The sequence below is a fragment of the Amyelois transitella genome, chromosome 30 (assembly GCF_032362555.1).
Source record: "Amyelois transitella isolate CPQ chromosome 30, ilAmyTran1.1, whole genome shotgun sequence".
Lineage (NCBI taxonomy): Eukaryota > Metazoa > Arthropoda > Insecta > Lepidoptera > Pyralidae > Amyelois > Amyelois transitella.
The window spans coordinates 3645586-3788304 of record NC_083533.1 but is presented as its reverse complement, the minus strand read 5'-3'; the positions used below and the strand labels follow the sequence as shown (position 1 = coordinate 3788304).

The following is a 142719-nucleotide window of genomic DNA, read 5'->3' as shown; positions in this document are numbered from 1 at the left end:
TTATAACGGTTCTAGTCACACAAAAGCGCCGCTAAAAAGCCACCCCGGTTCGAAACCCGCCCCTAAAGAACCACTCCCTGCAGCCAGTCGTTCTATAGACGCATCGCGAAACACATGCCTTGTTTACATTTCCGAACGTTCCAATTTGAATTTCGAACTATTTGTCTATGCGCGTTCCACGTACGAAATTTGTAACAGTGATGTGCGATTAACAGTAAAAAAAAACGAGTTATTTATTTATTATTATGAATGTATAATGTACCCAACGGAAAATTTGAAACATGGACCATTGAAGTTGAACCCGTTCGCGCAAAAAACTTTGGATCACAACATTATGTTGAAAACTATTCAGAATCTGTGCTATAATAAAACTAACGCGAACCATTTCAACATGACGTCGCCGTTTCTCGTTGACAACATTTTGCACCAGCAGAAAACGGCGAATTTCCACAATCAGTACATAAACCAGCAGATAGAAAATTACGTGCTGCAACGTCAAAATTACGAGCGATCAAGGGACAACTCGCCGGAGGTTGACGAAACGAAAATGGCGGACGAAGACGACAACAGACCAGACGAAACGGAGTCCAAATTGGAAAATGACGAAGACTCCAAGAGTAGGGACGAGGAAGATTACAATAACGTTAAAAACGAACAGGTTTATTACAATAACGATTATTATCAAGAGAAAAATGATAAGGAAGTGCTGAACATACCGAGTTTTGCCCGTCGCTGTTCAAGTTGTGGTTCTTTGGACTGTCCACCGTTTTCTTGTAAGAAGTCTGGCATCCGTCGTTTGGAGGAGTTGGAGAAACGGTTTAATTTGTACCAGGAGATTTCTGGAGACGAAGGGGATAAGGATGGGAAGATGACTGACGAGATTGTAAGGAATTGTGAGGAATATAATGAACAGAAAAAGCCGATGCTCAAATTTAGTGTGAGTGCAATATTGGGCGACCGGGAGGACTGTGCTGCGAAGAATAGCGCCAGTGGTAAGTTTACATACATACATACATATAATCACGTCTATATCCCTTGCGGGGTTGACAGAGCCAATAATCTTGAAAAGACTGATAGGCCACGTTCAGCTGTTTGGCTTAATGATAGAATTGAGATTCAAATAGTGACAGGTAGCTAGCCCATCGCCTTGTGGTTCCCGATGTCAATAAAGAAAAAGAATAGAAACACTCCATCTCGTTCCCATGTATTTCGTAAAAGGCGACTTAAGGATAGGCTTATTAACTTGGTAAGTTTACATACATAAAATCACGTCAATGTCCCTTGCAGGATTGGCAAACAGTTTAGAAAAGACTGAAAGACATATTTGACATATTTGTATAGTGACAGGTTGCTAGCCCATCGGCTACAAGAAGGATCACAAAATTATTAGCATTTCCCTTAGTCTCCTCTTACGACTTAGTGGTAAGTTTATTTGTTTGTAATATCTTCATATATACCTATATTATTTTTGTGTTTGTGCGTTTGACATTAATCTTTAATGGTCTCTTGGTTAGCATAACTGGATATTAATGCGGCAGATACGCCTTTGTAAAACGAAATGTCTCGTTATTTCCGTTTTCGTTGGATTTTTGGTAAATTATCGATTCTTCCCTTCACTTCTCAGGGACCTGCTCAGTTGTCGCTAACTTACCTTACTCATTATGTGAAGTCGATATAGTCTGTTAGTCGCTTCCAACGAATTTTCTTACTTAACCGCCTTAAAAAAATGTGGTTCTCAGTTAGACTTGTATGTATGTTTGTCCTATTTTGATACGGTTTTCAGGAAAGTTTTTGTTACACTTAGAAGGTTTTAGAAATTTAATCGACTTCTAAGAAAGACGACCTGCCCCCGCTACGCACGTATCCTTCCTACTACTATTATAAAGGCGAAAGTTTGTATGGATGTATGGATGTTTGTTACTCTTTCACGCAAAAACTACTGAACCGATTACCATGAAATTTGGTATGTAGGTAGCTGAAGACCCAGAATAACACATAGGCTACTTTTTATCCCAGAGTTCCCGCGGGATTGATAGGGTTTCCATGCGGACGAGGTCGCGGGCGGCCTCTAGTAGTACCTAAGTACCTATATATGATAAATACATACATATAATCACGTCTATATCCCAGCGGGGTAGACAGAGCCAACAGTCTTGTAAAGACTGATAAGTCACGTTCAGCTATTTGGCTTTAAGATAGAATTGATATTGGTTGCTAGCCCATCGCCTAAAAAATAATCCCAAGTTTATAAGCCTATCCCTTAGTCGCCTTTTACGACATCCATGGGAACGAGATGGAGTGGTCCTATTCTTTTTTCTGGGAACCACACGACACTACATGATAATATAAAGTCACCTATTTTCTCTGCGTGTATGAGTAAGTAAGCTCGGAAAGTTATAGACGGATTTTGTTCCTGTTTCAAATGTTGAAAAGAGTTTATATCTATAATTTATCATATATGCCGTGCCGCGTAGTTCCCGGCACTAATATAAAAAGAATGGGACCACTCCATCTCTTTCCCACGGATGTCATAAAAGGCGACTAAGGGATAAGCTTTCATACTTGGCATTCTTTTTTAGGCGATGGGCTAGCAACCTGTCAATATTTGAATCTCAATTCTATCATTAAGCCAAACAGCTGAACGTGGCCTTTCAGTCTTTTCAAGACGGTTGGCTCTGTCTACCCCGCAAGGGATATAGACGTGATGATATGTATGTATGTGATAATGATTGCGACTCTACACATCGCTCATATTGCATCGCACATTACTGCTGCAACGGCTACAAAAAAAAAACTTGACAGATCTGATGACAATCTTGTTTATTGTAATTGACAGTTGGTAGATACATAAAACAAGTTGAATTAAAAAAAAAACTAACAAGTATAACGCACGTTTAACAATAATAATACCTATTTCAATATACCTATATTATATATACGGCCTCTGTGGCGCAACGGTAATGCGCTTGTCTGTGACACCGGGGGTCCCAGGTTCGAATCCCGGCCAGGGCATGATGTGAAACGTTCTTTCTCTGACTGGCCTGGGTCCTGGGTGTTGAGTTAGTATCTCGTAACACAAGTCTCGAATTTACTTCGAGGCTAACTTAATCTGTGTAGTTTGTCCCGTATATATTTATATTTATTCATTTATTTTTATACCTATAGGTATACCTATATTTCTATCCAATAAAGATATTACAAACAAACAAACAAACCTAATTTAATCGCGTCGGTTAAAGTTCGCGGTGCGCGGCGCTTAGCATAGCTCTTCTTTTTCTTCTTCTCTTCTCTCACTTCTTCTTTAGTTACCACCATCTTTATATAGGCTCGTCAATACTAATATTATAAAGCAGAAGAGTTTGTTTGTTTGAACGCGCTAATCTCAGGAACTACTGGTTCGAATTGAAGAATTCTTTTTGTGTTGAATAGACCATTTATCGAGGAAGGCTTTAGCCTATATAACATTACGCTGCTACTGTAACGAGCAAAGAAATAATGGAAAATGTGAAAAAGAAAACCGGGGAATATTATTCATCCTTGAGGGCTTCAATAACTATTCCATGCGGACGAAGTCGCGGGCACAGCTTGTTTTTATATACATGTGAGTGTGAACTCAAAGTTGGCATTCCCGACTATGAAACAACACTTACTTAACCATTATTATCGTTTGTATTTTTTGTAACGGCCGAAAAACCTACGGTATTTCGATAGCTAGATAGATAAAAGTAAAAGTAAAAATTTATTTATTTCTTCACAAAAAACCACATAGAAGTAACATAAAATATAACATCAATCTTAAGCTAGATATTAAGCTTAGGACGATAGACGTTACTTACTGAATGTTTCCCAAAGGTTGACTGGCAGAGATTGCATTAGCAATAAGTCCGCCTTTGTACCATCTCTATCAGTTTTGTGCTGTTTTGTATGTTTTACTCTTATGGTGCAATAAAGAGTTTTATCTATCTATCTATCTATTAGATGTCAGAAATTGCTATAATTAAGGAACTACGTGTGGGGCTCCCCAATAGAGAATAGCCGGCACATTTAAATAAAAAACGTCCATGTCAAGATAAACTTTCGTAAGCTTTTTTGATGCAGGAAAACATAATTATATCTAATATCTGTTGTTATATATTGCTATAAATTCTCATGACATTGACATTTGTGTCTAATATGTCTAAAACTGTTTATGCAAAAACAATAGTTAGCACTCAAACTAATGTAACGTAACTCGGGAAAGAGCCAATGGTACTAATATTTGAATCTGTACCTCCTAGCGCACTGTTCACGCATTTTTCTCAAGCAACTTATTCACTTATTATGTGCCGTGTGGTTCCCGGCACCAATACAAAAAATAATGGGACCACTCCATCTCTTTCCCATGGATGTCGTAAATGGCGACTAAGGGATACAAGGCTTACAAACTTGGGATTCTTTTTTAGGCGATGGGCTAGCAACCTGTCACTATTTGAATCTCAATTCTATCTTTAAGCCAAATAGCTGAACGTGGCCATTCAGTCTTGACTGTTGGCTCTGTCAACCCCGCAAGGGATATAGACGTGACCATATGTATGTATGTATGTAACTTATTCATTCGACCACCGACGATTTAACTAGACGTGGATCATCACACATTTCAGCGCAATCTGACCATTCTTTCCCTCTCTCTCTCATCTTGGCGTGTTCCCAGTTGCACCCTCTGCCGTGAAACTTCGGGCACTGGGTTCCATTTTCCTACTACCCTCTATCCACTTCTTCTGGTCTAAAGCGTGTTCAGCTCTAAGACCATCCGGCCAGTGTGTTGATAAGTTACGTCTTTTGCTTGTTTATCTGTTCAGCTTCATCTTCTTACCCTGCAGATATTTGAATATTCAGATTTCTGTAGTGACGTGCCTGGCAAAATTTTCATAAAAGAGTCTATATTTAGAAAATATCATCATAGAATTTTGTTTTCATATTTATTTCCTTAGTGTTAAAATTGGTTACAAAATTAAATACCAAAATCGATTCATCCGTTGGGAAATTTCAAGGTGTATAGACCGACAAGTCAAACTTATATTATCCTGTCGTGTTTTTATCACAGGGTTAGAAAAAGAAAGATTTTAGTTCCTATGCTATTCTATCTAATAAAAATAAATTGGTTTACAAACACACTTTGCAAAATATTAGTTGGCATTATGCGATAGTCAAGTGGCAAGGAATTGAACAAAACCCAAACGATTATCCTTATAATTATGATATCAATAAATCACACAATCGAATTCATCCCATCCCTAATTGTTCGGCACAGACAACGAAAAAAAAAATAATAATAGAGAAATATGAACGGCCAGCATCAATAATAAAATAATAAAGCAACTTGCGTTCAAGAAAAGAACATATTAATTTCGCTCTTGGTCTCCCCAGGTGTCTGTCTCGCTCTCGCATCTACACTGTGCCATATTGCCGTCTCGTTTCCGCCCCCGCGCTTAAGTGTTCGGCCAGATGTTGCCAGTTTTATTGAAAAAGTCGGTAGCCATATTGTGACTTTGTGTTAGTAAATTAAGATGTAGCATTCCGAAGAAAATTGTAGGCTATAACGCGTTATATTAACAGCGTTTAATCGTTTTTAATTATTATTTCTTGTTAATCAACTTTATGTTTTGTCGTTAAGTTGTTATTTGTAGTTTTATATCAAGTATTAGAAAATAAATTAAGAGTCGAAAGATGTATTGTTTTACATGTTTCAATAAATATATTATTTGGAAATTGAGGAATATGCTAGAACATAAAATTAAAAACAAGTTGTATGTCTGTTTATATTTGTACGTTAATGTCTTAAACTAATTAAACGTTTAGATATGACGTCCTATTTAAGTTTGGTAGAAAATAAAATAGCTCAAAAAATACGCGAACGATGTCCATAACACTAGCTAGTAATTTGATAATTTATTTTTACTGCTAAAGAAAAATATTGCGGAAATTCATATCGTAGCTCGGCGTAGAAGAAAGCTCTACGCAGTGCTACGAAGTGCTACGATTTGCTACGAAGTTACAAACATTGTAGCTTCGGAGCGTAGCATACAGTAATGGGTCGTGTGGTATCCAGCACTTTAGAATAGAACCAGTACATATCTTTTCCATGGATGTCTTAAAGGCGACTAAGCGATAGGCTTATAGACTTGAGATTTCTTTTGTAGGCGATGGGCTAGCAACCTGTCACTATTTGAATCTCAATAATCAGAAAGCCATACAGCTGAACGTAGCCTTTCAGTCTTTCCAAGACTTTTGGCTCTGTCTACCCCTCAAGGGATATAGACATGACTATATATAGGTATGTATGTACTGTAAAATAAAAATTCTCGTGGCCTACATACATCGACCAACAGTGACAACCAAAAAAAAATACTTTCTACCCAGCACATGTTTCACTAAATCCATTCGGTACTGAAGTCTGCGAACTTCGCAGTGATAAAATTATGCATATCGGTCCCGAAGGCTCATATTAACATGTCATTGGCCGCCATATTGCAATATTTGAATTCCGAACGACTCCAACGCTTCTCTCTCCGCGCCAAAACTGCCGACAGCTCGCTACACGATTTTTAACCTTATTATTATACGAATAAAGGTTAGCCACGCTGAATTTAAGAACTTGTTCAAGTTTATATTACTTTGGTACTTTTTTAGGTTATAAAGATTGAGCGTAGTGATGGAAATCGTTTTCGGAACGGAGTCGATTATCGAATGAGTGAAATAAAAGAGTGTTATGGTAGAGGGCGCTTTGCAAGTGCGTTTTATTGTTTTTACGAGTTATTGGCCAGTAAATAGGGTGATGTTTTCTATTGATTCCGATTATAATATCGATTGGGAATTTTTAGGGGCAAAATCATTGCACCGGTAAAAGTTTATAAAAAGTTTATGTAATGTTGAATATATGATAAAAATTTTGGGGTTTATTTAACGACAAAACCTGTGTTCTAATCGACTATTATCGTATACCGTCAACGCGTCCGTGTTACTTTTTTTAATAAAAAACCATACTTACTAATATTTTAGTACAGTTTTTGATAGTAAATAAAGGATTAACTACATTTACATGCGCTGAAAGCCACGAACGAATGCTTATTTTTACACATATGAGAAAGTATATTCAAAAACATACTCAATTACGACAAACACTCAGAAACGTACCATACGCTTGTGACACAAAATAACGAGATAACAGAACGATCCACATTTATAACATTTTACGTCTTTACGTGGCATGATAAGCTTAATTTATTTATTTACTTTCTTACATCTACCATTACAGACTAAACCTAATGCGATTGTGTATAATCAATTATAACATATTATCCTCAATGATGCCCTTGTGAATTCACTCAAACTGCAATTGAACAAATCTGTCTCATTCGAAATAATATTGAGAGATCATTATATTCGTGACGCTTGTGCAATTTGCGTTCTCCCTGGGAGTTATTGAGGAACCCCTGAGGGTTCAGTAATTCAGAAGTTATGGGGCTCTCGTCTAAACCCCACAACAATTTTTATTTTGTCAAAAAAAGTCTATTAAGAAAGAAGATTATGTCAGACTGAAACCCAACTCACCATAAACCATCGCTAACCATATAAAAGTATTAATTGATGTCCGGTAAAAATGCTGCAGTGTATTCTAGTCCGCCGCTTCTTCTACACTTGAAACTTAATTAATAATTAATTTTGGAAATAAATCTATTTCTATTTGGGATCATCTCAGGAGCACAGTCAAAGCACGGCAGCTGCCAACATTAATGCATGAGTTCCTTTTCGCTTTGTCAAAATTGGGATTCGATTTTCTGTAAAGCGGACAGAAGATGAGACATGATGAGATGTGTTTTGAATAACCAATCGTTATTTCCACATCTCTTAGGTTCTATTAAAATTGATCCTCTCCTATTCGCTTTGTTGGAAACCGCGATTTAACCTTTTTTTTAATATTTCTTCGCGCCGTGTAGTTCCCAGAACCAATATAAAAAAGAATAGGACCACTCCATCTCATTACCCATGGATGTCGTTAGAGGCGGCTAAAGAACAGGCTTATAAACTTGAGATTCTTATTTTAGGCTATGGGCTAGCAACCTGTCACTATTTGAATCTCAATTCTATCGTAAAGCCAAACAGCTGAACGTGGCCTATCAGTATTTTCAAAACTATTGGCTCTGTCTATCCCGCAAGGGATATATAGTTACGTGACTGTATGAAAAAATTTATGAATATTTTTTCGTGTATTATTTAAACTATACTTATTTCTATACATTTAACATTTTACCGTCGCAACGATCAACGCGACACATGTTAACCACAACACTAATGCACTACATGCGTACACCTGTTAAACGTAACGTTATTTCGGAATAGTACACTGGGGCGACCGCAGCGCGTTCCGAATTTAAATTAGGAACGATTTGTTTATGATTAGTTTTTATTGTTTCGGGTTTTGGCGCGAATGAGTTTTAGTTTGTGAATTAAAGGCGGTAGGTACGGTTGTGTTTGATAAAATGTGCGGAAATCAAAAGCGTAGGAAGTGGTGAAATTTTAATTTTGCGAATAAAATTAGACGTTTTCTTGCCAAGTAAAAAAAAATTGTACTATCTAAAAGCGTGCTTCTTAATGCTAGATAGCTATTTACTTTAATGCAAAGAAGCGGATATAATATAGGTTTTATGAACAGTTGAAGAAACGGCCCTTTTATTTAGACGCAGCAATAAAACAAATTCTGTTATATCACAAGAAGCTTGTTAAAAATAACAGATTACATATAAGAGTGCCGTTTGGGTTCCGATACTTTAGAATTGGACCACTCCCTTCCTTTCTATGAATGTCGTTATTATAAGGGATAGGCTAATAAACTTATTCTTGTTTTAGGCGATAGGCTAACAACCTGTCACTATTTGAAATTTCAACTCCGTCTTACAGCTATACACAGCTTAACGTGGCCTTCAGTCTATTGTGAGTCTGTTGGCTCGGCTGTGTATTACTAGGCTCTATTTGAGTCTCAATTTCATCATAAAGGCAAAACGCCTGAACGTGGTCTTTCAGTGTTTCGAAGACGTTATCTGTTTACCTTGTAAGGACGTGATAATATTTTTGTTAGAATCACATAGCGCCAAGGTATAACTAAATGGTTAATGAATAACCATTAAATTCCTGTGATTTGAACCGAAATAGCCTGTTGCGGTGGCGTATGCCGGTGGCGTATTATGTTTTATTGTCACACAGACACTGAGCGGATTACCTCGTGTTGTCGTTTTAACATGACGTTTCATGGTTGATAACACTGAGTGGTATGTAGAGTTAATTGTGTAGGAATAATTTGTTATAGACAAACGCGGCGGAGAATTATTTGTTATACTCGTACGAGTATGTGTCATATATTCATTAATAAATATAATAACGTTTATCCCGTAAGAGTACCAGAAACCGCCAAGATTGCATGAAGAGAGATATGAATGTGGATGAAGCGAAGGAAGTATGCAGAGATCGTGGCAAGTGGAAAGATGTAGTCTCTGCCTACCCCTCCGGGTAAGAAGCGTGATTTTATATATGTATGTATCCCGTATGTGACGTGATCATATGTATGACAAGATAAATTTGTTTGCGAAAACATGTGTACATAACAAATAAATGTATTTAAGATGTCAAAATTATATTTGTGTTATGTATAGAGTGTAGAGTTTACAAAAGCGAGTTTATTAAAACAACAAATAAGAAAATACATTAATTATCGAAAAGGTAGCAATCAAAAAACAAGAACGGAACCCTCGCAGAGCAATATTCAGTCCGACAATGGCCGAAAATTCATTTTCAATTGAGTCCGCACCTTTGTCCCCGAAATCAATTATTTTCACACCGCGTCGCGCAAAAATTGCCGCCATAACGTGTTATAGCTAAATAACGATAACGAATAACAGTTAATTGTAAGCGTTCTATAGTTTATGGTGTCGATTTTTTTATTCAGAATTTAGTCTTACTTGAATTGTTTTGATTTGAAAATGGTACTTAATTATTATTTGTTTGTCGCAAAATGCAAATTCGTAGAGAAGTTATAGCCAGGAAAAAAAAATATAAATAAATAAATATAAACGGGACAAATTACACAGATTGAGTTAGCCTCGAAGTAAGTTCGAGACTTGTGTTACGAGATACAAACTCAACGTTACAATATTTTATAATAAATAATTATATAGATTAACATCCAAAACCCAGGCCAATTAGAAAAAGTTCGTTTCTCATCATGCCCTGGCCGGGATTCGAACCCGTGACATCCGGTGTCACAGACAAGCGTACTACCGCTGCGCCACAGAGGCCGTGGTATAATGGTGGTATATAATAATATAATTTTAAATGCGCACTTACTGCTACATACCAAAAATGATTCTCTCTCTATGACATCCCTTCTCAAACAAATATACATACTTTTGAAAACAGTCATTGGTAATGGCCGATGTGGGATTTGAACCTGTGCCTTTCTGCGCATCACGCATTTTAACCGGGCACCCACCACGGTCGCTCTCAATAATGAATACCTTACGGTACCCCAAAAATTAAATATCTAGGGTAAGATCCCTCGCGGGCGTCGAACTGAAACTTCCTCCCCTCTTTAATAATTCCCTAATATTATAATTTCCCTTAATTGGGGGTGTTAGTTGTTATAATCGTTTTTCAATTGCATTTGATATTTTCGATGAGTTATGAAGACACTGGATTAATTTTAAGGGATGCTAATAAAATATGAATTCTTCTTTTATATGAATCTTAATATACGGTTGAACGTGACCTTTCAGCCTGCGATACCATAGGCTGCAAAGGATATACACGTGATTATATTTATATATGTAAGAGATATATGCCGTGTGGTTCCCGGCACCAGTACAAAAAAGAATGAGACCACTGCATCTCTTGCCCATGGCGGTCGTAAAAGTCGACTAAGGGATAGGCTTACAAACTTGAGATTCTTCTTTAGGCGAGGGGCTAGCGACCTGTCACTATTTGAATCTCAATTCTATCATTAAGCCAAATAGCTGAACGTAGGCTGCCAGTCTTTCAAGACTGCTGGGTCTGTCTATCCCGTAAGCGAATTAGACGTGATTTTATAAATGAATGAATATTAATTGCAAAAGTAAGAAAAGTAAGTAGTAGTAGTCTATAAAGTAAGTCTATAAGAAGAATCCCGAGTTTATAATCCTATCCCATAGCCTTTTAAGCTATGGAAAAGAGATGGAGAGATCCTATTCTTTTTTATATTGGTGCCGGGAACCACACGGCACCATGGCGGCAAATATGGATAAGTAATTAGTACGGATACTCCTCATAGAAGCACAAACGATGCTAAAGATCAAACCAAACACCCTATATAGGTAGTTTAAATTAATACGAAAGTCAAAAACAAAACGTTTATGATTAATGGGTATTACAAAGGCTATACAATATATTAAGGGAGGTGTGCTCCTGACACTGGGGTGGTAAGAAATCGCTGGGGTGCTTGGCGTGTGGTACAAGTCATGAGGAGCATGCGTTTGTGATATAATATTTATTTCATCAAAACTTATCCTATCATTACCAGAGATCGGAATAGGTAGATTGATTTTATGTACTTGCATCATGAATTTATAAAGAAAGCATAACATGGATATGCCTCTTTTCCGGGATTCCATTTCAGTACTTACACTTACAGTAAACTACATTGTCCGCGGGTAACATAGGACTACAATTTACGTGAACGAAGTCGGGGGAAAACAGTTACCACTAATATATTCTTCATCCCACTTGTAAAAATTCCGGAAAAATCTTAATAATTTACAAATCCCGCAATCCCGGACGGAGGCATGTCCATATTAATATATACGTTTCAGTTCATTGACCCCAATTCAATCTACCTATTCCGATCTATAATTATTACAGTCATAAAAACCAATGCGATAGAAAAAGCACCTTATACATTAAATTAACAATATTAACAATTATAACATAGAAAAAATATCGTAGTTCTTTTGAACTCGCTCAGAGAACAATGAAAAATATCTATTCTCCCAGCTATTTCGTTGAGAGTGAGAATATATATAGCATTCATCTAAAACCTAGTGATGTGAGACATCTCAAGTGTTATTAATATCAGTAAGTTTATACATACATACATATAGTCACGTCAGTATCCCTTGCGGGGGAGACAGAGCCAATAGTCTTGAAAAGACTGAATGGCCACGTTCAGCTATTTGGCTTAATGATAGAATTGAGATTCAAATAGTGACAGGTTGCTAGGCCATCGCCTAAAAAAGAATCCCAAGTTTGTAAGCCTATCCCTTGGTCGCCTTTTACGACATCCATGGGAAAGGCCATCCCTTTCCTGGTCCTATTCTTTTTTGTATTGGTGTCGGGAACCACACGGCATTGGTAGGGATTGAGATAATTTAACTCGCTTCCGCTTATAACTTGCACCGCGCCCAAACTGAGAACATTCACTCGGCATTGTATTTATAATAGCGCCGATTACGCCGTTCATAGCCTGAAGACTTTATTTTGATTCGAGAACATGAGTGTTAATTAAATTGATTGGTCTGGTCCTTTGGTGGCGAACGCTGTTTCGTGGTGCGTAGGTACTATATTTGTTTACAATTTAAATTTAGTTTATTTAGAATGTCGAAGGTTTGAGAAATTTTATCGACTTCAAAAAAGGATGACCTGCCCTCCCTTCGCACGGATAGCATTTATGATAAACCAGCTGTGCCCGCAACTTCGTCCGCGTGCAATAGTTATTTTGGGCATCACTGAAGCCCTCAAGGATGAATAATTTTCCCCGATTTTTTTATATTCTCCATTATTTCTTCGCTCCTTATAGTTGTAGCATGATGTTATATAGCCTAAAGCCTTCCTCGATAAATGGTCAATTCAACACAAAAATATTTTTTAAATTCTAACTAGTAGTTCCTGAGATAAGCGCGTTCAAACAAACTTCTCGTTCTTCAGCTTTATAATATTAGTATAGATGATAGATATAAACCTTGTCCAGAAAACACTGTTTTCAACATTTTTAACAATCGTTTGATTACAACCGCCGAGCTTGCACGAAGAGAGTTATGAATGTGGATGAAGCTAAGGAAGTGTGCAGGGATCGTGGCAAATGGAAAGATGTGGTCTCTGCCTACCCATCCGGGAAAGAGGCGTGATTTTGAGTATGTGTTTATGAGCACATAACGAACGAAATGTTGTGACCTTAGACGACGAATCGTAGAGCGCGACCATGACCAAATTGATCGTTTGCATATAAGTATAAATAACATATCTATGAAGTCTTTATCGCGTACGGGGTAAACAGAGCCAACAATTTTTAAAAGACTAAAAATACCACGTATTCAGATTGTGAAAATCACTATCTTGTCTAAAAAAATGGAATCCTATGTCGAAAATACTATTAATTAATCCTTTAATTGATAAAATCTTTTAATTAGTACTCCTACACCTACTTATATTATTTCTAACATTCTGTGTTAACTGCCAATAGTTTAAATCTAAATAGCAAATACAATCTGCCTTCGTAAACGGAAACCTAAAAAATTAATAGAGTTCTTTATTTCAAAAATAGTGTTGCCCCAATAACTTGTATTTACCAGAAATTAAACCGTTATTATTTTAATATCTATATATGTGTAAGCTTCTAGACAATTTCTGACTCATCATCTCTTTTCAGACTATCGCCAGCCAGTGCTGAGCAGTCCCTGGCCCATTGCGAAGCCGATAGCGAGCCGCCCCATCCCGGTACAGCATCAGCATCTTCAGCATTTGCTGGCACACTGCCATCATCCTTACTTAGGTGAGGTTATATTGGTTTGTGTGCCGTGCGGTTCCCGGCACCAATACAAAAATGAATAGGACCACTCCATCTCTTTCCCATGGATGTCGTAAAAGGCGACTAAGGGTTAGGCTTACAAATTTGGGATTCTTTTTTAGGCGATGGGCTAGCAACCTGTCACTATTTAAATCTCAATTCTATCATTAAGCCAAATAGCTGAACGTGGCCCTTCGACTTGGTGAAAGGTCAAGAGTACCCGAAACCATGTATGAAGAGAGTTCTGAATGTGCATGAAGCGTAAGAAGTGTGCAGAGAACGTGGCATGTGGAAGGATGTTGTCTCTGCCTACCCCTCCGGGAAAGAGGCGTGATTTAATGTATGAATGTATATGTTATTCCAAGATATATTCTATCAAAACCCGTCTTTAGTGTGTCTGTGATTAATATGTATATTTGGACCACCAAAAATAAAGTCTTTAAAAATAACAAAATTTCTGCCCAGCGCTTCGCTTTCCTGAAGTTCTGTCAATATTAATAAAAAAATGAGAAGCTTATTTTATTCCTGAAGATTTAGACAGATTTGAAGAAACCTGTCAAGTAGTTTTTAAGTTTATTTGTTAAAAGCAACATTTTATCTTTGTTAGTGTGGAAGTACTTACTTGTTGTAAAGAAAAAGACTAAACAATGTGTAACTAAATGGCTACTAAATAACAAAATGTTTGAACGTTGAACCCAGCATTATATTTCAACAAAGAATACCCCATAAAAACACAATAGAAGTATTACAAATACGGCCAATTGTAAAAACAAAATTAATCCCAAATAAAAAACATAGACCTCCCATAGACAATCCCGCCTTTTTTATCAGCCGTATACCCTTGGCCATAAAGTTTATAACGTTAATAACTAGTTAAACCGCAACGTTAAATCTTTATTGTTACATTGCACACCCAATTTGATAATTCGAAATACAAACTTTGCTTTGTTGCCATAATCTTTAGGATAAATAATGGAAGATAATATGTTTTATATGAGGTACTTTCTGGGGTAAAAAAGTTAGTTGCATAAATTCTACACAGTGTCTCTGAGGTAAAATATACTGATTTCTATTGTTGCCAAAGTAGAGTGGATCAGATAAAATTCTATAAATTTTTATCTCCATTAATATTTAATCGTAATCCATAACATAATCATAATCAATTGAGATTCAAATTGATACTAGCGGAGCTTATAAGCCTATACCTTTGCCGTTTACGACATCCATGAGAAAGAGATGGAGTGGTCCTATAATTTTTAAATTTTTACTAAGAAATTTGTAAAAATATAAAAGAAAAGTTTTACTCTAAGCTTCATAATTCAATAAACGATGAGGCTTTAAAAAAAATGTGTATCAAAATCAGGTGTTTCCAAAACTGTCAACATAGCAACACTTAATACGGAAACGTCAAACCTAGAAACCGCCAAAAAAAATATCTTCACAAAAAGACTAGCGTGCGAAATGGCGCAACCAATTTTTTTTATAATTTTATTATAACCACATTAATAAATCGCATACGAGCTTTCGTATTATTTGAATTATATTGTCGGATTAGTATTGTATTTTTTTTTATTTATGCCATTTTTATTGAGTCTGAATGACCAGTATTATATGGGTTTCGTATTTTGGATGTTCTCAATTCGATATTCAACCTTTTTGTGTTTTTTTTTTTTGACAATAATTGTATTGACCACAGAAAAGAAGTATTTTAAAGATCTCAAGTGCCAATAAATTAATAGAAATCTCATACAATACGTTACTATAGTATTTTGTCTTTCTTTATTTCATTATGAGTATTCACCATTTAATTCTTAGCTTTTAGAAACTATTTGGCAAAATGATAGAATTGAGATCCATTTAGTGTCTGGTTGCTAGCCCGTCACCCAAAAGAAGACTCCCAAGTTTATAAGCCTATCCCTTAGTCACATTTTACGACATCCATGAGAAATAATAAATAGCAGAATTAAGTGAGTTTTTATTATGTTTTTTTTTTAATTGATTATGTTATTTGCAGTGCGGCCTGCGCAGGCGCATACCCAAGTGTTCCCGCTTCCCGGCGGATTCCCATGGGCCCACAGTTCGAGAGGTCAGTACTGGCTTGTCGTTATTCCGGGGTGGACAGAGGCAACAATCTCGAAATGGCTGGAAGGCACGAATGGACACGTTCAGCTGTATTGCATAAAGATGCAATTGAGATTCAAACAATGACAATTGCTTGACTGACTTTTTATAAACTTTTATAATCTCTAAAATAAATAAAAAAAATAAAAATTAATTAAGATACCTATATGGGACAAATTACACAGATCGAGTGAGCCTCGAAGTAAGTTCGAGACTTGTGTTACGAGATACTAACTCAACGATTCTATATTTTATAATAATACAAAATATTTTATACTGACGTTGATGTTAACACTGTGGACAAACCTCTGTGGTTTTTATCAGTGTTCTTATATACATATGTACTAGATATATTTAAATTTTTATATATATTGTGAAATAAATAAAAAAAAAAAACCTACTTATATAGATAAACATCCAAGACCAATCAGAAAAAGTTCTTTTCTCATCACGCCCTGGCCGAGATTCGAACCCGGGACCTCCGGTGTCACAGACAAGCGTAGGGGGAAGTCCCCCAGTGGCGGACACCTAAGGTTATTTCAAAATAAAACATAAAATATTTAAGGAATGTTTATAAAATTATGACTTATATTAGATAACAAAGTTAGAAATCAAATTAATTTAACAAAAATGCAACCTCTGCTAAAAAATAATTAATATTATCAAACAAACTTTGGTAACAAAAAACATAATTTTAAAAAGTGGCACCTAGTACCGGACGAATATTTGTGCACGCAACTGACACCAGTTTCATCACAGTTATAAATTCTTGAGGGTGTGAATGTTGTGCTGTTTCATCAGCTTTTCAAGGTTGTCGTAGAAGAGATCCACTCGTGGTTTGTTAAATCCTACGGGGCGCATCATGCTTGTCGATTCCGGTGTTCTCAACGAAATGTCAGAATGCCTTTTCATGAAGTCGTAATTTTTTATTGCGACTTTTATTTTTTATTTATCAGCACTGCCTTTTTCTTTATTAAATCAATGAGGAATCTTCATGACTTCAGCTAAGTCGTATGCTAATTTAAGAAACTTCTTTTTCATGAGCGGCATGCATCTATTCGATAAATCTTTAATGTGGTCCACCAAGACTTCTTCATACTCTGCTGAGAAGGTGTTAGTGAATCTACCTAACTTTGGTTTCATTGTTACTTCTTCTCGATTTAGGGCTTTTATTTAATGTATAGTGCTTTTAGGAATATTGTATCGCATTGCAGCTTGTCTTACACTCAGTTCTTTTGTCATAACCTTATCAATAGCAGTTTGTAAGCTCTGTGGATCCCAGGATCCTTTCTTTTTCTTCTCTTCCATTTTAACTATCTTCTTTCTTCTTTACTCTTAAACAAAATTAAATAATTAGAATAAAATACGTAATTTCTTAAAAAAAATATCAATATGTTTACTGTCCGGCACTAAGAGACGACTTAGTGTCCGGTGCTAAGGGACACACATTTTCGTTCATTAGATGGTACCTACTTAAATTGTTTAAAAGATGTAATAATATTCTACCATTTTACGGATAACAATCGAGTACTGATTTTATCTTTGAATACCATTCAAATGTAAATGCATAAATATACTAGAATTACTTACATTGATATTTAGGTGACGCCGTGATTTCGAGCCTAAAACAGCAAATTGTTACTCCTGCCGCGGCCGTGTGCGTCACTGGAGAGGCACGGCGCGTGATCTTGTACCTGTGTGCCCCAGCTCCCCTTTCACTTGTATTTTGAAACGAACTGATTTGTACTCGCTTGAATAGTACGAGTGTCCGGCGCTAGGTGCCGTCCGGCGTTACGGGACTTCCCCCTACTACCGCTGCGCCACAGAGGCCGTCGAAACAATGACAATTGCTAGACTGACTTTTATAATCCATCAAAATTAAATCCAGTACTTAGATGAATTTGCTTCTATTCCCTTAGTCGCCTTTTACTACATCCAATTATAAATTTCCGGTAAACACACGGAATGGCGAAAGATCTTCCCTTTAGTTTATTGCCTAAACTTACCTACTGTTTACTCAAGCAAGACTGTTGACTCTGTCTACCCCGTAACGGATATAGACGTGACAATATGTATGTACGAAATACCAATATATTTTTGTAAAACAGGAAAGCCACGGCGAGGCATGATGAGGAGAGCGGTCTTTTCCGACCTTCAGAGGAAGGGGCTGGAGAAGCGGTTCCAGGTCCAGAAGTACATCTCCAAGCCCGACAGGAAGAAGCTGGCTGAGAAATTAGGACTCAAAGACAGTCAGGTGAGATGCTTTTTTCTAGTTTTAATTTTTATTTATTAACTAGCTGTCGTAAACGTTGTTTTGCCATATAAATAATTTTAAGTAATTTCTAGTTTAAAAAAAATGTTAAGAGTGGACAATCCTTATCACTAAGGGGTATGAAAAATAGATGTTGGCTGATTCTCAGACCTACTCAATATGCTCACAATATTTCATGAGAATCGGTCAAGCCGTTTCGGAGGAGTACGGGAACGAACATTGTGACACGAGAATTTTATATATACTTAAGATTGTACAAAATATGTACAAATGAATAGCACAATTGGCGGACTTAATGCTAGAAGCATTAGGTATCTACCAGTCAACCATTGGGTCTGACAGAGAACTTTATGTGAGGTCAAACTAAATTAATACTTAAATATATTTAAATTTTACATACATACATACATAAAATCACGCCTCTTTCCCGGAGGGGTAGGCAGAGACTAGCTCTTTCCACTTCCATTCCACATTCATAACACTCATGCAAGCTCGGCGGTTTCGGGTACTCTTGACCTGACCCTTTGCCAGGACGTCCTTAATTTGATCAAGATACGTTCGGTAAGGTATGAATTCTCTATTTCAATTCAAGTTCCATTTTAAACAACATAATGTATACAAATTACTAAAAAACATTTAAACGGATAATTCGTGATCGATATAATTCTTGTGGATGAAGCGAAGGAAGTATGCAGAGATCGTGGCAAGTGGAAAGTTGTAGTCTCTGCCTACCCCTCCGGGAAAGAAGCGTGATTTTATGTATGGTATGTATGTATTACCTTACCCATTCATTTTAAAAGTATTTTCCTCACATTGACACACATTCTTGACCCTTCAAGGCCATTCGCCGATAAAATAAATCGCACACCTATTCACTTATCGTCTCATAAACAGCAAAAATAATACTTACCATCTTTCAGCATTAAGTCCTCGAATTAATTCCATCAAAACAATCTCACCATTCAAATTTCGAATGGAACGTTCAAAAACAGACTTAGAACGTTCAAATAAAATTGAAAATCGTGCAAACCCGCCAGCGTTCAGGGGTTACAAACATGGGGTGTTACAAAAAATTGTTACCCCTAAGGGTATAAGGTGGGGACTGTCACTGACAGCCGTCGAAGGGGCGAAGCGGAACGGCCCGCCCCTAGCGCAAAAGGAGCTTTAAAACAATTACTGATATTTGAATTCCGAACGGATTCTGATTTTTGGCTGCGTATTAACCGATCGCTTTGCTCATTTTTACGTCGAGAAGTCATGGGATTTTTGCTAATCTTTTTTTTTTAATTGTTTCTCATGTGAATTAACATAAACTTAAATAAAATTGAATAAATAAAGACGCGTCAACGATATTTACAAGTGAAATTATAACCGTAGATTTAAATCAAATCTCAAATAAGTATAATAAGATAGATAACATGACTCGTCTATTATTACTGTCTATTATATTATAACGTTATCATGTACTGCCAATTATTCCAATTTCTTTGGGTAATGCAGATCTAGAAATGTGAAGCAAGGCATACTCCTACAGGCATGATCAAAAGAAAGCCAGTGCTAATGTTAGACTTACGCACTAGACTCCGAACATTATAATTTCATACTTAGTGCCGTGTGGTTCCCGGCACCAATAGAAAAAAGAATGGGACCACTCCATCTCTTTCTCATGGATGTCGTAAAAGGCAACTAAGGGGTAGGCTTATAAATTTGGGATTCTTCTTTTAGGCGATGGGCTAGCAACCTGTCACTATTTGAATCTCAATCCTATCTTAAAGCCAAATAGCTGAACGTGGCCTATCAGTCTTTACAAGACTGTAGGCTCTGTCTACCCCGCAAGGGATATAGACGTGATTATATGTATGTATGTAAGTTAATTATCTCATCTTTGAAAAAATACGAAAGAAAATTAAAGTCTTTACCTGTATTCTTCTTTGTCCAACTCTTATTCTGTTATTTGGGGTTGGGACTCCTCAATAATTTGTGTCAGGTTAATCTGTCTTGGGTTGTCACATCGGGAAGTCTTAAGTAAGTCTTTCCTACCTATATAATCAAATAATGAATACGTAACATAAACCGTTATTTGATTCAGTCTATAATTGTTTTTTCTTAATTTGATCAAATGCTATAAATTTTCTAATACCGTCAAAAACTTTGAAGATCTCATCCTAAACGGTTTGTAAACCCTCGCCGACCCTATAACCGGTATTTACCGGAAAAATGCGGAAATAATCGCTTTTCTCCCCTCCTTAGTTTCTTTTTTCAAATTGATAAGTCGCCGTGACAAAAGGAATCCCATTTATAAATCCTCGTTGTGAATTTCTTTTAACTTTATACAGGTTCGATTAAAGTTAATTTATTTAATATATACTTATTTATTTTTTACTTAATTAATTAAATTTCTTAAATTACAATCACTATCACTACATAGTATATAAAACAAAGTCGCTATTTTAGTCTGTTTGTCTGTATGCTTAAATCTTTAAAATTACGCAACGGATTTTGATGCGGTTTTTTGTAACAGGTAGAGTGATTCAAGAGGAAGGTTTTTATGTATAATAACATTTATAATTTTGCACCCGTGCGAAGCTGGGGCGGGTCGCTAGTTTTATATAAAAAAACATTAAAACATTATAAAAAATAGTAATTTAGATATCTACCAGCAGCGGAATTTGACTCAAGTTACCGGTAGTTTGGTAGGCCTGCAGGGAAAGAAACGACGACGATGCTCGTCTTGTCCAAAAGAAGTGCTTTCTTTTTACATACATACATACAAACATAAAATCACGCCTCTTTCCCGGAGGGGTAGGCAGAGACTACCTCTTTCCACTTGTCACGATCTCTGCATACTTCCTTCGCTTCATCCACATTCATAACTCTCTTCATGCAAACTCGGCGGTTTCGGGTACTTCTGACCTGACCCTTTACCAGGACGTCCTCTACGCTTACGCTCTCTCTCTCTTTTATTGTTATTAATTATATTTTCAGTAATATAGTATATGTTTATCAAAACTTTTAAAACAAGGCTTACATAAATCAACACAAATCAAGGTGAGATGGCACAGATATCTCCTGAACCCAATATACTAATAAAATAAATGCAAATTCTCCTGGAGCGACTTTGATAAAATTTTGGGATGAAGTTCGGATCCAACAGTGGCCGTGTATGTAGTTACAAAATAATAGAATAGAAGAGAATAGATGTATTTTCAAAATTGGATACAAGGTATCACTTATTGACGTCACATCACTTAAATCTAATTATAACTACTACCGCTTCCAAAGCGCATGTGTAGAAGAAGCGGCGGAACAAAGTACACTGCAGTATTTTCATCGGACGTCAATGTACAAATATAGATCTCTTAATCTTTTCTTAGTTACGTAGGAGTACTCCTTCTTACAACCGTTTTTATTGTAAGCCCTAAAAAAATTATACTCATTGACATTTTAGCGAAGGGAGTAAACTTTACAAATTAACTTTGGGCGAAAATACATTTTTTGTACGTAGGTATGTTTATAACGCGATAACTTTCGATACGGTCGATGGATGGTTATAAGTACCTACGATCTGAAAAGAGAAGGTTCACAAATGTACGATAAACAGAAATAGACAAACACAAGTAGTTAGTAAAAAAGAAGATAAGTAAATAATAATAAGTGTAGTCTTAAATGCATGTGCATTTTTGACACGGCATTGACATAATTTGTTAAGTAAGGATTAGGTAGATACATACATACATACATATGGTCACGTCTTTATCCCTTGCGGGGTAGACAGAGCCAACAGTCTTGAAAAGACTGAATGGCCACGTTCAGCTATTTGGCTTAATGATAGAATTGAGATTCAAATAGTGGCAGGTTGCTAACCCATCGCCTAAAAAAGAATCCCATGTATGTAAGCCTATCCCTTAGTCGCCTTTTACGACATCCATGGGAAAGAGATGGAGTGGTCCTACTCTTTTTTTGTATTGGTGCCGGGAACCACACGGCAGATACTTATTTTATTTATTTATTTCAGAAGCTTAAATCTATCTTTGCAGTTTGCACCAATGCGATAGAGAAGAAATATTATATCTATTTGGCATATCGTATTGAAATCATTAGTTTTATACTCATTCATTATTTTTATGTCGACAATGTGCATTCGTCCACGATTAAGATTTAAGAGATCTATATTTGTAAATAATGTTCGGTGCAAAATGCTGCAGTGTAGTTTGTTCCGCCGCTTCTTCTACACATGCGCTTTGGAAGCGGTTGTAGATATAATAAGATTTAAGTGATGTGACGTCAATAAGTGATACCTTGTATCCAATTTTAAAAATAAATCCGTTCTATTCTATTCTGTAAAAATTGAAAATGTCCGCAAGGTCTAAGTGCGCGGCGAACGACTAATATTTAATACAACCCAATATAGCACGTTCCATTTATCCTTATATCTTTCCTCTCGTCCCTCACAAACCAATACACAGTCGTAATAACATAATCCAAAAACAGAAACGACAATTTTATAACCCTACAAACTCAATTTCCCGCCAAAACCAATACCGAGAACAATATCGCAGAATGACAGATAATAAAAAAAATAATATCCTTGGCTATGGCGTCTTAAGACAAAACAGTTCGGGAATATAATATCGTGGACGTTAGAAAAGGATGGTAGTATATCCAGTATTGCGTCTTTAAATCCGCTTCTATTGGGCGATTCGTATCGGACATAAAAGTGAGGGGCGTATTTCCCTTTTTAGAAACAGTTTTCTTGTTTGTTCCCGGTTTTTTACGATTTCTGAATTTTATTGGGCACTATAGAACAGTCTTGGTTATGGAATGTTCGAAATTCAAATGTTTTGTTTAGTGATGGGACATATTGACAGGTCTGTTTTATCGTTACGCTATTAAGGATATGAAAGTTCAATTGAGTGAATGCTTCTGATGTTTGGGGTCTTTTATCAATGCGAAATCGATTTTGTGTCATGGTGCATGTTTAGTTTTTATGTTGTAAAGATATTTGGTGGGAAAAATAACATGATTTAGTAAAAAGCGATTTAAGGAATAACCACATTCACAAATTGTAAGTTTTTATGATGGTCTGGTAGAAGGAAAAACATATTGTGTGCCAGCTGCATCACTTTCAGCGCATATTGTAAAGGGCAACCAAGGGATCCTTTTTTAGGCGATGGGCTAACAACTTGCCCATCTAATTATTAATTAGGCAGACAGCCCTGTACCTATGAGTCTATTTATTCTTTAAAATGAACATACATAGCCTACTTATACAAATAAATCATTCATTCATTTATTCTATGCACGCACATAATTCACCTTTTTAGCGATGAAAGTATTTTCATAGTTTTATTATAAGAAATAAGTTCAGTATTAGAAGATAATCTTTTACAAACAAAAAAGCTAACTTTCACCATTATAATATTAGCAGGAGTATAGACTGGAGGAATCCCGGGTGAAACGAAAAATCTTGTTAATTCCCTTTCCGCCGAGTATTTCGGCACATGTTCTCTCCTCAATGACTCTTTTCTGAGTAATAAACTTACATTAGTTTGAGTGCGAACCGATGCTCTTTTGCGCTTAGAGAAAACATCGTGATGAAACCTTTACCTTCAGACAACTGAATGAGTAACCATAACACAAAATGGGTCAGATGGAAGAAGTAGTAAAAACCTGACTCACCCAATCCAGGATCGTTGTCCTAAAGGCGCACCCCGGGCTTCCCTCCAGAAAGTTGAGTATGTAACCGCGACTAACGCCAAGAGGAACCATGGCAATACATACATATGGTCACGTCTATATCCCTTGCGGGGTAGACAGAGCCAACAGTCTTGAAAAGACTGAACGGCCACGTTCAGCTATTTGGCTTACGGCCACGTTCAGCTATTTGGCTTAATGATGCTCATCGCCTAAAGAAGAATCCCAAGTTTGTAAGCCTATCCCTTAGTCGCCTTTTACGACATCCATGGGAAAGAGATGGAGTGGTCCTATTCTTTATTCATTGGTGCCGGGAACCACACGGCAATTTATGAAGACATATAATTCACTCACACTCGAAAGGATTAACCGATGTGCGGATTCTGATTCAAATAAAGACATTAGCGGAGTGACGACGAGCACCCTCCTATCCGTCGTTAAATAAATTCAACTCGGGTGACTGCCCGATGTAGAGTTCATCATTTGTAGACATGAATACTTAATATAAATACGAAAATTGAATGTTTCATTTGATAGTTGTTGGTATTTATGTTAAATTCATTTATGTATGTACCTATATATTTATTTATAATACCTGATGAATACGACTCTGTCAGTGTGACTGAAAGATTTATATTTTATAAATCATTTTATTATTTCATATAAGTCAGCTGGGCCATGATTACAGTTAAGTTAAAAGTTAATCATTCAAATTAATTCATGAACACGTTCTTTTTCACAACATGACACAAACTAAACATTATCTGTGAAAAAAATACCATCTTCTTAATTTATAAGCGTACATACATATAAAAAATCACGCCTCTTTCCCGGAGACGTAGGCAGAGACTACTATTTATAAACGTAATATTTGTCACTTGAACCACAATAGAAATTAATTAATATACCCAAGTTAATTTCCAAAATACCGATTAAAAAAAAATGGCCGCCTCTAATATTCATAAGCGTAAACCCGTCGTCGGCCGGCGCCCAGCAATTATTTAACGTCAAACGCAAGGAACGCGGCAAGATTACGATACGGGCACCGCGGGCGAGGCGCAGCCCTAGTGCCGTTCGATTTATAAATGGAACAGATTTATTTTTAAAATGACTAGTTTATGGTACTGGCAGTTTGAATGTTGCCAATTGTTTTTCGATAAAAACATGCATTGGACTGTGCTCGAATATTTATCGATTCCAACTTATAAATTAATGTTTACTTGTTTGTTTGTTTGTTTGTTTGTTACCTCTTTACGGGTTACATACTGAATTAAAAAAATATTGAATCTTAAAAAGATCAAATTTACAACGACGTCGAAAAATGTAAAGGTAAAAATAACAACCCACCCTTTAGAGTTTCCGGTGCAAAGGTGCCCAGAACACTAGCTGCATTATCACTGTGGACAGCCATTATTTGCACCAAAAACGAGCCGGAGCGGGAGTCTAGTCCAATCTTTATATTAATTCAGTGCCCTATCTCCTTTCTGAGATACTTACTTCATAAGATAAGATCTACTGAATTAATACATACATACATAAAATCACGCCTCTTTCCCGGAGGGGTAGGCAGAGACTACCACCTCTTTCCACTTGCCACGATCTCTGCATATTTCCTTTGCTTCATCCACATTCATAACTCTCTTCATGCAAGCTCGGCGGTTTCGGGTACTCTTGACCTGACCCTTTACCAAAATTAATTAATTAATTCCTTAATTTGATCAAGATACGTTCGTCTAGGTCTTCCCACTCCGACCTTTCCCTCCACACTCTCCTTGTATATCTGCTTAGTCAACCTGTTTTCATTCATCCTCTGAATTAATATTTTGAAATATCACGTATGCGTCTGGAGGACATAGGGTACCTTTCAATCCGGTGAAAACTATAATTCCTGTGGATTTTGCAAAAATCCTGTATTCCTTTGTTAGCTTAAATTCGTCTCTATTTGTGCATACATACATACATATGATCACGTCTTTATCCCTTACGGGGTAGACAGAGCCAACAGTCTTGAAAAGACTGATAGATCACGTTCAGCTGTTGGGCTTAATGATAGAATTGAGATTCAAATAGTGACGGGTTGCTAGCCCATCGCCTAAAAGAAGAATCCCAAGTTTATAAGCCTATCCCTTAGTCGCCTTTTACGACATCCATGGGAACGAGATGAAGTGTCCTATTCTTTTTTTTATTGGTGCCGGGAACCACACGGCACTACTATTTGTGAGTGGCGTCTAATTCGTTGTTTTTGTAGGTAGTGCTAATAAGTAGGTATGCAGATATCGTGGCAAGTGGAAAGATGTTGTCTCCGCCTACCCCTCCGGGAAAAGGCGTGATTTTATGTATGTATGTGCCGTGTGGTTCCCGGCACCAATACAAAAAAGAATAGGACCACTCCATCTCTTTCCCATGGATGTCGTAAAGGGCGACTAAGGGATAGGCTTACAAAATTGGGATTCTTTTGTAGGCGATGGGCTAGCGACCTGTCACTATTTGAATTACAATTTTATCTTAAAGCCAAATAGTTAAAAGTGGCCTATCAGTCTTTGCTAGACCGTTGGCTCTGTCTACCCCGCAAGGGATATAGACGTGATTATATGTATGTATGTATGGAGAGAAACAGCTGGCAAACACTATGTTATTTCTTAGCTTCCAGACCACTTAACGATGGAATTGATAAATTAGTAGGTAGATTAATTAACTTTTTAACAAATTAATAATTAAACCATCAAAAGACTAGTTAATGTATTACGTAGGCGTAACGCTGTGTTCGTAGCGCGCGCTCGTAGCTCGTAGGCGTCGTAGCACTTTCGTAGAACTACTACGAAGCTTTTGTCTTTTACATTTTTGATTGCAAAGTTTAGTAGGTATTTTTAAATTAAATTAAAATCTTTTAATAAATACATGACACGTCATACATACATATATATTCGTACATATATACATCACGTCTATATCCCTTGCGGGGTAGACAGAGCCAACAGTCTTGTAAAGACTTATGGGCCACGTTCAGCTATTTGGCTTTAAGATAGAATTGAGATTCAAATAGCGACAGGTTGTTAGCCCATCGCGTAAAAGAATAATCCCAAGTTTATAAGCGTATCCCTTACTCGCCTTTTACGACATCCAAGGGAAAGAGATGGAGTGGTCCAATTCTTTTTTTTCATTGGTGCCGGGAACCACACGGAAAAAAAAACAAAATAACCAGAACAAAATTCCTCATCAGACCAAAAATTGAAATTTAAATGCGCGCCGAGATTTGTTTACCATTTATTCAAATATATGGAATAGCGAATGGACTCGTCGACTTTGTGACTACAACGATAAAAACATGAAATTGTCTATGGACGCAATTTTTTTTTTCCTTTCGATAAAGCAAAAGAATTAATTATGTATAGTCAATCTTGCGGGAGGATTTTGACATAAATAAACAATGTTTAACTTTAGTTACTCTAACGTTAATATCTCATTTTTTTCTTAAATAAAAGTAACTAATTGAAAATTGAAAAATATTGAATATATTATATAATTACTAGCTCTTACCCGCGGCTTTACCAACGGTAATTTAGCGCCACCTTCACGAGCATACAGGTTTTTTGCAAATCCACGGGAACCATAGTTTTTACCGGGATGGAAGGTAGGAGAAGAACATCTTCTTTTAAATATATATATATGTGATATTGCAAGAATATTTATTCAGTAAATAACCTTTGAAGAGGTAACAAACAAACAAACTCACTTTCGCATTTATAATATTAAAAGCACGCGCAGTACCAATAGAATAGGACTACTCCATTTCCATTTCCCACGGATGTCGTAAAAGGCGACTAAGGGATTGGCTTATAAACTTGGGTTTCTTCTTTTAGGCGATGGGCTAGCAACCTGTCACTATTTGAATCTCAATTTTATCATTAAGCCAAACAGCTGAACGTGGCCTTTCAGTCTTTTCAAGACTGTTGGCTCTGTCTACCCCGCAAGGAATATAGACGTGATGTATGTATAGTACTAAGCCGAGACCACGCCACGTCCAATGAATCTGATTTTCGTTTTCGGACGCGATGCTTCGAAATTTCAAATATTCATATTTCGTATGAATATTCAAACTGCGCCATGTTTACATTCACGGCCGTTCCAATTTCAAATATTTGCATTTATTTATTTTGATTCTTTTTCAATGAGCGCGCTTTTTTGAATTTCGAATTTTGATTGACAGTCATATTTGCATTGCGGTTGCTTGCGCTGTGGCGAGTCGAAATCTATTTCATTATTTAAATTATTTTAAATGTAAATATTTATCCATAGCCCTTTATTGTGATATCTTCTTTTATTATTGTGCGTATATTCAGTGCAAAAAGTCAAATGTTGTTCTGTTCAGACAATATTTGCTCAAGTTAAATCAAACTGATTTGAATGCAAACGGTTGTGAATCTGTATCATAAATAAATATGATTGTAACTCTTTCACGCAAATAATACTGACAGGATTTGGATGTAGGTTACAGAAATAATGCCAGCCCATTCCTTTGATTAACTTTTACAATGTGCACGGGGAGCGAAGCAGGTGAAGCACTATGTTTTTTTTTCGCTAATAGATCAGCATAGAAGTTTGCACCAGATGAATGTGCGCTTATTCCCATAGTCGCCTTTTACGTCATCCATGGAAAAGAAATGATTCCTAATCTAAAGTGCCAGGAATCACACTGCATATTAGTAACTTGCTGTGCCCGCGACTTCGTCCGCGTGGAATAGTAATTTTGGGCATCATTGAATTCAAACTTGAAAAAAAAAATCATGAAATTCTCTCGTCCACATTCTATTCTAAGTTTAATTAATATTGTGAAGTTGACGTTGTTGAAGAAAATGCTGCAGTGCAGTTTGTTACCGCTTCTTCTGCACTGACGCCTTGGAAGCGGCAGTAAACTTAGTTTTTAAGTAATTTATTTGACGTCAACCAATATGTTGTTAAACCATACGTTTTGACAATTATTAATACGAAGACGATATATAGTATCCTATAGTCTATACTAATATTATAAAGCTGAAGAGTTTGTTTTGTTTGTTTATTTGTTTGTTTGTTTGTTTGTTTAAACGCGCTAATCTCAGAAACTACTGAACCGATTTGAATAATTCTTTCACTGTTAGATAGTCTATTTATCGAGGAAGGCTATAGGCTACATTTTATCCCGGATTTCCTACGGGAAACGTCAACAATGCAGGTGAAAGTTGAATGAGTCGGCCATCTGCGAGCTTTCCACGCGAACGCTGCGCAAACCAACAAAGATATAGTAAAACAATGTACTAAAGATGTGAAGTACTCATTTTTTGCCACAAAAAAGTCCGCGAGAGCATATATCTATCTCTTAAGGTTTACTTACAATAACCACTTTTATGTTCATTTTTTAAGATTATTTTTTCATTATAAACATAAGTTATTTTAAAACCAATTTTCTTTAATTCAGTATTAATCCTTATCCAAATAAATATGTTTATTACTTTCGGCTTTTCATGTAGACTAAAATTGCCATTTACAGTATAGAAATCAGACGAATAGGTTTTGAGATATAGTCGTTATAAGCAATTTGCAGCGAAACATTTAATACGGTGAACCAGCGTTCTTTCTAATACGCGACCGCCTGACCGAAGCCGAAGAGGAAAAAGCCGAGGAGGATGTTTGCAAAAATAAATATGATGCCAAAAATAACTATTCCACGCGGACAAAGTCGCGGGCACAGCTAGTAATGAATAAAAATTTTGAATTTGAATTTGAAGCCCTCAAGGATAAATAATTTTCCCCGTTTTTTTTCACATTTTCCATTATTTCTTCGCTCCTAAAAGTTGCAGCGTGATGTTATATAGCCTAAAGCCTTCCTCGATAAATGATGGATCCTGGATTGGGTGAGTCAGATTTTTACACAAATAGACTCCCAACTGACCTCAACTTTTGCAGGTAAACCTAACCCGTATTGGATCCACGGTTACACATTTAGTTGCATGAATGTGCAGGTTTCCTCATGATGTTTTCCCACACCGTAAGACGTGTGGATAAATTTTATGTCGTTAGTTCCTCGTAATGAGTTTCCCCATTTATGTTTCGATCAGGCGTCACCAAGATTACTGAGATAACTTCATCTTACGACCAAAGCGGATTAGACGACACAAAGTTGTTACATACTTTTCTTATGTTTTTAAAAACAATCAAATAAGTGATAAAGATTATTTTGAAGGATATATTTGTTCCTATTTTTTATAAAATCGGAAAAGTTGAGGTGGAAAGTCGGGTCAAAAAAAAACATATAATCACACAATAAAAACTATGTATAATCACGTCTATATGTGGCCTTACAGTCTTTTCCAGACTGTTGGCTCTGTCTACCCCTCAAGGGATGTAAACGTGATTATATGTATGTATGTATATTTCTAATCTATACATCGGAACTCCAAGGTGGGAGTTCCGATATAAAAAATGATCAATCATCTTAAATCACTATCGGATCTAAAGATTTGCGTAACGAATCTAATTGTATTAGTCATAAAAAAATACAATACTAACTTAAAAACATCTGCTAAACAACTTATTTTTCAAACGGTGTAATTGCTAACTGTCACTCACGAACGATAACGATTCAATTAGATAAAAAAAATAGCGTAGAAAAATAAAAAGTTCGATATTTAAAAGTTTGACAAATGATTCGAATGCGAATTTGGAATCGGGCGCGTACATCGATCAATATCTGATTGGACACGGCCAATCGCCAGTTATTTGCCGCGTTGTTCACATTTTTTTTTTAAATGACACGTCATATTTTTAGATTAGTTCAAAAAATTTTACGAAACATTCTTTTAGCCTTCACAAGCCCGTAAGGGATTAATTAAGACCTGTTTTTATTTGAATGTATCGTTGTTCTAAATATGTATAATAAAATAAGATAAATTCACACCATCCAACTGACGAGACCCTTCCCGGGCATCAAACCCACTGCCCCACGTTGCGTTGACACTCACGCCCGCAAGGGTCGAATGACAAATCATTTCTATTATTAGCTTTTCGCAAAATTTCGGTTTTATTCCGAAGAAATATTGTCTCGTGCTAGTTTTCGTACAAAATCATTAAATAATAAAAAAAAAACAATGAAACAATTTCCAAATTTCATTATTCCAAATTTTTTTTCACGTTAAACTCCAAATAAATACTACATATGAGTAAAACAAAAATTTTGTTAGCTAATTTTACAAATATATGTATCTTAGTCTGAAATAAATGTATTTAATGTTGCACTAGAAAAATATTGTCCCTGCCTATTGTCTTAGTTGGTTTTTACGACATCTATGAAAAAGGGAGAGGTGTCATATTCAAAAGTGCGGCGGACCAAACGGCACAATCTACAATTGGATTACTACATACCTACTTTTGCGTGGATCTTCGCTCCCGTGGCAATTATCAGAAAAAAACAATTATTGTCGAAGGTCTACTCTATCTGTGTACTAAATGCCATTAATATCAGTAGTTTTTGAATTTATTCGTAACAAAAATACAAATATTTTCTTCTAATATTAGTTTGGATAAAGATGGTTCGTTGTGGGAACTTCGTTCGATTTCGTTCGTTCTTCGTGCCGATTAGATAAACGAGATCAAATCAAAATTCAAACTACAGAATTACCGGCAAAAAACGTTCTTTGTTCAAAACCCCGCGAAAACCGGTGGTCAAATGTCACGTTTCTTTTTAAAGCAAAGGAAACGCCCCGCCCAAAGCCATCAATATACTTGTCAGTGACACAATAAGCTGTATCGGCGTATTTATTCCATAAAACTGTTAGGATTTATCGTAAAAAAATGTAGAAAAATGAGAAATCGATGCGCGGAAAAAAAAGTTAATGCGCACTCGCCCCTTTTACGCGTGTTTTTTATTGCGTTCTTATTAAACAAACTGCTAATTCATTGTAATGTGATATTGCTTTTTTGTTAATGAATAAAATAGGGACGTAATGTAATGATGACAATGCCATAAAAGAAATGATCGATTTAAGTACACTCTTCATTTATTTATTGGTATCAGGGATAGATTGTGAATTCAGAGGATGACCGTTGGTGGTCGAGCGGCTTATGGACGAGATGTAAGAAACGGGTTCGAATCTGACCGTGTAATAATAACTATTCTGAGCTACCGGTCAACAACATAGGTATCACTTCCAAATTCACTGCAAATTCAACTTTAATATTTGTGTATTTACTTTTGATTGTAACAATTGCAATTTGTAAAGTACAATAGGCGGACTTAATGCTAATAGCATTATCTAACAGTCTACCATTGGGTTAAGCGGAGAACCTTTGTGTAGGTGATAATAAATAATTTATAATAAACATACTAACTATACCATATATATACACTAAAACCTTATAAATAAATATATCGTACTATTACCGTAGGGTTCTTATAGTTCCATAACTATTGACTGTACTAGTTCGAATGCTAACCGATACTCATACGATGGGAGATAACACTGTTTTATAACAATGTTTTTATAGTATATGATTTTTTTTCGACTGCACCAAGTACCGTTATATACTGAATATTGATACCTCACCAAATTTTCTTTTCTTTATTGTGACAATAAAACTTTTACATAGGTTTATATTTGCTAGTGTCGAGTTTAAGTGAATCTTCGTTAAAGAAAATTCATCGTATACCTAATGGTTGAATAATATCTGTGGGTGCTTTATTTCGCCATTTCTCGGCACTTTTTGAGACAACATCAAAAATTACTAAATCTGTTATTGTAACACTCTCCGACATTACATTTGTTCATGAACACATAAACATTAAGTACCTACCTATACATATAAATATAGGAATAGTAGATAAAACACATGTAAAATTATTACAGCTCAATAAACAACATGACGTTTGGGTTCCCGCCAAAAAGTCCCATGTCTTAAAATTTTTTTTTTCTGTTGTCAGGTAAAAATTTGGTTCCAAAATCGCCGGATGAAATGGCGGAACTCAAAAGAGCGGGAACTACTTGCATCGGGAGGCTCCAGGGAGCAGACATTACCGAACAAAAACAATCCGCACCCGGACCTCTCTGATGCTGAAGCAGACAAATCAAAGCTATCGCCTCTCTCCCCCATGAACGATGACGAAGAAAAATCCAAGATGTACGCCACAACGTCCAATGACAGTTACAGATTTGAAGACAAAATGGCGCCGGTTTTTCAACAGTACAATCAGGATGAGGACGAATACGAGAGCGACGCCAGCGCCACAGATGAGGAAATTAATGTGACATGACCTGTTTTTGTTGATGTGGTTAATTAAGGGTTTTTTTAAACTGTGGTGTAAGTTTTATCCGATTCCAGATAAAACATAATTCATAAATAGGTATTTACCGATATGAAGACAATTATTTTGATTTATTTTAATGATATTTAGGTACACAAATGCATAATAGCAGCTTACGATACAATCATGTATGCATCACATTTATACACTACATATGTAGTGCATTAAATTTTTACTAAGTACCATTCATCACAATAAAACAGTTATATTCAAAATGGTAATTTAAGTTAAAAAAAAAGAACTGTCAACGCTTGCCGCCAAGGACTTTTTTAAAAAGGTGCTTTTACGCGGAATCCTTTAAACCATTCGATTTTCAAATAAAACACACACACACAGGATGTTGCGAGCACAATCTACCTTTAAAAAAAGAAATTTGCTCGCTTTTCTACGTGATAGACAAACAATGTAAATTTTTCTTATTAATTTAATGAAAAATCCTAGAGTATGTTGCAAAGTGAATTTTCGTGTACCTACTTACTACTCGTATAAGTACCATAATGAATATGAATAAGCATGATAATATCAGCGTTTTGATTTAACCAAATTCTAATTGTATAAATTATAGTACCTGTAAGTATAAATTATAGTTATATAAACATGCTTGTACAGTTTAAATAAATTTACTTATGAATTAAACGTAATTCGATTATTGAAATGTTAAGGATATAATGATGTATCAAAAAATATGAAAAATAATGTCATGTGTATAATAAATCATTGTGAAAAATACAATGTCATTTTGTAAATTTACTCAAAATACACAAATACCTTTAGTAGGTGGAAAATGAAGTATCAAAATATATTCATTGATTAAGTAATTCTCTATTCCAAAACTGGCGGAAATATAAGGTCAGTTTAAAAAAAATTCACTCTATTCCATTGTTTTTTTTAATTAACATGCACAATGTCATTACATACACATGCAGCAAGTTTCTTTTTTCAAATTACATACCTAGTTACACTAACTATGTCGGCTATATTTGTAAATAGTATACGATAAGTACTTAGATATAACAGTCATGTAAATTTAATAGACATGTAATCAAACAGCATTTAATATTTAATAGTTAAATTACATTAAAATACGCAAAGAGTAGGATAATAAATAAGTAACATAAACATTGGAATATTTTTATTCACTTCAACAGAAGGTAATATTCAATACAATTATCAAATGATTCGGTTTTATTTTTGTGTAAAATTGATTTAAATTTTTGTTACAGACTGTTCAGAACAATTTTTAGTTTTCGAATTTCTGTAAAAGATATATTACAAACATGTAAAACAGAAGTGATTCTTATTTTGAAAATTAAAAATGACAAATGCAAATCATTAAAACACGAATCATTAAGTTAAAAAAATAAAAAAACGTAACATTAATTTTAATTTAAAACTCCATTCAAATGAATAATATTTATATATATATTCGAAATCACAATAAGTACTTTTTTTCTCAAAACGCACCAAATATAAGTGTAAAAAAAAATTGTAATTGATCTCATAAAACTAATGTAAGTAATTTCATGTGAAATAAACTGTCGGAAGAATTTAACATCTATTATTTTATTCCTTCACTTTTACTTAACCCACTATCAAAATAAGAAGTTTTTAAAAACAGCAAGCGAATAAACCAATATTAATTTGTTTAATATACTTATACATAACTTGATATTTAACCGTCTTCTAAAACAGAGGTTATTAAAAGGTGTTTGAGTGAAGTTTTCTTTGCTTTCGGCCTTTCACTTTTCATGCATATTCGTCGATTACGGGTACTTACCTACTCTTAGCACCTCCTTTTTAAAGACATTCAAAATTTAGTCCTTGTTACAACGAGGCCGGCCCTGCCCCACTTATACAGTCAGCTCTGCCTCATAAATTCTTTTTGTTAGTCTGTCTTCATCCATTCTCTCGAAATGTCCAAATTCAAATTCAAAATGTTTATTCATTATTATAGGATACTTCATATCGCTTAATAATTGTCAAAACGTATGGTTTAACAACATTGGTTGACGTCAAATAAATTACTTAAAACTAAGTTTACTGCCGCTTCCAGGGCGTCAGTGCAGAAGAAGCGGTAACAAACTGCACTGCAGCATTTTCTCATGTCCAAACCATCTCAACGTACTCTTCAGTTTTGGTCACCACATCCTCTTTCGCTCCACACATTTTTCAGTAATGAGTGTGAAGGATGCGGGAGGTCTGTAAGGATCGTAACAAGAAATCCATAGTCTCTGCCTACCCCAATGGGAAACAGGTATGATGGTATGTATGTAAAATTTTCTTCGAAATCGATTATAATATCTGTGCGCGCATATGTTAAACATGTGAATTGAGCCTAGACTAATTGGGGAAATATCATGTAGGTATATACATACATACATATGGTCACGTCTATATCCCTTGTGGGGTAGACAAGGCCAACAGTCTTGAAAAGACTGATAAGCCACGCTCAGCTATTTGGCTTAATGTTAGGATTGAGATTCAAATAGTGACAGGTTGCTAGCCCATCGGTTACAAAAAGAATCCCGAGTTTGTAAGCCTATCCCTTAGTCGCCTTTTACGACATCCATGGGAAAAGATAGGAGTGGTCCTATTCTTTTTTGTACTGGTGCCGGGAACCACACGGTATCATGTAAATTATACTAGATTTTCTGTTGCTACAGCTATGGGATATCCTATAATTATCACGTCATAGGAAAACTAGATCTTGCGCGATCTTGAATTATCAGAAAATAATTAGTTAAATCTTACTCATTAAAAAGTTCATTTGTCTCTGTGCCCAAATATCATCAAAATAGATTATCTACATACATACATATAGTCACGTCTATATCCCTTTCGGGGTAGACAGGGCCAACAGTCCTGAAGAGACTGACAGGCCACGTTCAGCTGTTTGGCTTTATGATAGAATTGAGATTCAAATAGTGACAGGTTGCTAGCCTATCGCCTAAAATAAGAATCCCAAGTTCAAAAGCTAATCCCTTAGTCGCTTCTTACGACATCCACGGGAAATGAGATGGAGTGTTCCTATTCTTTTTTATATTGGTGCCGGGAACCACACGGCAATTGATTATCTATATATACATATATATATATATATACAAACTTTCTTCCTATTTTCAATTCTTGGGAATGTTTGTAGGTAGAGTACAATGGCGGATTATGTGCTTAATAATTAGTTCAGTCTGATCTTGCATACGTATTTGATTATATTTTTTAAAGATGTTCGAAATTTAACCATTTAATGGCCAGTGGGCGGCAAAGGTGTGTCACACGCAGCGACTCTGTTATTTATGGTTTAACACCTTCGTGACTCCCCCAGGGTGGACATTTTATTTATTTTCATCGGAGATGTTTGTAATTGCGAATGTTTACCAAAAAAGTACTAAATTATTGGTTATTGTGCTAGGTATTTGCAGTTCCAGTATGAATGGTCCGTAGGATAGGATTGAGATGTGTAGGAAGTATAGTTGCAAAGTTAGTTATTCCAACGGAAGATAGAAGGAGAAAAGAGGAGAGAAATAATCCAATTTAAAGTACTATACTAAAAAAAAATAATATGAAAAACATAATATAATGCCAGAGAATGTATTTATTATAAAAATATTTTACAATAAATACAATCTCTGACATTATTTTCTAATTTCATTTCATTTCATGTAAGATTAAAATAGTGACAGGTGGCTGTCCCCTAGAAACTAAAATAAACCAAGAATCTCATGTTTATTTGCCTTTCCCTTTATGTAATGACTTAATTCTGATTTAATATAAAGGTAAACAATTAACGTATCGTCGTCAATATAATCAATTTTACATTCGGCATTCAAACGGCCACAAACTAAGGCTAAGTAAATAGCAAACAGCAAAAAAAAATCACGAAGAACAAATAAAAAAAAACATCTATAATTTTAAAAAGAAATCTAAGGCACTGACATTCGTGCACACATCCAAATCCTCGGCGATTATTTAAATTGGACCGTGTTGCTGTCACATCAAACATCGTTGACATATGCCAGTGATGGGCCACGTGTCGGCGTGTGGCGTATGGTCGCGATCGATCGACGAATTTTGGCGGGAAACGTAATCTGTTATTTCGATGGGGTTTATAGTAATTTACTTACGTAATGACCTTTTAGGATGTTTGTTTTTGACAGTAAGTATTGCGGCGAGTGGATAAGCGCTTGTAATACTGTTATGCGGGTTATGGAAAGCGTTTATTTTATTTATAAAACAAGATAAAAGACTATAATTAATAGCACAACAATTTACACTCAAGGTTATATTACCATGATCCAATCTGGATTAAGTTCTCCTTTTAGGTTGTGGAGGTCTTGCTTACTGTGTAAAACCTGACTTACCGTCTTTTAACTTTATTTTTGACTTATTTTTGGTCGTGGTTTTTTTTTATAATAATTTGTGCGCGGTTCACCTCAATCTGCTTGGTTAGTAAGCAAGATGAGTTGTATATATCGGGGATGAGAGATGCGGGGGCGTAGGAGGTGGTTTCCGGACCCTGGGCTCACCAGGAGGACGCAAAAGTATGTATGTCGGTAAATAACTTATCCATTTTTATTGATGTTTTATCTTTTGTTTTTTTTTTTTTATTTTCAATCCAATAATATTTAGACAAAACAAAGCACAAATCAACAGTCGTGTCCCCTTATGAAATAATAAAATTAATCTCCAACTACCCTCATAATCGCGAAAGCATGGAAAATCTGCAAAGACGCCACGTGGCGCCGCGACATCTGCTGTGCGAGGGAGACGGCGATATGCGAGAGAAGGAGACAGTAAATGTTATAACAAAATGCATTCTCGAATGGTATTATTTTTATTGGTTACTTACATAGTTAATTCGTTTAATTATTTTAATGTGCCGTGTGGTTCCGGGCACCATTAGAAAAGAAAAATAGGACCACTCCATCGCTTTCCCATGGATGTCGTAAAAGGCGACTAAGGGATGGGCTTATAAACTTGGGATTCTTCTTTTAGGCGACAGACTAGTAACCTGTCACTATTTGAATCTTAATTCTATCATTAAGCCAAACAGCTAAACGTGGCCTATCAGTCTTTTTAAGACTGTTAGCTCTGTCTACCCCGCAAGGGATATAGACGTGGTTATATGTATGTATATATTCAAGATCTATGCTTCGCTTCACAATATATCGAAATAGCCTACTTCTGAATATTGGAATAATATCCTTTGGAAGCGGTAGTACCTAGTTATAATTAGGTTTAAGTGATGTGACGTCAATAAGTGATACCTTGAATCCTATTTCATAACCATCCAAAACTAAACTTTTATTTAAAATATATTATTTCTTACATAGAGCAGGAAATTGCCTACCGAAAATCCCGCCAAAAATAACCACAGATAAAAATAAACATGGGGAACGCATTGTGCAAAACGTCATTCGCAAATTCATGATATTATCTCAATCCTTTGATGTGGGACCCTAGATATGATCTTTGAAGAACAAGACGCTATAGTTATCTTAATATACATACTTACTTGAAATGTGAAAGCCGATATTATTTAATACTAGCTGTGCCCATGACTTCGTCCGCGTGGAATAGTTATTTTGGGCATCATCGAAGCTCTCAAGGATATACTTTATAATATTAGTATAGATAGTAACTGGAATAGAAAATGATGGATGACAGGTTTAATTACTAAGGTGTCGTGTATTTCACGTCAATTTTGAATAGGACCATTCCAGCTCTTTTCTATGTATGTATATCGTATAAAAGGCGACTAAGGGAACGTTCATCTACTGCCAGCTTCAATGCGGATCTGGCCGCGTAGAAAGATCGTTGTCCTTAATTATCTCAAGGGAAAGGCTAATAAACTTGGAAATCAATAGGTATTTAGGCGATGGGCTAGCAACTTGTCACTATTTGAATCATAAAACCATGCAGCAGAACGTGGCCTTCAGGATTTTCGAGACTGTTGGCTCTGTCTACCCCGCAAGCGATAAATACGTGATTATATGTATGTGTGTGCCGTGTGGTTCCCGGCACCAATACAAAAAAGAATGGGACCACTCTATCTCTTTCCCATGGATGTCGTAAAAGGCGACTAAGGGATAGGCTTACATACTTGGGATTCTTTTTTTAGGCGATGGGCTAGCAACCTGTCACTATTTGAATCTCAATTCCATCATAACGCCAAACAAACAGCTGAACGTGGCCTATCAGTCTTTTCAAGACTGTTGGCTCTGTCTACAGATATAGACGTGATTATATGTATGCATGTATGTAGTTCAAAACGTCTATTATTCGCATGCATGCATTTTTAACCGGGCACCTCACGGATTTAACCACCTACGCTCTAGCCCAGAAACCATCCCTAGCGAATCATTTACTGCCACTTAGGGTAACATTACAGCACCCTCGTATAACCGTGGTCAGAAGTATCTATTATCCACAACGGACAGACAAACACACTTAGTCCTGTATTATGTTACGATGGGAGATTTTGCAATGCGTTGGCGAAAAGTTAACTAAGTATATTTGGATGACTGACTATGCTGATTTTTTTTTATTTTGTTTAGATACTAGGTATTTTTTTTTTATTTATTTATTTATTACACTATATTCATTATGAACTTAAAACAATATTCCGCAACTGTGCATATATCATACATACATATAGTCACGTCTATATCCCTTGCGGGGTAGACAGAGCCAACAGTCTTGAAAAGACTGATAGGCCACATTTGGCTTACTATTAATTACTCGTAAGAAAGATAATTTACCAAAACTTATAATAAAGGATATATTAAACACTACTATTTTGGAAGTGGGTTAAGAGATCTCGCGACACCTAAGAATGTAATTTGTAACATGGAGTTCCAAATTGATGCGTAACTCAATACCGAAAGCATTTAACGGCCCACAGGTACGGATTTGGGTGAAACTAATTATTACAAAAGTTGAACATACATACATATGTAGTGACAGCGATGATTCGGCTCGACCGCCACCAAAGGGAAGATCTTCCGCCAGGCTGGGTGTGATATGCCTGGGGAACCTAGTAATTAGTTCTACATTCATGTTTTTTAATGTAGACAATGCGCATTCGTCCACGATTTAGATTTAAGAGATCTATATTTGTAAATTGACGTCCGATGAAAATGCTGCAGTGGTAGTTTGTTCCGCCGCTTCTTCTACACATGCGCTTTGGAAGCGGTAGTAGTTATAATTAGATTTAAGTTATGTGACGTCAATAAGTGATACCTTGTATCCAATTTTGAAAATAAATCTATTCTATTCTATTCTATTCACCCGGCGGTCCGGAGTCTGACGATGTTATAGATATACTACTCTGTCAAGAAAGTAGCAGGAAAAGATCAATAATACACAAACTGTTTGTTATTCATCCAAATTTATTTTATCATCTTCAAAATATGCTCCTTTAGAAACGATACACTTACGCCAACGAATAATCCAATCATCAAAACATTTTTTAAACGCTGTTTCCGGAATTGAGGTCAGTTCTCGCCGCGAATTCTCTTTTATGACTTCTACCGATTGAAAACGGGTGCCACGAAGTGGTAATTTGAGTTTAGGAAAAAGAAAAAAGTCGGCTGGAGCCATATCTGGTGAATATGGTGGTTGCTCGATGGTATTTGTTGAGAGTTTGGTTAAAAATTCGTTCACAATGATGGCCTTGTGCGAAGGTGCATTATCATGGTGCAAAATCCAAGAATTTTCTTTCCACAAATCTGGCCTTTTTCGTCGGATTTGCTCTCTTAAACGCCGCATAACACTCAAATAATATTCCTTATTTACCGTTTGACCTTCCCGCAAGAATTCCGAGTGCACAACACCGCGCTAGTCAAAGAAAACAGTCAACATGACTTTGACTTTTGAACGACTTTGGCGTGGTTTTTTCGGTTTCGGTTCAGTTGGAAGGCGCCACTCCGAAGCTTGTTGACTAGTTTGCATGTCAAACTCGTAAACCCACGTCTCGTCACCAGTAACAATGCGTTTCATGAATGTTGGGTCGGAATTGACTCGTTCTAGCATGTCCTCAGCGACTCTCATGCGATTGAGTTTTTGAAAAAAATTCAGGTCTTTTGGGACTAGCCGAGCGGCAACATGTTTCATACCCAAATTATTAGTTAAAATGGTACGGATCGACTCGTGAGATACAGAAAGTTCGGTGGCTATCTCTCTCAAAGTTGAATGAGGATTTTCAGTCACTATTTCCTTCACTTTTGCGATGTTAACTTCAGTTGCAGACGTTGATGGCCTACCAGAGCGAGGCAAATCTTCCATCACATCTCGACCGCTTTTGAACGCTTTGTACCACTCATAAGCACGAGTTTTTGATAAAGTCGATTCACCGTAAGCCTTCTGTAACATTTTCAGTGACTCCGAACACGATATTCCATTGGCAATGCAAAATTTAAGACAAACTCTTTGTTCGATGTTTTTATCCATTATGAAATTAGCAATACACACTAGATATGATATAACTAAAAATAGCACTGTATTTAATGTAAACAACAGATGCAACTCAAACTCCGCGCCAAAATGGAAAACAGTTGTGCCAATCTAACAACAACAAAAAAAACAAAAATTTGAATTTGGAACCATAAATAAATAATCCATTCCCGATACTTTCTTGACAGAGTAGTATACGGGACAAATTACACTGATTGAGTTAGCCTCGAAGTAAGTTCGAAACTTGTGTTACGAGATACTAACTCAACGATACTATATTTTATAATATAATACTTATATAGATAAACATCCAAGACCCAGGACAATCAGAAAAAGTTCTTTTCTCATCACGCCCTGGCCGGGATTCGAACCCGGGACCTCCGGTGTCACAGACAAGCGTACTACCGCTGAGCCACAGAGGCCGATGTTGTGTCGTAGGTTGTATACATTGCTCCAATCCGTGAAATCTTTGCTTGCGCGATTTAGACTTTTCGCTGTTTTTGACTGCGTCGCGTGATTTTATTTTTGTGACTTGTGGCGTATAGCTCTCGCCACACATACATAAAGTCACGTCTATATCCCTTACGGTAGACAAACCAGGGTCAACAGTATTGAAAAGACTTTTAATAAGGCCACGTTCAGCTTTATGGATTTATGATGGAATTGAGATTCAAATTGTGACAGGTTGTTAGCCCATCGCCTACAAGAGAAATCCCAAGTTAAGAAGCCTACCCCTTAGTCGCCTTTTACGAAATTAATGGTAAAGATTTTTGTTTGTTTGTAACGAGTAAACTCAGAACTACTAGACTGATTTTCACATAATTTGGCACATATATAGAACTAGCGACCCGCCCCGGCTTCGCACGGGTGCAACATTCGGAAAAATTATACATAAAAACCTTCCTCTTGAATCACTCTACCTGTTACAAAAAACCGCAACAAAATCCGTTGCGTAATTTTAAAGATTTAAGCATACAGACAAACAGACTAAAATAGCGACTTTGTTTTATACTATGTAGTGATAGACTGTCGGGAGTGACGCAGGCTACTACCTACGTGACGTTTTTTTATAGAATTTACCATGAAAGCGATGTCCCGCGATTTTATCTATTTCTGTCAAAATTAATTGTTTGCATTTATGTACGTGAAAATTTAAAAAAAAAACAAGGTTTTAATTTTTTTTTTATGCTTGTAACATATACCCTAAATGCGACACTGCGCATTGTCGGAACCCCATGTTTACAACCGTTTGTAAACGTATGTCTGTTTGTGTTGTTCACATGTCCGCAACTACTGGCGATGGAGGCATGTATGTATGTATGTTTATTGTAATTTCCTTTTTTACTATAGTTTATAGTAACAAGAGATGTCCGAATTGAAAAATTTATTTTTGCGTTGAATAGACTATTGATCGAGGAAGGTTTTAGGCTATAAAACATCACGCTGCAACTTTAAGGAACAAAGAAATAATGCAAAATGTGAAAAAAACGGGGCAAATTATTCATCCTTGAGGGCTTCAATGATGCTAAAAATAACTATTCCAAGCGGACGAAGTCGTGGGTACAGCTAGTCATACCTAAATTAGATAAAAAAAACAGGTATTAAACGCGCACGTAACGTACCTTTATTTCATCTTAGACGGTTCGAATCATGTTACAATAAATAGTTAAATGCAACGTAAAAATTTAAAATTAGTAAATTCTTTCATTAAAACTCATTAATATACCTACGAAATTAATTGACAAGTAAACATTGGATGGAATGAATGGTGATAATGGTGATTAAGCCAAACGCAAAATCTTGTAACAGCTTAATATACGTAGGTATTTATTCATGCCGTGTGGTTACCGGCACCAATACAAAAAAGAATAGGACCACTCCATCTCTTTCCCATGGATGTCGTAAAAGGCGACTAAGGGATAGGCTTATAAACTTGGGATTCTTCTTTTAGGCGATGGGCTAGCAACCCGTCACTATTTGAATCTCAATTCTATCATTAAGCCAAATAGCTGAACGTGGCCATTCAGTCTTTTCAAGACTGTTGGCTCTGTCTACCCCGCAAGGGATATAGACGTGACCATATGTATGTAATTGTATGTATGTATGTATTTATTGTATGTATTTATTAATTGTTGTCTGCAAAAGTGCAACTTAAGTTGTTCCCACGTCAACATGTGCATTAAAAAAAGATGCATTACATTCTTGCAGAGATTACATTCCTTTTTGCGAGAAAAAAAAACTGCTAAATCCAAATGACTAACACAGAGCCCACACGCAATTCGAAAAATGAAAAAAAAAACGATAAGCAAACCCCATATAAACATCCCTATCACCCCTTCTTATTAAAAAAAAAACTTACGCGTGAACGCATTCAAATAAAGAACAATACAACATTGACAATTGTCGAATATGGCGGGCTAATTTGACATTAAAAAACGCGCGAATTCAATTGTTGGATAATTTATTGATATTTTGATTTTAAAAGCGTTTTTATTAATGATGTTTTGTAGAAATCCATTCTAACGCAACTGTAGACCATAAATAATGGCTTTTTGTGTATTTACACGCTACAGTTAGTCTAAAAAGTGCTAATGTTTACAAATTATCGTGCTGTCTTTGTATAGGACTGGTTTTCTTGATGTTATAATTAAGTTTCTTTCCGCTACATAAAGTTACATAAATCTGATCTTGATTACTTCTCGTTTTCATTTATAACGGTTTATTAGTATTAATAAGTACTTAACAGTTCAAGAGCGTCAGAATTAAAAAGGATGCACAGCACAGGTTCGAATCCTAACACTTTTCTGACTTAGGTAGATTACTATATGTGTCAACTATTCTTATGCTAAAGGAAAACATGTGACCGTGATCCCTTTTGGGTTAAATAGATAGATAGAATGCCCTTTTATTGCACATAAAATTATAACAAGATATTTATCCTAAACTTATGTTAAGGCAATGTACAAAAGGCGGCCTTATCACATTATGCAATCTCTTCCAGGCAACTATGGCTACGTTTCCTTATAAATGCTTACAAAATCCTCATTATGGCTAACTACGCGAATTTTTTTTTTCAACTCTTTGACGGAATATGAGCTATGTGATACAAATAAATTTAAATATATTTTGTTCAACTTAAACATTTTATTCGCATAATATGCGTACAACAAGGTCTTAAGCTATTACTTATAAAACAGATCTTCATCTTACATATAAAACTCGTGTCACAATGTTCGTTCCCGTACACGTCCGAAACGGCTTGACCGTTTCTCATGAAATTTTGTGAGCATATTGAGTAGGTCTGAGAATCGGCCAACATCTATTTTTCATACCCACTAAATGCAAAACAACGTTTGCCGGGACAGCTAGTATTATATAATAAGTACTTATACACATTTTTCATGACCATAACATGACACTTACTGATACCTACGCTTAGTACTTCAATATAATTTTATGTAGGTAGGTACTAAAGTTATATCGAAATAGATTATCCCGTTAGAACTGCATTGAATAAATCAAAATATAACCAAATGACGCGTGAAAATAATCCCAAGATATTTATAAAACATGTCTGTCTGACCATTGTATTATGAAGTTACGACCCCACGATGGTGACATAAATTTGCAGTAAGTATACTAACCCTTCAATACATTGAGTCAATACGTTTTATTAAATGGATTTAAAAAGATAACAAATATTGGGAATAACAAAATGTATTGATCAGTAATAACATGATAAGAGTAATAAATTATAAAGAAAAGTATGTAATCAAAATAAGTTGGTTATGTAATTTTAAAGTCAACATAAGGAATTTATTCAATAAAAATTCCTGTTGCTCCCACTTTCGTGAAAATTTAAAAGAAAGATTGCTTATCTTTATGTAACCTCGGCTAATTACTTAATTATATTCATAAATGATAATACATTTATGAATTTTACGATTGTTTATTATTAAATAAGAATTGATAATTTTCATTGGAGATAGTTCACATAATTTATAATGTATTAATAAATATGTAGAAGGGTAAATTTTAGTGTTGCAACAGAACTCTGCTTCCGCTTCTGCATCTGCAGAAGTTCCGCACGTTTTTTCAGTTCCGTTTCTGCTTCTGGTTCCGCAAACTAATAACAGAACTCGAAACGGATGCGGGGCGAGAGCGACCCAAATACCCCTATATCTTGCCAATAATTCGCCAATACTTATCAGCTCCCCCCAGCAGTGTAGCCAGCGAGCAATTATTTAGCGGAGCTGGTTTAATATATATGAAGAACATAGAAATAGGCTAAAAGGTGAAAAAGCGGCCAAGTTACTCTTTATTAAATATAACTTGCCGCTATTTAATTTTGACTACTAATTTATATTCTTACCCACGACGGAACGCGTTTGGGGTGAGAGGTTGTTTGTGTGTTTGTTTGTGCAAACAAATGTTGCCATTTATCTTCAAAACCACTAGTCCGATTTTAATGCGGTTTTCAGTGATGGGTTTGGATTAAATTGCTACATATTCTTAGATAGGTTTTACGTCAATAATTCATCAGGGGGCGCTTTAGTAGACATTTCTTTATGAAACCAATTTCATCGTTTAGAGTAGATAGGTTGGTACATTTAAACTATTATGTCGTGGGTATTTCAAAATTTTAAATTTTGTTACTTGTACTACTACAAATTTAATAAAAAACATTTAAAAATACAAAATTGTGCTTTTTCTTTATAGTATTAACGCTTCCGTTTCCGCTTCCGTTTCCGCTTCCGCTTCCGTTTAGATTTACTTTTGACATCTGATTCCGTTTCTGCTTCCGTTATGCCAGTTCCGTTGCATCACTAGTAAATTTTGTACGTTACATTCATTAAAAAAATATCAAAATCGGTCCAGTCCATAAACATTACACACAGAAAGACAAACATACTTGTACTCATTACATAATCATCTCCATGACCATGAGAATAGGGGAGCATTATGTTTGTTGTATTAAAACTTTATTTTGAAAGTCGCCCTTTACGACATAGGAAAGAGATAAGTACAATAATCCTTAATATTCTAAAATTCCCGCTATCTCTTCTCTCAGGATAGGAGTCTGCGGGTGACCAGATTCCTGGATTGGGTGTGTCAAGGTTTACACGAAGCGACTACCGTCTGAAATCTTAGCAAGGAAACCTTACACTTATTAGATCATAGTTAGATACACATTCATTTGCCAGACCAATTAATAATTTAAAAAAAGTTTGATTTCATCCCATCCCTTCAGCCTAAAAAGTTACATTCATACATACATACTTATAATAACGTCTGTATCCCTTGCGGGGTAGACAGAGCCAACAGTCTTGAAAAGACTGAATGACCACGTTCAGCTATTTGGCTTAATGATAGAATTGTGATTCAAATAGTGACAGGTTGCTAGCCCATCGCCTAAAAAAGAATCCCAAGTTTGTAAGCCTATCCCTTAGTCGCCTTTTACGACATCCATGGGAAAGAGATGGAGTGGTCTTATTCTTTTTGTATTGGTGCCGAGAACCACACGGCACAAAAAAAGTTGATGAGCAAAACAATCTCATTTTAATTGTCTCGCCACTCATACCTGCCAGTACCGCAATGGACCTACAAATTCAAATTTGAATTTCGAATGGAAACAATTTACGGGCGCGTCGGGTGATTGACGCGGCCCGAGGCGCGGTCAGACGCACGACTTAATTCCGGGAGTCGGGAGTTGGCATCACCGTGATTGGCGTCATAGAGAGCTACCTTCATGGAGTCGAATGTTCCTTTTTTAATTTTTTAAATATATGTTTTTTTTGCATTCTTAGAAAAACTTAACAATTGAAAAAACAATATTATTACAGGCTAAATAATCAATAAGTCCAAGATTCATTGATTATGTAGCCATACATACAAGCTTTTTTTTATTTAACTTGGATAACGGAGGTATAAAGATTCGCTCAATTCCAAAATTAATATTTATTTTGTTTACAACGGACAAACTCATAGAGACACCAATTTTGACGATATAAGCACAGTCAAGATAAAATAATCTACCTTCAGAAATAAATTAAGCCACTTTTCTCTCCAAATTCCCACGAAATCTACGCAATAGCTCTTAGTCTGTCTCAAAAAGAACAAAAAATCTATGATTTAAAAAAATATAATAATTAAATTTATGATGAATTTAAGAATAAGTAACTATGTACTTTAAATAGTTGAGAATAAAAAATGGAGATTCCATTTTTCCCTTAGAGTACCTAAAATACCTACCTTAAATTTTGACTTACCTACCTAAAATTTAAACAAGAAATATTCTTAACTAGCTGTGCCCGCGACTTTGTCCGCGTGGAATAGTTATTTTGGGCATTATTGAAGCCCTTAAGGATGATTAACTTTCCCCGTTTTTTTCACATATTCCATCATTTCTTTGCTCCTTATAGTTGCAGCGTGATGTTATATATATAAAAGAATTTTTCAATTCGAACCTTAGTTCCTGAGACTAACGCGTTCAAACAAACAAACTCTTCAGCTTTATAATATCAGTATAGATTAAATTAAAAGTAAAATAACTCACGTTTTAAATATATTACAAAATCCGTACCCAACTCTGAGTGAGTAAGCAAACATCGAAAAATCAACGGGAAAGTTTTGACAGGAGCCATTTTCTAAGCCGCGGCCAGTCCGCGTTATTTTTTTTTTAGAACTTTTAAATCAAAACTGTAAAACTGATACGCGTGCGTGCGGCACCTGACGGCTCAGTGTTTTTACCTTTTTTTTTAAACCCACGTACTTTTTTACAAAAGGAAGCTATTTCGCATGTGAAAATTTGGAGGCAATTTTTAACAATAACGTAATTTAGAAATTATACCATCTGTTTCCCCATGGATGTCGTTAAAGACGACGTGGGGAATAGGCGCACATTCATCTAATGCAAGCTTCCATATTGTTGGGACTCTTTTTTTTTTAGGTGATTTACTAGCACCCTTTCTCTATTCTATCTTGAGTCATAGTACTTGCATCTGATCATGGCCTTTCTGCCTCTTCGACACTGTTGGCTGTCTACCCCGTAAAGGATAAAGACGTTATTATATATTTTATGAGGCTGTAGGTAGGTTTCTTTAACTCGCTTTATTTGACCTAAGGAATGTTCTTTTACATCCTCCTGATGTAAGCCCCGCTGCGTCCTGACCTCTTAATAGAAAAGAAGATTCCTGAAGCAATTGTGATACCTGATATAAAAATTAAACGTTGAAACAAATTATTTTCCATTTAATTGAATCCAAATTCTGACAATTTCATCGCATCATAGCACAAATATATATTATATATAGTATAAGACGATACCAATACCTAATATCAATATCTTTTACTGGCCACCCGCCCCGGCTTCGCACGGGTAGCATTTAAACAAATAAAACCTTCCTCCGGAATCACTATATCTATACTATAAAAAATGCATCAAAATCCGTTATAGTTTTAAAGATCAAAGCATACATAGATACAGAGGAACAGACGCGGGAAGCGACTTTACTCTTAACTTACGAATAAGACTTTAAGGCTGTTAGTGATAATTTTTTGAATTCTTTGAACTGACAGTGACATCTATTTCACGACGATACAAATCATAGATAAGTACAAATTGTTAAAAGCAACGCCACCTTTTGTCGAGTGAACGAACTATGCATTTTAATAGTTGTAAATTTAGTAACTAGATGGCACTAGTATATCGTTTGAACTATTAGATTTTAGTTTCAGTCGAAAAAAAATACTATGTACCTACTACTTATTGTAACTGTGTAAATTTCTGTTCAATAAAGATATTACAAACAAACAAACATCACGATAATAACATAACAATATTACTGAAAATAAATAATTTTAAAAAAATATCCCGTATCGCCCTTACCAAATCTTTAACGTGAGCAAATACAAACTTTCCCGAAGGAACGTTTGGTCCTTTTGAGCTTTTAAATCAAATCGTTGACGGAATTTAAGAGTGTTTATGGTGGAGTAAGCAGGGAATGTGAGTTGAGGATCACTGCCTACCCCTCTCGAAAAGGGGCCTTTCGATTCGACAGCCTCAGTGGCGCAGCTGTAGTACGCTTGTCTGTGTCACCGGAGGTCCCGGGTTCAAATCCCGGTTAGGGCATGATGAGAAAAAAACTTTTCCTGATTGGCCTGCGTCTTGGATGTTTATCTATGTAAGTATCACTACATAGTATAAAACAAAGTCGCTATTTTAGTCTGTTTGTCTGTATGCTTAAATCTTTAAAATTACGCAACGGATTTTGATGCGGTTTTTTGTAACAGGTAGAGTGATTCAAGAGGAAAGTTTTTATGTATAATAACATCTATTAAATAATGGAGAAATACCTATTTTGATAAATAAACATATTGATTTTTTCAGAATTTTGCACCCGTGCGAAGCCGGGGCGGGTCGCTAGTTTATTATAAAATATAGTATCGTTGAGTTATATCTCGTAACACAAGTCTCGAACTTATTTCGTGACTAACTCAATCTGTGTATTTTATCCCGTATTCATTTATTTATTTAAAGGGGTGTAGTCATGTGATACTTTTATAAGTGATACGTATTGAAGAAGCAGCGAAACAAACTACACTGCAGCATTTCTACCGGACATAAATATAAGAAAAATCCATACACTTTGGTAAGCATTTAATTCTTAAAAAACAATACAAAAACATCGTTTTTCTTAGAACTACATTTATACATATTGTGATGTTAATAAGGTACAATCAAATCTCTTGGTAACAGTTCGTTAAGAATTGAACCTGGTTAGAAGATATGGCGTCTTTGTGTATTACGGTGCCGACAGAGCATTAATTTATATAGGTTGCAAGTTTCTTTATTAAAAGGTTGAAAATTAAAATAAAACTTTGTGGACGATCAAAATCTAGTGATGTTTAATTAAATATATTTACTTGTAACCAGGTATCATCAAGCCAAAAAGCTGAGCATGGTAAATCAATCTGTTTAAGACAGTTGGCTCTGTCTAACCGGTAAGGGATATAGACGTCACTATATGTATGTGACCAGGTCCAATCAAAACACCTCGCAATTTCAAGGGACCAATTTGCAAAATTAGAATGAATAAGTAAGTAACTACTTACTAGGTGATACCACGATTTTATTTAGTTTGCAGGAAGACACTTGATGCTAACTAAGACTGAGTTAATACAAAAAAATACAGGTAGAATTAATGTTTAATCTGTCTGAAAACTTATTAAAAAAAATATATAGCAATATTATTTTGAAGTATATGGATTTTAAATATTTCAGATTCTTATTTCAATTGGTCCCTAAAAATTGGGTACATATTGTCGCTTAAAAATCAATTTCGTTGCTTAAACGTCAAAAAAAAAATACAAATTACTCACAGCCAAAAGGCGTTTAGCTTACAACTAAAAATAAACCTTACGATAATCTTAATAAGGATCTCATTTCATAGGCTGCGCGTCTGCCATTTTAGCAATAAGTCCATTTTTACAACTGGTCATTCAAGTTCTATAATACCTATTAAATTTGAGGAAAAGTCCCGACACAAATTTTACTTATAACACATCACTTTTTTTGCACCGGGGGTTAAGGTAAGAACGCTCTCGATTAAATCATAAATATTCTCTATCACCACTTTCAGCTCCCACAAATTTTTGATCTTTGACTCAACCAATTATGATCAAACACGTACGTCAATCTCACCTTTAATCCAAAAAACATAATTTCAATCGCTTGATGTTAGTGAGCTATGATGCCACAGACAGACATGTCAAACTTATAACTCCTCTCTCATTTCGTCGGGTTTAAAAGTATGCTATTTAAATGACCAGAGAGGGTAGTGCGAGTTTCACTTAATCAAACGCGTCAAGCTAGCAAACGCGAATTTGAATTCGTATTAGTGCCATCACGTTACCACGAGATGGCGCTGATCAAATCACGTACAAATTAGCGTGTACTTCATCATCGACGCGTTTGATCTAGTAAAATTCGCAAAATAAACATCATTGCAAAAATGCCAATTTGCAACGACAATTTTTATGAATTTTCATTTGAATAATTACTCAGCCAGTTATACTGGGATAATTATTAATAATGAGTTAAAAAATTAGATTTTCCGCGCAATCTTAATTTTTTTTTCTATGCCTTATCGAAGGTTCGAGAAGGAAGCAATGATTTGAAGTGAAAATTTCATTGTTTGTACAAAATGTAGATCAACAAAATATTAAAAAAAAAGTAAAAAATACATTGTAAAAATTATTTTGCATTATTTCTTGTGTAAAGCAACGATAATAAAATACATGATTAAAAAAAAGTGGCAATTAGATATTTGCATGTGAATTTTGTTTTTTTAAAGTACTGTAAGTTTATATATCAAAGCCAGCTTTATAATATTTCCTAAAGTAAAGACTGTCAAAGAAATCTTCTAATAATAGAAAACACCTGTTATTTGGTATATTTTAACATTACATTTGTTGATGGTCACTGGGAGTATTAATTTTAATAAAATTAATCCATAAAAAACCTTAAACACAATCACACATCAAACCTTAACACTATGACTTAAAGTTTGACACTCGTCGTTCTTTTTCACACTCAAATTTTGCACAGTATCAGTATTTTCTACGTTGACACAATTCAGATCAACCGCATTGGCACTGTTATGTTTATACAATAAATGCTTGTCCAAACTTGCTTTTTGCACGCACTTGTAAGCACAGTGAGGACACTTCACACTTTTCTGCCTAGGCTGGTACGGTTTAACTATATTTTTGTCCACTTTATCCGCATCCTTTTCGTTCAAATGCCTCTGTTTGTGCTTCGTCAAATTTGTCTTCTGAACGCACTTATAGCTACACATATCACAACTGAATGGCTTCTGGTCCGTATGCAAATACATATGTTTAACAAGATTCGGCTTCTGCACAGTTCGGTAATCACAATACGGACATGCAAACGGTTTGTAGCCCGTATGAGTGCGTTCATGTACAACTAGATTGTTCTTTTGCGCACACCTGTAATTGCAATATTGACAGCGAAAAGGCTTCTCTTTCATGTGGACCAAAATGTGTTTCGCAACATTATTCTTTTGACCGGATTTGTAATCGCAGAATGTACATGAAAACGGCTTTTCACCAGTGTGTGTGCGTTCGTGTATTTTCAAAATGGCTGGCGATTGGCACCGGTAAGAACACTGAGAGCAGCTAAACTTGCCTAGTTTCTCTAAATCGCTGCCTTCTTCCAAGCAGCTCTTTGAATGCTGTTTCAGAGATCGTTTTGATGGAAAAACTGCTTGGCATTTGTAACACGTGTATTCCCCTTTAATGTCCATGGCGAGGTCATCGGAATACAACTTATTTGTGATGCTGGGATCGTTCTCATTCTTCTCCTTGGCTTCACTGTACGAACAGAGAGTCGATGGATATTCTGCATAATATATTTTATTCTGATCTGAAGGTTTCAAATTCTCTTTGGGTTGTTCAATTTTCGAATTGTCATTTTGAACGGATTTCTTCATTTCTTCGGAATACGGACTGGTGTTCTCATATTGTCTATTGACCACTAGATTTTGTGGATTGTCTCTGGTTACCGCATAGTTTTGGTAGGGCTGCCGCGAGTAAAGGTCTATGGCATTCAAAGCCGGAACGTTCGGCATTTGATTGGTGTATTCGGAATATAATTGGCTGTCTTGCTGAATGGGCTGCGGTGAGGGCTCTTGTATTTGACCTGGAACAGAAAATAATACAGTAGATAAACCTCTTTCATCAAATATATTTACTCTTTTAGCTTTAATGATAGAATTAAAATTCAAATCATGGCAGGTTGCTAGCCCATTGGCTAAAAGAAGAATCCCAAGTTTCTAGGCCAACAGTAGCCGAAGCCCTTAGTTGCCTTTTTTCCACCATAAGAAAGAAATAGAGAGGTCCTATTATTTTTTGAATGGTGCCAGGAACCACATGGCAAAGATTATAGGTTTTAATTAAAAAAAAAAAACACTCACCACTCATTCCATTGACATTCGGCAATTGATTCATACTATCGTAAAAATAAGCATCATCCTCTTGCTCCGATTTGATATGGAACTGCATCGGCAGCATATGCTCGTCAACTCTTTGACCATCGTGCAACAGCACTCCATTTACAACACTATAGCCCATACGTTGAGCCAATACTTGATCCAATCTGTGCGCCAAATTTTGTTCCAAAGTTTGCGCAAAATTATGATCTAAAACTTGACCATCTTGTAAAATGGACAACCTCCTCTCTTGCACTAACATATCATGCTCCGAGTGCCTGTTTAAATGCTGAGACAAATCGATCTCCTGCCCCATTTCGGATAAATTTTGAGGTAAATCAGCGATACGTAAATCTTGTTCTAAATTTGGTATGTGCGCCAATCCATTTGGTAATTCCAAATCGTTGGCCAAATTTCGACCCATTGTCATATCTACGTCGTGCCTGCTCAAATTTTGTTGTATTTCGCTCATGTGCACTAAATCAAGTTCTGAATTCAAATTTCTCTGTAAATATTGAATGTTGTTGAAATTCAGGTTTCGTCCAATTTGGTTACTTTTTAACATGAGCGTTGAGATTTGGCGAGGTGAAAGGGGCAGTTGTAGGTTATGTACGATTGAGGTGTTCATAGTGTTCTGCATTGCTTGGTGTATCTGCTCCATAGAAATAGCTGTGGGTTGAGCAGCTGCCATCTCTACATGTTGTTTTTGATACTGAAATAAAATATAGATAAATGAAATGGAATAGGGCAAGTAAAATTTAACATACATACATACATACATAAAATCACGCCTCTTTCCCAGAGGGGTAGGCAGACTAAAATATTTTTAAAATTAAAAAATTTTACCGTAATGTTTTTTTATGTTTAGATAAAGTCAGTGTAAAGTTTAAGTAGTAAAAAATACAACAATAATGATTTCATTAATTTATGTAGAATTTTTCCTCTTGAAATGTATCTTAATACCTAAGTAACAAAGTCAGACATAATTGGCCGGAGACAGACATATTTGAGGAAAACATTAGAAGCAGTAATATATTACGATAAAATGTGATTATCTAATAATCAATGTGTATCAATTAAAGTTTTATCTTTACGTGTTTAGCATTTCAAATAAACTCAAGCAACAAAACTTACCATGTCTGAATATTTAAATGCTTTTAAACTCTCCTCGTCCATCACAGATTGGTATTCCCTCTTCACGAAATCCATGTAAATTTATTATATTTCTTAAACACACATGGAAACGGACAAAAAGTATTGAAAATCAACGTTACGATTCATAACCTAACATAGATTTTTTATGACATAAACCGACAAAAAGAATCGCACGGGCGTTGCCTGATAGCTATAAAATGTTAACATATTAATATTTTACGTGTTTAACCGGTTAAAAATATAAGAAATATTAATTTTATGCAAAAATGCGAATAATTTCTTTAATCTTGACGTTACAGCAACGAAAGAAGAAAGGAAGCTGTCATAGACAATATATCATTGAACATCTGTCGTTTTGTGTTGTCATAAGCAATATAATTCCCAAAACTTATGTGTAAAATTGTGAGTGCGGAATTAGTGTTCGCGTAAGAAAAAATTTATGGTGTGACATGACTCTGTATTATTTCAAATCTATCATAAGCAACAGACACTTATAACGTATTTTTGTAAAATTTGTACAAGGAAGGTCATAGACGGATATGTTTACCTTTGACTATCTATATTGTCAACCTTTTGGTACGGATAACATACAGCTTGGCAAAAAAAGTATGGAAAAAATGAGGGCGCTGCCTCTCTGCATATGGCCACCCCATATAACCTGATCTAAACCGTTTTGATACTTGAGTAATTGATTTTATATAGAGAAAAAGAAGCAACAGCCCACGACGCTACTTAAAAAAACTCTTCCTTGAGCGTCACCGCCCATACTTTCTCTCTTTAATTACTGACTAGTTCCCGAAATATTTGAGTAGCTTCGTGTGCGAAGGGTCTAAGTCGACAACATCATGAAATGGTGTGAAAAGATTTCAGGGATGGTAACGCTCGCCTGTGTTATAGATGTAATTATGATACTAGCTGCCTCCCGGGGCTTCATTCTCGTGAAAATTTTGCAATACAAAGTATCCTATTTGTTAGTCCAAGTCATATTCTACTCGTTTACCAAATTTCATAATAATCCGTCCAGTAGTTTCTGTGTCAAAGACTAATAAACACACATACACGTCCACACATCCTTACAAACTTTCGCATTTATAATGTAAGTAGGATTAAAAAATCTCAGTTGATTATCAGTGATTTTATTTTATCAGAATCAAATTCTTCATCCAGGTATTCTACACCTGACAAGACAGCATCTTGGGTTGATGTTCCTGCTATGTCAGAATAACAGGATAGGCTATTTGACTGTAATAAAACTATACATTTCTTTTATGTCATCAGTCTTAATATTATTTTTTTGGAGCGGTTTGTAATAACGCGAGATAAAAATAATGCATTATTTTATCAAAATCCGTCTCCGAAAATTAGGGCTTTTTATTCAGCTGTCACGTGACTAAAAATGACCGTGATTGGCTATTTCTATTATGACGTAAATTACGCATAACATACTGTGGATCGCACCGTTCCTTGGTGTTCGTTATTATTTTTCAAGATTTTATAAGTATTTTATTGCTCAGGATTGCTCAGATAACATAGTAATAGGTATTTAATAATGGAAACCAATTTCGATAAAGCTGACAGTCGAAACCTACCAAAAGTGGACGCAATAATGGTTGGCGTCTTCTTCAAAGACAATCCAGATTTTTATGCTGCCGAATAATAAGAACTTATCATCGTAAATAATCACATCAAAGTGGTGTCTTCACAAAAAAGAGGACGTGTTTTGGTAATATTGATATATCATCATTATCACGCCGAGCAAGCTGAAACCTACTACTTTTTACATATATGATGTGGCACAAGTTAAATAAAAGTCACGTTTTGGCGGCATATTTGAATATTGCATTTTCTTTTTCGATTTTTTTATAAAATAGCTAAAATAAAGACAGAAAAGTGTGTAGGGCTCCTTATAAACAAATAAATACCCTAAGATAGTTTTTAGAACTTTGTCAAATAGCCTATACCTACTGATGACTCTTCACGGCTGCTGTCATCATTAACAGGAATGACTCATTGCTCTATATCGGTGTATAAAGTTCTGCCTCTCTCAAAATACTCCTTTTCAATTTTCATAACATGTCTGCATGAATTTACCCAATTTTCCACAGAGATACTTTCAAATGCTTGCTGAGCTGCCATCTACAAAAAACATTTAAAACAAAATTAAAGCTAGTAATAATCAAACTCATAGTCTACTGAATAAAAGTTAACCTTTTCTATGTTTTCCTGGTGTAGAAAACACGCCCTTATTTCTAGCACCTTCTTTTTCAATATTTCGGACAGTGTTTATGCTAACACCTAAATATAATTGTGAAAAAAAAAATAAAGATCAATCTTACGTTGTCCTAGATTACATGCCACTGCAAATTTGCAAAACATAACCTCCAAATAGCGTTGAAGTTAAAATCTATTTTTCACAATAAATTATGATCTTAGTACTTAAAATCCTTAAAACAATGTTTTATTACTATATTCTATGACTAAATAATAATTACATATAAATAAATACCTGTCATTTCGGCTGTTCGTCTATAAACATCATCAATTGCATGCATAATTTCTCCAGCTTCTTGTTCTGCCAAACAATGCAAGAACACTCTATGAATGACCTTTCTACAACTGCTCCGGATAGTTTTATTCATATTTATACATATATTTTACGAATTATTCAAACTTTAAATTTCACCAATACACAAAAACCAAAACAAATGTTCGACTTCGTATGTACAAGTTTATGATAGCAAAATAGTGTTGCCATTATTCACACTCTTTAGTTCCATCTGTCACCGGTGCAAACTCTTATTTGCCAAGCTGTAAGTTGTGTAATAAGTATGTGTAGCTAAATTTTGCACCTTCATATATGTGTTTGTGTTCTTAAACGACTTCAAATATGATCTCTTTTTATATCATCCACAGGAAAGTAAAAGAAGTTTCTTCCATTTTCTTTAGTGCCAAGAACCACACGGCACTGCCGGATACAAACCCATGCTATTACGGTAGGGAATATTATAGTGAGAAAACCAGCATAATTTATGCTAGTACCTGTATGGTAGATAATGGTTTCACCATTATCCCATCTCCCATGGTTACACATTTCGTTGCTACATATTATGTGTATGTGTTAGGGTTTTTTGTGAAGGCTACGGAGATTAGACGTAAGTCGCTTCATTGTCAACAATTAATACTTTTCATAGATTATTAAAACGCATAATGACAAATAATAACAATTTAATTTAGCTGAAAAGGGAAAATTATTTATATTGCATGGCAACACTAAAGGACAAAACCGCTTAACAATAGACAAACAAAACAAGCAAGACAATGAAAGAATTTTCGTTTAGAAACAAGAAATATTTGAATTACCATAATTTTATTTATGTCGTTTTGTGTTTAAGTCTATTTATTTCTATTATTTGCATAAAAAAATATTTTATTTTTACTTTTTCATATTATGCAAATAAAAGTTTGAATTTGAATTTTGAATTTTTTTCGTTATCCCAAAATAAATTGCCTTATGTGTTCACTTATTTGATTATCTTTAAAAAATCAAATTATTACGTAATCAACCGCGGCGGTTCTTGGACTGTGTTTTTGCCTTCCTGTCGTCTGTCGTCGGCGTTTTGTCTTTTTGATTTGATTTGATGTTTTCTTCTAGAATAAAATCAACATTAACGTTTATCAGCCGCCCGGTAACATTATCTTGTAAAAACAATTTAGTGATTGCATCATTTGTTCCTCCTAGTCAAAGGTGAGGTTATAAATAAAGTTTTACTTGCACAATTACAGGGCTACCGGCAAAGTTTCTTTTACACGTAAAGTTTTTTGAAGGTAATCGTCATTAGACAAACAGTTCATAATCAACAACACTCAACAGCGTAGCGGAGGAACCCTGAGGTCCATGTGTTCAGTCCGTAATTAGTTAAATAACACGTACCGACCTAGGTCTTGACTTCGGTCAGACTGGATTGAAGGTGTGTAATTAAACGGCGCAGTGCAGCGTGTCACCGACCGACGACTAGCGACTAGCGTACGAAGTCGGCGGCACGCTGGATGGGTTCTTAGGACTCTTCTAGAAAGCTGTAAAATGGGAGATCTTACAGCTCTTGGATTATTAGGTCAATATGAGGTGGCTTAAGCTTTTTGATGTTGAAAGACCATCATACCCCATACTGGATCGAACCTGGGTAATACGCCAAACCTATGGGTTCCATAATCCCCACGCATTGTTCACCCGTTCAAAAAAGAATAGGACCACTCCATCTCTTTCCCATGGATGTCGTAATAGGCGACTAAGGGATAGGTTTACAAACTTGGGATATTTTTTAGGCAATGGGCTAGCAACCTGTCACTATTTGAATTTCAGTTCTATCATTAAGCTTAATAGCTGAGTGTGGCGTATCCATCTTTTTAAGACTCTTGGCTCTGTCTACCCCACAAGGGATATAGACGTGACCATATGTACGTATTGTGAACAAATGTCTGTCTATGCCATCTCTGCTGCATTTATGCTACTTTCATGCTTCTTCAGCATTATCCAATTTCACCCCCATACATATAGTTCAGTTTTATTTATTTAATTTTCAGATTATTATCAACTTGTAGAATGTCGAAGACTGCACTGGTGATCCTAGCTCAGGGGGCAGAGGAGATGGAGACGGTCATCACCGTTGACATGCTCCGTAGAGGCGGTGTAAGTGTACACCTTTCAGTCTTTTCAAGACTAATTGCTCTGTCTACCCCACAAGGTCACGTCTATATGTGACTATAAGTATTTATTGAAAAGATTCCACATTCATTGATTGAGATTCAAATAGTGACACGTTGCTAGCCCATCACCTAAGAGAAGAATCCGATGTTTATTAAACTCTCCCTTGATTGTCTTTAACAGTCTGCACGGGAAGAGAAACGGCTGGTACACACTTTACTACATAGGAAACCAAACCTGGAATATATCAAATTCAAATTTTTTATTCATTATTATAGGACACTTCATATCACTTAATAATTGCCATTATGTTATGGTTTCACAACAATGGTTGACGTCAAATGAATTAATTTAAACTAATTTCACCGCTGCTTCCAAAATCATCAGATCAAAAGAAGCTGTAACAAACTGCACTGCAGCATTTTCATCAACAACGTCAACTTCACAACAATTCAAACTTAAAAATTCAAATTCTGATGATTACGTTTCAACAGGTGACAGTAACATTGGCCGGTCTGGACGGAAACTCTCCAGTTCTGTGCTCGCGTCAGCTAACCCTGGTGCCTGATAAGTCACTGTCGGATGCCCTGGCCGAGACTCCTCAGTATGATGCTGTTAGTATTTACCACATAAATATATACGGAACAAATTACACAGATTGAGTTAGCCTCTCTCTGATAGTCAAGTAAGTTCGGGAATTGTGTTACGAGATACTAACTCAACGGTACTTTATTTAATTTAATAATAAATACTTATATAGATAAACATCCAAGACCCAGGCCAATCAGAGAAAGTTCGTTTCTTATCATGCCCTGACTGGGATTCGAACCCGGGACCTCCGGTGTCACAGACAAGCACTACCGCTGCGCCACAGAGGCCGCCAAAACATTCGGACAAACAGAGTAAGAGAAGGTGCACTTCTGACTCTCTCTAGTTCTGTGCCCACGTCAGCTAACCCTGGTGCCTGATAAGTCACTGTCGGATGCCCTGGCTGAGACTCCTCAGTATGATGCTGTTAATATTAAACACATTTAGACAGAGTAAGAGAAGGTTAACTTCTTCCTTCTGGATGTAAATCGACCCGCCCCGCCTTCGCACGGTTAGCATTTATAAATATATACCTTCGTCTTGGATAATTCGTATCGGTTTTAAAATAAAACCTCCTAATCATTTCAGGAAGAGCATTCCAGAGCCTTACAGCCTGAACCTGGAAATAATGTGGATGGATGTAATATAAATTGTTTTGTTTCAGGTCAGTGCCGTGTGGTTCCCGGCACCAATACAAAAAAGAATAGGACCACTCCTTCTCTTTCCCGTGGATGTCGTAAAAGGCGACTAAGGCATAGGCTTACAAACTTGGGATTCTTTTTTAGGCGATGGGCTAGCAACCTGTCACTATTTGAATCACAATTCTATCATTAAGCCAAATAGCTGAACGTGACCATTCAGTCTTTTCAAGACTGGTGGCTCTGTCTACCCCGCAAGGGATATAGACGTGACCATATGTATGTGTATGTACTGCCTCTTTCCTGGAGGGGAGGCAGAGACTACATCTTTCCACTTGCCACGATCTCTGCATACTTCCTTCGCTTCTTCAAATAATGTGGATGGATGTAATATAAATTGTTTTGTTGCAGGTAATTTTACCAGGCGGTCTTGAAGGTTCAGATCGTCTGTCTAAGTCCAATGTGGTTGGTACGCTGCTGAAGGAACATGAGAAATCTGGCAGAATTATTGCCGCTATATGTGCAGGTAAGACTATGCGCCACTTGTCCCGGCTTCGCACGGAAAGCATTTATATATGAATGCTATAATGTATCTTGTATATTATGTCTTTGAAAGCATTTATATATAAACCTTTCTCAGAAAATCCTCTGAACGACATTTCAAACACTTAAATTGTTCGGTGGCTCGTGAAAATGAATTTTTACTAAGGGACAACCTAAATGCTGCTTAAGTGACACTTAGCATTTAAGAATCATTGGTGAAAACGGGCATTTATAATTCTTACAAACATACATACATACAGTCACGTCTATATCCCTTGCGGGAGTAGACAGAGCCAACAGTCTTGAAAATACTGAAAGGCCACGTTCAGCTGTATGGCTTGATGATAGAATTGAGATTCAAATAGTGACAGGTTGCTAGCCCATCGCCTAAAAAAGAATCCAAGTTTGTAAGACTATCCCTTAGTCGTCTTTTACGACATCCATGGGAGAGAGATGGAGTGGTCCTATTTTATTACATATTTCCATATAAAATTATTCAATTTTTACTTTTTTCAATATCCCAAAATAAATTGTCTTATTTGTTCACTTATTTCATTATCTTTAAAAAATCAAATTATTATTGTTATCATCAAATTAATGAAGAATCTCTTATAATTCTATTATTGTTATCATCAAATTAATGAAGAATCTCTTATAATTTAAGAATTATAAGAGATTCTTCATTAATTAATGTTTTAATTTCTTATTTTCCAGCACCGACAGCCTTTGTCGCCCACGGCGTCGCTCAGGGCAAACGGGTGACATCTTACCCGACTACGAAAGACAAGATCACGGGTGACTACATATACGTGGAGGGGGAAAGGGTCGTGGTAGATGGCAACGTGGTTACGAGCAGAGTGAGTACATACATACATACATACATAGTATAAAACAAAGTCGCTATTTTAGTCTGTTTGTCTGCTGTATGCTTAAATCTTTAAAATTACGCAACGGAATTTGATGCGGTTTTTTGTAACAGGAAGACTGATTCAAGAGGAAGGTTTTTGTGTATAATTTTTTCCGAATTTTGCACCCGTGCGAAGTCAGGGCGGGTCGCTAGTACATACATAAAGTCACGCCTCTTTCCCGGAGGGGTAGGCAGAGGAGACTACCTCTTCCCACTTGCCACGATCTCTGCACACTTCCTTCGCTTCATCCACATTCATAACTCTGCATGCAAGCTCGGCGGTAGTCCGTGATTTTATGTATGTATGTTAAAAGTCCAGTAAAAAGCTGACACCCTGTATTGGCCCTTAAGAGGAGTCGGGAGGGAGATATTTTTTTTATAAAAGTTATCAGAAGCTATCATCAAATTAAATACTTTTTTTTTTTTCCAGGGCCCCGGCACAGCCTACTGGTTTGGTTTGAAGCTTATCGAACTACTGACCGGGAACGACAAGGCTGACCAGGTGGAGAAGGGCATGATCATATCCGGTTACTAAGCCATGTGGACTGCTGGTGAACTGTCCTTAATCACAGGTCATAGCCGGATGGAATGTATGTATTGCGTTTTGATGTATGGAGGTTAAAAAAAAAATTGGTATGTAGCAATACATGTATATTTAAGTTTTTATCTCTTGCAGGGTAGACGGAGTTGAGTCTTTTGGAAAGGCAATGACAGTGTTGATGATGGAATTGATATTAAAATTGTGATAGGTTGCTGGACCATCGCCTAAAAGATGAATCCCAAGTTGTTTGAACTGTATTAGATTTTTTATTTTACCTTAAATCATATTTTTAAGGACAAATTATTAAGTTCTCCAGCAGTTATAGACCTTATAAAGTTTTTATTGTAGGCATACCTATGTATATAAAGTCATTATTTTAGTCATCAAACCAGATACAGTAGAATGACACACACAATGCTGTGTTTACTTCACGGCAAAGTATCGCTGTTTCGCTTTTTATTTTGACTTGAAACGGGACAGCGATAGTTTTATTCGCGATAAAACTTTTTAAGAATGATTTTATTCTTATTTTGATATATGTACATTGTCACAGATGAATAAGTGCAATTTTTTTAAAGTACGTTAATTGGTTACTAGTGACATTTTCTCATGGTTAATGTATTTTATATGTAAGCAAAGAAAGGATTTAAATTTAAGCAAAAAAAAAGTGTAACTTTTGAACTGGTAATTAAAATATTTATTCATACTTATAATGATTTTATTTTATTAACCTGACGTAATTACCAATAATTGTAAGATTTTTCATTTACATTTTTGGTTTACGCATTCATGGTACAATAGGCTTTATATTATTTCCCCCTTGGGCATAGTAATTATTAATACCAATAATATATTACAAGATTATTAGCTTACCTTAATGGTTTTCGCAAAAAAAAAACAACAATATATGGTACAATCTAAATAAATATAGGTATATAAGAAAAAAGTGAATGAGTGACTGACATATGAACATAACATACAGACCAAACCGCTGGGTCTAGAGACTTTGACATTTGGCATGTAGGTTCTTTATGTGGTCTAGGGGTGCAATCCGAGAGGATTTCCCTAAATTATGGGATTTATAGTGATTTTTCGATTTACGCGGGAATCCGCGCAATGTCAAACATAAATAAAAGAAATATTTATATTTTTCAATTATATTTATTACACGATTACACATAATGTATGTACTGATGCTATTATTGTTCTATTAATTTCTACAGTAATGAAATCTTATACCTAAATAAATAAATCTTAATTTAACACAAATAGTATAAATGCAGTTTAGCTTTGAGAGCATTTTTTTTAGTAATATAATTACTTCAAATTTTAAAATTGCATCACTTTCAATAGACAATTATAAAAATGCAATTCTTTTTTTTTATTTTAAATATACATTTGACATTACAGATTTTCATTAAATAATAATAAAAACATAAATGTTATAAAAAATGGTACAAATACAAGCAGTCTTATTTTATTTTAATGAGATTAAAATATCACAAAAATAAGGCTATTCTCACACGATGCCATTGCCTATAGTGTGAAACTCGCCTTATCTTGATAGTATTTTTGGCAAAGTATTTAATACTACCTCTGCTAACATACAACATAGTATAAAACAAAGTCAGGTTCCGTTGTCTGTCAGTATGTATGTATGTTTAGATCTTTAAAACTACGCAACGGTTATTGATGCCGCATTTATATATATATTAGTGATTAAAGTTTTATAATCATAATAATAAAAAATCTAGAAAATAATATAGGGCGCAAATCACTCATTGTTTTAGCCCCAAAGTAAGTTCGAGACTTGTTTTAAGCTACGAACTCAATGGACCAAAGAACTGGTTTCGTCGGTCGGGAACTATCAACATACATACGACATACAACAAGATTAAAATTAGTAGAAAATTCATAGCAGAACTGGCAACACCGTATATTATCTACCAATTAAACAACACGAAATCTATGATAATTTTGCCACACACAAAAAGAAGGTTGCTACAAAAACGTATTTAAATTACATGTCGCACAGTACCTATATATCTAAACTCTAATTATATGTATTGCAACATCCACACAGCGCAAGATTAATTATATATAAAAAAAACTACACATGCAATAAAAAAAACACGTATCCATTGATATTTGCGTATAAAAAAAAATAATTAATCAAACTTTACAATTAAAAATCTGTTATAACGTAGGAGTGTGCAACTGTATCAACCAAAATACAATACAATTCATTTAGTACTTAGTTGTTATATTAGTTTTGCATGACCAAAAATTCATTCCTTTTTCCTTATGGGGTAGACAGGGACAAAAGTCTCGAAAATCTAAGATTACGTGCAACTGAACTAAGATAACGAATTTCGGAAATATAAGGCATCTAATAATTGCTCCTAAAAATTCCTTAACACATTATAACACTTTACAGATTTTCTTTATAAATTGAGTTAATTATGTCCCGGATACATCTTCACCACTCTGGAGATGAGCCCGGGGTAAGCCCTTGACCATGGACCCTGGATTGGGTGAGTCAGGTTTTTACACGAAGCGACTCCCGTCTGATCTCCGCAACCTTTGCAGAAGAACCTAACTCATATTGTATCATGATTACACATCCAGTTGTCTGAATATGCGGGTGATCTGTCAATTCATTATTTACGTATAGTTTGTATGAAGTAACAGATATATGCATTTAATAGGTAACTGTTAAGATTTAGCCTCTGCTTACCACTCTAGAAAAAGGCATGAATACTTACTGGAGAGTATTAAAACAAAAATTGTATTACAAAATCGTAATCATTTCATCAGAAATATCTTTAGGTCATCAATTTTATTTTCCAACCTGCTTACCACTCTAGAAAAAGGCATGAATGCTTACTGGAGAGTATTAAAACAAAAATTGTATTACAAAATCGTAATAATTTCATCAGAAATCTCTTTAGGTCATAAATTTGACATTTCAAACCTTACCAATTGTCTAAGAAATCATAACCTGTCTTTGGCAAAGAGTCAGTTAGAGTCTCGGTAGATTGGAAGTCCGTGGAGGAAGCTTGACTCGAAGATAGAAGACCACGGTTCTCTTCGGATATATCTGAAAATATGGAAGAAGTATTTAGTGAATTAAAAAATCAACTTGCGGCGTAGACAGAGCCAACAGTCTTGAAAAGGCTGATAGGCCACGTTCAGGTAATTGGCCTAATGATATAGGTCAAAAGTACCCGATACAGCCGAGCTTGCATGAAGAGAGTTATGAATGTGGATGAAGCGAAGGCAGTATGCAGAGATCGTGGCAAGTGGAAAGAGGTAGTCTCTGCCTACCCCTCCGGGAAAGAAGCGTGATTTTATGTATGTATGTATGATATAATTAAGATGTCTACACCACAAGGAATATAGACGTGACCATATGTATGTCTGTAAAAAACAATTTTGTACTCAAACCAAACACAAGTAAATGTATCAAACATAAACGCAGAGCGTAGGTGGTCGAATCGGTAAAAAGGCACAGGTTCGAATCCCACCACGACCATGTACCAATAACTACTATCGAAGTTACGTACATTAGTTTCAATACTACACGTTACTCTAAAGGTGAGGAAAAAACATCCTGCACATTCAGGCAACTGGATGTGTAACCGTGATCGATCCAAATACGGGTTAGGTTCCCCTGCAAAGGTTGCGGAGGTCAGACGGGAGTCGCTTCGTGTAAAAACCTGACTCACCCAATCCAGGGTCCACGGTCAAAGGCACACCCCGGGCTCCTCTCCAGAGTGTTGAGGATGCAAATAGGACTAAATCCAGGTGGAAGAACGTCAAGCATGAACGCGGCATTTCAGTCTTTTAAAGACTGTTGGCTCTGTCTACTCCGTAATTTTCAAAGACGTGATTATGGGAGAAAATTACTGCAAAACAAAATAAATCATAGTTCTACTCTTCATAAAGCCGTACGTATAATGCCTGCCTTACTATTTTATCTTGAGTTTAATCTGTTTATAATTACACATTAGAATAGGCACGATTGTTAGTCATTACATTGTTATAGACTAAACAATGATATGACACGTTTATACGTTATACTAATATTTGATATGAGCCATTAGTAAATAGCACAATTCTTAGAAGTTATACATACATACATATGGTCACGTCTATATCCCTTGTGGGGTAGACAAAGCCAACAGTTTTGAAAAGATTGAACATGGCCAGTTCAGCTATTTGGCTTAATGATAGAATTGAGATTCAAATAGTGACAGATTGCTAGCCCACCGCCTAAAAAAGAATCCCAAGTTTGTAAGCCTATCCCTTAGTCACCTTTACGACATCCATGGAAAGAGATGGAGTGGTCCTTTTCTTTTTTTGGGAACCACACGACACTTGAACTTAGAAGACTTATTACTTAGAAGTTATTGTACTGTTAATAAAGTTTGTAAGACTGTTTATCACTATATATTATAGCTAGCGACACGCTATATCTTCGAACGGGTAACATTTATAGTACATATAAACCTTCCTCTTCAATCAATCTATCTATTTAAAAAATTCGCATCGAAATCCGTATGGTATTCTGTACCAAAAGTAAAAGAATAGAACCACTCCATCTCTCACACGGATGTCGTAAAAGATGACTAAGGGATAGTCTTATAAACTTGGTATTCTTCTTATAGGCGATGGGCTAACAACATGTCACTATTTGAATCTCTATCATTAAGCCTAACATCTGAACGTGGCCTGTCAGTCTTTCGTGACTACTGGCTCCGTCTACCCAGCAAAGGATATAAACATGACTTATATACGAATAAATGATAAAATGGTGGTGATGGTGCCGTGTAGTTCCCGGCACCAATACAAAAAAGAATAGGACCACTCCATCTCTTTCCCATGGATGTCCTAAAAGGCGACTAAGGAATAGGCTTACAAACTTGGGATTCTTTTTTAGGCGATAGGCTAGCAACCTGTCACTATTTGAATCTCAATTCATTCAGTCTTTTCAAGACTGTTGGCTCTGTTTACCCCGCAAGGGATATAGACGTGACCGTATGTATGTATGTAAATGATAAAATCCTCACCACTGCTCGACTTGAGGACGCTGTTTCTATAATCCTTCTCAAACTTGGCATCAGTCGATGGACTCTTGAAATTGGTTCTGAAGAAGTTGTCCGACGACGCCACAATCTGCGTCTGCGCCGACGACGGCACGAGATATTCGCGCTCTTCATCCTGATTCAAAATAATAAATAAATAAATAATAAATATCTTTATTTTCTCCACGAAAACAACTCAAATATAACCTAATATTATAGATAGCATGCACAATACAGCAAGAGATTGTAGAGAACTGGTGCCCGTGCTAGGTGTCCGAAGAACCTGTGTTACGAGAAAGAATAAGAAATATTGGTACATCTTTAATGTTATGGGTCTAAAGTCAGTTTTAAACAAATAATTTTATTATCTATACTAATATTACAAAGCTGATGAGTTTGTTTGAACTCGCTAATCTCAGGTACTACTGGTTCAGATTGAAAAATTATTTTTGCGTTGAATATACCATTTATCGAGGAAGGCTTAAGGCTATATAACATCACGCTGCAACTATAAGGAGCAAATAAATAATGGAATATGTGAAAAAAAACGGGTTCTGTTCTTCTTTTAGATGATGGGCTAGCAACCTGTCATTGTTTGAATCTCAATTCTATCATAAAGGCCTTTCAGTCTTTGATAACTTTTGGCTCTGCCTACCCCGCAAGGGTATATACCCACACGGACTTAAGTATACGTGATAAAACATACCTTATTCTTGAAGTTCCCCATCAGCTTGCTAATGAAACCGGGCGAGGTGGCTTCCTCCTTATAACTTTTGAGAACATCGTGCGACTTCAAAGCGTTCTTCAGTTCGCACACAACCTTGGAGTGCGACAGAGCTAATTCCGTCATCACCGGCACGGGAGACGATGCTTTTGCCGGCTCCTTCGCTCTGTGCTCCGATAATGCACAGAGGTTCAGTTGGCTTCTGGTTTGGTACAGGAACGGTGCGGAGTGTTCGTCTCTGTAACAGTTCATTGATTTTAAACTATTGAACGGCTGAAAGGCCATGTTCAGCTGTGTGGCTTAATGATAGAATTGATATCTACAAGAAGAATCTGAAGTTTATAAGCCTATCTCTTAGTCGCCTTTTATGACATCCATGGGAATAAGATGGAGTGGTCCTATTCTTTTTTTATTGGTGCCAGGAGGTCATATACTTTTTATATATACAAAATAAAATACATTTAGTACGTATACTGATGTCTCATTCAATCTCTCTCTCTCTCATCTTACCAAGTGCACCCTCAGCCATTAAGCCTCAAGGCCTAAGGTCTTGTACAATAAGCCTTTAAAAAACTTACCTGTATGAGCCGTTTTCATCTTGTATCAACTTCATACCATGTTCCCGCCCAAAGAATGACATGAGATCATCTTTCCGGACAGGAGGATCATTCAAATCAAACTCTAGCGTGTCCAGTAGAGCATATTTGAGTGCTATCTCTGGTTTTATTATAGATTCATTTATTATTTCAACCTGAAATTATTTTTAATCATTCAGTATTTTTGAATGGTTATTTGAATGATAGTAGATATGAAGTTTTTTTTTTTTGTTTAATGTAATCGTAATAAAATGCAAATGAACTACGATGGATTTGAAAGTTTTTGTCTTCCGTGACTAATTTGTATTGATTCAAGGAAATGAACGTAATTTGTTTCGCTACATCAATTATATGGAAGTATTGAAACTATAATTACACAAACCCACCTTTTCCTTTTCAGTAAGCGTTTCCCAAATATTTTCGTAAGAATTCTTCGCTTCTACTATGTCTTCGTGTATTTTTGAAGCCAGGGGGTTCAATGTGCGGAAATACTCCTCCGCAACGGCGGTTAACGCCATTTCTAATTCACTACGACGTTATGTGTAAATTAATTGAGATTCACCAAGGAAACGCTTATCAACATGACTCACTTCAACCACATTATGCGTCCATTTCCTACAACAGAAATAATGAAAATGAAATAATATACAATGCAAATGCAAGCAAAATACTGAGCGACGGACGGACCTGACATGAGTGAAAGAATAAGAATTTTGACAAGTGTCATTCCTTATCAGCCAAATTGTTTATTGTTATTTTTTTTCGTTTCATCACAAATAGAGTTATGTTTTATAAATTCTCTTATCAGGAAATAAAGTTTCTAATAAATTTGTTAAGAAAGTTTTTTTAACTCAAAGTTTTCCAATTTTTCTAATTTTAGTACAAGGGAAAAAGTATCTACAAATTTAACAAAATGTAACAAAACAGCGTTTTTATAAAACGCATAGAATATTTTCAGAGATTTAATTTTAATTTGACGATAAGTTTCGATTCGATTATGATGTGTCAAGTTACGACCTTCGGCCATTTTTCGATAAATTACCGGTTAATGGGTGGATAAACAAATGTCAAAATGGCTTTCACGGTCCTTGTTTATTTAATGGTTTTTGTGCAAATAAGGTTTTGAAGTAACTTTTAATTGAGTTTATTTTGTGCTGATGTGATTATGATACATAACACAGGCCTTTACGGGCCTAATGAAGCCCCTATCAACATGGGTGCGCCTATAAACATGTCACAACTAAACGTACCAATCATTCCACATAACTTGAATAATTTAAGTAAAATTCCTCAGCAACCATCGCATCCGACTACAGGGAGCTACAATCTACCAAATTTTCCACCATATGGCCACCAATCAATGAATATTGGCCCCCAAATACCATCTCTCCCGAACTATCATTCCAATCTCTTTCATAATGGTTTTATGAACGCACCCACAAGTACTACTACGTTGGACATGAGCTGGCAGAATGGTATGTTACCCATGAACCTGAATGCACACAATCAGCAAGCCCATAGCGCATTCCATTTCCAAAATTTTGACAAAACACCAAACAGTGAAAGTAAAAATGAAATATGCCAAAAAGTGCCACTTAACATACCCCAATTCCAAAGTAAGTCAGATCCAAAGGAAGTTCCAGGTATAAATGACCAACCTGACAGAGATTTAAAGCATCAAGAATCATATAACAATAATTTTAAGCTGAATACTGAACGCAATTTAGATTTAACCGCAAAACCGTCTGATATATTAGATCAAGATGTCACAAGGCGGAAAACTTTAGAGAATACAATAAAGTTGATAGAAAACATACTAGTTAACACCACTAAAAATAGGGAACAAGATACGAGTCGAGAAAATGTAACGAAAAAACCACCAGAAACTGAAATAACTAAAGAAAGTGATTCTAAAGAAGATGATACGGTTGATAATGCAACAGCATCAGAACATGAAGCGTCAGAATCCGAGGAAGATGTGAAACCTAATATAAGTAATGTTAATGAAAACGATATAACAATTAAACAGGAACCGGTGTTAATTGAAGTCGATAGCATCTTCCACCATGATGTAAATGGTGTTTCTAGAGACGAAGTTAAAGACTGTTGGATTATTGACTGTGAAACTAGTGTTTCGGCTGCCACAGAAGCTATCAAGACTGGTATGTTGGTCAAATTCTTTTTAAATTTAGCTTTTATTTAGTTATCTTCGTAAAAAAAAATACCATCATGATATGTGTTCCAGTTCTGACGTATCTAGGAAGTAGTCCGAGGTCCACCTGCGTCCACAATTCTTAGCAGCTCATTAAGCTGATGCGTGTGAATTTTGATGCTTGGAGATTTTTAAAGTTTGTTGTTTGTTTGAGCAGTTATGACACTCGTAGGAAGCTTGTTCCAGTTTGTAACAACACGATTAGGGAGAAAATTTTGTAGTGGATTCTTTTAGCTTTCGTGCCGATGCACTACTATTATTTACAGTTTTTGTAAACCTTTTTTATTAATTGCAGGAACGAAATCGAATGCATACTACGAATGTCCCCATTGTAAATTGTTACTTCAGCATCCGAAAAGATTTCTTGTGCATACAAAATGGCACGTGTTCGGATTGACTCGGGCCAAACGGATGGAGATGGCTAGAGTGAAGTCCGAAAGGTACGTACAATCAAAGTTACATACATACGGTCACGTCTATATCCCTTGCGGGGTAGACAGAGCCAACAGTCTAGAAAAGACTGAATGGCCACTTCAGCTATTTGGCTTAACGATAGAATTGAGATTCAAATAGTGACAGGTTGCTAGTCCATCGCCTAAAAAAGAATCCCAAGTTTGTAAGCCTATCCGTTAGTCGCCTTTTACGACATTCATGGGAAAGAGATGGAGTGGTCCTATTCTTTTTTTGTTTTGGTGCCGGGAACCACATGGCACCAATAAATTAAATCAAAGTTGTTTGTCCATATTATCCTTCTAATATTATAAATGCGAGAGTTTGTGAGTATGTCAGTATGGATGTTTGTTACTATCTCACGCAAAAACTACTGAACCGATTACGATGAAATTTGGTATGTAGGTAGCTGAAGACCAAGAATACCATATACTTTTTATCCTGGAGTTCCCGCGGTATTGATTCCACGCGGACGAAGTCGCGGGCGGCCTCTAGTTATTTATATTTTTAAATTGATGTGTGGCTCCCGGCACTAAAGAATAGGACCACTCCATAACTTTCTCATGGAGGTCGTAAAAGGCGATTAAGGGTTAGGCTAATAAACTTGGGATTCTTCTTGTAGGCGATAGGCTAGTAACCTGTCACTATTTGAATCTCAATTTCATTATCAAGCCATACACATGAATGTGGCCTTTCAGTCTTTTCAATACTGAAAGTCCACGTTTAGTGTTGGCTCTGTCTACCCCGCAAGGAATGAAGACGTGATATGTATGCATTTTATCTGATATGTAAAATAACTCGCAGTTTTGTCACTCACCAACTAACAACAGTAACTTATTCAAATCATATATGTAAATGTCAACGGTAACTGACTCGAAACATCAATTTCAGACGTTTACAACTCCGGGAGGAGCGGGACAGGCTGCACGAGATCACGCCTGATGATGTGGTGACAGGGAAGACGTTCCCCTGCAAAGACTGCGATAAGATATTTGGCACCAGGAGCGGCTTGAAAAACCACAGGCAGAGGTGTGTTGTTTATTTTATCTATACTTACTAATATGATTAAGCTGAAGAGTTTGTTTGTTTGTTTATACACTACTATCAATACTATACTTAATACAGTACTATACTTATCAATAATTGCTTTTATAATATTAATGAGTTTTTTAGTTTTAAGTTCTGACATATAGCGCCACCAAATAATTCAAAATAATTCCAAATAATTTTAATTAATGCTTTTTTATTATTGTAACTATTGACGTAATTTTTATCGTATTTGTAATTTATTTTAATAGACATTATTGACTTCAACATTTGCATGCCAACTATTGGTGCAACACGCTTGCTCTGTTAAACCTAGACATACTTTTGTCCTACTATGTATTTTTAACCGTGTTTGCCTGCAAATAAATAAATTCATTCATTCATTCATACATACATACATGTAGGCAACCTCCTTGCTACACGCCCATAGCAACGGTTGCCATGGTTTTGTTAGACTGGTTCATGTCAGACAACGGGAAACCCTCGAGGGTTAAGAATTATCCATCAAAATATACAAGGTCTTCCCGGCAAAGAATTAGAAGTACAACTAGTTTTAGAAGAATTAAATGTGGACATTTTATGTTTGACTGAGCATTGGCTCATGGAGGGGGAGATGATGTTCAGCCTAAACAATTATAATATTGTGAGCTGCTTAAACAGAAAGTCTGCAATTAGAGGTGGGTCTATAATATTTATCAAATGCGGTCTTCGCTGTAAAGAGCGAACAGACATAACCAGACTTTCGGTTGAGCGGTGTGCCGAAGTGACCTGTGCCGAGCTAGATCATCATATAATTGTTTGTGTGTACAGTCCCCCAAACAGTGAATTTAAACAATTTTTAAAAATAATGGATCAAGTGTTACATGTTACCTCAAAATGTAACAAAAAATTAATTATTTGTGGTGATTTTAACATTGACATTTTAGTTAAATCAACTGTTAGTATACAATTTATTAATTTGTTTAAATCTTATAATTTAGAGTATGTTTTTTTCGAACCAACCCGAATAACATCTACATCTGCCAAGTGTCTGGATAATTTTTTTTGCAATAATCTTTTTATACGGAAATCAATTATTCACAAATTGCCCTCGGATCACACCGGTCAATATGTTACCTTTGAGAAAGAGTCCTTAAACAATTTAAATAATGATAAAATTATGTGTAGACCTCTTTCTTCCAAAAACATAAGAAAATTTAAAATAAACATTGCAAATCAATTAAATACTTTAACATATTCTGGAAATAATCCTAATGAACATTATAACAATTTATTTAATATGATTTCTGCTGAATACTCAAAAAGGTTCAAGCAGAAACAAGTCAATATTCGTAATAGATTACAGTTCAGTGAATGGGCTACATTAGGTATTCACAAGAGTAGGAATAAGTTATATGACTTATATGCCCAGAAACAATACAATTTTGACCCCAGTTTTGTAGAATATGTCAAAAATTATTCAAAATTATTTAAAAAAGTTTGCAGGCAAGCCAAGTCTTTTCACATAAGTAGTAAAATAAACAACGCACCAAATAAAATTAAAGAAACATGGAACATTATTAATAAAGAATCTGGCAAAATCAAAGATAGAGACAGTATTAAACAAATATCATCCGGTAACAAAAGTATTTCTAAAACTCAGGACATAGTAAATGCTTTTGATAATTTCTTTGCAAAAATCCCTGTGGAGCTAACTTCTGACGTTGACTCTTGTCCATTGCGCGCTGAAACCCTACTTAATAATAACACAACTCCCATCAAATCTGTCTTTAAATTTAAATATGTTAACTCTGATATTATATTAAAGGCGTTCAAACAACTTAATTTGAAAAAGTCTGAAGACCATTGGGGTATGTCTGTTAGTATCATAAGTCAAATCATAGATATTATTGCATCTGATCTAGCTTTTATATTTAATGAATGTATTGATGAGGGTATTTTTCCAAATTTAATGAAATGTAGCAAATTAATACCTCTATTCAAAAAAGGGGAGAAAACAGTCCTTGGCAATTATAGACCTATTTCTATATTGCCAGTTTTGAGCAAGGTGTTTGAGAAGATGATGCTTAATCAAATGCAACAATATTTTAAAATCAATAACATTTTCCATTCCCAACAATATGGGTTCACTGCCGGGAAGTCCACCACTGATGCGGGAGTAGCACTTGTTACTCAAATCTATGACGCGTGGGAGAGTTCACAGGATTCAGTTGGAGTCTTTTGCGATCTCTCTAAAGCATTTGATTGCGTAGATCATCAGACACTTTTGCGTAAACTTCGTCAATATGGGTTTGACCACAAATCAACTAAACTAATGGCATCCTATTTGACTGATAGGCTTCAAACTGTAGATATTAATGGAGTAAAGTCAAGCGGATCAAGCGTCTCAATGGGTGTTCCTCAGGGCTCAATTTTAGGACCATTCCTCTTCTTGGTATATGTCAATGACCTGCCTTTTATGGTGGAAAAACAGGCGGGTATAGTGCTGTTTGCCGATGACACTTCTTTAATATTTAAATTAGATCGCCATAGCGAAAATGTAAGTTCGGTTAATAATATACTGTCGGCCATATCTATCTGGTTCTCAACCAACAATCTTCTTTTAAATGCTAATAAGACCCAATGCATTAAATTTACCCTTCCAAACGTAAGGCAGGCCAATACTGACATAATACTGGAAGGCCAGAAATTAGAATTTGTTGAAAATACAAAGTTTTTAGGAATTATAATTGATGCAAAGCTACAGTGGGGTGCTCATATTTCTAAACTATCCAATAGACTTAGCTCTGCCGCTTATGCTGTTAGGAGGATCCGACAATTGACAGATGTAGCTACAGCTAGGCTTGTTTATTTCAGCTATTTTCATAGCTTGTTATCTTATGGTTTACTTTTATGGGGTAGCGCGGCTGATATACAAACTATTTTTATAATTCAGAAAAGGGCCGTTCGCGCAATTTACGGCTTAGGACCAAGAGACTCATTAAGACAACTCTTTAAGAAAATAAACATACCTACAGTAGCGTCCCAGTACATTTTTGATCTTATAATGTATGTTAGGAAAAATACCTCTTTTTTTCAAAAAGTTAGTGCCACAACTGATAGAAATTTACGTAATAAACATAAATTAGTCATACCGTTTCATAGGCTTAGCAAAGTCAGTAAATCATTTATGGGGAACTGTATACGATTTTATAATAGGTTGCCGGAGTCTGTTCTTGATATGCCCTACCGAAAATTCAAAGAGTATGTAAAGAAAGTACTTTGTGAGAAGGCTTATTATAGGACTGATGATTACCTTAATGATAAAAACATCTGGCTCGAGCTTGGCACAGGAACCTCGTAATTAATTGTAGTTTAATTTGAACTTAAATCAAAATTTCAGTACACTCTGTACATAAATCTTTTTAAAATTGGCAATCCATAAAATATATATATATATATATATATATTTTTCTTTTTTCAATATTAAATCTCATAAATATATAAATCTCCCGTGAACAATGTATTCTCCCGTCCACATTATATTCTAAGTATAATTTAATATTGTGAAGTTGACGTTGTTAAAGAAAATGCTGCAGTGCAGTTTGTTACCGCTTCTTCTGCACTGACGCCTTGGAAGCGGCAGTAAACTTAGTTTTTAAGTAATATATTTGACGTCAACCAAGTTGTTAAACCATACGACAATTATTAAGCGATATAATAATATCCTATAATAATGAATAAAAAATTTTGAATTTTGAATTTTTTTTGTCAAAAAATAATTTTTATTGTAAAAGCTTCTCAATTTTTACGTTCATATTATAATTATTTAAAACTGATTATTTCTCTCCTCTTTTCTCCTTCTTTCTTCTGTAGGAATAAATAACTTTAATGACTATACTTCCTTCATACATACATATAATCACGACTATATCCCTTGCGGGGTAGACAGGGCCAGCAGTATTGAAATGACTGATAGGCCACGTTCAGCTGTTTGGCTTTATGATGGAATTGAGATTCAAATAGTGACAGGTTGCTGGCCCATCGCCTAAAATAAGAATTCCAAGTAATTATATAAGCCAATCCCTTAGTCGCTAGTCCGAGCTTGCATGAAGAAAGTTATAAATGTGGATGAAGCGAAGAAAGTATGCAGAGATCGTGGCAAGTGGAAACAGTCTCTGCCTACCCCTCCGGGAAAGAGGCGTGATTTTATGTATGTATGTATGTATCCCTTAGTCGCCTTTTACGACATCCATGGGAACGAGATGGAGTGGTCCTATTCCCTTTTTTTTTTTATTGGTCCCAGGAACCACACGGCACGCGCGTTCCGCCACGTTCAGACTTTTGGCTTTTGATGATAGAAATGTGACAGATTGACATTGACAGTAAACAAATTGATTTCAGGTTACATACGAGCATAGAGAGGGAGTGCAAGATCTGCAAGATAACGGTGGTGGGTTGGGCGGAGCTCCGGGCCCACATAGCGAGCCACGCGGACGACTCCGCCTACCGGTGCGACCTCTGTCCGAAGAGGTTCAAGTACCTGCACTCGCTGGCCAAGCACAGGGACACGCATCTGGTGAGGAAGCCTTTGGTGTTTCTCAGTCTTTGTACAGGAATTTGATGCGGGGTCAAGTCTTTTGTCGATTAAGAGACTTTTGGTATTCTTTCTGTCTTTGGGGTACGCAGCTGGTGAGGAAACTTTGAAAGAAGAAGGATTCTGGGAGCTTCTAGCAAGATCTTTCAAAGATATCTACTTGGTCGTTGATTCTGCGATCTTCTAGCAAGACCTTTGAAAGATACTTGGTCGTTATGGTCAAAAGGTACGCCCTGGTCTACTCTCCAGAAGAGGTAAAGGTGTAACCAAGAATCACGCTAGAGGGAAGAAGAAAAACCAGCTCGAGGTAATATAGTGAGATAGTTCCGAAATCTTACAAGATCTGCAAGAAAACGGTGGCGGGGTGGACGGAGCTCCGGGCTGACATAACAAGCCACACAGACGACTCTGCCTACCGATGCGACCTCTGTTAGAAGCGGTTCATGTTCTTGCACTCGCTGGTTGAAGTCTTAAATAATTAAATAAATCAATCAATAATTAAATATATACGGGACAAATTACACAGATTGAGTTAGCCTCGAAGTAAGTTCGAGACTTGTGTTACGAGTTGCTAACTCAACGATACTACATTTTATAATAAATACTTATATTATTTATATATATAATACATGTACTTATATAGATAAACATCCAAGACCCAGGACAATCAGAAAGAGTTCTTTTCTCATCATGCCCAGGTCGGGATTCGCACCCGGGACCTCCGGTGACACAGTCAAGAGTATTACCGCTGCGCCATAGAGGCCATCAAACGGTCGGTGAACGGTCTCACTCGCGTCGTTCATACATACAGACATACATACGTATAATCACGTCTATATCTCTTGCGGGGTAGACAAAGCTAACAGTCTTGAAAAGACTGATAGAATTGAGATTCAAACTGTAATAGGTTGCTAGCCCATCGCCTAAAAGAAGAATCTCAAGTTTATATTATTTTATCTTTGTTTATTTGACGAAATATTCGTATTGAAATAATTAGTTCTACATTCATTAATGTTTTTTAATGTAGAGTAGACAATGTGCATTCGTCAACGATTTAGATTTAAGAGATCTATATTTGTAAATTGACGTCCGATGTAAATGCTGCAGTGTAATTTGTTCCGCCGCTTCTTCTACACATACGCTTTGGAAGCGGTAGTAGTTATAATTAGATTTAAGTGATGCGACGTCAATAAGTGATACCTTGTATCCAATTTTGAAAATAAATCTATTCTATAAGCCTATCCCTTAGCCGCCTTTTACGACATCCACGGGAATGAGACGGAGTGATACATACATATAATCACGTCAATTTCCCTTGCGGGGTAGACAGAGCCAACAGTCTTTTAAAGACTGATAGGCCACGTTCAGCTATTTGGCTTTAAGATACGAGTAGAATTGAGATTCAAATAGTGACACGTTGCTAGTCCATCGCCTAAAAGAAAAATCCCAAGTTTATAAGCCTACCCCTTAGTCGCCTATTACGACATCCACGGGAATGAGACGGAGTGGTCCTATTCTTTTTTCTTATTGGTGCTGGGACCCCCCACATGGCACCCAACGTCTTTCTAACTGGCACTAATACAAATTACCTACATTTCAACAGGAGAAGGTACATGGTTGCGACCAGTGCCCGAAGAAGTACGGCTCCCAGGCGCTGCTGAAGATGCACCTGAAGACGCACGAGCGAGCGCTGCGAGGCACCACCTTCAGGTGCACCTACTGCGGCAAGGGCTTCTACGAATCCTGGAACCTCCAGGTGAGGGAACCTCCATGGACAAACACTCTTTGACTTGACAATTTAGATGACCAAAACCGAACCAGTGCCCGAAGAAGTACGGCTCCCAGGCGCTGCTGAAGATGCACTTGAAGACCTGAAGACGCATGAGCGAGCGCTGCGAGGCACCACCTTCAGGTGCACCTATTGCGGCAAGGGCTTCTACGAGTCCTGGATCCTCCAGGTGAGGGGACCTCCATGGACAAACACTCTTTGACTTGACAATTTAGATGACCAAAACCGAACCAGTGCCCGAAGAAGTACGGCTCCCAGGCGCTGTCTCAAACACTCTTTGACTTGACTTGACGGCCTCTGTGGCCCAGCGGTAGTGCGCCTGTCTGTGACACCGGAGGTCCCGGGTTCGAATCCCGGCCAGGGCATGATGAGAAACGAACTTTCTCTGATTGGCCTGGCTCTTGGATGTTTATCTATATAAGTATTTATTATAATATACAATGTGTAACGGAAAGGGGGTTATCATATTGAGTACACCAAACGAGTTACCGGTAACAAACAGCCTGGTGCCACGCAAAACCCTAAAAGTAAATTTTTTATTTTGAAATTTTTATTTTTTACAGCCGATTTTATTTTATTTTATGTTATTTTATTAAAACTTGCACAACACTACAGCAGTAAACAGCTGTGAGGTCAATAGCATCTTAACGATCACACCCATTGGCCCACTGGCCTAATGTCGACGCCACCCGTCTGTACTCCTGGTACTTTAAAATAGTATTTTAGAGCCAGGGTTCCGGATATCTTTTTTTTTTGTTTTTCTTAACTAAGTGTTCCTGCTTTTTTCTTTACTTTTTACTATTTAGCTGACGAGTCCCACCTGCGAAACTTGATTTTTTACTTTATCTCATTAAAATTACAACTTTACACTGAAGGCTGTTTGAATATCAGTGTTTCATATGACTCTTCAATCTCATGGCAAAAAAGAAAACTGACTAACAGTTTCTCATCAATTATTTTAGCAGATTAATTGTAGCAACTAAAATACCGGACTGGCGTTTTTACAGTAATAAAGTAAAAGTAAAACAACGAACTAAGCGTACTGAATAATATCAATGTAGTAGTTACCAGAGAACGTGTTTGTAACATTATGAAAAACTTAAATATGAAAGAAATATTTTTTAAAGAAATAATAATTAAAAAGAGAAATAATCAAACTATTATTGAATCACAAAATCCGAGCAAACTATTGTTGTTGGTTTTAACTAAAATTTTCCAAATGAACCCTGAAATAGGCGTGACTTTTCTTTGCAAGGAGCAAAGAGCAAGGTCGATTAATAATGTATTAAAATGGTTCCGGATATTTTAAGAAATTTTCTATTACGAACGAAATTCTTTTTCATATTTTAAGAAGCCGATTAACGAATATCGTCATAAATTAATAAAACTATTACTAATGATCTAGTACTTAAATGACGTTTACATAGGTTGTTAAAAGTCCGGGAAGAAAGAAATGTTCGTGAAGGGAAACATGTTTTCTTTTAAGTCTCTGATCCTTGCGGACGTCAGACGGCAGTCTCTCTGCGTCATCTGCATCAACAACACTGCTCTTTTTTGCATCATGGGTAAAAACATCTCCGAATAAAATAAAGGAATTAATCTTTTAGCTACCAGGATTTCATGGATACGCAAGAGGTTTAATTTATCTACTTAAAAATAAATGAAAACGGGCCCCTAATTTACCAAAACGAGAAGGCAAGACTAGATAGAGTACTTGTCTCTCGTTCTTAAATTCGACTAATTCAAGGTCAATATTCAAATTTGAGAGTGTGTGTGTGCGCAGTCAATGGGTTCACTGTCTAGTACACTAAGCGCCGACCAATGGCGCTACGCCGCGAGACAGGTGATGTACACGTATCCTTTCTTCCGCTTTAGGGTAAGTGAGGGTAAAATGATGATCCCACCTGATTATTTACGTTTGTGATTAGTAAACTTTTACTTTGTTTAATTTTATCGCCACATTCATAAAAAAGTTGTCAACATTTAGTCAACCTAGGAAACACGTTTTGTACATGCCACTTTTTCCTATTGGTAAGAGTGGTAGTAAGTATGGTAAAATTTTGAAATCAAATAATACTGTTTTTAACCCGTTTATTATGGTAAAATTAATAAGATATTGAATCAAAGGGACAAAACATATTTGTACTAAAATAATTTTATTTCACCTTTGTTTACAAAAATAGCCGGTTAACGTGACCGTGGTCGACTTTGCCCGTGTCTCCCCTGTACTAGGATGCCAGAATCGGGAAGCGGAAATGTACAATTATTTGAGAAGTCAATCAGTCGTTCGCTATCCATTTGCGTGACAACCAGTGCTGCCATTTTAACGCTTTGGGCGCTAGATCTAGCGCTTTTTTATGTGTTTGGTGCGCTTTACAGAATTATGGCACCTAGCGGATAATCTGGTGTTTTTTTTAATTTACATCATGACATATTAAAAAACTCTATGGCTCTATCAGCATCAGTTATTTTAAAGCCTAATAGAGTGTTTTTTTGTTTGTTTGCTTTATTTCATTCAAGAAAAATTGTTCTTTTAGCGCGATATCTAGCGCTTTTTTAAAGCACAATTTCCAAGAAATCGAGCGCTTTTTTACATCTTACAGCGCTCAATCGGATTTTTGGTCTGGCAGCACTGATGACAACATTGTTTGTGTTTGTGTTTTGACTTTTTCGTACACGTGTTCTCTTTCGTGATTTCTTTGAGTAATTCAGAATATTATTACGACTACAATGAACATTATTGGTCGCATACCTAGCTACCAATCCACATGTTTTTACGGAGTCATCTTTCCAGTACCAGTGGCGGATAAATGTGTTGGCTGGATGCTGGAATAGTCGGAGATGTTGTCGTTGAACCATATTTTTTGCCTAACAGCCTAAATTTCCTAGAAAATTACTTAAATGAGGAACAGTAATGCCAGTGAGAAGTTACGTGGATATCGTGATGGAAAACAACCTAATATTCCAACATGGTGGCGCTCCAGCTCACTTCGCTCGTGATGAGCGCAGCCACCTCAATGCCCGGTTCCCGGAATGGATTGGACGAGGAGGACGTATCGCATTGCCTCCGCGGTCTCCAGAACTCACACCACTTGACTTTTTTTCTGGGGATACATTAAAAATAAAGTGTATGCGTCGGATTCCCCTTCGAGCGAAGAAATGGTTGCCCGCATCAAACCGCATGCGATACTGTAACGCCAGGAATGCTTCGCAATGTCTGGGTTTCCATTTACCGGAGAGCTGACTTGTGCATCCAAGGAGGTCGACGTTTTGAACCCTTTCTTTGAAAGGTATGTAGGTTTTCAATCTTTCTTTGACTTAGTTACCAATTTATTTTGTAATGTAGGTAATTATTTATTAGCTTGAATGAAGAGTTATGAATGTGGATGAAGCGAAGGAAGTATGCAGAGATCGTGGAAAGATGTAGTCTCTGTCTATCCCTCCGGGAAAAAGTCGTGGTTTTATGTATGTAGGTAGGTAATTATTATTTCTTTTGCATTTCATGCGAATATTTTCAAATCGATTGAATGTCTTAAACGACGTACCTCTGTCAAAGCAAAATGATTCTTATTGATTAAGTAAACGAGTCTTATTTGTTTGTTTTAGAATCTTCGTCAAACGTTCGCCGCCTTGCCGCGATCTCTTTGACGGCGCCGACAAAGCGGCTACCTACGACTTAGGTCGCCGACGGTACCAGGAGAAAATGACGAGTGAGGAGTTAGTGTTTTAGTGTACATCGATAGTGTCTTAGTGTGTGTGTTGTTTTGAATTGGGGATGTTGACCCGATAGTGATTTGCCACGTTTGTTTACATTTAAATAAATACATTTTATTGCGAAATTTTATTGACATGCATTTATGAACATGGTGATAAGGACCAGCAGTAGCAGTAGGAAGGATCTATTAAAGGTATAGTATCCACCCACTTTTTATGATAACCCCCTTTCCGTTACACCTTGTATAGTACCGTTGAGTTAGTATCTCGTAACACAAGTCTCGAACTTACTTCGAGGCTAACTCAATCTGTGTTATTTGTCCCGTATATATTTACTATTTATTTGACAATTTAGATGACCAAAACCGACTGACACAGACTTATGAAAAAAAGGACAATCGACACTAAGACGAGACGTCGAGAAGACGCATCTTGAACAGTCGAAATTCTTTTTTATTTAGACTAGACCTAAAAGACCCTCGGCCCGCTCACTCCAGAACATCTTGACTGGAAGTGATTGCATTAGCGATAACTCCGCCTTTGTATCATCTCTGACTGTTTTGTGCTGTTTTGTATTTTTTACTATTATGGTGCAATAAAGAGTTTTATCTATCTATGTAACAATGGTTCACCTTGGTATTTGATATTTTTTGAAGAAAACATGACATATAATCTGAACCTTTGGATGTTTCATTCATTCATTCATATAGTAACGTCTATATCCCTTTCGGGGTGGACAGAGCCAACAGTCTTGAAGGGACTGACAGGCGACGTTCAGCTGCTTGGCTTCGATAGAATTGAGATTCAAATAGTGACAGGTTGCTAGGCCATCGACTAAAAAGAAGAATCCCATGTTTATAAGAATACCCCTTAGTTGCCTCTTACGACATCCATGGGAGATGAGATGGTGTGGTCCCATTATTTTAAAGACTTAAAAAATTCTAGGCTAAAAATCTAGATTTAAAGGCTGTTTTGTTCAACAGGTACACGAACGGACCCACAGGAATGAACGGCCGTTCCTCTGCGAGATATGCAACACGGCGTTCGGGACCAACTCCAGTTTGAAGAGGCACGTCAAAGTTGTAAGTTTGTCTATTCATACATAAGTAATAACATACTTCATACAATCATAGATAGAGCGATTGAAGAGGAAGGTTTATTATGGTGCCGCGTGGTTCCCGGCACTAATAGGAAAAAGAATAGGACCACTCGCATCTCTTTCCCATAGATGTCGTAAAAGGCGACTAAGGGGTAGGCTTGTATACTTGGGATTCTTCTTTTAGGTGATGGGCTAGCAATCTGTCACTATTTGAATCTCAATTCTATCTTAAATCAAAATAGCTGAACGTGGCCGTTCAGTCTTTTCAAGACTGTTGGCTCTGTCTACCCCGCAAGGGATTTAGACGTGACCATATGTATGTATGTATCTTTTCAGTCCCACAGCTCATCGAAGCCCCACGAATGTAGTACATGTCACCGCTGCTTTATATCCGCGGTCATACTGCAGCGGCACGAGAGAAGGGCACACGGGGACCCCGAGGAGTTCAAGTTCGTGTGCAAACTGTGCGAGTGCAGGTGAGAAACCAGCGAGAAACATATGTTGTGAGAAACTATTGAGAAACCAACGAGAAACTGCTGAGAAACCAGCATGTGTATGGCCGTTCTTGCCCGCAGCGAGAAACTACAAGAATCATTGACTTTACTTTTTGATTTTCTCGCAGACATGATAGGAATAGTATGTCAAGTCCCTTTTTCCATTATCCGGTTATATCCTCACCTCTGGAGAGGAGCCCGGGGTGCGCGTTTTGACCATGATCCATCCTGAAATGGGGTGTCAGGTTTTTATACTAAGCGACCCCCGCCTGACCGCCGCAACCTTTGCTTAAAATAAATATATATATACGGGACAAATTACCCAGATTCAATTAGCCTCGAAGTAAGTTCGAGACTTGTATTACGACATACTACATACATACATAAAATCACCCCTCTTTCCCGGAGGGGTAGGCAGAGACTACCTCTTTCCACTTGCCACGATCTCTGCATACTTCCTTCGCCCACATTCATAACTCTCTTCATGCAAGCTCGGCGGTTTCGGTTACTTTTGATCTGGCCCTTTACCAGGACGTCCTTAATTATACGTCTTTACGACATACTAACTCAACAATATTGTATTTTATAATAAATACTTATAAGTATGTATAGATATGTATTATATACATACATCCAAGACCCAGACCGTATAGTAAAAAAATATATATTCACAGGTACCTCACTTCGAAAGATCTACAGAAACACATATACAAGGTGCACCCAAAAGTGAAACGGAAGATGAAATCGGAGAGTGACAGCGAGTGAACTTTAAATCAACGGACTAAAGTGCAATTTCTTACGATTTCGTCATAAAAATATCGAAATATTTGTGTCTATACATATTTTTTCAAATATGTGTTTTAAGTACATATGTATATATTTTCGAATATAGAACAGAACGCCTTTATTTTTATTTTTTATTTTGTTTACAATTTATTTTGACTTTGTTAAGAATTCTATACATTTTTTTTTTACAAATTGTGAAATGATTTTTGTCTATCATTTATTAACATTGGACATATGGAAATTATAATAGGCTATTTGACTGTATTAAAAATATACATTTCTTTTATGTCATCAGTATTAATATTATTTTTTTGGAGCGATTTGTAATAACGCGAGATAAAAATATTGCATTATTTAAACAAAATCCGTCTCAGAAAATTAGGTTTTTATATGCAGCTGTCACGTGACTAAAAACGAACGTGATTGGCTATTTCTATTATGACGTCAATTATCCATAAACAGACTGTGGATCGTACCGTACCTTAGTGTTCGCTATTATTTTTCAAGATTTTATAAGTGTTTGATCGCTCAGGATTACTCAGATAACATAGGTATTTAATAATGGAAACCAATTCCGCGAAAGCTGACAGCCGAAACCTACCAAAAGTGGACGCAATAATGGTTGGAAGAAGAAATCTGGATTGTCTTCTTCAAAGACAATCCAGATTTCTATGCTGCCGAACTGAGGAATGTGAAAACATTAATAGTAAGTATATCTTGGTAACCACTGATCTTAGATCATGATCTGAAACCACTTCTTGCGAATATTCAAATCCATCGGCATAGAAAAAAACAGTTTCGTAGGAGATTTTATTGTTGTATTAGTGCATTGAGGCACTGCACAACATTTATAGGAACTCATTTTAATAATTTTCACACATATGACGTGGCACAAGTTAAATAAAACAAGAAAAAACAAAACTTTTCGAAACACCAACAAGCTTTGTATGATATTTACACGAAATTTACGTCACTGCATGCCATGGCCGCCATATTGCTAAAAGTCGCGTTTTGGCGGCATATTTGAATATTTCATTTTCTTTTTCGATTTTTTAATAAAGTAGCTGTAATAAAGGCAGAAAAGTATTTTTGTAGGGCTCCTTATAAACAAATAAATACCCTAAGATAGTTTTTAGAACTTTGTCAAATAGCCTATTGTATAAGGTTACAATTCCGCCGAAAATCAAACTTAGGGGCCATCCATAAATTACGTCACACAAATTTCATTTATTATCATCATCATCATCATATTTTTGACCCCTCCCCCCGTCCTTGTCACAGCTGGTCACGTTTGTGAGACCCCCACCCCCCACCTAGTGTGACGTCACATATTTTATACTTATTTTTAAATCTAGAAATAATTATTAAATTAAAACAGCAGTTCCGTATTTTTTTTTAAATTAGGTCAAATAAAACACTTAGACGAATTAACAAAATAAAAACGAACAAACTTAATCATCTCGTGTCCACGGACTTTGAACCCACTCATAATTGTCGCTTTCTTTTTCGTAATTTTTATTTGTAATTCTTTAATTTTACATTCTACTTTATTCTTAACACTATCACTACTTTTCAAATTTTCCATAAATTGTTAAATTCCTGTACAATTTGTTTTTTTTTATCAGCATAAGCTGCACTGTATGTTTCATATAGTTTTCGGTAAAGATTACGTAAGTCACTCTTTTTATTCATTGTAAATATGTTCAAAAAATTGCGAGTTGCTGACAAAACAATTGGAACCTTATACATCTACAGATAGAGTTGCAAATGTTTTTGAATGTTATGTCAATAGTTCAATGTTTGTGTTTTAACACTTAAGATTATAATGAGTTTTGAAATGTGACGTCACCTAATTTAGGATCCCTCCCTCCCCCTTGTCACACAATGTCACACTACGTCGACCCCCTCCCTCCCCCTTGTCACACAATGTCACACTACGTCGACCCCCTCCCTCCCCCTTAACGTGTGACGTAATTTATGGATGGCCCCTTATATCGATTTTAAAAACGGATATTTTGTGTTAGATAAAGAGAGATGTAAATAAAAAAAATAATTTCACTAATTTGTTAAGGTTCCAACAAAAACGGATACGGATCTTCCTTTATTAACGGATACCTGGCATATCTTAAGTTAAAAACTACAACTTATAAATGTAAAGTTATATTTTTTTGTTACTGTTTTAATATAAGGGTCTTGTTTGTTTAATGTCAGATTGTATAATAGTAGATGTATATATTTCCAATGTCGTGCTTTCTCGGTCTAAATAATTAAAATTGAGAGAGAGAGAGAGATATAGCACGAGTGTTAACGACTTTGCTTTTTAGTTCAATAGACTTAAGCGAAATGTTTAAATAGAAATTATTATGAAATTCGGGGAGTTGAGTTTTTAGTGAATGTAACAATCAATGTTTTATGAGAACGCCCGTGACGTCATAATTTTAAATAATTGTTACATACATACATATAAACACGTCCATATCCCTTGCGTGATAGACAGAGCCAACATGGCGTGATTTACGAGTATGTATTTATGTCAAATTCAGTACATTTGGTTCACGAAAGCGGAAGCCATTTTGGAGTGTCTAAAATGGGAAAATGCGTGTGCGCAGTGCCCAAAGACAAGTCCTCACTGGCGGTGGACATGTTTCTCAAATTTTTATACCAATTTGTAAATAATGTAGTGAAAATTATAAATGAGAATAGGAAAAATGTAGTGTAATTTAATGTAACTATAAAACAATTTGGGATTTTGGAATGATAATAATTGTATTTGACCAACGAGTGTTAATTGCACCAAAACACGAGTTATCGTTAAGTCGTCATAGACATTGGAATAAAATCGTTTATATAAAATTTTCGTGACACAATGTTCGTTCCCGCACTCCTCCGAAACGGCCTGACAGTTTCTCATGAAATTTCGTGAGCATATTGAGTAGGTCTGAGAATCTTTTTTTTCATACCCCTTAGTGATCCACACTTAACATTTTTTTTTAACTAGAAAAAATATTTATATGGCAAAACAACGTTTGCCGGGAAAGCTAGTATGACAATATTAATACCGTAGTGTACTTCAAACTTAAGAAATTAGGTGTTGCCCACGGCTTTTCCAGCGTGTTTGTCGTTTTTTGCGTAATCCCTACATTTTAGTATTTTTGGGGTTGATTTTTGAAAAAAGTATCCTATGAACGCGGGATTTTAAATATTTGCATACCAAATTTTATTTGAACCGGTCCAGTTTAACTGTCAAAGCGGAAAAGACAGACAGAGACTTTAGCATTTACCTATAATAATAAAGGGATTAACATCCCTTTATTATTTCGCCCGCGCGAAACTTGCTCTACACTCAGCCGGTGCCTTTATTGGTACCGGTAATATTTTAGGCCTTACCAATTGAGCAGAAGCGAGATAAAAGCAAAATTGCAACGTTACTCTAAAATCAGCCGGTGCCTTGATCGGTACCGGTAATATTTTAGGCCTTACCAATTGAGCAGAAGCGAGACAAAAGCAAAATTGCAACGTTACTTTAAAATCAGCCGGTGCCTTGATCGGTACCGGTAATATTTTAGGCCCTACCAATTGAACAGAAGCGAGACAAGCAAAACTGCAACGTTACTCTAAACTCAGCCGGTGCCTTCATCGGTACCGGTAAGATTTTAGGGACAATGCACTCGTTTAATCGTAACCGGTACTGTTACATTCTTGATCTTTTGATGCTGGTCCCAGATATACTTATGGATAAATAAATACCCCCACTAACACATATTCATAGTGGGTCAATTACAGTTAGACAAAATTTTGTAACAATAGTTTTAATTATTAAATTATTTCACAGCGATAGATTTTTAATATTTGTTACCTTAGTAAATAAAGTTGTATATATTTTATTACCTAACATATAAGAAAATATATTATTTAAAGTAATTATAGAACTAGTTTTATAGGCGATTGTTGAATGTATCATACATACATACATAAAATCACGCCTCTTTCCCGGAGGGGGTAGGCAGAGACTACTTCTTTCCACTTGCCACGATCTCTGCATACTTCCTTCCCTTTATCCACATTCATAACTTTCTTCATGCAAGCTCGGCGGTTTCGGGTACTTTTGACCTGACTCTTTACCAGGACGTCCTTAATTTGATCAAGATATGTTCGTCCAGGTCTTCCCACTCCGACCTTTCCCTCCGCACTCTCCTTGTATATCTGCTTAATCAACCTGCTTTCATCCATCCTCTCCACATGACCGAACCATCTTAACATACCCTTTTCTATTCCTGTAACTACATCTTCTATGTATGTATCATACAATTAATTATATTTACGTTCTTTTTTAGAAGTCACTTGATTCAGATCAATTCTTGATCTTGATCTATCAAATCTTCTATACTTATTATTTGGTTAATGACTGAAATCTTAAATGTTACAAATGATGTTTTTGTTGACGTTCAAAAGACAAGGCCGGAATTTTTATGTATATGTATTATTTGTTGTTAGTTGTAAATAGATGTTTAAACTTCATTTACCTAAATACAAAATATTTAAGTGTATTTGGTTTTTATTAATTACGCCCCAGTCTTGTGCAAACGAAGTGGAAATGAGAACTTCGCGATATTATGTGTAGATGGTTTGGTTATGCTGACAGAATGAATAAAAGAAGTAAACAAGTTACTAAACAAATGTACAAGGCAAATGAACATTGCCATGCCGTGCCGTGTGGTTCCCGGCACCAGTACAAAAAAGAATAGGACTATTCCATCTCTTTTCCATGGATGTCGTAAAAGGCGACTAAGGGATAGGCTTACAAACTTGGGATTCTTCTTTTAGGCGATGGGCTAGCAACCTGTCACTATTTGAATCTCAATTTCTATCAATAAGCCAAACAGCTGAACGTGGCCTATCAGTCTTTTCAATACTGTTGGCTCTGTCTACCCCACAAGGGATATAGACGTGACCATATGTATGTATGAACATATTATAGGGAGAACGCTAAAATACGACGAGTTGGATTAAAGAATGTGATGAATAAGTATGAAACGCAAGCATGCAGGGATCCTGGCAAATAGTGTCTAGCTTCTCGCCTGCCTTTTCTTAATCACGTGGTTTAAAGTGTTCCCGTATTAAATCTCTGAATCAGATGCAATAAAAATCAAGTATAATCACAAAAGTTTTATTACATAACGCAGTGACTTAAAAATATCTTGACTTACATTAGTGTTTATAAACAAAATCAATTTGACTTAATCCAATCAACATAACAAACCGATGCCTTGTTGATACTTTTATTTTTTTATAAAACACAAATTTTCATGAGAAAATATTCTAATCCTATGTTTATGTCACAGAAATGAAAAAGTCTTACTTATCTAAACGAATAGAATCATTTATAATTTTAAATTTATACTGTAAGTTACAATATTAAGGCTACGAAAATGTTATCTGCCACTTCAACACTTTAAACTACATCTTAAAGCAAAATATTACAATAATCATTATCTTTTGAATGTCAAAAGGGTTATGATTAAAAAAAAATAAACAAAAATGTGACACATCCAGTAGCGCTTAGATAGAAAATACGTATGAATACATATATTTAATAAAATCAATGTGTATGCATTTTTCAACAGTAAATAAATATATATACGGGATAAATTACACAGATTGAGTTAGCAACGAAGTAAGTTCGAGACTTGTGTTACGAGATACTAACTCAACGATACTACTTTTAAGAGTTTGTCACACACATCTTGCCCTAACGCGCTACCGCTGCGCCATAGAAGCCTTGAAAGCAGTAAAAGGGGACTTTTTAATGTTATAAAACATTAAGCCAACAAACTATTTACTTATCCCTCTATTATGGTAAGAAGAGGCAGTATTTGAGGTGAGCATGGAACGAAGATCACAGATAATAAGCCAATAGTTGGCTATTCACGAAGGTTGATGACATATTATGTATGTCTCATGACGACTCGCTATCGAAACTGAAAAGACTGATGTTACCTTTTTTAAAGATTAAGCGTGAATAGCAACATAAGCCCACAGCAAAGTTAATTACTAAAGTAAACAAGTCATAGATATAGAGAAATGCGTGTGGGTCACAGGTTCAAATCCTACCCTGGCCATGTACCAATGCCACATTAGCTTCGCGTGCTAACCAATGTTCCCCTGCAAAGTTTGCGAGGGTCAAACGGGAGTCGCTTCGTGTAAAAACCTGATTCACTCAAAGGCGAAATCCGGGCTCCTCTCCAGAGTGGTGAGGATGTAACCGAAACTAACGCCAGGAGGAACAAGTAAACAAGTCATAGCATTATCTTTCTTTGCTCTCTTGCTCGGAGTTTAGCCCAAACAGTAAAAGATCGGAAGTTAGCCATAACAATTAGTAAAAGGGAAATAAGATAAAATGCCGTTGGCACGGCAAATTAACCTCCATTAGAATTCTATAAATAAGCTCGCTGAAGTAGCATTGGGCAGACAATAGAAGGCCAATGGGAAATTCCTTATAATGTATGCATCCTGATAATGTAGAATACAAACCTCAGCCGAGCAAAAAAAAATTGCAATATACAAAAATTTTAACGTTTCAAATTGCATACACATGAACATGCTCCAACATAACTGATTCATATAAAAGCAAATATTTTATATTGACTGTAAAAAAAATTTACTTCCTATGAGCTTTCAACCCAAGTTTCAGCTCCATAGTTACATATACATATATATATGGTTTGGGTACCTCAATTAGTACCGGTATTTTATAAGGTTATCGTACCAGTCCTTAATAAGGTTTGTGTACCAGTACTGTTTAAGGTTAATACCAGTACTTAGTGCCTCGTAATAAGACATGATCCTTCGACAATGTCCAATTTCAGTACTCGGACTTTACTTAGCATACCAGTACTTTTTGAAGTCAGCAGTACCTTGTCATAAGCATAAGGTAGTGTCTAATTATCGTCTCTTTCCCCCTCTTAGATCCTAACAAAGGGCCCTGATACCACATAGGTACATAGAAAACCTGACACTTGTTTACCATTAAGGCAGGTTGATATGACATCTGAATTAAAAAAGTTTGTAAAACTCAACTGATCTCAGATAGCCTTGACAAATAGTTCCTTTGGGGTCATTCATAAACATGATGCTGCTCTTACCGTGAGGGAAAACATTGAGAGGAAACCTGCACATTCAGGCAACTGGATGTGTAGCCATGATAGATCCAATACTGGTTAGGTTCTCCTGCAAAGGTTGCGGACCTCAGACAAGAGTTGCTTCATGTAAAAACCTGACTCGCCCAACCTAGGATCTACGTTGAAAGGCATACCCCAGGCTCCTCTCCAGAGTGGTGAGGATGCAACTGGGACTAGAGCCAGGAGGGAAGAGAAGAATGCCTGTTAAGTGTGTTCTCTGTGGTTTTAAATGTTATATCTCTTATTGTACACATATTTCAGTTATGTTGGACCATGTTTACTTAATACTACATACAGCTTATAAGCTAGTCGCTCTGCCCAGCCGCTTGGCGTAGTAACACATATATTTTCTCCTTAATCCAGTCTTTATTGTATGGCGCATATGTGTTTGTTGATTTTTGGTATACTAAACAACTAAGGTCAGCCAACTGAAAAATAAAAGGTATTATAGTTTACTTTTAATACATTATACATACATATAATCACGTCTTTATCCCTTATGTAGTAGACAGAACCCTTGTATTAAAGACAGGATTGCAATATGAAATCAATATAACTACACAATTTAAATTTGTTACAGAAATTGATCTTGGGCCATACACATACATACATATAATCTCTATACACATACATATAGTATATGTCCCTTGACGGGTAGACAAAGCCAACAGTCTTCGAAAAGACTAAAATGCCCTATTAAGCTGAATGGGTTTGTAAATAACTATTCCACGCAGACGCAGTCACGGGCACAGCTAGTTACTTATATTATCTTTTTATTAACAGTGTACACAGTCAACGGCAGATGAACTTAACCTTCCTATGGTTTTTATGGTGTTATGTTTGTCTGCCTTCGACTGTACCTGAAGATGGGTTACATACATACATATACATACATATGATCACATCTATATCCCTTGCGGGGTAGACAGAGCCAACAGTCTTGAAAAGACTGAATGGCCACGTTCAGCTATTTGGCTTAATGATAGAACCGAGATTCAAATAGTGACAGGTTGCTAGCCCATCGCCTAAAAGAGGAATCCTAAGTTTATAAGCCTATCCCTTAGTCGCCTTTTACGACATCTATGGGAAAGAGATGGAGTGGTCCTATTCTTTTTTGTAATAGTGCCGGGAACCACACGGCACTGGTTACATATGTAAATATAATCACGTCAAATGTACATGCAAGCTGATTTTCTCCCAGAGCAGATAGTAAAAGTCAATCAATGATAATGCTTAAAACCTTGGGATTTAATTTGATAGGCTAGCAACCTGTCACAATCTTAATCTCAATTTATTTATGTACATCAATGAAAAAAAATTAGAAATGAACTTAGAGAAATTCAATACAATAGTTTCAGTACAGTAGTTATGTAGCTGACTTTCGCCTTAGTGTTTTACAGTTTTATAGAGTCTACCCCATTACTAATAAAGAAGTGATCAATGGAATAATGTGGTATTGTGTTTCTTGGCAAACAGTTTGTTTAGGACCCATAGATTGCTTAATTTTTTAGTAATAAAATAAATAATCATTTTAAAAATAAAATATTGCTTTTCGGACAATTTCCGCCAACAACTCCCTACGCAGATTAACTTTAAACTTTTAAATTATTTACGTCAACTTTCATAAAACTAAGTTTATGTTTATCTTTTCGCGACATCTCAACCCGTGCCCTCAGTGAAATATATACCAACTTTTTCGATAAGGCAACATAAACAGGCATACATGTTATTGCTTACCTGATCAACAAAATCAAACAGTTGTGAAATATCATAGGTTATAGTAGGAGTATTAGGGTTTCTCCTTTTTAAATGTTCTTCATAAATCTTGCAGACGCCCTCCATGCAATCATTTACGCTCTCGTAATCCGAATATGTCCTTGTTTCAGGCCTTGGACCAGGCTGTACCAGCAAAATTGTGTGAGACTGAAAAAATATAACCTAAGTTACCGCCATATTTTCACAGTTAAATTTTACTTAAAATAAATAATATCAAGTTTGAGTTACCATAGCGGATGCTTCTGAATTAGATTTATGGTTTTTGAATGCAAAGAAAACTAGAAAATAATATCTTTCCTTCCTAAAATATTTTATTGCCTTTTCTTTAGCTAAAACTACCGTAGTCAAGAAACGAACGAATGATTGAATTGAACTAAATAACAAAACGTTATGCGTTACGTACGTAGTGTAGGGAATCGCTGAACGAATAAGTCTAGTAATACAACTGTGTAGATTGAGTTCGAGAGTACGGTTCAAAAAAGTGATCTTATAGACGAATTTTATGCGCAATTCGCATTATAATTTAGTAGCAACAAGTCAAGCGAAGGTAGTTTGCGACTTTGCGCGGGATAAATACAAATAAGTATGCACTAGATACTAACTACAAAAAATAAAATTCGATTATTTACAAACATGTAAACCGTAAATTATAAATTACTAGAGCTCTAACAAAATAAATGCGAATTTGGTACTACTGAGAAACGGTTGTGTCTACTATATATTAGTAGTTCGCCGCGAACTTAGCATACATTAAAATTTTTATAAAATCAAAAATTCAAAACCCAAGGTAAAATTAATGGGGAATATTACATTGATCATTATTATCACGATCCTGGTATCGCTAGTATATAAGCATACTGAGCTGTACCACTGTCAATCTGTGAGGCCTAGGTAGTTGTTTTCTCATCGCCTACCAAAAAATCCCAAGTTTATTAGCATACACCTTAGTCGTCTTATATGACATCGTTGGGAAAGAGATGAAATGGCCCTATTCTAAAGAACCAATCGGCATACACAACTTAGACTTAACTTGTTTTTGTATATTTGTGACAGTTTTAGTAGGTCTTTGTTTTTTTTATAGCATTTAAAATAGTTTATATCATTCGGGTTCATAGAGATAGACGTTTCATACAAGAGAATGAACTTTTTTAAGTAATTTTTCTCCGAGATCAAGGACGGAGTTTCATTCGTCGTCGTCGCACATTTAAATACTTTAATTTATACAGGGTGACATTTAAAACAACTGCATCCTTTTAAACATAGACTATACCCATGCTTCTGAGCTGTTTGAGTCTATTTTTATTTAAATTAAACGTCATCATTTTCAGATTTTAAAAAACCCTCAAAAACTACGTCACACGCTTTATTAAAGACCAATACAACAAAAAGAAATTAAAACTAAACATGTAAATAAATTTCTGAAAACTAAATTATTTTTCTAGTATCAAGATCAAGTAAAGTACTGAGTTGTCGAGATCGCTCAGCTGAATGAATTGTGTCGTTGACCTCTGAATCTTACGCGTCGCTTTTCCGCCGGCCTGGGTGATATGACGTATTTAGGATCAAGGATTTTGATATTTTTATTTTTTTTCGTTCTTTCTGAAATATGAACCGATATTTTTCTTTTAACGTTTTTAAATATCCTTTAGATGAGTACCCTTAACAGTTAAATTTATGCAGTTAAATTAAAAGTACAAGAGAATACGAGACTACGAGAGAATACTGACATGATAATATCGTGACGACGAACATATAAATTCTATTGATAGATTCTTTATATGATTTTAAATTCGAGAGTTATAGCGCTACAAACATACAAAAAGTGTATTTCTGCCCGATGTTGATTGGTAAAATAAGCAATAAAAATTCTCTAGTGTATTTTCATCATGGACAGCTGGCAACACTGGCAGTCAAAAAAAAATTAGTACCTTGAAGAGAAGAGACAGTACCTACTTACATACGTGTTGAGAAAGATTATTTTCAAGTTATTTGCTGTGTATTTACAGATTTTACAATTTTAAGTGTGATATTTAATGGATTATTGTGTTAACCAAAGCAAGTGAAGTAAAGGAGTCGAAATGATTATAGAAAATCCAGACGCTTTCAAGTCTTGGTTGACGTCCATATTGGAACCACTGTGAGTACTTGCGCGCAGCCATTTTCTTTACTATTATTTACATTTGCAATATGTACAAAATTTATTATTCTTCATTATTTTAATTCCATTTCCTTTCCCTTTATATATTCATATCCTCCTGAATAAAATGATTGTAGATACGCTGTCGCAAAAGGTTTTCACCAAATTGGTTGTATTTTTCCCAAAAGCACACATGGATCACACTTAACAAATTACCTTATTATACCGTCGGAAATTTTATGATCAGTTCGCTTACTTTCAGTTTAATTTGATAAAATATAATAATTACTAGAACATTCTGATAGAACTGATTACTTACTCAAAACCAAAATAGGCCGTGAAGATTGCATTCATTCTATTTCTGAATTTAATTCGTCACGGCTATGTTGGCTATACTTAGAGAAGTACTTACAACATTGATATGTGATATCTGGGGCTACTTGTAATTAAATTATAGTCGCTGCACACAAATTTTGAAAACCCCAGATATTTGAGTGAAATTCAGTTCCTCCCCCTGAATCTTCCACCAAATTGAAATTTTCCTGACAAAAAATTACTAGGAAATTTTTTAATATACTCTTCGACCCCCGAAGTTCCTTAAAAGCACAAGAAAATGGGTAATCATGAATGTACGACAGTTCTTGTGATATAGTTATGGTGTGCTTTAATAAATTTTCGAAAAATAAACTTACTTTTGACCTGAACAATGTTAACAATATTCAGTCATGCTGTTCTATATGTGGAAGTTAGCATTTCGTGGAATCTGTCATCAATCAGGTTTTAGAAAAACATAGATTAAAATGTGAACATTAGCTAAGCCGAAGGCAGAACAAAAAAAAAATGGTGTAGACTTGACTTTTTTACACATTTTACCTAATAATTTGGTTGAAAGTTTTCTCTTCTTCCTTTAAACATCTGTAATCTTCATGCTCTATTGAAATCACTTTGGAAAGGGGGCCCAGGGTCATGGTTACAGCCAGTTTCCTGATCAGGGGTTACACAAATACCTAGATCTTATAATTGGCCTATCCTCTTTTCAAAACTGTTGGCCCTGTCTACCCCGCAAGTGATATAGACGTGATTATAGGTATGTATGTTAGTTTTGTTAGTTGGGCCAAAAAACCTTTGATAGAGTTAGGTGTAAAGATATTGGAGGGGCAAATGCCGCAATGGGCGAATATACATATCATGAAGATGTTATTTTTGAAAAATACTAATAACAATATTTAGAAGATTCTATATTTAGAAGTCCTGTGAGACATGTTTCCTATAATTAAAAATATGCTCACTGGAGGTAAATCTGAATTTAAAAATATGCTTTGCATTGGTCTAAGTTTAACTATAAATTCATACATACATATAATCAGGTAGACACACCTCACAGTTTTGCAAAGACTTAGGCCATGTTCAGCTTTGTTCAGTGTCTTTATCCCTAACGAGGTAGACAGAGCCAACAGTCTGGAAAATACTAGAAGCCACATTCAGCAGTGGCTTGATTATGGAATTGAAAATCGAATATGTAGTCACAGGTAACTAGCCCATCAAGAACAAGAAGTATCCCGAGTTAGTTTATTAGCTTATCCCTTAGTCGCCTTTTACGACATCAACGGGAAAGAGATGAAGAGGTCCTATTCTTTAGTGCCGGGAGACACACGACACAAAAAACATTGCAAGTAAAAATAATTATAATGTTTGAAAACTATTTTAACATTTTTATCAGCAAATGATAAGGTCACATGGTAACAACAAATTGTCGAGCATGTAAATATTTCAGTATGAAGGTGTACCTGTGTACTTAATTAATCTATAGTAGTGAAGTTTTCAACATAATCTTATCAATATTTTGATGCTGTTATGCTGAAATTGATGTACACAGTGTTGATAATGCAGGCATGTAATGTACCTATGTAATAGGTATTTATAATTTGTAAATTAATATTTTGTACTCCTATTTATCTACAAGTTTTATGAAATTACCGTGTATTGTGAAATTCGTTGACAGTGTCATGTGCATCCTGGCACTTAAGATTTTCCATGGATGCCGTAAGAGGCGACTGTGGGAAAGGGTAATAAACTTTGGACTCTTCTTGTAGACCATAGGCTAGAAACCTGTTTAAATCTCAATTCCATTGTTAAGACTGATGATTTTAGAGCAAGAAAATAAAAACTGGATGTTATAGATATGTAAATTATTTTATTACAATTAATTAGCGCACAAAAACAGTGTTCACGGATATTGACGTATGTTACCAGAGAGCGAGAGCAAAAAAGGGCGGGAAGCTACCACAGACTATATAATTTGATTGCGTTCACAAATCTCTAACACTCCCTACAGAACGCAATCCCATTTTAGTTATACAATACAAATGTTTCTCAAAAGTGGTTCCTTTAGTTAAGTTATCAGCTACCATATTACAACTGTTAACAAACAAAAATTTTATTTTACATTTAACAATATTCTCTCTAATAAAATGCCACCGAATGTCTATGTGCTTAGTTCTTGGTTTGTAACAGTCCGTTGAAGCCAGCTTGATAGCACTTTGATTGTCGCAGTATATGAGAAGCGCACCATCGTCGCCTTGGCCAAGCTCTGCTTGTAACTGCTGTAGCCACAAAGCTTCCTGGGTAGCCGACGCCATTGCCATATACTCAGCCTCGGCAGTAGAAAGTGCTACTGTCTGTTGTTTACATGAATTCCATGATATAGATGCATTCTGAAACAGAAAAGTATAACCCGTGCAGGATCTTCTATCTAGTGAGTCGCTAGCCCAGTCAGCATCGCAGTATCCTGTTATGCTATGAGACTCTTCCCTTTTATAGCACATCTTTAGGTCCTTTGTGCCCTGGAGATATCGCATAACTCGCTTCACTCCAAGCCAGTGTTGATGTCCTGGATTGTTGCAGAATTGACTCAGTTTACTCACTGCAAAGGTAATATCAGGCCTGGAAACATGTGCAAGGTATATAAGACATCCTACCGCCTCTCTGTATGGAATATCAATATCCCTGTCTTCAGAATTCTTTTCGAATTTTTCATTTACTTCAATAGGAGTACGGACTGGTTTGCATTCAGACATGCCAAAACGTTTCAACATCATGTTAATGTACTTCTCTTGATCTAACAATATCACACCTGTTTTTCGATTCCTGCTTATACTTATACCGATACACTGCTTCAAGTCTCCCAAGTCTTTCATACTAAATTCTGCTTTCAATTTTTCTTCAATTTCTTTTCTAGTTATAGTAGAACTGGTGAATATTAAGAAATCATCTACCCAGACTGCAATGAATATCATTGTTGAATGATTCACCAAATGATACAGACAAGGATCAATCTTTGATCTAGTCAATCCAATATTAAGTAGTGCAGAATTCAATTTAATATTCCATTGTCTGCTAGCCTGCTTAAGTCCGTAAATTGATTTATGAAGGAAGCATACCTGGTTATTTTTCCTGTAGTTTTCGGGTTGTGACATATAAATCTCAGTGTCTATGTCACCCTGTAGAAATGCACTTACAGCATCCATCTGTGACATTTCCAGATCATACTTTGCAGCTAGGGCTATCAAGTACCGTATAGATGTATATCTTACCACTGGTGCATATATCTCTTCATAATCACTACCCTTCTTCTGAGCATACCCCTTGATGACCAATCTTGCCTTAAAGCGTATGACCTCTCCTTTCTCATTAGTTTTGGTTTTAAATACCCATTTGCAGGGCAATGCCCTTTTATCTGATGGTAAGTCAACCAATGACCAGGTTTTATTTTGGAGTAAAGAATCATATTCTTCCTGCATGGCCTTCTTCCACTGGTCAGCATGGGAAGATGAAAGAGCCTCCTCTAATGTCTTTGGATCATTTAGATTAAATATAGGACAAAAATAACTCACATCAGGCTCGTCTTCTTCTCTGTATTCGACATTTCGCCGTGGGCGTAGATTTATATTACGTATCGGTGTCTCCAACTCAATCGATTCTTCTGGTAAATAGGTTGAATCATCATTGTCGCCAGACTGGTACTCATCATCAGAAGACTCAGGTAGGTTTTCTTCTATCTCCTCTTTGCAGGTCTCCTCAGGTAGCTGTACTGCTGTCGGACTACTGTTAGACACACAAGGTAAGTAAATGTTATTATTATTTCCTTCAGTACTTTCTAGGAACACCACATCTCTACTTTTAATTATTTTATTTGTGCTAGGATCAAGTACGCGGTATCCTTTCGTGGATTCGCAATATCCAACAAATATTAATTTTCTTGACTTAGCATCCCATTTTTGACGTCGTTCTTTAGGTATTTGTACCATAACTTCAGAGCCAAAAATTCTCAAATTAGACAAGTTTGGTTTCCTGCCACTCCATAATTCTATTGGGGTTTTACCACCAAGTGACTTTGTTGGAGATCGGTTAATCACATAGGCTGCTGTTGCTATCGCCTCAGCCCAATATTGTTTTGACAAATTGGCATCAAACAACATACACTTTGCTCTTTCCACTAGTGAGCGGTTCATGCGCTCAGCTAGTCCATTTTGCTGTGGAGTATACGGAGTGCTAGTCTGATGTTCGATACCATGTTTGCGCAGAAAACCTTCAAAATCAGTACCGACATATTCTTTACCATTGTCTGAACGAATAGATTTAATCTTTCTGTCAAGTTCATTCTCTACCTTGCTCTTAAAATCTTTAAAAACATCAAGCACACTCGATTTGTTTTTCAATAAATATACATACACTTTTCTAGTGTAATCATCTATGAAAGTAGCAAAATATTTCATACCTCCGAGTGATACTTGTTCCATGGGTCCACAGAGATCGCTGTGAACAAGCTGTAGGGGCTCTGATGCTCTCGTACCTTTATTGTTGAAGGGCAGTCTGGATTGTTTTCCCGTGATACAGGTGATGCAGGTGATCGAGCTTCTACTTTTGTCAGGGAAAGGATTGACACCCTCTGCACACTCTGGCAACTTGTTAACATCTGTAAAATTCAGGTGGCCCATCCTTCTGTGCCACAAAACAACATCATTTAGGTTATTAGAACATGTAAGGTTGCAATATACTTCTCGGTGTGTGTCTAATTGGTATAAATTATTCACTAATGTTGCTGAACACAAGAGTTTATTATTATGATCATAGATATCACAGCCTTTGTCTCTAAAAATTACTTTACAACCATTTTTCACCATGGCACTGACAGACAACAAATTAGCTGCAAGTTTAGGTATGTATAGCACTTGCCTTACCTGAATTTTACTCCCTTCATCACCTTGCATCAATAAATTTACCTTTCCCATACTTTTAACAGGTAACGGTGTCTTACTGGCAACTGTTATTGATGGTATCGGTGGACTTGTGACATCATACATAGATTGACAATTATTTGTCATGTGCATTGAAGCACCTGAGTCCACATACCATAAATCAGGATGCATGGACTGTGAAGAAGCTGAAAATGCTGCAATGAAACCTATTTCCTTGCTTTCTTCTTTATTTTTACTTTCCAAATTCTTCTTATTCACATTGCTATAGCAATTCTTTGCAATATGGCCATGTTTATTGCACTTATAACATCTGGGCCCTTTGTTGAACTTCAATATATTTTTAACATGGCTCACACCCTTTTTCCTTGTGAAGAACGCTGAGCTCTCTGAGCATTGTACTTCCTGCAGGAGTTTTGTTTTAATGGCGTCTGCGCTGATCTTGATTCCGGAGCTCTCCAATCCCATAATCATAGGCTTATACGTCTCAGGTAAGCCTGCCAACATCAGCGTTCCGAGCCATTCATCATCAATATTGAACTTAATATTTCTAAGCTTGTGTGCACTCGACATTATCTTGTTAACGTAATCATCAACATTTCTTGAAGAATCCAAAGTAGTTGTTATGAGGTCTCTCAGCAAAGCTACCCTCCTGTACAACCCACTATCGTCAAAAGCTTTCTCCAAATTTTCCCAGACATCTTTACATGTAATTGCGTTCTGTACATGCACATAGTTGATTGGATCTAATAACAAGATTAGCTTTGACTTAGCTTTTGTTTCCTTCTTTGTATCTGAGTTTGTTCCAGTGACGCAGCACCACAATTCTTCCAGCTCGAAATATGCCTGTACAGCGAATTTCCAACTAGCATAATTGTCTCTTCCGACAAGTCTATCGATGTGGAAAGGATTGTGTCCGGCATTCGACATTTTTGCAGTGTACTCTCAACAAAAGATTGCTGTAGGCGGTATTTTTCACGCGGCAAACTTCTAGCCTCAAAATGGCTGACAGCACAAAATACTTTCACGGAACAAACTAATGACTTTATTTTCTTGCTTAGTAACTACGCTCTGCTACCATGATGATTTTAGAGCAAGAAAATAAAAACTGGATGTTATAGATATGTAAATTACTTTATTACAATTAATTAGCGCACAAAAACAGTGTTCACGGATATTGACGTATGTTACCAGAGAGCGAGAGCAAAAAAGGGCGGGAAGCTACCACAGACTATATAATTTGATTGCGTTCACAAATCTCTAACAAAGACAAAGAGCTGAATGTGGCCTGTCATTATTTTCGAGACTGTTGACTCTGTCCACCCCGCATGGGATATAGACGTGTCTTTATGTATTTTTTCCAAAAGTAAACTTTTATTCTTCATTGGTCCGTAATGTTTAGAGTATTTGTATTGATCCATCTTATTCGTCTCCATAGATGCGACGCCGACCCAGCCGCCCTCGCCAAATACGTGTATGCACTGGTGAAGAAGGACAAACCGCTGGACGAGCTGAGAGATGGCATGGTCGACCAGCTTGATGTGTTCCTGCAGCAGGGTGAGTGTAGTGTTACTTTTTTACATCGAACTGGTGACCTCGACCGACTTCACACGGGTAGCATTTATATATCTATACTAATATTATAAAGCTGAAGAGTTTGTTTGTTTGAACGCGCTAATCTCAGGAACTACTGGTACGAATTGAAAAATACTTTAATAAGAATAGACCATTTATCGGGAAAGGCTTTAGGCTATATAACATCACGCTGCACCTATAAGAAGCAAAGAAATAATGGAAGATTTGAAAAGAACGGGGAAAATTATTCATCCTTGAGGGCTTCAATGATGCCCAAAATAAGTATTCCACGCGGATGAAGTCGCGGGCACAGCTAGTAGGTATATAAACTTCCTCTTGGATCAATCTACCTTTAAAAAGAAATTGCATTTGTTTTGTAGTTTTAAAAATCTAAGCATTACACATTGTGACTTATAAACTTTAGGATTCCTCTTGTAGGCGATGGGCTAGTAATCTGTCACTGGATCTCAATTCCATCATAAAACTGATGGTGGCGTTTCAGTCTTTTAGGACTGTTGGCTCTGTCTACCCCACAAGGCATGACTATATGTATGTAACTAACTGATTCGACCGCAGACGCTCATAATAATAGGCTGTGACCACAATGTGACCTCTTAATCTTTTTTTTTATCAACAGAAACAAAACCCTTTGTGGAAATGCTGTTCAAATCTCTGGAGAGCAATGATTACCTGAAGTTTAGCGAGAAGCTGCCATCGCCGGCGCCTGCGCACGAAGCGGGACAGACCGAAGACAAAATAGAGGGGGCCGACACTGAAAATCAACGTGAGTATTATAAATTTTAGACTTATTTGATTCTATATAAATCAGCTTCATTAATAAGTACCTACTAGGTTTTAAATGTCTCAATACATACATACATACTTATATTTGCGAAGTTCTGTACATTATATTTAGATACTAACCGATGCTCTTGAGTGAGCTGTAAGACTAAACTGAACATAACATCTTATATATAAAATTCTCGTGTCACAATGTTTGAAACGGCTTTACCGATTTTAACCAAATTTTGCATGCATATTCAGTAGGTCTGAGAATCGGCTAACATCTATTTTTCATACCCCTAAGTGTTAAGAGTTGTCCACCCTCAACATTTTTTTTTAACTAGAAATTACTTATATGGCAAAACAACGTTTGCCGGGACAGCTAGTATCTATATAAATGTGACCTCCGTCTCTCCAGCGCCGGTGAACGGCGTGGTCGCGGAGCCGCGTCCGCTGGGCGGGGCGCCGCGGCCGCGCTCCCCCGCGGCGGGCGGCGCCCCGCGGCACCGCGTGGTGGTGTCCCGCGGGGAACTCAGCGCCAGCAGGGCTCCGCCCATTGAGCACACGCTCGTCAAGGTGGGTTATGTCTTATTTCATTTTTTTAAAGTAACTAGGTACATCAGCTGTTTACATACTTGAAATTTTGTTAAAAAATTAACTTGAGTAACGCTTTAGGATTTTATAATTATAACATCACGCTGCAACTTTTAGGAGCTAAGAAATAATGGAAAATGTGAAAAAAAAAGACGGAAAATTATTCATCCTTGAGGGCCAAAATAACTATTCCACGCGGGCGCAGCTAGTAAAGAAATAAGGAAATTATTTTCTACATACATATAGTCACGTCTATGTCCCTTGCGGGGTAGACAGAGACAACAGTCTTAAAGAGACTGTTGGGCCACGTTCAGCTGTTTGGCTTAATGATAGAATTGAGATTCAAATAGTGACAGGTTGCTAGCCCATCGCCTAAAAGAAGAATCCCAAGTTTGTAAGCCTATCCCTTAGTCGCCTTTTACGACATTACCTTATATTTCTTATATAATGTTAATTTCTTTCAGGTGTTACCGCTTACCGAACTTCTAGAAGAACCAGTGGACCAACCGCCCAGAAGACGAGACAGGCGGGGTGATGGCGTGAGTCTGAACTTTTTGAAAATTTAATATTTAACTATTATTTGGCCTCAGGACTCATATGCTTTTGTGAGAATTTCCTGAGGGAAGAGCGCTCTGTATTTGAATCCGTGTAAATTTTGTAAACTAGCCGTATAGACGTGACAGATACAGACTTTCTCATTTATATTCATTTAGTTCTTGGAGTTTTCTGAATGTTTGATAAATACAAAACTTTTATTCATTATTATGGAATACTTCAATATCACTTAATACTTAATATAAATGACGTTGAGATGTCGCTACAGTTATCTGACGATTTCTGTGGCGCAGCGGTAGTACGGTTGTCTGTGACACCGGAGGCTTCGGGTTCGAATCCCGGCCAGGGCACGATGAGAAACGAAGTTTTTCTGATTGGGTCCTGGGTCTTGTTTATCTATATAAGTATTTATTATAAAATATAGTATCGTTGAGTTAGTATCTCGTAACACAAATCTCGAACTTACTTCGAGGCTAACTCGATCTGTGTAATTTGTCCCGTGTATATTTATTGACTATGACTTGTGGTGCGCAGGCGCGCGAGCGCGAGGAGCGGCGCCGGCGCCGGTCGCGCTCGGGCGAGCGGCGCGCGCGGCTGCGGCGGCACCACGACGCCGTGCGGTATGTACTATGCATTTTTTAAAAATGTAAATTTAATAATTAATAATTTAATTAATTAATAAATAATATTATTAAATATTAATTGTTTAATTATTTTTTATGCCTCGTCTCCACTCGTAAAATAACGTTCAGCTGTATGGCTTGGTGATAGAGTTGAGATTCATATAGTGACAGGTTGCTAGCCCGATCTCCTGTTTGGTTTCCTTCCACCCAAAGGTTGACTGGAAGAGATTGCATTAGCGATGAGTCCGCCTTTGTGCCATCTCTGTCTGTTTTGTGTTGTTTTTTGTATGTTTTACTCTTATAGTGCAGTAAAGAGTTTTATCCGTCTATCCCAAGTTTATAAACCTTTCCTTTAGTAGCCTTTTACAACATACGATTCTTAGACCTACTGAATATGCTCACAAAATTTCATGAGAATTTGAGTTTCGTAAGAGTACGAGAACGAACATTGTGACACGAGAATTTAATATACCTACATACATACATAAAATCACGCCTCTTTCCCGGAGGGGTAGGCAGAGACTACCTCTTTCCACTCGCCACGATCTCTGCATACTTCCTTCGCTTCATCCACATTCATAACTCTCTTCATACAAGCTCGACGGTTTCGGCGGGTACTTTTGACCTGACCCTTTACCAGGACGTCCTCAATTTGATCAAGATACGTTCGTCTAGGTCTTCCCACTCCGACCTTTCCCTCCGCACTCTCCTTGTGTATCTGTTTAGTCAACCTGCTTTCATTCATCCTCTCCACATGACACACCTACATACATCCTACTAGGTACTATTATAAAGGCGAAAGTTTGTATGGATGTTTGTTACTCTTTCACGCAAAAACTACTGAACCGATTACCATGAAATTTGGTATGTAGGTAGCTGAAGACCCAGAATAACACATAGGCTACTTTTTATCCCAGAGTTCCCCCGGGATTGATAGGGTTTCCATGCGGACGAAGTCGCGGGCGGCCTCTAGTATAAGATGAAATAACAATGTTCTGGATTGTGTATTGTTCCCAGTCGCCGTCCCATGTCGAGATCCCCGTCGCCGCGAGGCCGCTACCGCAACAGGAGTCCCCCGGCGGCGGACAGGCCCGCCACCAGGTCCAGGTATGTGGTGATCCTCGGAACGTTTCAGCTGGTAGACTGGTAGAGAATGACATACATACATACATATGTTCACGTCTATATCTAATTTTTCTTGAGTCGCGAGGGTATTTAATATCGCTTTTTCACTCATTTCGGTAATCGCTGCACCTATTTATTTATGTATATTGTTTATCTATTGTAGTTTTTATGTATGTATATTATAATTATTTTATTTTATATTTTGTGTAGGTATAAATATATTTATTTAGTTTAACCCCACATTAAGTTCTCTGTCAGACCCAATGGTTGACTGGTAGATAATGCTTCTAGCATTAAGTCCACCAATTGTGCTATACATTTGTATTTTGTGCAATGAAGTTTAAATAAATAAATATCCCTTGCGGGGTAGACAGAGACAACAGTCTTGAAAGGACTGAATGGCCGCGTTCAGCTGTTTGGCTTAATGATAGAATTAAGATTCAAATGGTGAATGCCAAACGGCGTTAAGTCCGCCTTTTGTAGGTACATTTATTTTTTGTGCAATAACGGTTTAAATAAATAAATAAACATTTCACCTGTTTTGTCACAAATAAATTTCGATTTGAGGACCCCAGGAGCATATGAATCACATGACATATAAGTCACACGTCTGTATCCCTTGCGGGATAGACGGAGACAACAGTCTCGAAAAGACTGAAAGGCCATGTTCAGCTCGTGTGGTTTTACAAAGGAATTGAGATTCAAATAGTGACAGGTAGCTAGCACGTCGCGTAGAAGAATAACAAGTTTATAAGCCTATCCCTTAATCGCCTTTTACGACATCCATGGGAAAGAGATGGAGTGGTCCTATTCTCTTTTGTTTTTTATTGATAGCCGGGAACCACACGGCATTTTATATCCACATCCACACTAATAATAAAGAGGAAAGATTTGTATTTTTGTATGTTTGTGTGGAATTAACTCAAAAACTACTGGTCCGATTTTGATAAAATTTGGCACAGATATAGAATAGACCTTCAAAAGTGACATAGGCATAAATTTGTTTTTACTCTTTGTTTATTTAAAAAAAAACACAAAGATATGTCCACCCGTGCGAAGCCGGGGCGGGCCGCTATAATTAATAAATGTATAATTTGTAATTGTTATTGCAGATCCCGATCTCCGGTTCCGGTGCGAGACAGGGAGCACGAGAGAGACAGAGACAGGTTGAGGTTGGCGCGCGAGGCCGACCGCGACCGCATGTCGCGCGACCGCGACCACAGGGACAGAGTCACCCTCTCTAGGGACAGGGAGAGGTGCGGTGTTCATACATTTTGTTTGTTGTCAGCGGTGGATAGGGTAGCGTTGAAAATTCCGAAAGAAACAAATTGTTTTTTTTTCGGTGAAAGAAACGTTTCGTTTTTCACCGTTTTATTGGTTTGTTACATTGAAATATATCAGAATAAAACGTTGGGGAAAAAACGGTTTTATTGAGATTTTCGTCGTTTGTTTCGAAAAATAAGAAAAACGATTGAAGAACTATATATATATTCTATGTATAATTACCAATTTTCAAAACAATGATGCATATTTAAGGTAATCAATACTTTTCCTATCGTATTTTTCCGTCTCTTTCATATTTTTCCGTTTTATTAATAAAAAACATGAAATATTTCATTCTTATCTTTCTTGAAACTTTCGTAAAAAAATTGTATAAAAAGGAGGGAATTTGAAAAAAATCCGGAATTTTTCCCGCCTTTTTGAACCCTAGGATAGGGTCGATAGTCTTGTTATATCTTTCTCTTGGGTCACCCTCTCTAGGGACAGGGAGAGGTGCGGTGTTCATTCATTTTGTTTGTTGGTAGCGGTGGGCGGGGTCGATAGTCTTGTTATATCTTACTCTTGCGTTTAGGGAGACTGAGCCTTTTACATCTTTCTCTTGGGTTTAGGAGACTGAAGTGTGCCTTTGACCGTGGATCCTGCATTGGGTGAGTCAGGTTTTTGAATGAAGCGACTTGCATCTGGCCTCTGCAACTTTTGCAGATAAATCTCACCCGAATTAATTGGATCCGTTTACATCAAATTGACTGAATGCAGGTTCCTTCACGATGTTTTCCCTCATCGTAAGGAGACCGAGATCGGATCGGATCCTGGATTGGGTGAGTCAGGTTTTTGCATGAAGCGACTTCCATCTGGCGACTCTTGGGTTTAGGAGACCGAGGTGTGCCTTTGACCGTGGATCCTGGATTGGGTGAGTCAGGTTTTTGCATGAAGCGACTTCCATCTGGCGACTCTTGGGTTTAGGAGACCGAGGTGTGCCTTTGACCGTGGATCCTGGATTGGGTGAGTCAGGTTTTTGCATGAAGCGACTTCCATCTGGCGACTCTTGGGTTTAGGAGACCGAGGTGTGCCTTTGACCGTGGATCCTGGATTGGGTGAGTCAGGTTTTTGCATGAAGCGACTTCCATCTGGCGACTCTTGGGTTTAGGAGACCGAGGTGTGCCTTTGACCGTGGATCCTGGATTGGGTGAGTCAGGTTTTTGCATGAAGCGACTTCCATCTGGCGACTCTTGGGTTTAGGAGACCGAGGTGTGCCTTTGACCGTGGATCCTGGATTGGGTGAGTCAGGTTTTTGCATGAAGCGACTTCCATCTGGCGACTCTTGGGTTTAGGAGACCGAGGTGTGCCTTTGACCGTGGATCCTGGATTGGGTGAGTCAGGTTTTTGCATGAAGCGACTTCCATCTGGCGACTCTTGGGTTTAGGAGACCGAGGTGTGCCTTTGACCGTGGATCCTGGATTGGGTGAGTCAGGTTTTTGCATGAAGCGACTTCCATCTGGCGACTCTTGGGTTTAGGAGACCGAGGTGTGCCTTTGACCGTGGATCCTGGATTGGGTGAGTCAGGTTTTTGCATGAAGCGACTTCCATCTGGCGACTCTTGGGTTTAGGAGACCGAGGTGTGCCTTTGACCGTGGATCCTGGATTGGGTGAGTCAGGTTTTTGCATGAAGCGACTTCCATCTGGCCTCTGAAACTTCGCAGATACCTAAATCTCACCGGAATTAATTGGATCTGTGGTCACATCCATCTTGCCTCCGCAACCTTTGCAGATAAACTTTACCCGAATTGGATCTGTGGTTACACATCAAATTGACTGAATGCAGGTTCCCTCACGATGTTTTCCCTCACCGAAAGAGCATCGGTTGGTATTCAAACTAATGTGTATAACTTTGAAAATAGTCATTGGTACATGGCCGAATTGGGATTTGAACCTCTGCCTATCTGCGCATTACGCATTTGAACCAGGCACCTCACCAATTCAACCACCGATGTTAAGGGTTGACAGTCTTTAAGATTTAGAGGTAACGTTCAGTACTGTACGGCTTCATGATGGAATTGAGATTTAAATAGTGACAGGTTGCTAGTTGGTCGTCTGATATAAGAATACCAAGTTTTTTTAGCTTTTCCCTTAGTCTTTCACGACGTCCAGATGGTAAGATATGGAGTGGTATAAGACCTAATTATAATGACCTATATCACGTCGGGCTCACCAGTTGTAGGAAGTATAGTTACAAAATTAGTTATTCCTATAGAAGATAGAAGGAGAAAAAGAGGAGAGAAATAATAATCAGTTTAAAATCACTATATTATTCAACATAAAATAAAAAAAAAATTTACAATAAAAATTATATTTTTGTCATTTTTCTCGCAAACAAAATCCATGGCAACCGTTGCTATGGCGTACAAGAAGGTTGCCTACACAGAGATATAACATAATAGAATAGAATAGAAGAATAGAATAGATTTATTTTCAAAATTGGATACAAGGTATCACTTATTGACGTCACATCACTTAAATCTAATTATAACTACTGCCGCTTCCAAAGCGCATGTCGCTCATTTGGTAGAACATTGACGGAATTGCATTTTATTAAATTTTACAGGAAAGCAAGTTTAAAGTTTGTGGAGCCATATCACCTTGATTATACAAGTTTAGCCAAGTATTTTATTCTTAAACTGTAGTTAGGTTGATATACTTATATATTCCGTATTTTTTTCGTCAAAAAAACATAATTTTAGGGTCTATATAGTCAACTATAACATAAGATACCTACAATTCCGTCATTGTATCCCTAAGGCTTAGTAAATTCTGCAGCGTGGCCATAAATATTGTTATGCATTTATGACAAAATAAAACAACGCTTTATCAAAATCTTGAAGAAAACTTATTTATTTAAGAAGAAAACACTAATCAGTCTTTTTGTAGTAGGTAGTTTAAACTTGAGCTTTTACTTACTTACTAATTAAACTTTGAGAATCATTAAATCTTATGTACTTACTAAACAATAAGAAATGGTAGTTAAATCACAGCTCAGTAGCTTATTATAACTTGTAATGTTAAACATTTTTATCACTTTTATAATACCTACTAGGTAACTTATGCATTGAAAATACTCTCATAAAAAGAAGAATAGTATCCAGGTATAATATTTTTTTGAATCAATTCTCGTAAATTGTTTTTTTTTTATAGCAATAGGTATCTTACTACGGTAAGCGGGTTTTAAACTAATATTTTGAATTTCTTTTGTTGGACTCTTGGATCTCGCTCTCACAATTTTTGTTTCCACTTCTATCCAGTCTTCATCATATCCATTTTTGTATTTGTAAATTTCGCCATCCTTTTGAAATTGAATTAATTTTATATCATTCGTTTTAATTGTATTTCCTTGAATGTCTTTTGTAGTATTCAGTCCAATTTCTTCAGTCAAGTTTTTAAGATCGTAGAAATCATCGTAATTCATTTCTTTCACTTTAAACGGATTTCCTATTTTCTTTGCAGACCTAATAATCTGAAGGTATTGTTCGGGCACATAGATTGGTCCAGACTTCTTTGCCCTTTTAATAGCCTTTTCGATGATTGAGTGAGCAGTATCTCCCTCATTTTGGGTATGTCCTCGAATTAAGAATTTATGAGTAATTGTGTTAATTCGTAAACTCTTGACAGCATATAAATACATCGAAAGAATGAATCTGGAAAAGTAAAAGTGAAATTCAGTTTACAATTAGGTATTTAATTGTTGAATCTCTGAATAGGTAGTAATAAATAATACAAATAGTAGAAAGTATTTAACCAACCTGTTTTTTTGTTGTCCTCCACAATTGTCAGTATAAAATACAACGTCAGAATTAGGATAATTTTCGGATATATTTTGTAAGAATTTGTACACGCAGGATCCAATCTCAGTTGATCATAATATTTCTTTCTCAGTTACATAGATAGTAATGTTTTTCAATTAAAATAACTCATTAGGTACTTACGTAATTCGATTAAAATATTTTTTGGAGCAATAACGACTTTACTGCCAAAAATTATAAAATTTCGTCTTTATTTCCGCCAAACACACACAAAATTTGGGACAACATCGACGTACTTACATCAATACCGTCATTGTTGACCCAGAGGAAAGAAAAAAAGATGTCATAATTACCTTTCCGTCGATGTAGCACCAAAACACGTCATCACTTCACGGAGCCCCCCGCGCAACTGACCGTTACGGCGATGTTGCCGCGAAATCTTTACGAAAGTTCACTAAAGAACATTGACGATCACGCCATCTCGCGAAAAATAGTCGGAAACTGATTTCTGTCTTTGTTTCTCCAAACGTATTTACCACTTACGAGCCGTTTGTCATACTTAACTCAATTTTGAAAAAAAGTGCAATTCCGTCAATGTTCCACCAAATGAGCGATGTGTAGAAGAAGCGGCGGAACAAACTAATAATTTTAAATGTTTCTTTCACAGATCCCGCGACAGATCGCGTTCCCTATCGCCTATGCCTGACAGCAGAATAGACCACGAGGCTGCTTTCAAGAGGCGTTGTCGAGATTTCGATGGTAAGTATACATACACACACATATATACACTTTCGATTTACATACATACATAAAGGTAGGGGGACTACCTCTTCATAAATGTAGGGGGATTACCTCTTTCCACTTGCCACGATCTCTGCATACTTACACCTTCGATTTAATGGGGACATACATTGATACATATATTTACGTCTGTATCCCTTGTGAGGTAGACAGAGCCAACAGTCTTGTTAAGACTGATAGCCGACGATAGACACGTTCAGCTATTTGGCTTAATGATAGAATTGAGATTCAAATAGTGACAGGTTGCTAGCCTGTCGCCTTAAAGAAGAATCTCAAGTTTATAAGCCTACCACTGTGTCATCTTTTACGACATCCACGGGGAAAGACACGGAGTGGTCCTATACTTTTTTGTAGTGGTGCCGGGAACCACACGGCACGGATTTCACGGATTGGAGCATAAATACACTCCCAGCTACGACTGTGTAGGCAACCTTTTTGGTATACGCCATAGCAAGCAACGGTTGTCATGATTTTGTTTGTTAGAGATTTGTCAGAAATAATTTTTAATTCTTAATTTTTATGTTGAATCTAAACTAATATTATAAAGCTGAAGAGTTGTTTGTTTGAACGCGCTAATCTCAGAAATTACTGGTTCAAGTTGAAAAATTATTTTTGTGTTGAATAGACCATTTATCGAGGAAGGCTTTAGGCTATATAACATCACGCTGCAAGGAATAATGGAAAATGTGAAAAAAAACAGGGAAAATTAAATAATTATGAGGATGAATATCCTCGACGGCTTCAATGATACCCAAAATAATTATTCCACGCGGACGAAGTCGCGGGCACAGCTAGTAATATAGACATTTCAAAATTAACTGATTATTTTCTCCTCTTTTCTCCATCTATCTTGTGTAGGGAATTAAATAACTTTAACAACTATACTTCCTGTAGGACTGTTGTAATAAGTGTTTAATTTTTTCCCGTTTCCAGAGAAAGGCTACTGCATGCGAGGCGACCTCTGCCAGTGGGACCACGGGACTGATCCCGTGGTCCTCGAGGACGCCGCCCTCAGCCGCGTGCTGGCCGCGCCGCCGCCCGTGCCCGGTGAGTTGTTGTTGGCGTTCGTTGTGATTGTTGCTGCTACTGCTAGCATACATACATACATATGGTCACGTCTATATCCCTTGCGGGGTAGACAGCTCCAAAAATTTCATGAGAATCGGTCAAGCCGTTTCGGAGGACTACGTCACGCCTATATCCATTGCGGTGTAAACAGAGCCAACAGTCTTGAAAATACTGAATGGCCACGTTCAGCTGTTTGGCTCAATGATAGAACTGAGATTCAAATAGTGACAGGTTGCTAGCTCATCGCCTAAAAGAGGAATCCCAAGTTTATAAACCTATCCCTTAGTCGCCTTTTACGACATCCATGGGAAAGAGATGGAGTGGTCCTATTCTTTTTTGTAATGGTGCCGGGAACCACACGCTATTGCTAGCTTTCAAGATATATATAAAATAAATATATACGGGACAAATTACACAGATTGAGTTAGCCTCGAAGTAAGTTCGACACTTGTGTCACGAGATACTAACTCAACGATACTATATTTTATAATAAATACTTATATAGATAAACATCCAAGAGCCAGGCCAATCAGAAAAAGGTCCTTTCTCATCATGCCCTGGCCGGGATTTGAACCCGGGACCTCCGGTGTCACAGACAAGCGTACTTCCGCTGCGCCACAGGTGCCGTCAATTGTTGCCGTCGCTTGTAACTGCTACTACAAGCGCGTGTTTATTTAGAGCCCAATGCAAAAAGCGACGGATCTGGGGGGCGGGCATTCATTGTACTGTTACTGCTACTAAAAGCTTTGGCGATCAGCTTGGCTCTTGTTTATTTAGAGCACCCACCTGTAAAAAGCGACGGATTTGGTGGGCGGGCATTCATTGAACTGCTACTACAAGCTTTTTTTTTGGAATCTGGGGGGCGATATCTACAAAATGAAATGACTTAATTAGCAACAATTATGAAAAGCAACGAATGAAACGCCGTTGATTAAAAGTAATGAATTTAGCGCCATCTACAAATTGATACAGGTTTTTTGCAAAATTCTAACGGAACTTTAGTTTTTTTTTACGGTGATTATATGATCAGTTGAGTAAAAAGGGGTGAAGAATTAACAAACACACATTCAGCTGTTTGGCTTAATGATAGAATTGAGATTTAAACAGTGACAAGTTGCTAGCCCATTGACTAAAAGAATAACAAGTTTATAATCCTATCCTTGTCGCCTTTTACGACATCCATGGGGAAAAGAAATGGAGTGGTCCTATTCTATTTTGTATTGGTGCCGGGAACCACACGGCACGGCATGTATGTTCGTATGTATATAATTTTAATAAATAAAGGAATACATAAAACAAAATGAAAAATATAATTATATTACAGAATACAATCCGTTGACGCCGGACATTTGGGGCGGCGCGGCGTTCCCGTTCGCGCCGCCGCTGCAGCCGCACATGCACCCGCCCAGGGAGCTCATACCGATACCCAGGTACATACATACATATTGTCACGTCTATATCCCTTGCGGGGTGGACAGAGCCAACAGTCTTGAAAAGACTGAATGCTCAGCTATTTCGCTTAATGATAGAATTGAGATTCATATAGTGACAGGTTGCTAGCTCATCGCCTAAAAAAGAATCCCAAGGTATCACTGACGCCGTAATTGTTAATTATAATTTTAATATTTTTTGTGACATTCCAAACATCGCTCAATAATAATTGTCTTTCACTTTTGATTTCATAACATCGGTTGACGTCAAATTACTTTTAAACTTTCTGTCGCTTCCAAAGCACATGAAGCGGTAACAAACTGCACTGCAGCATTTTCTTCAATAACCGTCAACGTCACAATTATCCAAATTAAGAATAGAAATGTGCACAAATAGAGAGTACAATATTTTTTTGCTTAAGTACTCATCTTGTATGTATTGTATGTGAATGTATATGTATGTGTATGAGCCGACATGTATAACTGAGCCCGCCGCAGGGAGCGCCCCGAGCCGCCGGCGCACGCGCACGCGCCGCGGCATCCTCCGCCGAAGAAGAACTTCGATTACAATAGGATAGGTGAGTTTTATTTATAGCATTTTAGACCTTACAACCTCACTTAGAGTTCTCTGTCAGACCCAATGGTTGACTGGTAGATAGTGCTTCTAGCATTAAGTGCGCCAATTGTGCTATACATTTGTATTTTGTGCAATAAAGTTTAAATAAATAAATAAATAAAATGGCTGCAAGTTTAAACACTTTTCTAACAGTTTCAATTTGGTGCAAAGATGCGCACTGGCAGCTTATAAAAAATTAGAGATGAGAGTCAGTTGGTTTATTTTATGTTCATTTCAATGTTGTTAGTTTTGTTCTAAGTTTGTTAACTTTACAAATGTAAGTCAGTGTGTTTAATAAACCAAAATGCTCCTTGTGACAGTTAGTTCACCTTACATGCGTAAAATTTAAATAAATAAAAAGGTTATACTTTCTACTGAATGAATAAACCATAATTTACAGAAAAAAAAAATATATCCAGGCACATTATAGTGAAGAAATGTCATGAAACTACAAAAACCACCGATTTTCACGAAATTTGCCACAGAAAAGACCATCTGAAGCGACAAAGGCATATATGGCGGTGGACGGCCTCTGTGGCGCAGCGGTAGTGCGCTTGTCTGTGTCACCGGAGGTCCCGGGTTCGATTCCCGGCCAGGGCATGATGAGAAACGAACTTTCTCTGATTGGCCTGGGTCTTGGATGTGTATCTATATAAGTATTTATTATAAAATATAGTATCGTTGAGTTAGTATCTCGTGACACAAGTCTCGAACTTACTTCGAGGCTAACTCAATCTGTGTAATTTGTCCCATATATATTTATTTATGTATATTTTTGTTGATAGTTCCCATGGAATTGAAGCGCCGCTCGATAGCCAGTGCGATAATAAAATGCGTGTGTGTGGGCCGTGTGGTTCCCGGCACCAATACAAAAAAGAACAGGACCACTCGCATCTCTTTCCCATGGATGTCGTAAAAGTCGACTAAGGGATAGGCTTACAAACTTGTGATTCCTCTTCAAGGCGATGGGCTAGCAACCTGTCACTTTTTGAATCACAATTCTATCATTGAGCCAAACAGCTGAACGTGGCCATTCAGTCTCTTCAAGACTGTCGGCTCTGTCTACCCCGCAAGGGATATAGACGTGACCATATGTATGTACCTACGTGTGAATGTATAATGAAATATGTCCACACAGGAGCGCCGAGACCCCCGCTGCCGGCGAGCGCCGCCAACTGTTCCCTGGAGGTGAAGAAGGTGCCCAGGGGTATGAACGACATCACGCATCTGAACAATCACTTCAGCAAGTTCGGCAAGATTGTCAATATACAGGTAAAGCCATCTGGCGGTCACAGTTATGTACTCTAATAGCTTGTACGCTATGTTTTTTTTTATTTTCTAGTAGTTAAAAACCTGTATGGCTACTTGATGCTCGGATTGAGATTCAAATAGTGACAGGTTGCTAGCCCATAGCTCAGGACTGTTGGCTCTGTCTACCCCGCAAGGGATATAGACGTGATTATATGTATGTATGTATGTATGCTAGCCCATGGCCTAAGAAGAATCTCAATTTTAATAAACTGTCCCTTAGTCGCCTTTTACGACATCCGTGGGAAAGAGATTGAGTGGTACATATACATTATATATCCCGTATATATATTTATTAATTATTAACTAATTTGGTAATCTCTTGTCCATCAGGTGTGCTTCGAGGGAGATCCCGAAGCGGCCCTGATCACGTTCTCAAACCCTACCGAGGCGAACATAGCTTACAAGAGCACGGAGGCTGTTCTCAACAACAGGTTCATCAAAGTGTTCTGGCATAACCCCGAGGTGAGTTAAGTAATAAGTACCTGGTTGACCGAGCTTTGCTCGATCGATTCCTTGAGCCGAAAAGCCCCTAATCTGTAACTTTCATGAAATTCGTTGGAGCCGTTTCCGAGATCCTGATTATATATATATATATATATATACAAGAATTGCTCATTTAAATCTATTAGATATGTGTGTGTATACATATAGATTATTTTCTCTCATCTTTTCCCTCCTATCTTCCGCAGGGAATAAATAACTTTAATAACTACACTTCCTACAGCGGTATTTCATTTTTTTCATACATACATAATACATAAAATCACGCCTCTTTCCCGGAGGCGCAGGCAGAGACTACCTCTTTCCATTTACCACGATCTCTGCATACTTCCCTCACTTCATCCACATTGTGTGTGTATTATATATGTATATGTATATATATATATACTAAAGGCCGCCCGCGACTCCGTCCGCGTGGAAACCCTATCAATCCCGCCGGAACTCTGGGATAAAAAGTAGCCTATATGTTATTCTGGGTCTTCATCTACCGACATACTAAATCTCATCGTAATCGGTTCAGTAGTTTTTGCGTGAAAGAGTAACAAACATCCATACTGACATACAAACTTTCGCATTTATAATATTAGTAGGATATATTATATACATATACTGGCTGTCCCAGCAAACGTTGTTTTGCCATATAAATAAAAAAAAGGTAATTTGTAGTTAAAAAATAAATGTTAAGGGTGGACAACCCTTATCACTAAGGGGTATTAAAAATAGATGTTGGCCAATTTTTAGACCTACTTAATATGCAAACAAAATTTCATGAGAATCGGTCAAGCCGTTTCGGAGAAGCACGGTAACTTACATTGTGACACGAGAATTTTATACATAAAATATATTTTAGGCGATGGGCTAGCAACCTGTCACTACTTTATTCTCAATTCTATCATTAAGCCAAACAGCTGAACGCGGCCTATCAGTCTTTCAAGACTATTGGCTCAGTCTACCCCGCACGGGATATAGACGTGATTAGAATAGAATAGAATAGATTTATTTTCAAAATTGGATACAAGGTATCACTTATTGACGTCACATCACTTAAATCTAATTATAACTACTACCGCTTCCAAAGCGCATGTGTAGAAGAAGCGGCGGAACAAACTAAACTGCACCATTTTCATCGGACGTCAATGTACAAATATAGATCTCTTAAATCTAAATCATGGACGAATACACATTGTCTACATTAAAAAACATGAATGAATGTAGAACTAGTTATTTCAATACGAATTCGATTATATGTATGTATGTATGTATCTAACTTTATTTCACAGAACAAACAAGAGTCGGCCCACATCAAACCGCAGAACGAGAGAAATGGCCAACATCCGATGTCGTTCAACAAAGTTCTTATAAACCGAACGGACAACTCCAAGGTTGCTGAGAAACCAAATGAAAAGGTAACAGACAAACACACACATTATATTTGACCGGCGGTAGTGCGCTTGTCTGTGACACCGGAGGTCCCGGGTTCGAATCCCGGCCAGGGCGTGATGAGAAACGGACATTTATTATAAAATATATGTAGTATCGTTGAGTTAGATCAAGTAAAGTACAGAGTTGTCGAGATCGCTCAGCTGAATGAATTGTGTCGTTGACCTCTGAATCTTACGCGTCACTTTTCCGCCGGCCGGGGTGATATGACGTATTAAGGATCGTGGATTTTGAAACTTTCATTTTTTTTCGTACTTTCTGAAATATGAACCGATATTTTAACGTTTTTAAATATCCTTTAGATGAGTACACTTAACAGTTAAATTTATGCAGTTGAATAAAAAGTCACCCTGTATACTATAAACCTATACTATACTGAATGTGGCCTTTCAGTATTTTCAAGACTGTTGCCTCTGTCTACCCCGCAGGGGATATAGACGTGACCATATGTATGTTTAAATTATTTCACAGCAACAACAGCCGCAAGCGACCAAAGAGACAGCCAACGGTCAGGAACCCAAGAAGGAGACGACAAAACCGCTGGAGAAGTTCAAAATGATAACGGAAATGTACAAGAGGGCGCGCGCGCTGTTAGATACTCAGCTGCAACAGCAGAAATTGTTAATTGACAAACTTGAGGGCGGTGAGTTAATTATATATATATATACATACATACATAAAATCATGCCTCTTTCCCGGAGGGGTAGGCAGAGACTACCTCTTTCCACTTGCCACGATCACTGCACACTTCCTTCGCTTCATCCACAGTCATAACTCTTTTCGGGTACTCTTGACCTGACCCTTTACCAGGACGTCCTTAATTTGATCAAGATACGTTATATATATATGTTACAGTTAAAACTAGTTTTTAGATAGAACGCGTTTTCCCTAGTTAGAACTAGTTTTTACTAAATGCCTTTGTTAAAACTAGAATTAACAAATGCTCAAAATAAAATATCAGTTAAAACAAGTTCTTACTAGACAACACGCGTTTTTCCGAAGAGAGCCAGTTAAAACTGTTCCGACCAAGGTCAAAAAGGTGTCTCTGCAAGAAAAATGGTTGCCTTTGTAACTCAAAGTGCCACGATAGTTTGTCTTGTAATAACAAGTAGCTAGTAGTAGTAGTATATAAGCCATGTGCCGTGTGGTTCCCGGCACCAATAGAAAAAAAAGAATAGGACCACTCCAACTATCTCTCTCTCTCTCATGGATGTCGTAAAAGGCGACTAAGGGGTAGGCTTGTAAACTCGGGATTCATCTTTTAGGCGATGGGCCAGCAACCTGACACTATGTGAATCTTAAGTCTATCTTAAAGCCAAATAGCTGGACGTGGCGTGCCAGTCTTTTCAAGACTGTTGGCTCTGTCTACCCCGCAAGGGATATAGACGTGATTATATGTATGTATTATAAAGCTGTTTGTTTGTTTGAACGCGCTTATTTCAGAAACTACTGGTCCGAATTGAAAAATTCTTTTTGCGTCCAATATTTAGTAACTAGATGAAAACCCGGCTTCGCTCGGGTGAAATGTGACTCATAATAATACTAATTAGGTGCAAAATGTAGGTAGATATTTCTGTAGTCATAGGTTCTCAAGTAATATCAAAGGTATAAGCAGGGCATAGATTCGTATAGCTTCGTTCATTGTGTAAACACAATGAATACCTATAGTAAATAAAAACTGCAAAAGTTTTTAAACAAATAATTATTATTTTAAATCAACATACAAAATAAACTAACATAACTTAACAAAACATATAATTTTTAAGGTTTATTATCTGTAAGCCTTTCTTTTTCTTTACTTTGGCAGGTAGATAAGTACCTACTTACTAATTTAAAAAATAAAAAATGAAATTGTTGTCCTTTATTCAAATCGGCTAAATCAAAAATAAGATTAGGAAGTATGTAAATTGTAATTTTACAATTTGTACTTATCCAAGAATTTGGCAAAGGTATAATAAACTAACATAACAAAACATATAATGTTTAAGGTTTAGTATAATAAACTAACATAACAAAACATATAATTTTTAAGGTTTATTATCTGTAAGCCTTTTGTTTTAAGCACTCAGTCTTTTTCTCTACTTTGGCAGGTAGATAAGTACCTACTTAGTAATTTTAAAACTAAAAAATGAAATTGTTGTTCTTTATTCAAACCGACTAAATCAAAAATAAGATTAGGAAGTATGTAAATTGTAATTTTACAATGAGTACTTATCCAAGAATTTGGCAAAGGCAATAAACTAACATAACAAAACATATAATTTTTAAGGTTTATTATTTGTAAGCCTTTTTGTTTTAAGCACTCAGTCTTTTTCTCTACTTTGGCAGGTAGATAAGTACCTACATACTAATTTTAAAACTAAAAAATGAAATTGTTGTTCTTTATTCAAATCGGCTAAATCAAAAATAAGATTAGGAAGTATGTAAATTGTAATTTTACAATGAGTACTTATCCAAGAATTTGGCAAAGGTACTTATAAAGGACTATTCTCTTTATACATCACAGGTTGATTATCATAAAATTTCTCTATATATGATATTTTTCGTTAAATATTTATCACCATTCAAGCCTTGTTCAGTGGTATTGATAATTTGAATTTTTACATCATCGAATCTTCGAACTCGAGAGAAGGCAACATAGAGCTGGCCATGGGTGAACACAGGATTAGGTAAAAATATACCGATTTTGTCGAAAGTTTGTCCTTGGCTTTTGTTTATTGTCATAGCGAATGCTATGCGAATGGGAAACTGAAGCCGACTAAATTTAAAAGGCAGTTGACTGTTAGATGGCTGGAGACGAATTCGAGGAATAAAAACTCTGGTTCCCACATGGCTACCACAAATAATTTCGGCATCAATGACACGTGAAGCTAACGCTCTAACAATAAGGCGGGTTCCGTTGCACAACCCAATAGTCGGGTTTAAATTTCTCAAAAGCATTACTATACAACCAACTTTTAATTTTAGAATGTGTGGTGGTAGTCCTGCAGGCGTTATAGAATTTAGGTATTCTACAGGATAGTTTAAAACATCATTATGATCGTCCTCAACCACAGCGTCAGAACTCTCATAAATTTTAAGCAGGCCGGGGATTTTTTCGACAACTTGGTCGTTCAATTGAAAACAATCATCGTTTTTGGGAGTAAGGATAGCTTTCATTGAATAACTTTTATAATCATTCATGTTAAGGGAAACACCAAAAATATGGTCTAAAATTGAATTATCTACAATGCATCGCTGAGGCAGTTCAATATGGTCGTCACCATCTACATTAGCTGATCCATCGCCTACCTTTAATACCCATTGAGCAAACTCTAAATCATCGTATGCTCTCATATTATGAGTCAATTGGAGTTGAGTAAAGTTTGGCCACATTGAAAAGTGCTTAATTGAAGCTTTTATAATATCATTTCGTGATCCATTAACTACAACTGGTAAAATCTGTCGAAAATCTCCTGCAAATAACAATGTTTTGCCTCCAAAAGGTAATTTATTTTTCATTATATCTTGAAGGAGACGATCAACTACAACAATATCCTGACATTTAGTCATGGGTGCTTCATCCCAAATGATTAAATGAGTTTCCTTCAATAACTTAGCTGCTGGTGACCCTAACGACATATGAGACGTAGAATCTGCATCTGAATTAATTGGAATTTTAAATCGCGAGTGAGCTGTTCTACCACCATCTAACAGAGTTGCTGCAATACCAGAAAATGCTATGGGTAGGCATATTTTGTTTTCAGATCTTAAAATATGTAAAATAGTTGTAAATACAAAAGTCTTTCCAGTTCCTCCTGGGCCATCAAGATAAAACAGCTTTTTCTCTGTGTGATTATTCACAGCGTTTAGTATTGTATCGACAACATATTTTTGTTCGGTGTTCAATTTTTGGTATTTTTCATAGCCATTTGCTTTTTCAAGTTCACAGTCATAAACGGGATCAGATAACAAAACATCATTTTCACTAATATCTGGCTCCGGAAGTCCGAAATCTGTTAGTCTCTTTCCGTGGAGTTTTAATGTTTCATCAATTTCTTGTAAAGCTAACTGTTTGGATAATATTTCAGGGTGTGATCTTGTAAAGTCTTCGATAAAATATGATGCAAACTTTTCCCAAAGAGCATTAGGATCAGTTACTTCACAAAATACGCAAATTAACGCAAACAGCTGTCGTAATTGCCTAGGAAGTTTAAAACCAATTGCTTCGTCCAAACATCTTTCCCATTCTTGATCGTCAAAAAGGAGCCCCCTTGCTTGAGCAGCTTCTCGAAATGAATTGTAAATAATATTTTCATAAGTTCTAACATCTGTGAAGCAAGTCGGCCCTTTGACGTGAAGAAGTAATAGCCGGAGATAATATCGTTCCCGATCAGAAAAGGAATAATTATACATTCTTGCAATTACTTTATCAGCCGCTGACTGAGATATTCGCAAAAATTTTCACGAACAGCAAGTCTATACTGATAAAATTGTAACATTGTAAGACGACTTCGAGCAGTTCGACTCTCTTCTCTGTGTTGAAGATTTTCATGCCATCCGAGTTCTCCATTAGGAAAAAGTAAAGGAAAGGCTAAAGGGTCAATGTTGGGACTGGTCGATTTGAGTGTAATTAAATGTTGAGAATATTCTTGTACAGAAAAATCTATATTTAATGGAGGTTCGCCGTTTTCTCCTACAAAGATGACCGCTACCTCATTATTTGATGGAATGTTATACCGACGCAAATCAAGAGATTTATGTTTATAAAACTGCATTGATACCGAATATTTGGGTCGATTTTCTGAGGCTGCTTTTAATTCCTCTTCAGCTAAAATTGCAGCCACCCTTTTGTATATTTTGACGAAAGGATTGGATTCATTGAGCATTGTTTGTAAGGACCTCATTATATTGCTTCTACATATATTATTTCTAGAATCACATAATCGTTCATTTAATGCTGCTTCATCTTCAATTATGTACAATTGATTGTATTGTGGTTTATGACCTTGCAACGGAAACAAAGAACCAGTTTTTATATAAATTTGCCCTTGTACCCTATAAGTGAAAAATCCCGGAGGGAGTGCGTTCAAGTTTGAATTTATGGATGCCATTGCAAAAATTGAATCATATTGTCGTATATTAGCCTTAATATGAAATGCAGTTCAAATTACTTTAATTTCTTTGGCAATGCAACAGCAAAAATATATACATTACAAAGAGTACCTACCTATCATAAAAATGTGTCAAAAACAATATTTTCGCGAAACGTCAACGACTGAAGAAAACTATATTTTGATAAGATTCACTCCATTCCTAGCTTCATTCACTCAATGTTTCCGGCATGACGTTTCGTTTTAAACTGTCCCATGAGTAGTAACAGTTCTTTGTATACTTCTTTGGCGCGACGATGCACGCGATGTGTTGAAGGCGAGGCGTATGAAACGGAACGCATGACGTTTCGTTTTACACTGTCCCATGAGTAACAGTTCTTTGTGTAGGTTACTTCTTTGGCGCGACGACGCACGTGATGTGTTGAAGGCGAGGCGTATGAAACGGAACGTTTATTAACTACCCAAGATGGCGACTGTGGTTTATGGTTTGTTTATCAGTGCCATTAGAATTTAACGAAATACTCCATAATCCGAATTTTGCGGATATGTGTTGTCGACTCGAAATCAATATTTTTTTATGTTTTGTTATTCATATAAGGTTTCGATCGAGTCTACCGTACCCCTTGACGAAATTATATTTAGTAATATAAAAAAATATGAATGAATGTAGAACTAGTTATTTCAATACGAATAAATTATGAATTTAATTAATTATGTTTGTTCCACAGGCAACGTTACGCCCCAACAAAAGTCTGCCTTGCTAGAAGCTATCAACTCTTCCCAGGAGGGCATCGAGAAACTGAACAAGGAGGTCAAGGCGTATAGCAAAACATTGACACAGTTACAGGTATGTTGCACTGTTAGAGGTATTTTTTTTTTTGCATAAGAAATACATTATTTATTTATTTATATTGACTGAATTGTACGAAATACAATCTCTTTATGGTACAATAGGCGGACTTAATCGCATTATCTTACAGTCTACGACTTGCATATTATGTAGTTTGCTATCGTTATTAACAACACCCCTTCGTTTGTTCGTCGGGGGTTAAAATATAATAGATTGTTGTTTTGTTTTAAAAAAAAGTAAAACGATAAAGCGATAAATATGATGTCGTACAGATTTTTTATTACTATTATATTAATATTTCACTTAAAAAAACAAACGTTTTTAATTTTCATAACAATAAATTAAAAATATTTTTAATTCCACGTTATTAATTGGATTTAAAATTATTTTATACCGAATAGTGTCAATATTTGGCTTTGTTTTTCTCATTTTAAATTCAGAACTGTTTTAAATGTTGATAAAATTTTTGAGCGTAAAATTTGTTAAAAAAATTAAGCTAACCTTAAATTGTAACGTCTAATGGTGACAGAACACGCGAAGATGAGATATTGAGACAAAATGTTATAGAAAATAATGATAAAGTAATAAAAATAACGATAAAGTCATAAAAACAATGATAAAGTAATAAAAAAATAACGATAAAGTAATAAAAATAATGACAAAATGTAATATGTGATGACAGGGAGAGACGGTGGCGCGCAATATGTCTCGGTTACAGCTGGAACAGGTACAGGCGTGCGTGTGCGCATGTGTGCGATATTATGCATCCGGTTGTGATGTTTTGTTATGACATAGACTATAAGGGAATATGACATAGACAAAATGGGATAACACATCCATACAAATCTATTAACTGACCAAATTAAACTTTAGAAAATAACCATTCTATATCTTCCTCGTGTATGTCAAAAAATACGACTAAGGAATAGGCTTATAAACTTGGGATTACTCCTGTAGGCGATGGGCTAGTGACCTGTCACTATTTGAATCTCAATTCTATCATTGAGGCAAACAGCTGAACGTGGCCTATCAGTCTTTTCGTGACTGTTGGCCCTGTCTACCCCGCAAGGGATAAACACGTGATTATGTGTATGTATGATTTTAATTTCAAAAACGTCTTATAATTTCTTATTTATCACTTACATTGAATATGTTACTTGCATGTAAATTATATCCTTTCTTTATTTTTATTTTTGCATTATCTCTTGGCCCAATTTATACAAGGCCAATATAATAGTCTTGTGTTGAATTTTGATTCGCTATTTAGTATAGATATTTTAATTTTATCCTTATTTTTAATTAAGCATTGGTTCCACGCATGCGCATACGTACGCTAGTTCGTCAGTATTATCACTCTGTATGTAATCATCTGTCATACTACACCTTGTTAATATAGTTAATCCATAGTTACTAATATTATAATAGTGTAAGTGTGTTTGTTTTTACGTCTTTCACGTCATATCCACTGAACTTACCTACCATGTAATTTTTCATACATTTACGGACATGACACAACTTGATGTAGAGTCTCATTCTTTATAATTTTAAAAGTGAGGGATAATGTGGTGAGGAAACCTGCATATCCAATACGGGTCAGGTTCCCCTGCAAAGGTTGCGGAGGTCAGACGGGAGTCGCTTCGTGTAAAAACCTGACTCACCCAATCCAGGGTCCATGGTCAAGGGCACACCCCGGGCTCCTCTCCAGAGAGGTGAAGATGCAACCTGACTCAGGATGGTGGTCATTTTTTAGCCCTGAGGTTTTCTCCAGGGACAGAATTTTAATGGGAAATATAGTGCCGTGTGGTTCCCGGCACCAATACAAAAAAGAATAGGACCTCTCCATCTCTTTCCCATCGATGTCGTAAAAGGCGACTAAGGGATAGGGGTTTACAAACTTGGATTCCTTTTAGGCGATGGGCTAGCAACCTGTCACTATTTGAATCTCAATTCTATCATTAAGCCAAATAGCTGAACGTGGCCATTTAGTCTGTTGGCTCTGTCTACCCCGCAAGGGAACTAGACGTGACCATATGTATGTATGTATGTAAATATAATGGGTTGTTGGATTATTTTTTGCCGTGTTATAACTCACATAATGTTTTCTGGTGTATAACGTTGACTAACGAAATATATTTATAAGGCTGAGCTGACTGTAAAAGTGGAACAGGGCCGGCCTTGTCTAACATTTAATGGCCAAATTTCGAATTTCTTTAAAAGGACATGTTGAGAGTACCCAAAAAGAAGTCAGGTCGAGAGTACCCGAAACCGCCGAGCTTGCATGAGGAGAGATATGAATGTGGATGAAGCGAAAGAAGTATGCAGGGATCGTGGCAAGTGGATAGATGTGGTCTCTGTCTACCCCCCGAGGATATTGCGTGATTTATTTATTATATATTTTATTATGTACTAGCGACCCGCCCCGGCTTCGCACGGGTGCAAAATTATAAATTTTATTATACATAAAAACCTTCCTCTTGAATCACTCTACGTGTTACAAAAAACCGCATCAAAATCCGTTGCGTAATTTTGAAGATTTAAGCATACAGACAAACAGACTAAAATAGCGACTTTGTTTTATACTATGTAGTGATGTATGTTAGGAGTACCAGTAATCGTCGGATATGCATGAAAAGAGTAATGAGTGTGGAGGAATCGGGAGAGTTCTGTAAGGATCGTAGCAAGTGGAAATTCCAAAGTCTCTGCCTACCCCAATGGAAGTCAGGCGCGTTTGTATGTATGTTTTCTGGTAATAAATAGTGTATTAATTAAGTCATCAACATAGTCATCCATTATCATAGTAGATCGTATGTACATATTTGCTTTGTATATCCATAGCATATTTGAAAAGTATATAAGGTAAAGATATTTTTCAATTCGAACCAGTAGTTCCTGAGATTAGCGCGTTCAAACAAACAAACTCTTCAGCTTTATTATATTAGTATAGATAGATAATCATCGTGTTATCTTCTGCTCTCTTTCTTTCTCTCTCTCTCTCTCTCTCTCTCTCTCTCTCTCCCATAATGACATACGATGCATTCCATATTCTTTTTTTTTATTAGGTCGTGGCTCCTTTCAAAGCATATAAATGATACAATGCTATGAAAATATTAGACCATTTTTAAAGGGCATGTTGTCCAATGGACATGACCTTTGTGCATTAAGACGCACTGATTGTTAGTTTGCTTTTTTTATACTTTAATCGTCTTCTACGACCACAGTTTGTAGCAACACAGCGCGGTAAACAAATATGACCGCAGGCAAATATCTACGAGTCTACCCGCCCCGGCTTCGCACGGGTGCAAAATTATAAATGTTATTATACATAAAAACCTTCCTCTTGAATCACTCTACCTGTTACAAAAAACCGCATCAAAATCCGTTGCGTAATTTTAAAGATTTAAGCATACAGACAAACGGACTAAAATAGCGACTTTGTTTTATACTATGTAGTGATAGTATCGTTGAGTTATAATAATATGTCTCGTAACACAAGTCTCCAACTTACTTCGAGGCTAACTCGATCTGTGTTATTTGTCCCGTGTATATATTTATTTATTTATTTGCCCAAGTGCTTTCATCATAATGTAACTAGAATCTTTGTAAATAGCGTGTGTGTAACATAACAAGTGTATGTTTGTCCGCAGACGAAAAAACCCAAAACTCGAATGGAGGCCGAGAAGGAGATCCTCGATGCTGAACTGGATCTGTTCACGAAACAGCAGGTTAGTGTCTTAAGGGGATCTATTTAAATTTAAAATTTTTATTCATTATTATAGGATACTATCATATCGCTTTATAATATTCAAAATTTTTTTGGTTTCACAACATTGGTTGACGTCAAGTAAATTACTTAAAACTAAGTTTACTGCCGCTTTCAAGGCGTCGGTGCAGAAGAAGCGGTAACAAAATGCACTGCAGCGTTTTCTTCAACGTCAACTTCACAAATATCCAAACTTAGAATTAAATGTGGGCGAGAGAACACATTGTTCAGATTAATTTATTTATATGAGATTTAAATTATTATAATTTTTTTTTATAGTATAATAATTTTATTTGGATGGTCCGGACATGACGTGAATAAATATATATATAGTCACAATAATTCTATATATATATATATATATATATATTATGATTATATCGTGTGGTTCCCGGCACCAATGGAAAAAAACGCCTACGCCAAAGCGTAAGTGTAGACGAAGCGACGGAACAAACTACACTGCATCATTTTCACTTACAATACTTATAAAATATTGTAATTAATTTTTAACAGGAAGGCCAAGACGTGACAGAACTGCTGAAGAAGATTGCCGAGCTTAGAAGGCAGATGGCTGTTAACTTCCCGACCTTGCCGCTGAGCAGAAAAACTTACTCCAGGTGAGTTGATTTATTTAAAGCAGTCTTGATACAGTTTTAAGTATAACCCGTTTTAAATAAAGAATCGAATTCAAAATGGCCGCCGAAATGATGACCTCTCACTTGTAAAGTATAACCCGTTTTAAATAAAGAAACTTATTCAAAATGGCGGCCGAAATGATGACATCTCACTTGCAAACTATTGCTGTCTTTAACACACACATTGTTGTATTTTTTTGTAAATTTGTTGTTTCGCATGTTTTGTTGTCATTGTTTTCTTTTTCCAAATGCTTACTCAATTACTGTTTCTGCATCGTCTAATATTGTTTTACTGTAAATATATTCAACTAGCTGTGCCCGCGACTTCGTCCGCGTGGAATAGTTATTTTGGGCATCATTGAAGCCCTTCCATTATATGCTCCTTATAGTTGCAGCGTGATGTTATATAGCCTAAAGCCTTCCTCGATAAATAGTCTATTCAACGCAAAAATATTTTTTCAATTCGAACAAGTAGTTCCTGAGATTAGCGCGTTGAAACAAACAAAGAAACAAACTCTTCAGCTTTTTAATATTAACATTATGTTTATTGCTTACCCCGCGATCTGTCACTGCAATTATTCGATGCCATTTTAAATGTCTTTTCTTCATTGAAACGGATTATAAATTGATACAGTAATACCACGTTCATAAGTCACGTCAAAGGTGCAACCTACCGCCAAATAAAACCGAATGAAAACTAGATAAAATAACGACCTTATCACGAGTATTATAAACTTAAAATCCATGAAACAAAATGTCTCCTGCTAACAATCGTAGTCCAATAGCGGGCAGTTTAGTTTGCGGTTTCAAATGCAGCGCTCTGATTGGCTCAAATATTTTCGCGTCGTACAAAAAAAATTAAGACTTGAACACATCGTTATACATCGATGTGACTTAAAAAACATGGTTATACTTGTATCTGGCTTAAATTATATTTTTGAAAAATCTTCACTCTAGGTACAAGCACTTTTATGTAAGTAACGTGACATATTATTTTTATTACCGAATGCAATTTTTCTTTCAAGCTATCGTATTGTGAAGAGAAAACTTAGGTAAGAATGTTTTTGAGAGTTATTTTGTGGTCTCGATTATTTTCCAACTCATCGTCAGCAAAAATTTTCGTCAAAATAGTAACGGAAATTTATCAGAATTTTGTCACAAAATGACTGTAATATTCTGAGATAGAGTCGCAGGATATTATATTAAATGATTTCTGGAGGTGGGCGTTATATTCTGAGATAGAGTCGCAGGATATTATATTAAATGTTTTCTGGAGGTGGGCGTTGACACCGGCGACACAGTTAAATAACTGTTGCAGATGTCATCGTTATCCTATGTAATTTAATACATACATATAGTCACGTCTATATGCCTTGCGAGGTAGATACAGCCAACTGTCTTAAAAAGACTAATAGGCCACGTTCAGCTGTTTGGCTTAATGATGAATTGAGATTCAAACAGTGACAGGTTGCTAGCCCATCGCTTGAAAAAATAATTCCCAAGTCTTGTAATTTAATTGTAAATGAATATTTTTACATTTAATTTAGTTCGATTCATTAAAATTTTCTAAATACACTGAACACCACTATGTGACGTCATCAGGGGCGGCCGTTTCAACCCGAACACGTACGTCAGACCGTCGCTGCAGCAGAAGCAGTTCGTGCCCAGCATGAACCAGTCGGTGGACAGGCGGCCGCGGGCGCTGCTCGTCTCCGGGTTCGAGGCCGACGAGCTGGACGCGCTGGTGAACCACTTCTCTGTGAGTTGAACAATTTGTTTATTGAACGCAGAGCGTTCTGTCTGGTTTTTTTTTTTTTTTTTTTTTTTTTTAATTTATTTTCTTTCTTAGCTAACGTTTGTTTTAAATAAAATAAAAATAAAAATCTTTTATTTTCATACAACAAAATCCATAGAAAAGTTAGTAGTAGGTACTTACACTATGTTAGTAAACTTTTATTTTACTTGACTATTTCTATTTCTGTTTTGCTATAGAAATAATTTTTAAGTAATTTGTAGTTAAAAAAAAAATGTTATGAATGTGGATGAAGCGAAAGAAATACGTAAGGATCGTGGCAAGTGGAAGGATGTGGTCTCTGCCTACCACTCCGGGAAAGACCGTGATTTATTTATGTATGTATAATTTCAATCAGCCTGGAAACGAAGTGGTGGACCTATTATTTTTTCTATTGGTGCCGGGAACCACTCCATTGAGATATTTTTTTATTATATTGATTCATTTTGTGTGGGTGACAATAAGTAATGGATGATAGTAATAAGTTTTTACTTACTAAGGTATACCTTGCCTAGTTCGCTCTAGCAAACAGTCTATTATTATTAATCCTACGAAAAATAATTTTATTTTAACTTATTGTATAAAATAAAAATGTATAGCACAATTGGAGCACTTAATGCTAGAAGGTGTAGGAAGTGTAGTCGCAAAGTTAGTTATTCACTACAGAAGACTACTTTATAGGGCTGGCTGTTTATAGTTCTTGAGCGAATTTCTAAAAAAATATTAACTTGCTTATGTCATTGCCTACAGAAGAATAGAATAGATTTATTTTCAAAATTGGATACAAGGTATCACTTATTGATGTCACATAACTTAAATTTAATTATAACTACTACCGCTTTCAAAGCCAAAGCGCATGTGTAGAAAAAGCGGCGGAACAAACTACACTGCAGCATTTTCATCGGACGTCAATTTACAAATATAGCATCTCTTAAATCTAAATCGTGGACTTATGCACATTGTCTATATATAAAAAAAAAACATGAATGAATGTACAACTAATTAAGCATTATCTACCAGTCAACCATTGCGTCTGACAGAGAACTTTTAAATGGGGTTGAGCTTAAATAATTTATGTTCTGCTTCCCTTTATTTTGCATCCACCTAAAATTCTCTGTTTGACCCAAAGGTTGACTGTTAGATAATGCACTTAGCATTAAGTCCACCCATTGTGCTTTTACAATTGTATTTTGTACAATAAAGGTTAAATAAATAAATAAATGAATGTTAACACTCTCTTCTCTTGTTTGTTCCAGCAATTCGGCACGATCACCCACAAGGATGTCAACCTGTCAGTGCCCGAGCTGACAGTGATCTACGACACCCGCGCCCACGCCGAGCACGCGGCCGTCGCCGGGAAACATTACAACGACAGGACTCTGTCTGTGAGTCACTCTCTCCGTCTCTCTCACACTCAATACACACACACACACACACACATGGTCACGTCTATATCCCTTGCGGGGTAGACAGAGCCAGCAGTCTTGAAAAGACTGATAGGCCACGTTCAGCTGTTTCAATCGGCTCCGGCTCAATGATAGTATGATAGCTTAGTCGCCTTTTACGACATCCACGGGAAAGAGATGGATAGGTCCTATTCTTTTTTGTAAGTATTGTATTTTCTCACACACAGTGTCACTCTTTTTTTTTTTTAATCTCCTCTAGGCTTCTTCATCAGAGTGGTGATGGATGCAACCGGGACTAAAGACAGGTGGAAGAGTGTCCACTTTAAATTCAACATACACGTCATACATATGGTCACGTCTATATCCCTTGCGGGGTAGACAGAGCCAACAGTCTTGTAAAGACTGAATGGCCACGTTCAGCTATTTGGCTCAATGATAGAATTGAGATTCAAATAGTGACAGGTTACTTAGTCGCCGTAGACGCCTACGACGTCCGTGGGAAAGAGATGGAGTGGTCCAATTGTTTTTTGCATTGTATTTTCTCACACTCAATGTCACTCTTTTTTTTTTAATCTTCTCTAGGCTTCTTCATCAGAGTGGTGAGGATGCAACCTGGACTAAAGCCAAGTGGAAGATTGTCCGCTTTTAGTTCAAATAATTTTAAATCAGTTCACTAACTATTAGCATAAAATTTTGTGTCATAATTTTACATGGTATACATATAATTGTTTAGCCTAATAATTGTTACGCATAATATTATTTGGCATAACTTTTAGGCATATTTCTTTAAGCATACCTACTATTAGCATAACTTAACCTAACCTAACCTAAGAAGTACTCGCCTTATAGCGCATTACACTACATCTGCTCCGCGCAAAAAATAAATTAGTCTAAACTATATTTATGCCTATTGAAATAGTATGCCAAAACTAAATTATGCCAAAAACTATTATGACAAAAAATACATACTATTTTTTGTCATAATAGTTTTTGGCGTTACTCGTTATGCCAAAATAAAATAGGACAAAAAAAAAATTAGTCGAATGAAAGGGATCCCTTTTAAATGATAACAATTTACAGATAACGTGGGTATTGAACGCCAAACTGCCGGCGCCCGCGGCGGATCGCCCGCAGAACACCAACGGTGATACCACCACTAAAGAGACTAAGGAGGTTGAGGTGAGTGTGACTTGTCTATACTGATATTATAAAGATTGTTGGTATCCCAAGGGAAAATCGACAAAGCGTTGACCATCATGAAGAAGTTTGAGAGGATAAACAAGACAAAGATACCAGATAAGGTGCTCAGCGAGTTCACGGTAAATACAACGATTAATCTAATCAATCCGATAAAAGTATGGGAGTGAAAGTTGGGTATGGCAAAAGAAGCACGAATGACGAAAGCAGAATAAATGCGGTGGAAATGAGAGCGTTAAGGAGTATGATGGGTGTGAAATTGACTGACCGGATAAGGAACTGCGTGATAAGGGAATGTTGTGATGTGAAAGAAGATGTAGTTACAGGAATAGAAAAGGGTATGTTGAGATGGTTCGGTCATGTGGAGAGGATGAATGAAAGCAGGTTGACTAAGCAGATATACATGGAGGGTGTGGAGGGAAAGGTCGGAGTGGGAAGACCTAGACGAACGTATCTTGATCAAATTAAGGACGTCCTGGTAAAGGGTCAGGTCAAGAGTACCCGAAACCGCCGAGCTTGCATGAAGAGAGTTATGAATGTGGATGAAGCGAAGAAAGTATGCAGAGATCGTGGCAAGTGGAAAGAGGTAGTCTCTGCCTACCCCTCCGGGAAAGAGGCGTGATTTTATGTATGTATGTATATTATAAAGCTGAAGAGTTTGTTTGTTTGTTTGAACGCGCTAATCTCAGGAACTACTGGTTCGAATTGAAAAATTATTTTTGTGTTTAATAGACCAAGTGTAGAGGAAGGCTTTAGGCTATATGACATCACGCTGTAACTATTAGGAGCGAATAAATAATGGAAAATTGAAAAAACGGGGGGAATTATTCACCCTTGAGGGCTTAAGGCTTCAATGATGCCCAAAATAACTATTCCACGTGGACGGAGTCGCGGGCACAGCTAGTGGTTTTTATAGCTGGGAATTATAATTTATTCCCATTATATTAGAATTGAGATTCAAATAGTGACAGGTTGCTGGCTCATCGCCTAAAAGAAGAATCCCAAGTTTATAAGCCTATCCCTTAGTCGCCTTTTACGCCATACATGGGAAAGAGACGGAGTGGTCCTATTCTTTGTTTCTAATGGTGCCGGGAACCACACGACACTGTCCCATATATTTATTCATTATATATTTCGCGATCCGCAGCAAACCCAAGCGGGATCAGAAGACGCTCTCCTCCGCTTCGACGAGGAAGAAGACGAAGACGCGGAGGACCGCTCGTGGCGGCGTTGACCCGCGGCCCGCCCGCCCGCCGCCCGCCCGCAGCGCAGGCTGCGCGGCTAGCGCGAGGCTGTTGTTGTGGATGGAAGCGGGAAAAAGAAAAAAGAAAAAAAAAAGTGTGGAATCGAGAACTTGTCTGTCAAAAAAAATGTGGATTCGAGAACTTTGATTTGGGGAAATGTGTGTGGGGAAATTTTTTTTTTTTTTTGTTGTGCTTTGAGAATAAACTTTTAGTTTGGTGGAAAATGTGGAAATTGAAAGTGTTGCGTTTTGTTGTTAGGTTTGTCGGAAATGTGGGATGACTTTTTTGGAGAAATTCTGTCGAAACTTTTATGTTCTATAAAATGAAATAGGGAGGAATTGTTTATCTTAAATTGTCAAGTGTGTGGTAGGGAGAAATCCAAAAAAATTTTACTTAAAGATTTTTTATTTCACGATGTAACAGACATTAATTTTTTACTGTTGCATTTTCAGAACTATATTTCCGGGACAAGTCCTTTGCCGCATTTTATCGTTAAGAAGATTATATTTGCTTTTATTATTTTCACGAAAAGATGATGCATTCATGCGTCCCGGTTTATATTCTAAAAAAATTGTCAGGTATGATACATTGAGCAAAAAATACCTATATAGAGTTTCCGGAAATAATCTATCAGGTAGAACTTCTTTGGTAGGTTGACAGTGCGACAAAAACGATCGGATTTTATGTGTTGTTTTAATAAAATATGTTTTTTTTTTCGACAATTAAAACTATAAAAAATGCACGCAAAATTTACGCTAATTTGGCGGGCCCTTGTATAACTTAAATGTTACTTCAAATATAAAAAAAAGGAAATGTGTTTTGAATTTGTCAATATAAAAGCATTCCCGTCAACACCATCAAATTGACATTTCTACTAACCATAAATAAAATTTCTTTAAGCGTAAATTATCTCAAATGCGAAATATATCACGAAACAGACTAAATTAAAAAAATAAAAATCCATAGATTCACTTTGAAATTGCCGCGTAAAACATTTATGCTTTTAGTCATACAATAACGACGTATAAAAGTTCCTAGACCATAGATTCTTATGAAATTAGATATAGAAATGAACATATAGCAATATATATATATCTATATATACATTTTTTGTGAAACGACCACTATATTAAGCTCGTAATGTTGCGTATATATATATATATTAAATTCCGTTACACAAACGTTCACTTGCCAGTTTCTGAATGGCGAGGCTATTGTTTAGCGTAAACCGCATCTTAATCGGTCCGTCTTTTTACAAGCTACCGTATCTTCGGACTCGTGCATAGATTTAAATCTTCAACGAAAGCAGTATGCAGGTATCGTGGCAATGTAGTAGTTTCTGTCTACCCCTTCATGTAAGAGGTTTGGATATATAACTATAAAAAAAAAGTACAAATGCAGCCTTATCATAACAAAAACATTGAATTAATATCTTAACTACAGACGATTCTGGCAAGTGGCTATTTTGAATATTATTTAATTATTAGAGAATTCTAGAAATTTGTTCGTTAAATGTGTAATTTCGGAGGATATACAATTTTTCATATCCCAAGTGTCATACGATGGACGAAAGTAGTAAGACGAAAAGAAACACCAATTTTTTAAAATCGGGATTGTTAACATATCGTGTTGCAAAATTAAAAAATTGTTAAATAATGAAAAGTGTTGCAAAATTGTTAAACTCAACGACTCTTGAGCCGACTTCCTCGCTCTCTTTCTCCCTTCTATGTCTCACTTCCTCTCCCACCGAAGTACGAAATGAAAGTTCCGACAGACATTTTTAAGAAAAACAGAAATCAGTGTTAACCTTTCACTATTTATTTCCAAGTTTGACAGCTCATTATGTGTTTCTAATCGGTTCACGTCTGTCTGTTTTCTAATAACATCAAATAGAAATTAAGGATAACCATAAAATTTTTATCTCTTCCCAAATTGCCTACAAGAAAAGACGGTTAATTTTATAAGCAACTAATCAGTAACACGCTTTGTCAAACAATGATAGCAAATAACTCCATAACAGGTTTTGTCTCAAATTCTAAATTGACGTTATATAGGCGCAAAAAATGCCAATCAGGGTAAAAAAAATTAAACTTAAAATAATAGATTTACTGAAAGTTTTCTATATTACTTACAAAGTGGATTATGATATCTGAATAATAAAAAAATGAACATGAAATGAAATTAAAGTTCTTTAGTGCACTTTTTTCCTTTCACTCTCAATCTCTATCCACTCTTCTCTCTTTTCCGCTCACTCTATCTCTCCCATCGAAACGGTTAACCCTTTTCAATTTACCATCACTACATATTATAAAGTCCCTCTTTATTTCTCTGTTTCTATATATGCACTTGTCTCGGAAAGTTGTCGAGACGGATTTTGTTCTCTGAGGAAGGTTTAATATCTATAAAAGATACAAGTGCAAATCCTGGGTGCGTAGCTAGTCAAAATATATTTTGCAACATGAACAGTCGGTCCCGACAAGTCACAACCTTAATAATGGCAATAATAGTAATAATTTTCTATGGTCTATATTTAAGATAGATTAGATGTTAAATCAGATAAGATTTCTCATTGTTTCCTCTACAAGATTCCGCTCGCTGCTTTTCGTTCGTTTAAATTTTGACCTATGTGTTATTCTGATGAAAAGCTATGTTATTGTGAAGATTCATTTTCATCTAAATAAGTTCAGTAGGTCTTGTTGCGAAAATAACATAAACAATGTCATTCTAGCTTTTTATCATTTATTTCGGAGCGTCAGTTTTTGTCTTGCTCTTTGCAAAAAGATACAATTTTTTTTCTTTTTTGGAAATTTTAAACTATTGGTAACTCTAGTTGCCAATGAGGAATGTAGGATGATCTTTCCTCGTAACCGGTCACGTACGAAGAATAATACCTTTGTAACAAAAGTTTTTAGTTATACTGTAGAATTACTGTATTAAATTCACCTGTATATAATTTTGAGAACATAAATAAATAAATAAAATGAATCGTTCCGATTATATATTTGCGATACTTTCTATATTTTCTGGAATCAATACTAATGATATTCTTATCATATGAGAATTGCATCAATATAATTGACAACGAGTAATATTAAATAAAAAGTTGATGCTGTAAAGTACAATATTACTGATATTTAAATATCTTTAAAATCGTTTTAGCAGTATCGACTAAACCAATAAATTCCCGTTGGAACAAGATTTATACAAGAAACATATTTAACTCTCCCCTACACTTCAAAATTTCCAAATTACATGTTTCCTACGTCCAGTATTTTTGGCTGGTATATCATTAGATTGGTCAGTATTTAACGCAAGATTTTTCAAATCAAATCATCTTTATTGTGATTAATATTCAAATTGTGACAGGTTACTAGCTTATCGCCTAAATGCAGAATCCCCAGCTTACAAGCCAATCCCTTAGTCGCTTTTCACGACATCCATGAAAACGGACATCCAGGAACCACACGGTACTTCACACCAATACTTCCTCTTTTGTAACTACGACATGCCCGCATGTCATGCGATATTCACGAGAGTCATTCAATAATAAATTGAAATAACATGAGTAGGTACGTACAGTTTTTTTTTATTTTTGCGTGTAAATAATGCTAAGGTAGCTTCAGTTTTAGTCAAACGTGTGTAGAAATAGTATAAATAAGGCGTAAAACGGAGTTAATTTTCTCGGTCGATAATTGAAATGAGGGTATTTTTAAATTAGTTTTTTTTTTTTGTTTTCTGACTTAGTTGATTTATTTTGTTCAAACTTTTTAAAAGTACAATGTCGGATTTAATTCTGAAAGCATTATCTAACTCTTGTGAAGAAGCTAAAAAATAGATGAAACATTTAAAGGAATGCCATGTCTATGTTTGTCAGTTTGTAACAGAACGTGCACAATATAACTATAACGACGCTGTTATTTTTATTAATTTATTATTATACATAACAGAATACAACAAAGCAAATATAATTTAAAAAAGATTTTTTTTAATAGAATCACATCTGGGTCGTATTCCACAAGAAAAACGGGATTCACATTAGTTGCATACATTAAAATATTAAACCATAAAATTAACACTTATACAAGCCTATTGAGGATATTTAAATATTTAAGATTTTAGTATGTGAATAAGGATATATGTAGTAATATAGTGGAAAATGAGGTAGAGGAAGACGGAGAGTGAAATATTTTAATCTAATAAAGCGAAAAGTAAACTTTACAACATACCAACAAATAAAAAAAAAAATAGCAGAGAAAAGTGATGAATGTAGGAATCTCCACTTAACTCCACCGACAAGAGTTATCTCTTTAAGTTGATGAAAAAGAATTTAGTGCAAGCTGCGCTTTCCAAACTCAGGTAAAGCAAAAATTGTGTTCCGCCAACATACATTTTACATACAATTAATTTTAAACAAGGCTATGCGGCAATTTTTTTTGTCGATTATATGTCTCTGTTGTATTTTTTTATTCTACTCTTTCCTAGATATTTTTCATCATTATTATCATATATACCGTCATTTATCATTATCCTCATTAGGGAAAATCAGAATATCTTTGAAATAGCAAAAAAAAATATCTAGGAAAGAGTAGAAAAAAAAGACATTCAACTGAGACTTATAACATCGCCAAAATATTATATATTTAAACTTTGCTAAACAGGGTATCTCTCAATTCTTTGAATTATCGACCGAGTCATAGAAAAAGTGCTTCTCTTAAAGAGTTTTTATGTTTTAAAATGCGGTTGTATTTGAATTCTTAAATAAAGCGTTTATTCGCTACCTACTTACAAGTTTTTATACAATAACTGAATTTTATGCGCACGAGTATTTTTAATATTATCCATTTGCATTATGCATATTAGTGACAGAGACAACACGATATTTTAGGTTTCGCTTTTAAAATCATCATTTAACGATAAATTTTGAAGAATTTTGTCCTAAGTCAAATCCGTTAGAGTGAATGAGATATCTTTAATTGGTTTAGAACCTAATCGTAGTCGTAACATTTAAAATAAAAGTCTTAATTATAAAGATTTTGCCATAATAAAGTCCGAGTTATCTTGTTATTTAAAATGTATTAGATTTTCTTTACCGATTATACAAAAATAATATATTTTTTACTAATGATTTTGCACTTATACCAAAAATTCGCTTAAACTAACTCCGTTATCCTTTTAAATCCTCGGAAAAAGGAACCGCTAGCATCATCATCTCGCTCACACTCGTGTAAATCGTTATAAAGTAGAGTGAGATGGTAGATGGGCTGAGGATCGAGTCACATTAAATATAAATTTGGTCACTAATTTTACGGTAAATTTTATATATTTTTTTTTTATTTCCTATGCCCTTATAGATTTATAAGATAACGAGAAATTGTAATTGAATAGACTGCCACATACTATATCTTATACACATATAGCATAGGCCTTTGTAGGTGTAGCCATTTAAAAATTTGACTTACGTATCCGTACTAAGGTTTGAAGCGAATTAATCGATAGAACTACCGCTTTATATACTAATATTTAACTTAATAATTGTTGATTCTTATTACAAATTACATTAAAATGTTCTTATCAAGTAATGGTTGCATATTGCAAAATATAACGTGAAAAATTTAAAAAGAAGCGTCTCGAAAGGATTGGCCAATCAGGTTGCGCGTTTTCAAAGAACTCGTCGTGATTGGTTGTAATAGTGCACAAAATTATATTAAAACAATTCAATATTGTCAAATATCAAAAGTTATTTTAAATTATCATTTTGTTTATGACTTGGACATGTTTTTAGTGATTCGAAAAAAAAATGCTAGCTCGGTGTGCACATGTGAATGGTATAGTCAAAGAGATATAGCGTTTTAATTGTAATATTATCGTAATATTCCTTCGTTTGTTTGTATATACCTTCAGAAAATTAACTTTAATTTAGAATTATGTGATCTTAATTATTTTGGATGGAATTGTATTTTAAAAAGAAGTTTTTCGTTCAATACATACTTAATTAAAATCCAAAATAGTTGGGACTGTTTTTTGTCCTTTTGTTTTATTGATATATTTGTACATTATTATTATTAATTAGTCTTAATTTTAGTATAATGTGTTACTGACTTAGTTGTTAATCTTGTAAAAAGGATGAATAAATAAAAAAATATATACGCGCCGAAAAAAAAAAGTTCAACTACAAGATGGCGCGAGAAAAGATATTTTTAAAAGTCAGTGCATATTTTTAAGGCGGTTGTTTAGCACTAAAGATTTTGTAACACAAGAAAAAAACGACTTGTGGCTTTGAGTTTTTTGTTTTTGTAAAAAAATGCTGTTAAAAAAAATTGCAACCGCCAAAATAAAAGGTTTCTTGTTTCTGGTCAATGGTCAACCTGACATATTCGGTCTGTCTCGCTCTCTTGCCACAAGAGGGAAAGAGATGGCTGATGTTTCTAGCACTGGAAGAAGAAAGAAGATTGAAGGAGTATCAACAAGATTAATAAATGTTTTGTTATTTAATCATTTACACTCCCACACAACACGCACTCATGCGTCGGCAGCGTCAGTACATGGTAACAAGGATTTTTAGTTGTAAGTAAGTATGTGATGAAATTAAGGAGAACGTCTAAGTAAGTACGGAATAGGTAAGACGCCCGGTTAAAATGCGTGATGCGAATAGAAGGCAAATCCCACCCCGGCTATGTACCAATGACTATTCGAAGTTATGTACGATCGCGTTCATATCTGCAGTCATAGTTTTAAAATTCTTACGGGTTAAAATAGCGTGCACTGTGGTTCCACTAGACACACACACACATGCATATTTAAAAAGAATAAATTTTCCATCAAATGAATACGGTCTTTAAAACCAATGATTACTAAGTAAAACAGTTTATTATTCTATGACATATAACATAACAAAACAGAAAGAGACGGTAATCAACGATTGCCGAACTGGGCCCGATAATTGTCGATCGAGATATCGTCGTCTCTCATTATTTGCATAAGATTTGCCTATAGAGGGAAGCCTGCGACTGCCAGACTTATGTCATTTCAATGAGGTTGAAAATTTTTCTGCACACGACCCTAACATAGGTAGTGGTTCCTTTGAAAGTTATTGACTAGCAATTTTATTACTTCGTGTGAGCAAGTGAGATCTAAGATATATTAGATAATCTCGCTTGCTCACACTCGCTTGTTCTAGTTACTAGCGTTACTTGGATTCCGAAGTTATTCAAGGATTTTTTTTGTCTATTTAAAAAAAAATAGTGTTACTGACAATTTTTAATGCTTCAAGGTGCCATTTGAACTAAGTAACTGACTGACTAACTAACTAACTGATATCTAAGAATTACAATACCCGTGTTTCAAACACGGAAATCAGCAAGAAATATTAAACAAGAGGGAGCAAAATAAAACATTCAATAATTAAAATTAGTAAATTTTATTGAAATAGTTTACCTATAGTTTTGTTTACATATTGATGATTAATAAAGCTATACATACAGCATATTGCACTAATTGTAACATCTACTTATCTCCTGTTATTAAG

General features: G+C 36.2%; 7 protein-coding genes across 20 annotated transcripts; 4 read left to right on the top strand and 3 right to left on the bottom strand.

Moving 5' to 3' along the window:
* Window positions 1–256: 256 nt before the first annotated feature.
* On the top strand, window positions 257–33210 carry LOC106130973 (uncharacterized). The gene is made up of 6 exons (XM_060953063.1): window positions 257–992; window positions 8493–8495; window positions 13706–13828; window positions 15858–15929; window positions 18073–18218; window positions 32881–33210. Exons 1-6 carry the CDS (start codon window positions 257–259, stop codon window positions 33208–33210), a joined length of 1410 nt encoding a protein of 469 aa, XP_060809046.1.
* Window positions 33211–50356: 17146 nt separating this feature from the next.
* Window positions 50357–55208, bottom strand: LOC106131022 (zinc finger protein 649). Its single transcript, XM_013330006.2, has 3 exons — window positions 54861–55208; window positions 53712–54438; window positions 50357–53437 (listed from the first exon to the last, which is right to left on the bottom strand). Exons 1-3 carry the CDS (start codon window positions 54933–54935, stop codon window positions 52254–52256), a joined length of 1986 nt encoding a protein of 661 aa, XP_013185460.1. The 5' UTR covers window positions 54936–55208; the 3' UTR covers window positions 50357–52253.
* Window positions 55209–57630: 2422 nt separating this feature from the next.
* LOC106131023 (protein dj-1beta) lies at window positions 57631–63506 on the top strand. Of its 12 annotated transcripts, none has more exons than XM_060952915.1 (8): window positions 57639–57707; window positions 57795–57874; window positions 58534–58626; window positions 59481–59568; window positions 60078–60197; window positions 61221–61335; window positions 62067–62209; window positions 62690–63506. In XM_060952915.1, exons 2-8 carry the CDS (start codon window positions 57864–57866, stop codon window positions 62792–62794), a joined length of 675 nt encoding a protein of 224 aa, XP_060808898.1. In that variant the 5' UTR covers window positions 57639–57707; window positions 57795–57863; the 3' UTR covers window positions 62795–63506. The 12 variants fall into 12 exon arrangements, 11 of the variants coding, with proteins under 11 accessions (XP_060808901.1, XP_060808904.1, XP_060808898.1 ...); XM_060952913.1 differs by having other exon boundaries at window positions 57640–57691; window positions 59463–59568; XM_060952912.1 differs by having other exon boundaries at window positions 57640–57707; window positions 59463–59568.
* A 497-nt stretch (window positions 63507–64003) lies between these two features.
* LOC106130995 (uncharacterized protein C1orf198 homolog) lies at window positions 64004–69910 on the bottom strand. Its single transcript, XM_060953027.1, has 5 exons — window positions 69594–69910; window positions 69190–69362; window positions 68594–68849; window positions 67873–68023; window positions 64004–65900 (listed from the first exon to the last, which is right to left on the bottom strand). The coding sequence occupies exons 1-5, from the start codon at window positions 69723–69725 to the stop codon at window positions 65776–65778; spliced, it is 837 nt and encodes a 278-aa protein (XP_060809010.1). The 5' UTR covers window positions 69726–69910; the 3' UTR covers window positions 64004–65775.
* Window positions 69911–70250: 340 nt separating this feature from the next.
* On the top strand, window positions 70251–89921 carry LOC106130992 (zinc finger protein 79-like). Its single transcript, XM_013329958.2, has 8 exons — window positions 70251–71369; window positions 71715–71859; window positions 72761–72898; window positions 77300–77474; window positions 79096–79248; window positions 83979–84077; window positions 84431–84570; window positions 85263–89921. The coding sequence occupies exons 1-8, from the start codon at window positions 70373–70375 to the stop codon at window positions 85351–85353; spliced, it is 1938 nt and encodes a 645-aa protein (XP_013185412.1). The 5' UTR covers window positions 70251–70372; the 3' UTR covers window positions 85354–89921.
* Window positions 89922–90527: 606 nt separating this feature from the next.
* LOC106131002 (enhancer of rudimentary homolog) lies at window positions 90528–94716 on the bottom strand. The gene is made up of 3 exons (XM_013329968.2): window positions 94557–94716; window positions 94290–94475; window positions 90528–92980 (listed from the first exon to the last, which is right to left on the bottom strand). The coding sequence occupies exons 1-3, from the start codon at window positions 94557–94559 to the stop codon at window positions 92858–92860; spliced, it is 312 nt and encodes a 103-aa protein (XP_013185422.1). The 5' UTR covers window positions 94560–94716; the 3' UTR covers window positions 90528–92857.
* A 1546-nt stretch (window positions 94717–96262) lies between these two features.
* LOC106131010 (RNA-binding protein 26) lies at window positions 96263–141525 on the top strand. Of its 3 annotated transcripts, none has more exons than XM_060952959.1 (24): window positions 96263–96465; window positions 103159–103277; window positions 103933–104079; window positions 104497–104654; window positions 105137–105211; window positions 105762–105847; window positions 106868–106957; window positions 108088–108231; window positions 112718–112809; window positions 113785–113898; window positions 115244–115349; window positions 115848–115927; window positions 117104–117237; window positions 117607–117738; window positions 119058–119183; window positions 119689–119860; window positions 125039–125157; window positions 125843–125887; window positions 128805–128882; window positions 129434–129537; window positions 131158–131314; window positions 132604–132732; window positions 133834–133932; window positions 135098–141525. In XM_060952959.1, the coding sequence occupies exons 1-24, from the start codon at window positions 96407–96409 to the stop codon at window positions 135182–135184; spliced, it is 2652 nt and encodes an 883-aa protein (XP_060808942.1). In that variant the 5' UTR covers window positions 96263–96406; the 3' UTR covers window positions 135185–141525. The 3 variants fall into 3 exon arrangements, with proteins under 3 accessions (XP_060808942.1, XP_060808944.1, XP_060808943.1); XM_060952960.1 differs by lacking the exon at window positions 96263–96465 and adding an exon at window positions 98379–98531; XM_060952961.1 differs by lacking the exon at window positions 125843–125887.
* The last annotated feature ends 1194 nt before the right edge of the window (window positions 141526–142719 follow it).

What these genes read in the sequence shown, in the direction of transcription:
- LOC106130973 (XM_060953063.1), top strand. Translation starts at nt 257, where the DNA reads ATGTACCCAACGGAAAATTTGAAACATGGACCATTGAAGTTGAACCCG. An exon ending in CTGCCATCATCCTTACTTAG is followed by an intron (nt 13,829 to 15,857) that starts GTGAGGTTATAT and finishes TGTTATTTGCAG; the next exon opens with TGCGGCCTGCGCAGGCGCAT. An exon ending in TAGGACTCAAAGACAGTCAG is followed by an intron (nt 18,219 to 32,880) that starts GTGAGATGCTTT and finishes TTCTGTTGTCAG; the next exon opens with GTAAAAATTTGGTTCCAAAA.
- LOC106131022 (XM_013330006.2), bottom strand. Translation starts at nt 54,935, where the DNA reads ATGGATTTCGTGAAGAGGGAATACCAATCTGTGATGGACGAGGAGAGT. An exon ending in CATTTAAATATTCAGACATG is followed by an intron (nt 54,439 to 54,860) that starts GTAAGTTTTGTT and finishes ATTTTATTTCAG; the next exon opens with TATCAAAAACAACATGTAGA. An exon ending in GAATGTCAATGGAATGAGTG is followed by an intron (nt 53,438 to 53,711) that starts GTGAGTGTTTTT and finishes TTTCTGTTCCAG; the next exon opens with GTCAAATACAAGAGCCCTCA.
- LOC106131023 (XM_013330007.2), top strand. Translation starts at nt 58,520, where the DNA reads ATGTTTTCTTCTAGAATAAAATCAACATTAACGTTTATCAGCCGCCCG. An exon ending in TATTGCCGCTATATGTGCAG is followed by an intron (nt 61,336 to 62,066) that starts GTAAGACTATGC and finishes CTTATTTTCCAG; the next exon opens with CACCGACAGCCTTTGTCGCC. An exon ending in GCAACGTGGTTACGAGCAGA is followed by an intron (nt 62,210 to 62,689) that starts GTGAGTACATAC and finishes TTTTTTTTCCAG; the next exon opens with GGCCCCGGCACAGCCTACTG.
- LOC106130995 (XM_060953027.1), bottom strand. Translation starts at nt 69,725, where the DNA reads ATGGCGTTAACCGCCGTTGCGGAGGAGTATTTCCGCACATTGAACCCC. An exon ending in GATGAAAACGGCTCATACAG is followed by an intron (nt 68,850 to 69,189) that starts GTAAGTTTTTTA and finishes GAACTGTTACAG; the next exon opens with AGACGAACACTCCGCACCGT. An exon ending in TGGGGAACTTCAAGAATAAG is followed by an intron (nt 68,024 to 68,593) that starts GTATGTTTTATC and finishes ATTTTGAATCAG; the next exon opens with GATGAAGAGCGCGAATATCT.
- LOC106130992 (XM_013329958.2), top strand. Translation starts at nt 70,373, where the DNA reads ATGATACATAACACAGGCCTTTACGGGCCTAATGAAGCCCCTATCAAC. An exon ending in TTGAAAAACCACAGGCAGAG is followed by an intron (nt 72,899 to 77,299) that starts GTGTGTTGTTTA and finishes AATTGATTTCAG; the next exon opens with GTTACATACGAGCATAGAGA. An exon ending in ACGAATCCTGGAACCTCCAG is followed by an intron (nt 79,249 to 83,978) that starts GTGAGGGAACCT and finishes TTTGTTCAACAG; the next exon opens with GTACACGAACGGACCCACAG.
- LOC106131002 (XM_013329968.2), bottom strand. An exon ending in TGTTTGATTTTGTTGATCAG is followed by an intron (nt 92,981 to 94,289) that starts GTAAGCAATAAC and finishes TTTATTTTTCAG; the next exon opens with TTGGCTGACCTTAGTTGTTT.
- LOC106131010 (XM_060952959.1), top strand. Translation starts at nt 96,407, where the DNA reads ATGATTATAGAAAATCCAGACGCTTTCAAGTCTTGGTTGACGTCCATA. An exon ending in AGGCCCGCCACCAGGTCCAG is followed by an intron (nt 106,958 to 108,087) that starts GTATGTGGTGAT and finishes TTGTTATTGCAG; the next exon opens with ATCCCGATCTCCGGTTCCGG. An exon ending in TGTTCTGGCATAACCCCGAG is followed by an intron (nt 117,739 to 119,057) that starts GTGAGTTAAGTA and finishes TTTATTTCACAG; the next exon opens with AACAAACAAGAGTCGGCCCA.